The sequence below is a fragment of the Sus scrofa genome, chromosome 16 (assembly GCF_000003025.6).
Source record: "Sus scrofa isolate TJ Tabasco breed Duroc chromosome 16, Sscrofa11.1, whole genome shotgun sequence".
NCBI lineage: Eukaryota > Metazoa > Chordata > Mammalia > Artiodactyla > Suidae > Sus > Sus scrofa.
This window is the reverse complement of record NC_010458.4, coordinates 30172662-30290760: the sequence shown is the minus strand read 5'-3', so window position 1 is coordinate 30290760 and position 118099 is coordinate 30172662. Positions and strand designations below refer to the sequence as shown.

The 118099-nt window shown below is 35.8% G+C and overlaps 1 long non-coding RNA gene across 1 annotated transcript; it reads left to right on the top strand.

Annotated features, from left to right (window-relative positions):
* LOC106506480 lies at positions 2921–53461 on the top strand. Its single transcript, XR_002339502.1, has 3 exons — positions 2921–3111; positions 42830–42893; positions 45633–53461. It is a non-coding gene; the product is annotated as an uncharacterized LOC106506480 (long non-coding RNA).

The window sequence follows — 118099 nt, the reverse complement described above, 5'->3', positions numbered from 1 at the left end:
TTCAATATATATCCCAACTTTTAGTCCTTAGACCGAGGTCTTAAAGCAACGTGCAACGTGATGCTTGGCTTTGTGACTGCTTGGGGCAGGGAATTATTATCTTTTATTCTATTCAGGTATGTATTTTAAAAGAATCCTCTATTATATTTTATCTACTATTTCTGTATGTTTGGAATAGAAATGAGTTCTTCCGTGTTAGTAAAACTTCAAACATCCACTTCTCAATGTAAGTAAAAAGCTACATTATAGTAATTTTAGAAAACATTACCCAGGAAGCAAAAATGGTATATTTTCTTTTTTGCTTACTTTGTTAACATTATTACTTTTTGAGTTTATGAGAGAAAAGTCAAAAATCCAGAAGAACAAAAAAGATGAGAGCTTTGTGATTTTTTTTCCCTCTTGATCTCTATTTACCAGGAAAGGATGTATTATATATGTATACTGCAACCTTTCCTGGTAATATATTTTTTACATATTCCTGGATACACACACACACACACACACACACACACACACACACACACATATATAGTATTAGTTTGCCAGGCTTGCTAAAATAAATATCACAGACTGGGCATCTTAAACAACAGAATATATTTTCTCACCGTTCTGGAGGCTAGAGGTCTGAGATCAAGGAGTCAGCAGGATTGACTTCACTCTGAGGTCTCCCTCCTTGACTGTCAGTGGCCATCTTCTCCCTCTGTCCTCACAGGGTCTTTTCTCTGTGTGCATCCATGTCTGTGTCCAGCTTTCCTCTTCTAATAGGGACATCACTCCTATCGGTTTAGGGACCACCCATATGACCTTAATTATGCCTTTAAAGACCTTATTTCCAAATATAGTCACATTCTAAGATCCTGGGGGTAGGATTTCAACACATGAATGGGGGGAGGGGAATCCTAATCCAGCCAGTAATACAGCCTATATATATATACTATAGCATGTCCATATCATATATGTGATATACAAAAATATATATAATCCCTTGATTAACTTTCTCACTCTAATGATAATTGAAGGAAAAGCTTCAGGTGACTATCCTTTTGTATGGGTAAGAATTCTATCTTTCCTTAACACAAGAACAAAGCAGAGAGAAATCCATTTGTGGAGTGATAAAAAAAAATTCTCTAAGTCAAAACTGTGAAGTGATATTGTCATTTTTTCCAGGGGGCCAAATGTTAGAATATGTGGCATGCCATCAGGAGACAGAATTTTTCAAAGGCTTATTTCAAAGCCAAAGATACTGGTTCACCTTATACCTCCAGCAATCCTCTACCAGTCAGTTGGAAAATGAGCTAAAAATCAGGCTTTTCTATCTTAGTATAGTTGCACAAAATCTGACCTTAATCCTAAAATTCTACTCTGTAATAATTTGTTTCCAAACTCAATTTTTTGTTAGAAGGTCAATTTGGTGCTTTATAAAAAATAATAAGACAAGAGTAAAATACTGGGTAAAAATCACTGGCAAGGCAAAGCAAAACCATTCATTCATTCATTTCTTCTGTTGTTTATGAACAAACATGTTTGCTTCATTATTAATACAATCTCTTGGGGATTAAGCAGATATTCTTTTTGTAAATATCCTTCAGTCTTTCATAAGCATATATATAGTTTACCAAATAAACCATAAGTTCTCCAGGAAAAGATCTTTAATTTCCATTTCTTTGACTTCCTTATACTGATTGGTAAGCACACACAATTAGTTGATTGTTTACAACAACTATCACAGATCAACAATACTTTCAGTGAATATTTTATTTTCTAACTTCCAGGTCCTATGCTATGCTCTGGGGAATGCAGAGATTAATGCATTCCCTACCCCATAGTGGATTTCATGGAGAGTGACATGAAAAATAAGTGTAAATGCTGTAGACATTGTGATAGAAATCTCGAAAGGAAATAGTTACTCTAGAGGCAAAGTGCTAAAGCTCAGATTTGAATTCTGGTCTCACGAACTTCTTTTATGAGTTTAGGCAAACTTCCCCTAAGTTTTAAAAACCACAGTTTCCTTATTCTTAAAATAGAGATATTAAACATACTTATCTCACAGGATTATTATTAGGGTTAAAAACAATTATGCACTGATTAAATTTCCTCAGTGTCCCACATTGCCAATGTTATTCTTTGCTCAACAATCAAATGGGTAAACGGAGATTTATCTCCAAGGAAAATTTCCTGTAGGTGGTCTCCAGGAAAGTCTGGAAGATTCCAAACCTAGAAGTATTCATGGCAAAGAATAAAATTAGTTTACATAAAATATTTCAAAACTACTTCTAGGAATTCCTTGGTGGACTAGTGGTTAAGGATTCGGTATTGTCACTGCTGTGGCTCCAGTTCCATCCCTGGCCCAGGAACTTCTGTATGCCATGGGCACAGCCAAAGAGAAAAAAAGAACAAGAAAAGAGTTCCTGTTGTGGAGCAGTGGAAACAATCTAACTAGCATCCATGAGGATGCATGTTCGATTCCTTGTCTTGCTCAGTGGGTTGGGGATGGGCGTTATTGTGAGCTGTGGTGTAGGTTGCAGATGTGGCTTGGATCCAATGCTGTGGGTGTAGGCAGGCAGCTATAGCTCCAATTTGACCCCTAGCCTGAGAACTTCCATATGCTGTAGGTGTGGCCCTAAAAAACAAACAACAACAACAACCCTCCCCAAAAAAACAAAAAAAAAAAAAAAGGAAAAAAAGAAAAAAAAATTTCTAAACAGCAAGAAAATCCTTAATCATTGTTAAATGATAAACAAATTGAGAAAAAAGAAAAAAGTATTAGAATCATATGTGGCAGATAAAGAGGTCATTTTTTTTTTCTTTTTATGGCTCCACCTGTGGCATATAGAAGTTTCCAGTCCAGGGGTTGAATTAGAGCTGCAGCTGTGGTCTACACCACTGACACTGCAACACCAGATCCGGGTTACATCTGTGACCTATGCAGCAATTTGTGGCAATGACAGATCCTTAACCCACTGAGCAAGGCCAGGGATCAGGCCCACATCTACACAGAGACAACATCAGGTCCTTAACCTGCTGAGCCACAATAGGAACTTCAAGAGCTCATCTTTTAAACTTACAAATTAATAAGAAAATGGTGAAGATCCCAGTACACAGAAGATATGGGTAAGTTCACATATCCCCCACTTTTCTAAAGTTCTTTATGCCATTTTGCTCTTACAAAGGATCTATATTAGTACCTGCTTTTTCACTAATTGAAAGAAATCTAAAGAAGATTTTAACATTTATAAAAGGGGGGGCAAAAATCAGAGTCTCAGCATCAAACCACCAATTGCTTCAAACTCAGTCTGTGAGCATCCACAGTTTATCTTGATTTATTGTGTGTATCCATTAGCAAGATGTATCCTAAGATGCTTTTCTTTATGCCATATTGGCTTAGGAAAGGTTTCACAGGAGAAAGTTACTTTTGGATAGCTGATTTTCTATGTAAAACTTGTGTTACATAGAAACAACAGAGAAAGAGAAGCAAATTCCCATGAATGTGACAAAATATGCTCAACCTCAACCTTATTATGCCTGATAATTCAAGGCATTTAAATCCAAATAGCAGTGGACTGCCATTTTTCAACCAATAAACTGGCAAAACTTATACCTAATAATATCTAGGGTTGTTGACTACCTGGTGGAAAACCAGGGCTAGGATCATATACACTCTTGGAGTGTGATTAAATCTCTCTGGTGTACAATTTAGTGGCATGTACTGCTATAACTAGCAGTGTATATTCTCTTTGATAGAGCAAAGCCTAAGCTACATGTGCAATAATGTATGTGTAATGGTTGTTCAGTGCAGTATTGTTTGCAAGGGCAAACTGAGAACAGTCTAAATAACTACTGACAAGACACTGGGTAAATAAATAAATGTACATCTGAATGATGCACTATATAGTAACTAAAAGCATGGGTAGAGATACATACTGTTGTGAAAAGAGCTCTAAGACAAGTTATTAAGTGATAAAATCAAGGTTCATGAATAGATAGTATGTATACTTGTATAATACACAACCCTTTAAAAAAGGAAATGTAACATAAAAGATGACCAAGAAATGACTAATATCACAACCCTTTAAAAAATACAAAGATGACCAAGAAATGACTAATATCACAACCCTTTAAAAACGGAAATGCAACATACAAGGATGGCCAAGAAATGACCAACATCACCTACCTCTAGCAATAGTGTAGGTAGGGCAGAGGGAGACATTTAGTTTTCATTTTAACCCAATGAGTTATTTAAATCTAATGCCTTTGCACTTGTTATTTTTATGATAAATAATGAAACACAATATTTAGGTACATAAAGTGTAAGTTGAACATTAAAATAACTCTAAAAAGTTAGAAATGATTGAGTTGAGATTAGACTATAGGAAACTCATATGTCACAACTTTAAACTATATCCTCTAGCATCCCAATTCTTTTTGAGAACATTTAAAGTTGCCTCTTCTAGACTTTAAATTATTCTTTGGTATTTTATTTGGTTCTTTTCCTTTCCAAATTGCTAACTAACTCTCCTCTCTGGCAGGTTAAACTTTTTTTTCTTAAAAATTTTTTTCTTGGTGCATTTCATAGGGTTTTTGTACTGCATCTGGTTCTTCTTTGTCTGATGAGTCTTAATCCTTTTAGAAAGATTAGTCTGATAGAACTTTTCAAAATTTTTCTCAGTTCCTTGGCTTCTTGGTTTTTGGCTTATAATCAAAGATCAATTTCTGATTTGTGTTGTCCTAGAGAAGCTTAATGGAAGTTAGAGCAAGATAAATAGGATACTAATTAAAAGTATAAACCTTGTGCAACCTTAATACAGAGACTCTAACCCAAAGACACTTCCAGTGGTTGATGTGGCCATTCATTCATTAAAATCAGCTATTTTTCTTTTGAATTGCATTACCTTTAATTCTGTAAATTGAATGTTATATAGCACCAGGCAAACTGCTGTGAGTAATTATAATACTCATTGCTGAGTGATGTGACTTCTTCAAAGCTAGGCTTTTTAGGGAAATTGCATGATTAGGTCTCTAGGTGTCTTGGCTTGTTCAGAGAATTATGTTGGCCCTCCAGGGAGCTAATGCATCTTTAATTATTTACAGGTTCACTCGAGACCCTATACAAACATAAGCACATTAGCTCAGTAGCTAAATAACAGTAACATGAAACATGGTAGACACATAGGAAAGATCTAGTAGAAGTAGGCAAACCCAGCTGCTGCCACTTTTAGGTCACATCCTGTAGCTTTCTCTGTCAGTATTTGGTTGACAATTGCAGACCTTGGTGCGTGTGTGCCAGTGCATATGTTAGGCCCTTCTGAAATGTAGGGGCCTTCTTAATTGCTGTAGAGGAGACTGAAAGCAAATGACATCTACTGTATACTGGATATCTTTAGGTGAAAGGCAGATTTGTTTAAGGAAAATCATCTGCTGCTTTTAAAGTAGTGTTTAAAATTATGGGAGATCACCATGTGAAGACACAGACAAAGGGAGAAGTCTTTGTGATGATGGAGTCAGAGACTGGAATGGTGCACCTGTAAGCCAAGAAACTCAAAGGAGTGCTAGCAAACCCCAGAAGCTGGAAGATGCAAAGAAGGAGTGTCCCCTAGACCTGTCAGAGGGAGCCTGGCCCTGCCAACACCTAGATTTCAGATGCCCATCCTCTTAAACTGTGAGAAAATACATTTTTTTGTTTTAAGCCAAAATACATAAATGATAAATACAATTGGGAAAATATTTATACATCCCCGATGTAAAATATTTAGATGCACATTCTACCAATGTAAATAAAGTAGTTTTCTTTTCAACTCCTGCACCCATCTTTTTTTTTCACTCTTTAGGGAAAACAGTTGAATGTATGTCAGAGTGTGTGTATATATCCTAAATATTTATACACACAATATACATATCTTATGTATAATATACAATGCACACATGCATAAATAAACAAATAGACTATCCAAAACATAGGGGTCTGAAAATTGTTTAAAATAAGTTTGCTCTAGGACACATGGGAATGCGTAAAATTCAAAACCATCCAGTTCAAAACAACTTCATTTTGTCAGATTAACCCAGTTGGGGACTCTAGGCTCTGCTCCTCTGATTGCTGTTCTAGCAGTAACTTAATGGCAAAGTTTACTGAAATGGAAATACATGGGGTAACCTGTTGTTGGGAGCACACTTAGCAGCCTCCTAGGCATCCAGTGTTCCCCGCCCACACATATTCCCAGCCAGTGAATTTCCCGCCATGACAACCTCCGAGGGGATGACCCCTGTGCCAAGAACTCTTGGTCATGATAATTGGTGCAAGAAGGAGCATATGCTTTCAGCTAATCACATCAAAAGGGAGCACAGCTTTGTTATTCAGTGATTGAGGGGAAAATAGCCTCTTTTGATTGTGGCAGAGGAAGCACAAGGTAGTTGTCTTGTGATAACATGAAATTTCAAGCCAGAAAATAAAACAGGAGATGTAAATAAGGTAGAGAAGAGATACAGAGAGGACAAGAAACATTTATTTTGTGTCATTGCTAAACCGTGGCATTAAGCTATCTTTAAGTCTTTACTATTATCCAAATTCTCTTTATCGTACGAGCCAGTTTGGATTATGCTTTTTGTTACTTGCAATTAAAATTATTCAAATATATTAGAGCTAAAATGTTAGCTCGTAATTGATCTATGCTAGTATTTGCCAGAATGTTTAGGGAAATACTTGTTTGTTCACTCAGTAAGTAGACCATGTTCAAATACATTTACAAAATATCGAGACGAATTTTTCACACTTTCAGAGATTCATGAAGTATAGGACATTTTAAGAAGTAATAAAAATTCTAATTATGATTATACCTACAGTATTTGTATTAATTAACCAAATATTTCCTTTTTCATGTAATATCCATTGAAGACCTATTAAAAATATTCCCTAGAATTAAAAATTCAGATTATCAGTATATTTGTATATTCTACTTTTCTCACAAGATTAGAGTCAACATATTTAGCCAGATCATTTGGACCTAAGCACTCCAGAACCTAAAAAATGTTAGTTTATAATTATACATACACACACACACACAGGTGTATATACATACATGTATAATTTATGTATATTATATATATATATATCAACCTGTTTTCTATTTAGTCAAAAACCTAAGGTGTATTCAGTAACAAATTCAAGATCAGCCAGGCTTAAGATATCTTTGATCTTTACCTCAATTCAGCTTGTTGAATTTTGTTCATTTTATCTGATGTGACATAGATTATAGCTAAAATTAAAAAGATGATGTTTGCTGTGCATCTCATATTTATGTATCTTGGATTTTTTTAAATATTAGAGAAGCCTAATATGCCTGATTTTAACAGTAAATAAGTTTATCACAGAAATATTGGGGAGCTTGTGGAACTGTTGAAAAGGCTGGAAAACCAAACTAAAGTTAAGCAGCCAGGAAATGTGCCCCAAACCATGCTGCAGAACTGGTCCAGAGAGGAAACCACTGCCACCCCCTCTAAGAACTAATGCTACTCTACTCGCAGACACCCGACACCAGCAACTGTGCCTGTTGTGCAATCTGAGACTGACTGTTAAACCACCATTATCACGCCCACTGTGCACCACACAACAGACACTTTAGCAGCTGCTGTGTTGCCTCCACTGGAAAGAGAGGAAGCTTAACTGAATCTGTTGCTTTTCTATGAGTTCCGAAGTCAAAATTCAGCACAGGCAAACAGATTGGCAGAACCTAAATCATACACTGGTACCCTGGCAGCAAGGGAGGCAGAGAAAGCATGCATTTGACATTTTAGCCCTAAACCGAAAGCTAGTTTCTTGCTCCTATCAAGACGGATAGGCTAGAGAATTCCTCCATCATAGGAACAAACTTCAAATAATAATAAATACTCATGCTTTGATTTGCTCAATATTAACATAAACTTCTATTTTTTCAATTAATCACAAAGGACCCATGCTTCCTCCTAACCTCATACAATGATTTCTCCCTCAAATAAACATCTCAACAAGGGAATAATCCAAAAACCTCATCATTCACAACACCTACTTTGAGGCCAAGAATTCTGGGTGATGTCCGTTCCTCTTCTAAGCCCATCATTATACTATCTTAATATTGTGTTATGCATGGTTTCAAATTACCCCCCAATCTACCATATATAAAAAAGAGGGAAAAGTGGAAAGGAAAAATGAGGGGAAAATTCTGATGAAGATATATAAATATATATAGGACAATACAGAAAAGAAAATGTGGGTGGAAATTAAAGCCTTTGTTTCTGGGGATGGTCACCAGGTCATTACTGGCTTCTATGACCATATGCCTTCAGCTAACATCTCTGCTAGTCAGGGTTTTACCTTGTAAGGTGACTGAAACTTCATTCCTGACAGAAACGTCCTTCATAGTCTATTTGCATGAGCTTGCTGTGGTCATTTTTATTTTATTTTAAAAAATTAACAGATTTTATTTTTAGAGTGATTTACCAAAAAATTGAGTTAGAAAGTACAGAGTTCCAAGAAAGTTTAGCATCTTGTATTGGTGTGATTCTTTTGCTAAAATTGAGGTCCCAACATTGATAGATTATTAACAAAAATCTGTAGTTTACAAGAGGGTCCAGTCTTTGTGTTGAAAGATCTATGAATTTCATCAAATGTACAATATCATGTATCGACTATTACCGTGTCATTCAGAGTAGTATTGGTACCCTAAAAATACCATGCCTCATGTATTCATCTCTCTCTCCCCAACTCCTGGCAACCACTGATATTTTTACTGTTTCTATATGGTTTGTCATATAGTTGGAATACTACAGTACAAAGCCTTTTCATACTGGCCTCTGTTTCCTTCATGTGTTTTTGTGGCTTGATAGCTCATCTAAAAAAAAAAAAAAAGTCACTGAATAATATTCATTGTGTTGACTTACCACATTTATTTATCCATCCATCTACTGAAGGATATACTGGATGCTTCCAGGTTTTGACAATTAGTCTTCATTAATTTTTGGCAATTAAGAGCCAGCCAAGAAGATCCCTTAGGTCCTTTCTACTTTTCTCAGAAATTACAATGTTAATTCCTCTCTAGAGTAAAAGTTTACTATCCTAGCCAACAATGGATCCACGTCCTAATTTTTTAGAGGCATGAGGAGTCCTAAAAGGCCACATAGCAGTCTCTCATCCTCAAATTCAGTGGAATATTGCTATAGATTCTCTTGGGTCCTAATTCACCAGAACCTAGAATCTAAGAAATAGGAGACAAAAATTTGAAAAGGATCAATAGCTGTAAAGTGACATCCACAACCCAGATCAAAGGGTCTTGTATTTGCTCTATGGGAGATACCACACAAGCTCACATTTAGTTAGCAGTGCAGAACACACAACACAATCTCTAGTAACAGCCCAACCTTATGAACCATTGTTTCTCAAGTGGCACTGGAACTGAGTCTTTAACAGAATATTCACCATTCTATAATAACTGTTATTTTGAAGTGATAGGGTAAATGGTGGGACAGGAAAGTTCAATGATATTTACTCTCTTCTTATAAAACAAGTTCCTTGAATACAAGCAATGTGGACTTGAATACTGTGGCAGCATACGAGGCTGTTTCGGCTCAAATACCCATATCCTATTCCCAACTACTGATGGAAAAGACTAGTTAATTGGGTAGCATTCACTGCATGATAAGCAGTTCACATTGTCATGCTTGTTCCATTGATAGGACTTCAGTCTCTACAATGGCCTAGAATCAAATCAAGAGCTCTTTCTTCAAAGAACAAAAATGTTGTTTTGCCAAAAAAAAAAAAAAAAGATCATTTTGCTCTAAACCTGTGAACGTCTGAGGGGTAAACTAGAATGTGAGTATAAAGAACGTATTTAGGAGTCCCCATTGTGGCGCAGCAGAAACAAATCCGACCAGGAACCACGAGGTTGCAAGTTCGATCCCTGGCCTCGCTCAGGAGGTTAAGGATCTGGCGTTACTGTGAGCTGTGGTATATAGGTAGAAGACATGGCTTGGATCTGGCGTTGCTGTGGCTGTGGCGTAGGCCAGCAGCTGTATCTCTGATTAGACCCCTAGCCTGGGAACCTCCATATGGCTTGGGTGAAGCCCTAAAAAAAAGCAAAAAAAAAAAAAAAAAAAAGTAAAAAAAAGGAACATATTTATATTTCTAATAATGTATGTTTTAGTGTCATATTATGCAAGCACAGGCAACCAAAGGGTATTAAATAAATGGGAATGTCACTAGAAATGGTATTAAATTAACATAATTCAATTATGTATAATACAAGAAAAGATATGCAATTCAGTATGAGGCTAACATAACCAGAAAAAACCACTGAAAAATAAAAACGGGGAGTTCACATTGTGGCTCAGTGGGTTAAGGATAGGGCATTGCTGCAAGATATGGTATAGGTTGCAGATATGGCTCAGATCTGGTGCTGCCGTGGCTGTGGTGTAGGTCAGCAGCTGTGACTTCAATCTGGCCCCTAGCCTGGGAACTTCAATATGCCACAGGTGAGGCCATGAAAAGAAGAGAAAAAGAGAAAGACAAATCCCTTTATTATAATACATAATTAATCATGTTAGATTATCCCAGTTAGCTTCTGCTTGGCTAAAAGCAATAGGAAACCTAATTAACACAGCAACATTTGGTTTTTACTTAACAAGCAATCTTAAGGTAGTTGGTTCCAGGTTTGGTTTGGTAGTTTAGCGGTATCTTAAAAATCAAAAGAGGAGTTCCCGTTGTGGCGCAGTGGTTAACGAATCCGACTAGGAACCATGAGGTTGCGGGTTCGGTCCCTGCCCTGCTCAGTGGGTTAACGATCTGGCGTTGCCGTGAGCTGTGGTGTAGGTTGCAGACGCGGCTCGGATCCCGCGTTGCTGTGGCTCTGGCGTAGGCCGGTGGCTACAGCTCCGATTCAACCCCTAGCCTGGGAACCTCCATATGCGCGGGAGCGGCCCAAGAAATAGCAACAACAACAACAACAACAACAACAAAAATTAAAAAAAAAATCAAAAGTACTTATTTACAAAACAGAGACAAACTTATAGATTTCAAAACCAATCTTATGGTTACCATAGGTGTAACCATTGCAGAGAGGGAAGACTTGGGAGGGTGGGAATATCATATACACACTACTGTATAAAGTAGATGATTAATGAGAACCTACTGTACAGTACAGGAAAATCTACTCAATAGTTTGCAATAACCTACATGGGAAAAAAGAAAGGATATATTTATATGTATGGCTGATTCACTTTGCTATGGCTCTGAAAGTAATACAACATTTTAAGTCAACTATACTCCAATAAACTTAAATTAAAAAAAAACTAGTAAATTTCTATCCTTTAACTTTGCCTTCCTCAGGGCATTAAATGTCACCATCAGCCTCATCAACTCATAGTTGTAAATAGCTTTGTTGCTGTACCTACTTCAAAGTTTCCAAAGTAGGAATCTAGAGAAAAGGGAAAAAAAAAAAGCCTTCTCCATTTTTTAATTAGAGGTGAAATCTTTCCCAGAAGTCTTCAATATGCTTTTTCTTCTATCTCAGAGGTCAGAAATAGATCACACACCTGCCTCTAAAACAATCACAAGCCAACAGAAAATGATATTACGTGTTGACTCATACTCCTTCATGATTCATCAATTGAGACCAGGATCTTAAAAGACAATAGGGATCTGTTTTCCAGGAGAAAAGGGGAATAACTGTTATATATGCAGCAAGAGATTCTGCCTCCATTATATTTTTTTGTGGATACAGTTTTCCTTATAACTATCTGAGAGTGGAGCGGGTCAGCTTCATTTTCTAGCTCTATAACCGATTTAATGATTTTGAAGTTATAATCAGAAATAATTTCACTAGTCTCTTTTCTAAAAGTTGGACTGATTGATGAGTTCATCTTTAATATAGCCACTATGAGTTAATCTATTATTTGTCCCCAAATCTTGCAGAGATGGGCACAGGGAAAGCATGACTTGGAAAATCTAGTATATAATAAAAAGTTGAGGTCAAATACCTCCTCTAGTCTCTGGTCTTATAGCAATAATAATGCCCACAAATGAGAACACCACACATAGAGGAAATAGCACATTAAAGAACACGCTAAGAAATACATTTTCATTATGATTTTTTGGTCAAAATTCTGAAATTGTGTGAGGGAACTTATACCGGGGTTCTCCAAAGGAACAGCACTAATAGGATATTATATTATCTAATATATATAATAAGGAAATGGCTGATATGATTATGGAGGCTGGTAAGTCCCAAGATTTGCAGGGTGAATCCATAAGATGGATACCCAGGAGAGTCAACCCTGTAGTTTTAGCTCAAAGGCTGGCAGGCTCAGGCACCAGGAAGAGTTGATGTTTCAGTGCAAGTGCGAAGGCGGAAAAAAAGCTGATGGCCCAATACAAAGGCAGGAAGAATCCTCTCTTACTCAAGGGAGGGTCAGCATTTTAATTCCATTTTTAATTCCATTCAGGCCTTCAACTGGTTAGATGAGACCCACTCACATTAGGGAGGGCAATCTGCTTCACTTAGTCTATTGGTTTAAATGTCAATCCCTTCCAAAAACATTCTCACAGAAACACAGAAAGCAATGTTTGAACAAGTATTTGGGCACCCTGAGGCCCAGTCAAGTTGACACAAAATTATTCATCCCAGACCTAGTGAATCTTCAACAAATTCTTGCAAACTTTAGAATAACCAGAGAAATTACACTGAAGGCTATTGAATGTGAACACATTCCTAATTTTTTTTCTGTGTTACAGTGTCTAGTTTGTGAAAATGACAATATTAAACGCAGTTGTTTGGCAATTTTCCCATCCTCCACTCTACTTATAGGCATATGTATTATGTCTACTATAAAAGAGAAATAAGATTTAGAGGTGAAGAAGTCAAAATGGGTCAGATTAGGAAAACAATGGAGAATAGGTATTCGCTGAGCAGCATGGACCAGAAAGGTGGATGGTGTCAACCCATGATTATAGGTAAATCTGAGCACAAGGGGAAACAGCTCAAAAGCTAAGGGAAACCTTAACATTCAGAAATAGTAAGAGCATGTTCATGCAGGTGGCAGACTAAATTCTACTGGTGTGTTACTTTCTTCATATGCTATCGACAGCCCCCAAATACCTCACAAGTCCCAAGAGAGGCCACTTTCAAACTCTGAATTGTGTCATAGTGGTATTGTGTTCAGGTAACCCTGATGCACCAAGAAAAATATGCACCGTGTTCAGTAACTCTGCTTATTTATCACTGAAGTTTAACACAAAAATCATTGAAATAAAAATGCATATCGCTTAAAGTACTTAACTAGCTATTCAGGCAATTTGGGTTTCTAAATCTATCCATTCTTTTGTTATTACACACACACACACACACACACACACACACAAACACACATATTCTTTATCATTTTATTTCTAAGTAAAAGGTAAGCCCCAGAATCAGTATATATAATAGGATGTGTATGATCCTGATTTGTGCAATATTGAAACAGAGACTAGATAGAAATGTCATCTTTTTTCCATTTCATTTAATTTGGTATGGAAAAACACATGGTTTGTATCTAAATTGGCTTCAGTCACTAAGTACATTTCATCCAACAATATTTAGATATAATCTAAACCATCTTAAGTACTTTTTTGTGATGCAAGAGGATAGTAACTTCAATTTGAAAACATAAAATCTCAGGATCACAAAGTTTAAGTGTATTTCCCAGAATCTCATTTTCTAAAGTTATTAGAAAAAAAATAATGCTGATCAGAAGAAGAGAGGCTACTGCTTGACAATAAACTGGAAGTTTTTACACATTGCTGATCTGATTTTAATGAGGCAAGAAGAAAAGATTTGTAAGTAGTATTCCATAAAATGTTTAAAATGAAATTACAGTGTATCTTTTTATTTTTTAGAATTAGGAGAGTTAACTTTTTGAATGCTAACTGGCTCTGTACAATATTTTCAAGAAAGCTATATGGTGAAATGGAGTAGTTGAATGGCATGTTTTTGCTAGCTGGCTTCTAGTTCCTAGATTTCTTCAAACCTATTGTTTCCTCCTTTGTCTCAAAGAGAAGAAAGAAGAAACCTACATGGAATTGTTTAATCAGTTTCATTCAGCAAATGTAACTTCATCATAGGCATACCTTAAAAATCTTGGTCTGAGTCTCTAATATCCCTGTTATTAGTAAAGACTAATAATCATTTTGCTACTCGAAATATAGCCAGTGTTCCTTTTCATTAAGAAATGTGATCTTTGGAGTTCCCGTCGTGGCGCAGTGGTTAGCGAATCCGACTAGGAACCATGAGGTTGCAGGTTTGGTCCCTGCCCTTGCTCAGTGGGTTAATGATCTGGCATTGCCATGAGCTGCGGTGTAGGTTGCAGACGCGGCTGGGATCCCGCGTTGCTGTGGCTCTGGCTTTGGCGGGTGGTTACAGCTCCTATTCAACCCCTAGCCTGGGAACCTCCATATGCGGTGGGAGCGGCCCAAGAAATAGCAAAAAGACAAAAAAAAAAAAAAAAAAAAAAAAAAAAAGAAAAGAAATGTGATCTTTTTGCTTGATTAATTATGTCACCTGCAACTTGTGAGGCAGGTAGAAGAATCTTCCCGTCTACCAGAGCAGTGCTTTCTGGCCTGAATTACACATACGAATTACCTGGGGATCCTGATAAATTCCAGATTTTGATTCAATGGCTCTGGGAAGGCATGAAATACTACCTTCTTAACAAGCCCCCAAATGAAGCTGATTCCAGGACACCTTTGTAAGCAGAAACTGGACAAGTTTGTAGACATGGTCAAACGTAAACAAGGATCTGAGAACTGTAGAAAAACTTAATGTAAAAAAGTGATATGTTTAGCCTGTTTAGAATAAAACCTAGGAGGGTCTCACAGACTCCCAACTTTACTCCACTTATGAGAAACACGACCTTAAGTTTCTCATTTTTTCATCAGTACATCAATTTTCTTACTCTCAAACTGGTATAATAATTTTCTTCCAAGAAGCTTAGTGTAACATTATTATTTTTATTATATTATTATTAAATTTTGGCTAAATGAAAGCAAGCAAGGGCTATGGTTGCTAATCTGGAAAAATGCATTAGCGAATAAAAGGACTGAAGAACTTATACGACTTTTAAAAAAAGTAGAATTGAATAAGAATAAAGAGGATCAAATTGAAATAAAGAATGAGTCAGTAGGGTATGGGCTATTAAACCCTTGATGGGATTTTCCAGGTATTGACACACTGGTAACTTGAATAAGAAGAATAGAAGAAAAGGTCAATTTGAATCCTTAAAGTGTTATGGGAGGCTGGGAGTAAGAAAATATATTATAGTGTCTGGCAAAATTTTTATATATCTTATGAAAGAAAAAAGAAAGACCAACTGACCAGAAGCAATAGGAAATAGAAGAAAGAGGTTTATCTGCAATTATTAAAACCAGAGAAAATTCCATAAGGCTATTTAAAGATTTATGAAATTTAGATTCAAAAAATATTCTAATAAAGTATTACATATGATCAATTGTTCAAAATATATAACACTGACAAATTTCAAAGGATATAAATATAAGAGAATAATTTAATATAAAGTGTGGAATAGAGCAACTTAATTTTTCTTAGGAAACAGTTTTGGATGAAGAAAGTAGTGATTCAGGGTTTATGTTAATATAAAAAAATACAAAAATAATTTATGTTGTGTTTGAAAATAGATGATAAAGTACTGAGTAATTTAGTACTCTGGTACTCAAACAACTACAAAGGGAAATAACAAGAAGCCTTCTAAAACTTTGCTGGATTTATAGATATAAAAAGTGATGATTTGTGTTGGTAGGAGTGCATGAAGTGAGTACTTTATATGCAGTTGATCAGAGTAAAAAAACGGTACTATTACTTCTAGCATGAAAATCAGAAATACATATCTTAACCCTCAAAAATTTTCATGTACTAATTACTCCCTAGGAAATAATCATTAATACATGTATAGATTGATATTGATTGCAACATACTTAAGATAGAGTTGAGTATCACTTTCACTTCCAAGAAACGGGAGGGGGGCAGATTACTTAAATATATGATAACAAACAGATACAGAAAATGCTGTGGAGTTATTTAAAAGCACATTTTAAAAAATATAATGGTAATAAATGATTGATATGTTTTTAAAAAGCAGGAAATATTCTTCTACCAGGAATATGCTAGACTAGATTTGCCAAACCTCATCCTGCTATATACATATACACATACCAGATAAAATGTACATGTCCTTTAAAAATGCATATTGCTGGGAGTTCCTGTTGTGGCTGGGGGAAACAGACCTGACTAGTACCCACGGGGATGGGGATTTGATCCCTGGCCTCGCTCAGTGAGTTAAGGATCTGGCATTGCCATGAGCTGTGGTATAGGTCACAGACATGGCTCAGACCAGGTGTTGCTGTGGCTGTGGTGTAGGCTGGCAGCTGTAGCTCCTAGTCAGCCCCTAGCCTGGGAACGTCCATATGCTGCAGGTGCAGCCCCCAAAACAAAACAAAACAAAAATGCTATCCTTCCTTCTGAGACTGGCAAAAATAAATAAGCAAATGAAAACGTGTATTGCTGACTTGCAAAGGAATTAAGGTAAACCCAATAGGCTAAACATAAAGAGAATACAGGAATTTAAAAAGGTATGCAAGCATCACAACCAGAGATTTCCATAAGACAGTTCTGTCTCTGAAACACTGGGATTCAATTTCTATGACCATCTGGGATATGACAGACAAGGAGACAAAGCTTAGTGCCTGCTCAGTGTAGTGGTCTTATAGAGAAACCTGCTTAAAGCCAAACTCCAAAGGACTGTAATACCAGTGAAAGGGAAAATTAGGAAACACCTGCCTCTCAGAGGGTGCCAACTAGGAAATTTTTCTGCCCCAAACTTAGTGTTAGGTTGGGAAGAAAAATCTCAAGTCCATCTTCACATAAAATTGTAGTTTAAAATCTCATTATATGGAGTTCCCATTGTGGTGTAACAGGATTGGTGGTGTCTCTGGAGCCCTGGGATGCAGGTTCAATCCCTGGCCCATGATACCATGGGTTAAGGATCCAGTGTTGTTTCTGCTGTGGTGTAGGTTGCAGCTGCAATGTAGGTCACAGCTGTGGCTCAAATCTAATTCTTGCCTCAGGAACTCTGTATGCCATGCAGTGACCAAAAAAGAAAAAGAAAAAAAAATCTCACTATCTACATAATATTTAAAAATGCAAACATTTTGAAAATTTATTTTATAGTTGTCCCTCATTGGTATTATATCCAAAAACCTAGCCAAAACTAAAGCAAAGAATTTTTGGAGAAATCCATATGTATCCTGGGTCTCAAAGAATTACCACTGAAAACATTCAAATAAACATAAGATTAAAAATATGACTATTGGGAGATCCTGCTGTGGTTCAGTGGTAATGAAGATGACTAGTATCCATGAGGATGTGGGTTCAATCCCTGGCCTTGCTCTGTGGGTTAAGGATCTGGTGTTGGTGTGAAAAGACTACCACAAAACTCATGAGGAAATAGGCATCGTGAGTAGAAACATAAAATGATAAAGATTTCAGATATTATAACTATTATATAATCATAAAAACTATATTTAATAATTTTAAATAAATCAAGAAAAAAGGAAGTATGGCCAGGAATATAAATTAGAAACACACACACACACACACACATATATAATATCAAGCAGATTGGGAACTGAATTTAAGAGAACTTTTAGAAATTAAAAAAAAATCAAGAAATTAAAAACTTCATGGACAGGTTAAATACTAGATCAGATACAGCCAAAGGTACAATAAGTGAATTAGAAGTTGTATGTAAAAAAAGTTATAAAGGATAAAGCACAAGAAGAAAAGGAAAACGGGTATGTGAAATAGAGACTGAGAAATAGTGTCAATATCTAATACAATCAACAAAAGAAAAATAGAATTAGGGAAAGGTTATATTCATGGAAATAATATCTGAGGACTTTTTAAAATTAATTTATTAATTTATTTTTTTGAAATTTTTATTTTTTTACAGAATAAAATACATACATTTAAACACAATTACATTCACACAGATTATTATATCATGGATCTTAAGAAACAGATTAAGTGACTCCCTCTGGAGAAGTGGAATGGAAAATATGCTGAGACAAACAGGAAATTTATTCTATACTTTATCCCATTTTGTATGGCTTTCATCTTTACTATTTAGTATTATCTATTACATTTCAATTTTTCTTTAACAATTAGCATTATATTAAAATTGTTATATTATGCAACTAAAATTTATAAAGAAGAAAGCCTTATATACCATTAAATATTTTATATAGCATAATAAAAAGTATAATTTAACTGGTAAGGATAACAAAAATAATACACCCTCTGAAAATAAGCAAAGTAGAAAATGCATAAATTGGTTAAAAAACAGTGTAACTATATAAATATGTCCTCACAATTTGTTACATCTTATTGATTCTTCAATATAGGCATTATGCCATTCTAGGTGATGTGATAAAGAAGACATTATAGACCTTACATTGTACCATGGAGAGAAATGTTTATTAATAATACAATTGTAGAACTATATTATTTAATTGTACTGTGGCATTATTTAATTATGATTATCATAAATTCTTTGATGGAGAGGAAATCAGAATCAGATCTAAGAAGACTTCAGCATTCCAAGAATGATGTCAAATGACCCCCTTCATGGTGGATTATGCACTTATTTACTATGAGATATATTTCTTCTTCAGAGATTCCTTGTTTGTGTATCAATTGTAGATTTTTGGTTCGCAGTTATTCTGGAGTTTTGATGTAAGAGTCTATATGTATATGAGATTGTTTTAAGTTGTTGTTCTCTTAATTGCAAGTTCATCTCCAGTGTCCTGCATTTGTACCTACCTCTTCTCATGATTTCTGATTTTGGTGGTATAATTGTGTGTGGATGATTTCGTATCTTTACTGTATAAATACCTTTACGGGTGAGCCTTGTCATTTGTGGAATTTTTGTTTCCTGTTGCTGTCTTTTCTTTTCTGCCTAGAGAAGTTCCTTTAGTATTTGTTGTAAGGCTGGTTTAGTGTTGCTGAATTCTCTCAACTTTTGCTTAGAAGTTCCTTTAGTATTTGTTGTAAGGCTGGTTTAGTGTTGCTGAATTCTCTCAACTTTTGCTTAGAAGTTCCTTTAGTATTTGTTGTAAGGCTGGTTTAGTGTTGCTGAATTCTCTCAACTTTTGCTTATCTGTGAAGGTTTTGATTTCTCCTTCAAATCTGAATGAGAGCCTTGCTGGGTAAAGTAATCTTGGCTGGAGGTTTTTTCCTTTCATCACGTTAAGTATATCATGACACTCCCTTCTGGCCTGCAGAGTTTCTGCTGAAAAACCTGCCAATAACCTTATTGGGGTTCCCTTGTATGTTACTTGTTTCTTTTCCCTAGCTGCTTTCAAGATTTTCTCTTTGTCTTTAATTTTGGTTAGTTTGATTAATATGTGTCTCGGTGTATTCCTCCTTGGGTTTATTTTATATGGTACTCGTTGTGCTTCCTGGATTTGAGTGATGGTTCCTTTCCCATGCTAGGGAAGTTTTTGGCTATCTCAGGATTTTTCATGATTCAAATTTATAAATGTTCAAGATGAAATAAAACATTTGGAAATTTTCCTAACCCATTAATGATATTTAATTAGAAGTTAAAAATTCTTCACAAAAAAGAAAACCAACATGCCCAGACATTTTTACTGGTGAGTTCTGACAAATATTTTCAAGAATATTTTTTTCTTGGTCACACAAAAGGCAAAAAGTATTCCATAATGAAAAAAGAAGAAACACTTGTTAGTTCATTTAATGAGGTAACTACAATCTAGGAACTAACAGTATACAAGAAATGTACAATAAAAGAACATTATAACCAATTTCCCTCATAAACCTAAACACAAAAATTCTAAATTAGAAATTAGCAAATTAAGTTTAGCAATCTATGAAAAAAGATAACATAATATGAAAACTGGGTTTATTCTACAAATGCAAGGATTTTTAATATAAAAAAGGCTATAAAGGTAATCCATCACATTAACAAGTGGAGGAAGAAAAGCAGATCATCATTTCAGGAGATGCAGAAAGTAAATTCAATAAAATTAAATAATTAACTTAATGACTGTTTTATCAAACTAGAAATAGAAGAGCTTTTAGTGTCTACTTATAAATCAGAAAACATTCTTGGTCTTTTGAGTAAAGGCAATTGAATGCAATAACTGATTACTCAGATGAAGGAAGCCAAACCAGACATGGTGAGTTAGCTACTTAAAAGCAGGAAACCAATAATTTCCCCAGGGCTAGAAGAATAGTGGGAGGTGTGTTTTCAGAGACAGGAGGTCAGAATCTCTGACAAATCCTAGAGTTAAGATCAGCATTGTCCACAGGGAAGTAGGTGCCATCTGTCAGGAGTTGTTTCTCCAGAAAAGAGACAAGCTTTGCTAGAGATACCACAGGAGACAGATACCCTGACTTCTCCCACTGCCTCCCACTGGAAAGCCTAGTGAGAAACGGGAGCCAAAGAAGCCTGGGAATGTATTTTCCTGAAATACAGGAGAGTAGAAGGGTAGAGCAGGAAAAGAGGGACTAATTAAAGGAGGTGGGCTTCAAAGATATTTCAATTCTAGTTCTAAAACTTGGAGGTGGTGGAGTTCCCGCTATGACACAACAGATTAAGAATCAGACTGCAGTGGCTTGGGTCTCTGCAGAGGCCTGGGTTCCATCCACAGCCCAGCACAGTGGGTTCAAGGATCCAGCACTGCTGCAGATGCAGCTCAGATTCAATGCTGAGGGTGAGGCAATAAAAGCGAAACAAAACAGAACCAACAATAAAAAACCCTTGGATGTGATACATTTCTGTTTTATTATGAATGTGCATATTTTATACATATTATTTCATATGTATTCAGTATTTACTTACTTTTAAAAACAATGTACAAAATTGTATGTACAGTTTAATCTTATTGTTTTATGTACTTCTACATACAGTATTTACATAAATATGGAAATAGACATGGACTTTGAAAGAGAGAGAATGTGAATATGAGACAAAAAAGTACACCATATTACAGTTATATTACAGGAATTGAATTTGCAAAGAAAGAAGCAAATTGAGAAAGAAAATATCAATCATCCTTAGAGGCTATCCAAGAAATGCTCTGTAGTCTTTCAAAACCCAACTGCTACAAACTTAAGGAAGCATAACTGAATTGCAGTTTAACTCAGAAAGGGTATATACCTATTAACCACATTTATTCTGTTTCAGGAAATGATATCTTAACAGAATAGGGTTAATTTGCACAGATTCTGTAAAAAGGAAGCTTGAATAGAATTAAGCTATATATTTGTCCAATACTGTCTACAGGCAGAAGATAATTGGCTGACAGGAGTGAATCTTTGATTTTTTTTTCTTTTGACATAAATCAGAGAAAAAATATCGAAAGGGAGTGTGTTCAGATTTTAATAACGACCACTTCTGTCAATAATTTGTTTTATTTTTTACGTATTTTCTATATCTTTCCAATGCTTCTTAATGAGCATGCGTTATTTTAAAAATACAAAACCATCAATGATTAATGCACTAAAATGGAAATTTAAAAAAAATTGTGACCTTTGTCATTGTCTTAGTCTGCTTGGGCTCCTATAAGAAATTACCACAGACCGAGTGGTTTGTAAAGAAGAGAAATTCATTTCTCACAGTTCTGGAAGAAATCCAAGATCAAGGCACTGGTAACTTTGGTATCTGGTAAGAGTCTACTTTCTAGTTCATAGCCAGCTGTCTTTTCAGGTATCCCTACCTGGCAGAAAGGGTGAGGGAACTCCCTGGGTTCTCTTTCATAACGGCAACACCCCATTCCTAACGGCTCTGTCTTCAGGACCTAATCATCTCCCAAAGCCCCGCCTCCCTATAATATAACCTTGAGGCTTAGGATTTCAACATATAAATTTTGGAAGACATAATCAGTCAGACCATAGCAACCATGCTTATAAGCCAATAATGAAAGGGAGGGACAGAGGTAGAAAGCGAAGAAGGGTGATGGATCTCAGGAATTAGGGATTGTCTGGATATGGTAACTTTATTGCTAAAATCAAGACAGTACTGGACACAAGGAATTATTATTAGTAGTAGTATTTTGGCCATGGCTGCAGCATGCACAAGTTCCCAGGCCAGGGATCAAATGTCTTTGCTAATTAACTGAGAGCAAAGCCCTTACAGATTGTGACGCAAGAGATTCCTGGGTAGAGAAAAAAAGTAAATTGATAAAAGAAATTGATAGGAGGCCATGGAAAAAAAAATTCTAATCTCACTATTTTTCCTAGGACTGACCCTGTATTGCAGAGGGACAACATGTTTTCTAGAGCTAGTTTTCTATTAATGAAGTCTAACACAGAAACTTTCAAACCAAGTTTCAAAAAACAGAATATGTGTACAGATTGAGGTTGTACTTTATTTCCCCTTGTCTGTCATTATCTTGTAGTTAGGTGTATATTTGGGATTTCTTTGGGAAAGGCATATTACTATATTTAACAAGATTTTTTTCAAGTATCTTGGTCCTACAGAGTGGTTCTCAACCTTGGCTGCACATTAGTACCAATTGGGAGCATTTTTCTCTATGCCAATGCCCAGTCACACTTTGGACTTTGAGAGGGGGATGAGCATCATTATTTTTAAAGCTCTCAGACCTAAGAAACAGCAATCTTAAAACACCACAGTTCCTATAACAAACATAGATGCTAAGTTGATTTGTTACAACCGAGTTATCATTAGGTCAGATCAGTCTATAGGAATCAATCAGTGGTAAGGACTTGAAGTAATTTTTTTTTTCTTTTTCTTTTTAGGGCCACACTTTGCGGCATAGGGAAGTTCCATAGCTAGGGGTCGAATCTGAGCTACAGTTGCTAGCCTACACCACAGCCACAGCCACAGCCACACCAGATCTGAGCCGTATCTGTGACCTACACCGTAGCTCACCTGGCAACGCCGGATCCTTAACCCACTGAGCGAGGCCAGGGATGGAACCTGCATTCTCATGGATCCTAGTTGGGTTTGCTAATCGCTGAGCCATGAAGGGAACTCCGGACTTGAATTACATTTAAGAGAAGAAATATCATTAATGTAGAGTGGTGTTTGGTCCTGTTTGAGGCCAAGATATATGTATGGGCACGACAGAATCATGTTTAGAGCCTTTAAAAAAATGCTCTGGCCCCACTTTGTTCCAATTAAATCTAAATCTCTACCTGATTTTGTCCAGAGTATTAGTACAAAAGAAATAGTGATTCTGATGCTCAGCCAGGGTTCAGAACCAGCAGTTAAAGTAATCATTATGTGAAACGACTCTTTCAGAAGAGAAACTCTCCAGACTTAAAATTCAGAATAGATAAGGCAAAGCAATAAACAATCAAGCCAAAGTTCTCAAAAAACTGGTAGATAACAGGGTGTCAATTTCAATTAATTCAGCTATTTGGTTAAAATCAGCTGGAGTAAAATTTCACTTAAATTCCAGTTAGTCAAAGAGAATGAAAATTTGAGTGTCCTTTTATAGAAACAATACTGTGGTTTTTTGAGTGCTGGACATGTTAGGTATGAAATACGTCCATTTGTTAAATGGCAAAGGTTTTGTTTTATTTTATTTATGTAATGTGAAATGTTTGGCCACCTGGAGTAGTGCCTGAAAGTGGATGTAAAATGGAAAATGTAGTCAGTGAGACTGATTAATAACCATGGGCAGAAAAATAGGCCAAGTGGAAAAACTTATTCATGTAATTGCTTCATTTTGCTGACTGCAAAAGAATTTGTTTTGGAAGTGATTTCAGCTATTTAACTTTGTAGATTGATAGATCAGAGAAAGGTCTTTAAAAATGACATTACACAATTTTGTTCATAACGTGAAAATAGTTTGACCTAAAAGATGTATGCCACTTTTTGTACCTACCTTTGTCAGGGAAAAAATAATTACTGTACAACATAAACAGTCTTTGTGAAAGGAAATAGGAAGATAGCAGAGTACTTTCCTGAAAATCATGGATTTAAAATGATTACATTTAAAAAAGACAAGGAGTTCCCGCTGTAGCTCAGCAGATTAAGAACCTGACATAGTGTCCTTGAGGCTGTGAGTTTGATACCTGGCCTTGCTCAGTGGGTTAAAGATCCGGTGTTGTAGGTTGCAGATGCGGCTCAGATCTGGTTGTGGCATAGGCCTGAGCTGCAGCTCCAATTTGACCCCTAGTCCAATAATTTCCATATGCTGCCGGTGAGGCCATAAGAACAAAAAATAAAAAAGACAACACTTATTTTTCTTTATACACAAAAATAGATGGGAAAAAACAGAAACTAATAATTTCATTTTCCTGATAACTCATGTTGACATAAAATATAATTCATGTACCTGAGAAGAAAATCCAAGAATTAAGGTAAAAATAAAACATAAAATTCTCCTCTAGCCTTTCACAGCCAGACATCTAGAATCTTCTCTGGAGATAATGACTGTTGACAATTTGAGTAGTGTCTTTCTAAAAATGATTTTAACATATATACAAGTTATAGAAAATATAACTATCCTTTAAAATTACAAAAAAAGGATGTTCAGAACCATGGCTTTGTGCTTTTTCCTGAGCTTTACTGACATATAATTGACAATGTTATATAAATTTAAGGTCTACTGTATGATGATTTAACATACATATACACAGGAAAATAATTACCTAGGTTTTGATGTTTTTGTTGAATAATTTATCTTCGAGATATTCCTTTGACAACTGCATTGTATGAATACTTCAGTTAAACAATCTGTTATCAACAGCATTAATAACAAATCTTGGTTTATGTACTTTTGCAAGATTATTTGTGTGATTAAATTCCTGTCAGTGAAATTGCTGTAGAATATATTAATTTAACATGTTTTATTGCTGTGACAAAATAAATTCCAAAAATATATCCCCAGTTTATATTCCTACCAATGTTATATGAGGATGTCTAATACATCCTTGCTAACATTGAATATTATTGTATTTTTTAGTTTTCACTAATCTGATTGACCAACACTGAGCATCTCACTACTCCTGGCATTGGTGTTTGTTTTCTACCTGTTCATCTTGCTTGTATATTATTATTTTTTTCTCTCCAGAGACTGGCAAAGATTGAAATGACTGATTGTAGTGAAAATGATTGGAGAGAAAGAAACTCAAAGACAACTCAGTACAGTACTCTGAAAGGCAATTAGACCCAATATCTTTAAATTTAAATTGTTGTAAATTTTTGATAAAGCAAATTCTCTTTCTAGTAATTTTCCTACACAATAATACATGAGAAAAATATCTTTATAAAGATTTTTTTTTTTTTTGGCTTCACCTGCAGCATTTGAAGTTCTCAGGCCAGGGATTGAACCCTCACCATAGCAGTGACAGCAGTGACCCAATCCTCTGTAGTGACAATGCTGGATTCTCAATTGCCACACCACAATGGAACTCCCACAAAGATTATAATGGTTGTAATACATTGTTATTAGGAAAATTACAAGCAAACTAAATTCTCATCCACAGGCCTCAGAAAACATTTTCTGGCATATTACATATATTATACAATAAAATGTACCTGCTGTTTAAAAGAATGGATGTGTTTATATTGTCATGTGGAGACATTTATTTTATAGTACATACAATCAGAAAAGCATGGGCCATTCAAAATAACATGTTCAATATGTACATTTTTGTAAAAAAATAATTTTATCCATAGGGAAAATATTTGGTTATTTTATATCTAAATGTTAAGAGTGATTACTTCTGGAATATAGGACTGCTGGTAATTTTCCCCTTTTTAAAAAATACATTTTTGTACTTATTTTTTATGATAAGAACATCTTACCTTTATAACCAAAAATATCAGTGAAGTCATTTCCATTTTGAAAACTTAATTCCAGTTGGAAAATATTGTATCATTGTATTTGACATAGCAGTACTTTCTTATTCTTAGGTCTTGTGTAAGGTACTAGTAAAACTACATATTGTCAGATTTGCTTGGTTTTCTGCCATACAGTTGCAAATGAATTTAGACAGTACATACTACTAACTACTGCCCAGGTAATTGGCTTTTAATCTAAATCTTGATGCTCAAGAAGTATCAAACCAGCTTTAAAAAAAATATTCTGTTTCCTTGGATGGTATTCTCTACTTTTTATTATATTATTTATCAGCACCAGAATGTGATGACTGTTTCCCAGAGAATAAGAGAAAGATCAAGGAGAGTGAGAAATAATGAAACTAGATTCAGTTAATACTCTGGCTTGTCAGTAGCTTTCATGAAAGATTTGTTTGCTGAAGAAGTTGAACCCATTAGCTTAAAAGGGGATTAACTCTGTTAGCTCTAACAGAGCATGGACAATTAAAAGTTTATTGGAAATTAATTGAAAATAATGCAGTGTTGTGAGATGGGAGGACGATGATTTAAAGGAAGTTATACCAAGTGCTTTGAATTAGCTAAGGATAAACAAATGCAAACTACCATTTGATAAAGGTTATTATAAACTGATAAAATGATTCAAAATATAAGAATAGAAGATTGGGAAGAATGAGTGAATTTACAGAGACAAATAGCAAAGAGGTAAAAACACTAGAAAGAGGAACAGTGAGTGAGTGCATGAGTTGATGATATGGTTTCACAGGGGAAAGCCATTCATTTATGAAGAAATTTCAACCTTCAAAACACTACCATCTCACCAATAAGAATTTGATGAACTTTGCGTTTATGTGGGTTTTTTTTTTCTTCATTTTGTTTTGTTTCATTTTGAGGTTTGTTTTTTTTTTTTTTCTTTCTTCATTTTGTTTTGTTTCATTTTGATGGTTTTTTTGGCTTTTTTGCTGACGTTCTCACTTTATATTGTTTGCCTATGGAGCTTAAAGATTAAAGACAGGGTCAGTACCCAATTAAGACAGTTTGTGTTTTTTGTTTTGCCAGCAATATATTTTCAGATATATCAAATGTGAATACATTGAGATCATCAAGATGACATTATTCTACTCTTGTTCTGCATCCACATGTTTCACTCAAGATCTTAGAGAGCATATTAGACGGTGGTAAGCATCCTTGAAATACCAGCCAGTGTATGCTGTTGCTTTCTTTCTATGTGCCAGGAATTTTGTCAACCACTTTAACAGATAATACTCCTTCATATTATCACAACATTCCAAGAAGTAGGTATGATGATTTAGTCCAATTTAGATGTTACAGGAAATGAAACTTAGGAAAGTTAAGCAACTTGCCCACATTTATAAAACTAGGAGGCTGAAGAACTAGGAATTATATAGGAACTTTACAACTTCACAGCCACTGCTGTGTTCTCTTAGGAATGTTGATAATTAATTTACCAGGACTCCTGGCTTATAGACTATTGACATTTATTATAGTTTTACATATTTTCAGAATTTGAATTTTAAAGGAATAATGTTGATGTTCAATCTAATTAGTGAACAAGGAATTTCAAATTGAAGAAGAAACTATTTTTTTTAAGCCATCAGATTTCATTTTATTTTATTATTTTATTTATTTATTTTTGCTTTTTAGGGCTGTACCTGCGGCATATGGAGGTCCCAGGCTAGGGGTCAAATCAGAGCTATAGCTACTGGCCTTTGCCACAACCACAGACACTGCAACACCAGATCCGAGCTGTGTCTGCAGCCTATACCACAGCTCAGCTGGCAATGCTGGATCCTTAACCCAATGAGGGAGGCCAGGGATGGAACACATGTCTTCATGGATGCTAATTGGATTCCCTTCTGCTGTGCCACAATGGGAAGGCCTCGGATTATATTTTAAAAGTTCAGTGGGGGTGAAGAGTCTGGTATAGCAATATTATACATTGTTAGTGGAAATGTGAATTAGAAACATTTGTGAAGTAATCTGCAAAAATTTTTTTTTTTAACTTTTGACCTTGCAATTCTACTTTTGGGATTTGAGCCCATGGAAATTAGAGCACCAATGTGAAAGAATATATATTCCAGAAAAGTTAGATGTTTTTTACTGCTTTATTTGCAGTAGCAAAATATATGGGACCATGGTGAATCTCTATCAAAAGGAGAATGATTAAATAACTTGTAGAATTTAGTTATAATACATATATATATTCCCACATACATATATACATGTATACATATATTATTTATATCTACATTTAAATATTATGCAGTTGTATAAGGTAACAGTTTTAATTTCCATTTATTTACCTGGGGAAATGTTCATACCCTATGACAAGTAAGAAAACCAAGCAATTTATGTAAGTTGAAGTGGCAAAGTCAAATTATATTTATAAAATTTATCACAGGAGTTCCCATTGTGGCTCAACAGTAATGAATCTGACCAATATCCATGAGGATGGGGGTTCAATTCCTGACCTTGCACACTGGGTTAAGGATCTGGCCTTGCCATGAGCTGTGGTGTAGGCTGCAGATGTGGCTCGGATCCTGCATTGTTGTGGCTGTGGCATAGGCCAGGAGCTGCAAGTATGATTTGACCCTTAGCCTGGGAACTTCCATATGTTGCAGGTGTGAACCTAAAAAGAAAAAAAAAAATCACAGATTTTATAAAGGGTAAAAATTTAAACATAAATTCCTTCAAATTCTTTGTGAATCATTTTACATGTAGATGTGTTTTTTTGACGTGTTTGTGGGAGAAGGTGAGCTCGATGTCTTACTCCTCCACCATCTTGATCCTTCCCCCAAATTCCTTAAAATTTTTAAAACAACATAGTGAATCATTTTGTGCAAACTATTTTTTTTTTTTCCAAGCCTGTGGCATGCAGAAGTTCTGGGACAAGGGATCCAATTTGTACCACAGTAGTGACAAGAGCCACAGCAAAGACAGCCCTGGATCCTTAATTTGCCAAGCCACCAGGGAACTCAGTATGCAGCCTATTTTTGTTGGCCCTGGGGGCACCGGTTCCAATTTGCCCTCTATGGTAGCCTGAGCTGGGGCAATGAAGAACTTGATAATACATCCCTGTTTTTGTATGATTAGGAAAAAATAAATGGGAAGTGATGGATTCTTTTACTCTGGAATTCTCAACAAAATTTCAAGGAAGCAAGAATAAAATCTTTACTGTATCATTTATGCCCTCCTCAGAGAAAAGGAAAAAATTCCAAATTTTTAGAATTCTTGAATAGCAAAAACAGAAAACAAAATAAAGTACCAGTGAGACTGGCATGGTCTGAAGCTTGTGGACTGGGCTGTAGATAATCACATGTGATGTTACTTAAGTCTAAATAACCCAGCATTCTGATTTTGGGCCTCTGTGTCTTAAGACTCTTGGAACTTTGTTGTCAGACCACAGTTCTTCGATTTTGTGTTATGTCAGGGAGCATTCTCTCTTGGATGCAAGTGTTAGGGAATCTGGCAGATAGTCTTTTTATACTGCCTTGTTTTTGGTTAAGTTTTATTTATTTTTTGGTCTATTTGTATTGAATTTTTTTTGTTATTTTGTTTTGTTCTGTTTTATTTTTTGCCTTTTTCTTTTAGGAATGCACACGAGGCATATGGAAATTCCCAGGCTAGGGGTCAAGTTGATCCTGTAGCTAGGCCATAGCCACAGCAATGAAGGATCCGAGCCACATCTGCAAAGTACACTGCAGCTCATGGCAATGCTGGATCTTTAACCCACTGAGCAAAGCCAGAGATTGAATCCACATTCCCATGGATAGTAGTCAGGTTCAGGTTCGCTACCACTGAGCCACAACAGGAACATTTGTGTTGAAGATTTTGATACCTCCTAGCATCCTCTGAGGTTTTTTGTTTGTTTAATCAGCCGGGTTAATCAGCATTGCAGGGGAACTTGTGAGAAATGCAAATTCTCGGCTTTGCCTATTGAAGCACTTATTGCCAACTGAGTGCCAAGGAATCTGTTTGTTTTTGGGGTGTTTTTTTTTTTTTGGCACAAAAACATGAGTTCAAAATTGTTATGCTCACTGGAGTGAAGAGCCATACTTTGAAATGTGAGTCAGTGAATTTTCCTGTTCTGTGCTTTCTTCTGACATATGAATGAAATTGTAAAGCTTTTTGTGGGTATAAAATAAAAAGTAAGTTTTTCCCTATTCTTATTTTATGAAAACAAGTTAATTAGTCTTTAGAGTGGTCTGTTTTTAGGAGTTACTACTCTTTCATTTTTTTTTTCTTTCTCAGGAATCATTGGAAGATTTATTAGACACAAAAACTGGTCATTTTGGGGACACTGTAGGACAGTGGTTCTTAAAGTAGTCCCTGGTCCAAGGGGTTAATCAGCATTGCAGGGAACTTATGAGAAATGCAAATTCTCGGCTTTGCCTATTGAAGCACTTATTGCCAACTGAGTGCCAAGGAATCTGTATTTTAAAAAACCTTCCTTCCAGATAATTCTCCTGCACACTCAGTGCTGAAGCAATAACTAATGAAGAGAGATTCGCTTGGCTTGTAAAATGGAGAGTTCTAACATTTGAGAGGGTTTTGCTTGGTTTACCTAAACCAAGCATTTGATGAGCCTGGATATATTTTGCAGAGGGAATTGTTGCTTTGACTTATCTAGAGTTCCATCTCCTTCTGAAAATTCTAAAGCATTTCAAGTATATAGTTTTCTCCTTTCTCTTAAAAGAATACAGGAAAATCTCACAGAAATTTAAAAATGAGTCAAAGCAAGATGGGAGGACTTTTGGTATGTCAACAATGAGGTATTACCAAATCTCAACAGTTATGTTCCTCTTTTGACCCACAGTCTGACTGGATAAGGACTATAAATAAACAGTACATAAAGGTACATAGTAAAATAGGGAGAAAATCATCGCTGGCCAAGAATTTTACAGTGACCTTCTGTTGGGTGATGTAAATAACTTTTGGACAAATTCTTAGATATTTTGCTATCTCAGGAGAAATTAATAAATTAGGGAAAAAAATCTCAAATTTAATGAAGCTCCTGTTTTCATTGACTTATCTCACAGGTAACTTACCAAACTGTATGTACTTCAGAGGAAAAAGTACTTATATATTTAGTTCTGAGTTGAATTAATGGACTTCGTAGCTATGTGAGATGATAAGAAGCAAAGGAAGGCAAGTGATAAAAGGAACTGAATAATGCTAAAGACTTTGCTACTTTAAAACGAAACTGAAGTGTCTTTCTATTTAGTTAAGATAAAGTTTACTAACATTTCTAATCATGGGAAATTCTTGAATAAATGCATATGGTTTGATAGTTTGAGTGGAAATAAATTAAGTTTTCTTCCTGATTTTATTACAATGTTAGAATTAATGCTAGAATTTTTTTTATTTTATACTATACCCTAATTAATCAGAAGCCTCTAAATGCCCTTGTTGGTTTTATGGTCCAACATAAACGAATATAATAATTACTGTCTTTTAAAAAAGTTTTGTTCTTGGAACTTGAGATAGGGTTACAAATCATTATACCATTTAGGTAAAATCACACACTCCTGGAAAAAACTTTTTAAATTTCATATCCAACAAAATTTTAAAGTAATTATTGTTTCTCTGTAATGTTTCAGCTTAAATTAAATTTTAATATACTACTTAATTTAAGAACTTGTATTAATATTGCATTGAGATAATTCACAAATAATCTCTGGATACACAAGCAAAAATTTTAATATATCAGCATACCTTATTGTTATGATATAGGGTGATGTCAGATAAGAGAATGAGTAGTGTGTACAAATGTCTTTAACTCCTGTTGGTGCACATGTTAATTTTTACTACTTTAAGAAATTAAGTCAGTGTGAATATAGGCAAATGCATGCAAGATAATGTGTTTTCTTTATCAGGGCAAAAAGGAACAATTTTTTTTATAAGTAAAATTGTTATGGTTCTGCCATAATGCCAAATTAAACTTTAAAATACAAATTTGAGAATGTGTAACAATTGGAAAATATCTGAGGGAAGTAAACTTTATTTATGTTACATAATGCTTGCATATAATGAGAATAAACGTGCAAATCAATGTTTAGTATTTTTTTGACTAAGTTGCTTTAATTTTAATGAGTTTATACATAAAATGTAAAGGGCTTTCGAAGCTCTTATTTAGATGATCTAAGAAAAATAATAGTATTTGGGTTTTGTTTTTGATAGTGCGATAAGCCAATCTCTATACTAGCCTGCTCTTAGCAAGAACAGTAAAGTTATTGTCTTTCAGAGAGCAAGCTTCTTCATTTAGTTGAGACACTCAATGTTTTTGCTTTTGCTATGTATTTGAATAATTCTTTAACAAAATCTCATTTTTAATAATCATTTTGTCTTATTGCTTCTAATTATCAGTGTTTCTTACTCTTGTGCTTATTTATGCCTTTAATTATTCATTGTCTTTAGGAGCTTACAACATATATTCATATTTACATCCTCTGATATTTCTTTTCAAATTTATTATTTTTCCCCCCTAGGCTTGGAGTGTTAAAGAGTAAGCCTGAGTCAAGACAGTTGTGACTACTTATCGCACTGAAAGTCTAGTTATTTTTTCAGAAGCCTAGAGCAATTAGAGAGCTTGAGGTCACAAGTATACTTCACATTTAGCACCTCTGCTTTCTTTTTCAGTGCCTTGCTAGATTAGAAATAGCCCTTTGGACACCATTCTTTCACACTCAGGACAATACTGCCACCTGAGGAAATAGAAATTTGTAGCAACACATCTCTATAGTCTTAGAAAGTCTTTCAAGAGGTGCATAAACTAAGCACAGATGATAAATGATACAACATTTGTGGTAAAATAATCAAATTTCCATGTAAGAGTGGAGTGCAGAGTAGTGGACCAGCTTTAAATAACATGACCATTCCCCTTTGATGTCATTTTGGTTAAAAATGGAGTTGAGAAAGGCTTAATTACTTTGCCCTATTTGGAGAGAATTAAGCTGATTAATAGTATGATGCATTTAACTAGATATAGAAAATAGGAACATTTTCTGCATTTTTTATTGTACAGGTAACTACTAATGTTCAGATTGGTTTGGCATAATACAAATTATTTTCTGCCAGAAAGTAAACAATTTGTAAGTCAGAAAATTGTGTCAAATTCTGAAAGACACAAAGGATATCTTTAAGTTTACTATTTATGATTGTTGATTTGAAAATTAACTACTTAAAAACTTTGAGATTTATATACCAAGACTATGAGAATTCTGATACTTATGCAGTGTAACTTACTACATATTGAAAATTCATTCTTCATAAGGAATTGTTTTCAGAACTTCTTGTCTTCCTGTTCCCAGTAAGTAGCTTCATTTTGTGGTCACACAGAGGAACTGAGGTCTAATGTAATTCTTGTAGAATAGCGAACACACAGCTCCTATGACTAATCCCTGGGCAACAATTCTCATGTGAATAAAACAAAGGAACATTTTCTGACCTCTTCTGTTCTTTAACTTGTAAAGGTCATTGGATGCTACAGTCACAAAGCTGGGAACCCTCTGGGGACAAAGGGGAAGCTCTAGATTTCCTGGTCATTTGGGATAATTTGCTTTTCTCTTCATTTGCAGAATAACTGTCATCTGAAGACTCTTTTCTTTTTTTTTCAAAGAAGTGTCCCACCACCTGCTGCCTGTGTTCAGAGACCCACACATAAACACAGCCTAAAGTAGGGACACATTTACATGAACTTTCCCCCTCATTGATACTGGGAAAGCCCAGACCCACAGACCCTCTGGGGGAGTGTCTGGCTGCTATTGTCCAAGGTTTCTACTACCTCTGCTGGAAAATCACTGGTGGTGACACCTGGAACCAAACTTAGGGCTTTAGAAGAAGATGCATTTACTTAATTCTGCCCTTCACAGATGAACTCTCAGCTTAAGCTCCAGTACCTGATCCCTAGACAGACATTCAAGGGGAAAGTGGGCCAGGGGTAAAAGAGCCTGGGGTGGAATTGCAGGGGACTAGGTGAGACTCTTGTCCTTTTAGAAGATGTGCTTTCCCAGTGTGGATCCATCGCAGCTGGGATGCTGAACTGAGTTGGGAGCCCACATGAGATTCCTGATGTCAGGGTCCTTCACCCTGCAAACTCTATTGTCGATACTCTTTTTGAGACCACTTTTCCAAAATTTAACCCTCCAACTCAAAATGGTAAAACTATCAAGATGTCTTTTCTGCATACAATATTTTTAGGTTTCCTAGATAACCACTGGACAGCCCCAAAGCTCTGCTTTCTAGCCATATGCAAGAAGAAATAAGAAATAAAGATCATATTTTTGCATTGTCCATATTCTTAATTAGCACAATATTTTAGTGGGAGTTGTTCTGCTTTTCAAGCTCACAATATAAGAAAACCTAATTTTGAATAGTCCTAGATTACTTAACTGCAATAATTATGCATGATTTATTACGGCTATGTTGCAATAATTATGTACTTTTCAGATTGGATAAAGACATATTTATGGTCATGTGCAAAGACTGGTACAATACATATCCACCAATTAATTTTTTTTAAAATAGTCATATCAACTGGTGCCAATGATAATATATATTTTATGGGGTGAATTTAAAGGGCCTATAGATATATCAGAATTCTCCAACTGTCCTTACAATGCTTGTTCCTTTATAGTATTCGCTGATAAAAGTTTTCTTAAATGAATATGTATTACACCTCAAAAGAGAATTTCATTCTCTTCCATTGTGATATTGCTTGCTACAACACCAAATAAGCCAGGCCTTTCAGTCTGTTATCAACATCTCTTTTCTCTTTAAAACAAACCTAAAGGCCTCTAGAAGCAATATCAAAAGAACTTCAGTAAGAAATGCACCAGACACTGTAGATATTCTTGATACCACAGGAAATTGACTCATGGATGTTGCCCTCCCGAATGAGCTGACCTTCTCATAAACAATATTCTGACTATACCAAGTGAATGAGTCAGGATTTCCAAAACTTGTAATGTAGAAGCAGATGAATTCATGAAGGTAGACTGCATAGCTCAAGACAAGTAAAAGAAGTAATTGCTTGGGACTAAAGAGACTTAATAAAGCGATTTAATTGGGGTTAATTTAATTTTCTATTTTAATGAGCATGAAAGAAACCCCTTTTCTTTCTTCTGAATCTATTTCTAACCCTCGATTTAAGAGACTAAATGTGCAGAAACTAAATGGAGCATTCTGACTCTGAGTCCTCAATGTTGAGAAAAAAGTACCTTACGAAAGTTCTTCATACAGAATTGAAACTTGTAAGTTGCTAAGAAAAAAATACAAATAATGATTTTGTAAAAAATTATAATGTGCAACATTTGGCTTTGTCTATTAAAACATTCATAAATCGGTTATAATGGTTAAACCTTATACAAAATTACTTCTCCTCCCCCCAAATTACTTTTAATAAAGACCTTTATGTTTCATGATAGTGCAGTTATTTGTGTTGGTTCCATAAGAACTGGTCTTCTTTTCTACACGAATATCATTGGAAAAATCAAGTTTTTACTATTACTGTGCTACAAATTCCATTTAATTAGATGACAGATCCAATAATAAACACAAGTTCTATGTTTTGCATGCAGAAGTGATCCCTACAACATTCTTCAGGAACCTGACCTGATACTTGCTTATGAACTTGGGACTCTTAGCCCTAGAGGTCGGAAAGAATGTCACTTCTTGGCAGGGCAGAACAGTGAGAAATTTGGTTATCTTTTATAAAAAGGACACACTTAATATTACAAATATTGTAGATGAAATCAGGCGGGATGAATTGGATGGGCTAGTTTGCTCTCAACTGAGCTAATAAACATATAAAAATAAATGAAAATCATAGGGCTTTACAAACCTAATGACAGAAGTGAACTCTTGAATCATAGTATCATATTATTCAATTTAAAAAAAACAAAGAAGTAATTATCTATTGATCAATGTTTCTTGTTACATCTATGCAAATTAAATGGAGTCAAAGTAAAATATAAAATCAATAATACTGATTGAGAAAATTGTTAAGCAAATGCAGGTAGACAAATATGTCCTATAGGGGAGAAAACTTGACCACAAGGAGGACTGTAAAAGCAGAAGTGACACCTGGCACTGCCACTGTTGTAAGCACATGTATCACATCCCACCAGTGAAGAAAGAAAAAGAAAAAAACCCCCTCACACTTCACTATGATATAAATAATAAAAATAAAAGTCACTGTCTAGTTTTAGTCACTGAGTATTTCTTTAAAGTTGCTAACTTCTTGATGAAGACGACTCTATAGTTGACCTCTGCAATGCTATTGTTTAAAGAAATGTCATGAACTTTGTGAATATGGTAACCATGATAAAATTGGTTGATTTAGGGCATTCCCATTGGGGTTCAGTAGGTTATGAAGTCGACTGGAATCCACGAGGGTGTGGGTTCAATCCCTAGCCTCACTCAATGGGTTAAGGATCTGGTGTTGCCTTGAGCTGTGGTGTATGTCGCAGATGTGGCTCAGATCTGGCGTTGCTGTGGCTGTGGTATAGGCTGGCTCTGATTTAACACCTAGCCTGGGATCTTCCATATGCTGCAGATGCAGCCCTTAAAAGAAAAAAATAAAATCCTGATTTCTACCATGAATACACAAATGTGAGCTTGATAATCTTCATAATATTGTTTGTTTGCTTTAAAATACTCATTCTGTATTTTAATTTGTTGGGCTGGCTCTTCTGAAGTCTGACTTTCTCACATTTCTTTGCAAGTAAATGCCGCCTTCTATGTGTTTCCATATGCTTTTGTTTCTGAGCCTTCTTTTCATGCACCATACACACAAATCAGTAGGTGATGGAACCTGCAGCTATATTTGGGATTTTATGCTTCACTGTTCACTTTCAGAGGAAGAGAATATTTTTTTTCTAGTCTTCCTAACAAAGGACCTGAAATTCACCCAGAACCAATAAATGTCCTTTATATTTACCTTTACTTTTGGCAAGAAAGATTTAAATATTTCTAGCTCATTATTTCAGAACTCAATATTATTTCACTGCTAACCCTGATCTAATCTATGTTCTTATGTTGTCTTATGCCCCTATAATTGATTCAGTGACTCAGCAAGAGGCTTAATTTCTTAACAACTTGGGCCATGTGTTAGTTTTGTTATATCTCAGCCATTTTTCCCAGTAGTTTTGTACCACACCTCTGCCTGTCCACCTTCTATTTACTAACACAATTTCTAACACAATTCAAGTCAGTTTTACTCTTTGAAATACCTAATTTTAGGCCCTGCACAGATAGTTTGCCTGGGTTTGCACTGGTTTTTGGTTGTTAACATCCTTGGATTCTGAAAACATCATCTAAACTCTCCATCACCTCCAGCCAGGCCTATTCTCCCTGAGTCTGCTTTATAAGTACAGATTTCATTTCAAGTTCCAACTTCTTCACATCTAGTCCATTTCATGACAGTTAGAGAAGGTGTGCACTAATGTATGACAAATGGTAATTTAGGAGAGAAAACTGTTAATTCAGGGGGAGTTCAGGGAAAGCATTTTGAAGCAGAGTCAAGTAAGATCAGTTCTGATGATAGATAATTTATAGAGCATGTGGATGATGGAATGATGAAGTGGAAAATAAAGTAGCTATATACGACATTCCAAGTAGAAACAGTGTATGCAAGAACACAAAGGCAAGGAATGAGAGGGCCTTGACAAAGACAGAGAAATAATTCAGATTGTTTGGATCATCAGTGGGGCGGGTGGTGCTGGGCTATGGAAATAGTGGTTAATGTAGCAGAGCATAAGCACTGTTGGGAAACGTGACACAAACTGGGTGACTCATGCACAAGGTGACCATTCAACAAGGGGTGTGGCTTCTCACTTATAAACAGGGCTGAATGTCACTGAATGTTAAGGTCATCCTTCAGTTAAAATCTTACTGAAATTATATTGACCTCTGATGACCTTCAGAGAGCACCAGCCAGATGGATTGATGGTAAGAGAAATCTGAAAGGGCAACAGAGCAAATCTGTGCATGAATCCCTACCATGTCATTTATCTATGGCTTCAGCTCCATCCAGTGATTTGTTTGTTCTCACTATGGTCAAAACCCTAGGTACAACCCTATTGGAACTATAAATCCAGTCATAATAAATGACAAAGGGCATTCAAGCAGAAGCAAGAAGCAAAATATTTTACAAGTGTAAAGATCAACGGCATTAGCCCTTGCCCTTCCAACAAGCTTCCCCAATATTTTCATGACGCAGCCCTGCCTGCCTTCCCTCTAGTTGAGTAGGCTTCTACTATTTGCTAGTTTCCCTAATGGTGATTACTTGAGTCTCTGGTCCCCAAACTGATTCATCCTGTTCATTGAGAGCTGTCATTTTTAGACTACTACTAATACATATAAAAGAAGCTGAGTTTTTATCAGGTAATAATAAATAATTGAGAAATTGTCTTAGGCAGAGTTTCCTTACCTGGGGATTAGTTAAGTACAATATGAGAAAGGCCCAAAGAAATAACAACTATATTACAAAGAATATAAAAATACTTGGAGCCCGGAAATCATAAGTTTACCAACTAATTCGGTGACTTGGCTGCTTTTTCTCACCTGAATGGTAATGGTCTTCTTTAAAAAAAGCTTTTAATTTACATCACAAGGGGAAAGAGCTGAGTACACATTAGAGAAAGCTGATAGCAATCATCTCAAGTTTCAGTTTCTATTTTCTGTAAATTAACTGTCGTTTTTGTAAACAACCTTTTAATGTCTTCATAAAAGTGTTTCTAATCCTACTGGTTTAGCTACTGTATCAAATAAATAGCCAATTCCATTGGGGAAGGATTAAAGCTCATAAGTGAGAATCAATATTTCATTTGGATAATGGCTACAAAAATCCCAACTGTCAAAATAAAAGCGAGATTAAAGCCATGATAATAACTCAGAAGACAGAGTGAGGCAGAAGTGTGAACTAAGGGAAATGACTCAACACATTCAGGAACATAAAACTGTGGCCTCAATTCCTTCTGACAGCTGTTGTGCTATCTGCCCGCTACCCACGTAAAGTGTATAAACAAAGCACATGAAGGGGACCAGGATGACGTGTGGTCAAATGCTTTCTGGGCAATGGATCTGTCTCAGTATTATCTTATTAGTCAGACTGCACTATGGGAATTTTTATTATTCCTGTAAAGCAGTGTGGTCTAAATGAATGGAGCACTGAACTCTCAGCCAGAGACTTGAGTTCTGTCTAGTTCAGGATATGTCACCAACTTGTTATGTGATTTTCAACAAATGGCTTCATTTCTCTCAACCACTTTTTTGGTAAAAATCCCCTGCTTTCCTTCAGGGGGCTGTGAGATGCTTGGTGAGATGGAGGCAACATGGTCTAAATGATACATGTGTCTAAAAGCAGCTGCTAAATTACTTAAACTGGGTAGAACAACACATTCTAGAGGAAGGTGGGCTGCATGAGAACATGTGGAAAGTGGGTACGCCATGGAAATTCCACATGGCCTATCAATTCTTCATTGATCCACACACCCTGAGCACCTGCATGTGGCAGGAACAATGCAAGATGCTAAGAATATCTAGGTGAAAAACGTCATTTCTGCTCCTATTGATTCTGCAGGCTTAAGGAACAGAACTGGTTTTATTTTCCTCCAGTCCCTTTGACATAGGCGAACTGAGACAAAAAAAAAAAAAAAAAAAAAAAAAAAAAAAAAAAAAAAGAAAGAAAGAAAAGAAAAAAGTCTGCATGTTTGGAAGAAAAGGACCTAACTAATTTCTAGAAAAAAAGAATTATGTTTAGAGTAGGATGGGGTACCCCAGAGAAGGAACAGAGAGACAGTGTGTGAAAAAGTTTAGAAAACGATGAGGTGTAACAGAAAGTACTGTGAGGTTATATGTAGGAGTTTCTGGGCTACTATGCTTCTGTTGTGAAGAGGACTTCCTTCATCCAGACTGTGTCATAGTTCTTTGCAAGAGGTTTTTGGTTGGTTTGTTGGGGGGAAGTATCCCCTTCCTTTACTCATCCACCTCCCTCCACCCCGAGTGATGTTTATTAAGATAATATTTTAAAAGGATATATATTCTGCACATCTCTCCTAGAGGATGAGAAAGCATTAAAGAAAAAACAATGCAAGATTTGGTGCTGTTACCTGAGGGCCTAGAGCAAGGAGGTGCAGTCACAAGGCAAAAATATCCCAAGGTAGTGGCTGATATGATTAGATGTAGTGGCTTTTAACTATATGCAAATGAGAAGATAGCTGTGAACGCCTACAGCAAAGGCAATAGTATTATGCAAATATAAACCTGGACTATAAAAATGTATGATGAATTGAGGTGTTATGAAGGGATTCTAGTATTAGACCTAGTATTAGACCAGAAACCAAGAAACATGAGCTTCTGATTTCTCATTAGAATGAAGGAGTTGCATTTACAATCCCCCGGGGTCCCTTTTAGGCTCTGTAGGTTCTGAGTAACTAGTCATAAAAAAGTAAGAGGGACACAAACAGTCCAGTTTCAAACCAAAAAATAAAATGGGAAATTAAATAAATTACTTCTGCCCTAACGATTGTTATTTTTTTTAAAGCCACATGATACTGTGTTGTACAATGAGTAGAGGCTCCAGAAATGAGACCAAAAACAAAGAAAATAGATTTCTGTTGATAGAGGTAGTGTGAAAACAGACAGACAACATGGCTGCAAATGAAACAAGATTCATAAAGAAAAAAGGGCCGATACCATGGCTTTTGTTTAGGAAAGAGGTTTTATCTACATCCAGCAGTAGAAAGGTAGAAATAGGAAGATAATATAGGGATAAATCAAAACGGAAAAGGCTCAAAGAAATGAGGTTAACAGGCCCAATGCAATGGACCCTAAGGCCTGGAAGAACAGTGGCAGGGAAATAATGATAGGACTTGAGACCAGCAGAAGCAGCAGAAAGCAAGAAATTGAAGGCAGTGGAAGGGAAAGAAAATTACTATTATTATCATTATTCAGTATTTTCCATGCAACCAAGATATTTTACATTCACCTCTTGAGAATGTGGTGTTTTCTTTTGAGAGGAGGCAATGAGATTTTCTAATGGCATATTCTTAAGGTAAATATGAAGTGTTATTTGAAGATAATTTCCCTTGCATCTAGAAGTTATTCAAAGGAGATTTTAGTTGCATCTCAGGGAAAAGAGAATAGAGTAGAATTAAGTAAAACAACTTCTGAAGCCAAATAATAGCAAAATACAAGCAATACAACAGGACATAAGATAAAAGTCCATGGATTGTATATATGCACTAACAGATTGGATTGCTACAAGAAAAGAGAGAAAACCAAAAAGAAAAGCAAGTAGCAAGTCAATAACAAATACCAATACATCTGGATAAAACTGTGATGGCTACACTGTATTTTCAGAAATGTTATCTCAATTGAACTTTAAAACTGCCTTGTGATGGAAGATGGCACCTTTCCTGATAATGTCAAAATTCATTTCTCAAAACTTGAAAAACTGGCAGTAGCACATTAAAGATGAACAAATTCCAACAGAAATAGGAATACACTTAAAGTAGAGGACATACCTTTAAAACATCTAAAAATTTTTGTTGGACAGATAGTACTTATTCATTATAGTAAAAAAAAAAAATTAGAAAATACTGAAAAGGAGAGATCACCTCTAAACTCACCACCCTTACTATGGGAATTTTCAAAAATTTATAAGACGGTGAATATAATGAATCCCCTTGTAGGACCACGCATGTTTAACAATTATCAACATTCTGACAATCTTGTTATCTATTGCCTCACTCTGTCCCAACACATACAGTGTGACAAGTGGTACTGAAATATTTTAAATCAAATTTCACCTATCAGAAAGTTCCCGTTGTGGCTCAGCCGGTTATGAACCCGACACAGTGTCTTTGAGGATGTAGGTTTGATTCCTGGCCTCGTTCAGTGGATTAAGGACCCGCATTGCTGCAGATCCAATGTTGCTATGGCTATGGTGTAGACTGGCAGCTGAAGCTTGGATTTGACCCCTAGTCCAGGAACTTCCATGTGCCGCAGGTGTGGCCTTAAAAAAAAAAATTGCCTATTATAAACTTCACCAGAAAATATTTCACTGTGCCTCTCGAACAGACAGGTTTAAAAATATATATATTGTCACAGCGCCATTGTCATACACAGCAAAATTAATTATTACTTAATATAATTTCTCTGATTTTCTCAAAAATGTATTTTAACAGTTGGGTTTTGTTTGTTTGGAATGAGGATACGAATACGGATTTTGTGACAAGTCAAATTTTTAGGTCTATCATTGCTTCTCCTTCTACTTAGTTTTATGACTTTTATTGTTGAAGAAATTAGGTCTATTATTCTGAAGAATTTCCCATGTTTTGGATTTGGTTGATTGCATCCTTTGTGGTATCATTTGACTTTATGCTCTTGTTCTTTCCTTTAAATTGTTTTGCAACTTGGTAGTTACATCTAGTCTTGGTGTATAAATTTATTATATACACTTTATTTCTATAAAAATAAGATGTACTCCCTTTAGTTTCTGTAACTTGCTTTTATACTTCATATATCATATATATAAAAGAAAGCACTGGGGAGAAAACCATTGAGCCTTTTTGACTTTTAAAAATTTGGAGAATAATAAAATAATTTAAAAATATAATAAAGGTTTTAGGAGAAAAATTAAACAAAAGATAATAAAATAATTCTCAAAATTATAGAATTCAATGCAATGCTCTAGGAAACAGAAAACAAAAGGCAGGGAGAGTGAAAATCAGGGTAAGGGAGTTTAGTTGGCAAAAGAGGGAATATAAAGGAGAAAAGAAGCACTACACTGAAACTAGAAAATGTTACAGCTTTGAGGGTCCTGGATAGGATGTGTTGTTCTGGCTACCAAACATTCACTGTTGATTGTTCTAAAGCCTTGTCACATCCATTTCTCACATAGGGAGATCACAAAACACCCTGCTTGGTGAATGAAGTTCAATTCCTAGAAGAACCACAGAAGGAAGGTACGTGAACTGCTGCCTCTCAGTTTCTCTGTCATCCTGGCTTCAGACATTCTGCAGGTTAGGGATCTCAACTTTCCTTTAGATTCTCAGCGAAGCCTGAGTAACTTTTCAAAAAATTCTTATAGTCTCCCTTCAGGGTAAATGGAAGTTGTATATGCATTGATGTCTGGGCACTGAAATTTTTCTCTTAACAGATTAATTCCAGCAAAAAGGATGGGGCAACTTATAAATGTTCACTCTGGTGTGGGGGAATCAAGATAGTGGGTCCTCTAATTGTTTAGAGAGAGGTTTTCTGTCCAAAAGAACAGATTCACTATTAAATCTTATTTCATAATGTCTATCACTTAGCACGACCAATGCCAATATGTCATTCGGGCTCCCCCCCCCCCCCCCGCCCCTTCCCAAGAACTCAGCACCACTCGTTTACTTGCTGTTGGATGTCTTTGCCCTGGTTTGCCATGTAAGCCATTAGGCCACATTACATAGAAGTCTTCCTCATTTATATGTCACCATTGAGCACTCAAGGGCTGGAGTGAGTTGACATAGACACATGGCTGCTAGAACCTTTCACTCGATTTGAGAGTTACATAGGGTTAACTTGGGAAATAAGTTTGCTGACATCCCCACTACAAAATAGGAAGCAAAATGTATACCACCTCATCAATCTCACTCCAACTGCCAAGGTGCATCCTTACTATGGAGAAAACTTAAGTTAACTGGAAGAAACATTTTGTAACAATGGAGTCACTGGAGAGATCCCTCCAGAGTGTGTTCTTATTCTTATTTTTCATACTTATTTCACATATTTTCTTTCTCCTTATTATCTCCAGTCTTACAGTAGAACTAAAAGATTCTTAACTAAGATAGCATATAAACACTTTTGCACTGGAGTTCCTGCTGTGGCGCAGCAGAAATGAATCCAAGTACTATCCATGAGGATGCAGGTTTGATCCCTGGCCTCGCTCAGTGGGTCTGGGATCTGGCGTTGCCGTGAGCTGTGGTGCAGGCTGACAGCTATAGCTCCTATTTGATTCCTAGCCTGGGAACTTTTTTATGCCTCAGGTGCAGCCTAAAAGGCAAAAATAAAAAAATAAATAAATAAAAATAAAAGCTTACCCCCCCCCACTTTTGCACTAATACACAAAAATAGGTGAGGATATTATATATTATCTTGATCGCAATCTTCTGTGGATCACTCTGAGGCTGATTAGAAACTAGATCTGGTTAAATTAAGTAAACGAATGCATTTAAAAGGACGATGTTGCATAGCTCACACAGTAGAAGGGACAACAGAATAACCAAGACTTGAAAAAAAATAGAATTATGACAGCTTTCAGCATTTCAGTCGGAAATCCAGAGACAGTTCCGTTTGAGTGCCACAACACAACACCACCATAGCATTCTATGCAAAGTTCAGATTCCCAGGAGAGAAAAAAAAATCTTGGTTTATTTACTACCTTTTAGGTAGGAGGGAGTGGTACACTGTGATTTATAGTCTAAAAGCACTGTATTACAGAAAGAAGGAAAAAGGGCTGCTAGGAAGATGACTGATATTCACACTACCCACAACTACTGGATCTGTAGAGAGAGACTGAGAGTGAGGCAATGTCATTAGCTGTACCTACTGCTTATTAAGTCTATCTTTATAAATGGACCTTAAATCTGAGAAAAGTCAAATGATGAAAGTAAGAATATGTGCATAAGACCTGAGTATTGTCATAGCAAGTATAAGGAGACATGATGGCAAAATTACCAGATGGAGCCAATATTTTTTTTTCTTTTTAGGGCCACACCTGCAGCATGTGGAAGTTCCCAGGCTAGGGTTCAAATTGGAGCTGCAGCTGTTGGCTGCCACGAGTTGCCAGCCTATGCCACAGCTAGAGCAACATTGGATCTGAGTCATATCTGCGACCTACATCACAGCTTCTGAACTCTGAGAAGGGGCCAGTATTTTAAAAGAATTATATATTTCAAATAAGAACCCAAAGGAGAAGATGTCACCTCAAAGTTCCTTAAAAAATGGCTGGAGATAAATCTTGTACAGTCCTTTGAAAATGGTATGTCAAGAAACTAACAAATAAAAATAAATGAAGAAAACCAGTAAAATGAAATATGAGGCATTAAAATGTATCATTAGAAACCAGATCAATAAATTAGATTAGAAATTTAATTAAATTTAATGAAGTGGAGAATTCTTATATCATTTGTTGTTGATGGAGGGCAGCCTCATTTGTTTTTTCGACCTAAATGTCTCTTTATCCACCCCAAATTTGACATTATTACTTAATACTGTTAGAGCAATGGAAAGTCATGTGTTTAGATTTGATTGTTGCTATAACAAATTGTCACAAACTTAGTGGCACAAAACCCAGCAATTTATTATGTTGTAGTTCTGTAGATCGGAAGTCTGACAAGGATCCCACTGGGAAAAAAAATCAAGGTGTTGGCAACGCTGTATTCCTTTCTGTAGGCTCTGTGTGTGAAGCCTCTCCCAGCTTTTAGAAGCCACTTGTATTCCTTGGATTAAAGCCAGCAGTGGCTAGGCCTTCTAATGTCTCATTTCTCTGACCTTCTTCTGTCATCATATCCTTCTCAGACTGAAGCTGAGAAAGATTCTCTGCTCTTATAGACTCATGTGATTAGATTAGGGCCATCAAGACAATTTTCCTATTTTTAAGGCCAGCTGATTAGCAACCTTAATTCCATTTGCAACCTTAATTTTCTTTTGCATATTCACAGGTTCCAGGAGACGCAGACATGGACATCTTTGGAGGCCATTATTCTGCCAACCACAACATGGAAAGAGTAGAAGGTAGAACCTTTTTAAGAAGCTGGGATATAATTGTTACTATTTTTCTATAAGAAGACGATACTATGGCCTATCAGGAGTATGGTGATATATACATTTTTTGCTCTTTCTAAATTTTTCTGTCATCAGTATTATCTTTAAGAAAAATAATGGGTCAGAAAATTGGATTGATATGATGATCATCTGTGAGGTACTACAGTTAATAGTATGTTAGAGTTCTAGTGGCAGTTTCTGTTAATGAACATTTTTTTAAAAGAAAGAAAAATAATAAATCTTGGATTTAAAACAGTAACAATATTAAGTATGTGTATATAAATAAGAAACTTCACTGAGAAAAATAATATTTGAAAAAGATAGGCATACTAAGTCTTGAAATTCAGTTGTTTCAGAATTCATTTAGAAGTTAATGTTATTTTTTATAAAGTTACAATGGGAAGCATTTTTATTTTCATTTGGAATTTAACCACATTTTAACAAAACGCATTTGGTAAACAATCTAAACAACTTAAGACTATTTTGAAAAAAGATGAGATGGTGGGAAAGGATTTTTCCCATCGGCTATAAACGACATGCTTTGAAACTGCAACTCATAAAACTGAAGTAGATATATCAGAAATAGGTCATACCTAGAGCACTATTCTGAGTCAAATACTACCGGTATATGTAAAACATGGTACCTGTTTGCAGAAGGAAGGCAAATAAATGTTTGTATTGGGTATTTGCCAAGGAGATCCAAGGTTTGATAGGGAAGAGAAACCTCAGAGTTCATTGAACTTGTTAAAAATTAAACACGATGGAAATTTACTCCTTCTTAGCCAAACTGTTATGCCTTTTAGAAAAGTTAATTTCTCATCATTGAAAGACATTTTTATTATTGAAAGTTGTCAGCTTTAGAAGTCGTGAAACTTCACTCAGATACTTATCTCACTATGTCTCAAAGGATTTTGATTTTTTTAAAGATGTTTTTTCTAGTGTTCCCACTGTGGCACAACAGGATCAGCAGCATCTTGGGACCACTGGGACACAGGTTCGATCCCCAGCCTGGCACAGTGGGTTGCAGATCTGGAGTTGTCACAGCTGTGCCTTAGGTCACAACTGTGGTTCAGATCTGATCCTTGGCCTAAGAACTCCATATGCCAGGGGGCGGACAAAAAAGAAAAAAATAAAAGATATATTTTTTTTCTGAAATTTTTTATACCGCCAAAACTACATCTAGCATTTGGGAAATCTTATTTTAAAACTCCGTATATCCAAGAAACTCATTCAAACTCTCCAACTTTTATTTAACATCTATTAAATCTCAACCAGCCAGTCTACCACAGTCAAATAGGTGATTTGACAAAATCACATTTACTGACTTGCAAGCTTGGGTGCACTCTCCAGAAGAACCTCGGATAGCATTTTACATAGGGCAGAAGGGTGCCATCTTTTTAAGATTTAGGTTCCTACTGAAGGATTCTGAGGAAGCTTGCAAGAAAGGAAGACCAGTTCTGGGTTGGATGCTTTTTCTGCAGCAGGATTAGGAGAAGCAGGGATTACCTAGGGACTGGGTGCTATCATGAGGTAAGAATGGTACAGTAATTGAGTATCCCAGTTAATAGATGGGTGAGGATAGTAAGGCAGGTCTGGAAGCATTATTAGTAACAAAGCAGTGGTCATATAAAGAGGGGTCATGATGGCATTCTATAGCTATTTGACATTGGAGAATTAATATTTTCCTTCAACTTTTCAGTTGGCTTTATCTGTGTCTGTTTCCCAACCAAATTGAAGGCAGGGCTACTTTTTTCTTTTTCAGCCCAAGCTGATTTTCAGTCCTTCTTCAGTTACATATTTTACTCTTTCACAACTACAGAAGCAACCCCAGTTTAATTCTGTTAACAGCTTCTGAAAATAACTAATCTGTGATAACCAATTTTATTTTAACAATTCAACACAAAAACAGTGTGGATTTATGTGGTTGTTATTCAAAATTACGCTATGAAGACATGAATTCATGACTAGGAAAATTCAGTGTCAGTCTGTTTTAGAGTTTGGTGTCGAGCTTCAGCATAAAGGAGAGAGAAAATAAAACCACTGGAGACAAATTCTAACAGTAGATCAGATATGGAACCAGGCCATGGGTGGGTGAGGGAGAGGAGAAATCCTCTAAAAGTGTGAACAACTGAGCACATAGTACCATATTCTTCTTTCATTATCTTCTTTACATAGCTCTTTGCAGCCCAACACTGATATTCCAGTCACCATTTTCCAAATGCTTCCCCTCATGTCTTTCCTTCTTTTAGTCTTGAGGACCTTTGGAAAGGAGTCCTCCTAGTAAGTAGAAGACTCAGAGAAAGCAATGAATTCACCAGCTATGTTCTGTGCTCCTCTCTTCCATCCTTCCTTACCAACTTCCCCTTCCCAACCCTCTATCCCTCCCTCTTCTTTGCTCCAAGATACATTCCCACTTACTCCCCTCCCATGGGGAGAGATCAGTTGGAAATGAATACAGGCAAAGAAATATCAAGGGTATTCTACTACATAAGAAAGAAAGGGTTAGATTTGTGGATGAATATCTTTGAGGGGCTGCTGAAATTGGAACCAGGGCAATGCAGAATTGGCCTGTAAAAGTGTTTACATAACTACTAGATAAAGTCAACATAAAACTCCTAGGTAAGGAAAAAAAACATTAGCCCCAAGAGAAGGGTACAGAGAATAAGAATCTCTATATGTGCACAAACTGAAATTAAGCAGCAGAAAATTGGGATGGGCAAGAGAGGACTCATCATATTGACAAAGAATCTTATGAAATGTAAAGGGAAATTACAGAATTGTTCTCAGAAACATGAGCTCTTTGGAATTTCAGCATTTTGAAAGCATAGTTTTGTACAAGGTTTGGTAGACAAATGATCCTGAAATGTGAACTACATCCTAAAAAATGGAACAGAAAAAGCAGTGACAATTTGAGTCTACAGGAGTTATAATGTTGTGCTATTTAATATTTGTGGGGCCCTGTTGGTGTGGTGGTAAGAAGAAAGTCATGAAAGTTGAATTAAATCAGTGGTAAAAGATGTGCACCTTAACTATTTTTTGTTAGACATTATTAACATCTGTGATTTCTAGTAGTACTTAAAGGGAAATTCATATTTCATATTGTGAAATAAGTTCTAAACACTTTTTCTATTGAGGGAAGGGCAGAAAACAAGTAGGATTGATTGACATATTAAAAATGAACTCGTTTAAATACCTGGTGCAGTGGAAATTTAGGGATTTGTCTTTTTGAGTTTGGATAAACACAATTTGAAAATGGTATTAAGGAAATAAGAATGCTATCTAATTTGTGGCATATTTGTATCTAGATAATATATTGAGCCCCTAACTGCAAAAGTTGAAACATTCTGGTTCAAAATATCTAACTACAAGATATTTTTCTTTAACATCCAAGAAATGTAATTAAAATCAATGACATATAGAAGAGTGTTAAGACATAAAAGAAAAAATATTTTTAGAGACTTGAAATGGTCATAGCATGAAGAAATACTATTTAATTGCCATAAAATGCAAATGTTTACATTAAGTAGAAAAAAAACCTTAGGTAACTTTTCTGACATAGATACCCATACCCTTTTCTATGGGTATTTACAAATGAAATACAAATAACCTGATATTTGACAAAGTGCTTGATAAGAGTCTATATGAGAGTAGGCATATGAGACTGTGACTCACTTGACTCAGGAAAACGGTAATATCATGTGATTCAAATTAGTATGTAATTTATAGTATTTACCCAGTGTTAACTGCAAACTGAATAATGTGTGATTTTCCTTTGAGGAGGAAACATTTTCATTAATGTTTATAATCACTCTTCCAAAGTTAATCATAAAGTAAAATAATATAGCATTGACTAATTTCATAAAGGTTGAGCGAAAAGAGAACAGAGGAGTAACTGTAGCAGGAATAAAATACAACACAGTTCTTCCTGATGGCTTTGCAACACATTATCCCTTGTGTATTACCATTTTCTTGTTTGTGACAGAAGCCTTAGGTATTCATGAAACATTTTACAACCACCCAAGTTGGTTGTGAGGTTAACCTCTTCATTAGCAAGTAATTTCTGATATGGAATTTTGATATTAATGATCTCTTTGGAAAACATGTCTCTGAAAAATTTTGAGAATGAAAACATCCTGCATAGAAATATCTGAAATGAGCAGCTATAGTGGCATCTCGGGAAGTTTGAAATCTTTTTGTCTAGAGTAGCCGAACAGCCTTTCAGCAGCATGTCCCAGGGGCTGTACTGAGGAGCTGAAACTTCCCTGGAGAATGTAATAAGGATAGATTGAATTTTTATTTTGGCTTAGGAAGCAACAAATGTTCCTTCTGGAGTTTCAAGAATTCAACTTAAAAACTCAGCCATTTCTGGAGAATAAGTACACTTTGGCAGGAGGTATACCTTGTAAATAAAGCAAAAATTTAAAAAACCCACTTTACCCTCCCTCCGCGCATATATTCACTGTCATCACAAATACCTAGGATATCTTTCTTTTCTTCTTTTTAAAAAATTCTTTTGTTTATTTTCATTGTGTTCATATCATTAAATGTACCACAGTGAGACTGTTTTCTCCCTGGTTTGTAATTCCCAAACTCCATTCTGCCACAAAATTTGGCCGAAAAATAGAATCCAGGGAGTTTTCTTGTGGCTCAGAGTGTTAAGGGTCCAGCATTGTGACTGTTGTGGCTCTAGTTGCTGCTGTGGCTCCGGTTACAATCCCGGCCCAGAAACATCTGTGTCATGGCTAAAATGATAAAAAATAAAAACATAGACATCCGGAGTTCCCGTCGTGGCGCAGTGGTTAACGAATCCGACTAGGAACCATGAGGTTGCGGGTTTGGTCCCTGCCCTTGCTCAGTGGGTTAACGATCCGGCGTTGCCCTGAGCTGTGGTGTAGGTTGCAGACGCGGCTCGGATCCCGCTTGCTGTGGCTCTGGCGTAGGCCGGTGGCTACAGCTCCGATTCAACCCCTAGCCTGGGAACCTCCATATGCCAGGAGCGGCCCAAGAAATAGCAACAATAACAACAACAACAACAACAAAAAGACAAAAGACATAAAAAATTATAAAACAAACAAACAAACAAACATAGACATCCTGTTTAAAAGAAAAAAATAAAAGAAATTGGACCAAACGCATCATTCATAAATAATCACAGTGCTAAAAATCCTTTTACGTTTGAACTGTACATTATAGTTTTTCAAGCACTTAGCTGTAAAACTATCTCTTTTTACAAAATCCTTGGAAGTGTATGTGGCACTTTATCTTACACCCCTTTGACGGTGAGGAAACTGAGGCCCAGATTGGTTAGTGATGTGTTCAAAATTAAGAGCAATATTGTGATAAGTCAGTCAGTCACCTGGTACCTAGTCTCAAGTTCAGAACAACAGGCTATCCCACTATGCTCCTTCTGTGCCTAGGGCCTCTATGGCAGGGGTTTGGCTAGAAATTCTGGGCCCTTTACTAATGAATTTGAAAAGAACATGTTTACTCTGAAAAATTTAGGGGTCATCTGGGTGACAGAGTGAGAAGACAATTAAGGTATGCCTGACTCTGCCCGTCTCCCCATAGCCTTCTGTGCAGATCAGAGAAACACAGTCATTGATCTTCAACCATCTAAAACATTGATTTTGAGCAAGAGGTACTTCCTACAGGCATAGGAGATTTAGCTGAAACAAGGACTATAAATACGTATCTAGTAGCTGAGGAAAGAGCCTTGGTTAAATTATGTCTTTCAATTCTGTGATTTCTAAATTTGTCTCTTGGGAGCCCTCCAGGTTCTAGGGCACCTCTGGCTAAACCTATGCTCTAGGGTCCCTCTGGCTAAACTTATGCTCTAGGGTTGTTTTTGCTGTTGCTGTCATTTTCAAGGAAAAGAGAGGGACATTTTCGCAGCAATGCATGACCCAAAATAGCAATTCTCAATTCTGACATTTAAAACATGAACTCACACCTTGATCTCACTCCAAAGGTTCTGGTTTAATTGGGCCCAAGCAACAATATTTTTTATAGCCCTTGAGAGATTCTATTAAGACCGTGGGGCTTGAGAATCATTGTTCCCAGAAAATCGTAACAGACATATTTTAGAGGAGCTCCAGGGAAAAGAACAGAGGGCAATACAATACTACAGGCATTTAAAACTTTAAAAGAACACAGATTAAGAAAGCATACATACTGAGGAGATGTCAATTTTGAAAAGGGATTCAGAATTGTGATACATACAGGTTTTTAATTGGGTTGACTTGATTCTTCTATTCTTGGAAGCTAACACTTTACAAATTGTGCTGTGATAAAAGGGAGCTTTGACCACAGGTAAGAGGCATAAGAGAACCTTCAAAAAGGCAGAAGTGGGAGAGAAAGATCTGTAAGAAAGGGTGATGTTAGATTTTTACAATCTGAGTTGGGCCAAAAATAGGAGGTCAGGATTTGGAGATGTGTGATGAAAACGAGACCTGTGGTGAGAGCCTCCTAGCTCAAGATCAAGATATTGCTATGACTACTGCAACATATATCTTAATATTTCAGGTATATTTCTGAGTAGGTGAAATAATGACATTTCTTTTTTGTCTTAGAAAAGAAGGAGCAAAAGTCACTATTAATTTAACTGCTTTTTTCCTAGACAGCTTGCAGTGCTTGGCAGCAAGGCATAGTACAGCAATAGACCTGGAATCATACCCTGACTCAGACCATTTGTTGTAGTGAAGAAGAATTGTGCAGAATTGAACTGTGTGCAGCTCTTTCCTGTCTGCACCTCCTGGGTATTCCCTCTGTAAACAGAGGTGCCTACATGGCCTTGGAGGAATTCAGTAGAGCAGAGATGAGAAGAGAAAAAAGGTAATTTTAAATATGTTTTGATTTAAATCTAGACTTTTGAGAATACAACAGAAGGCTGTCACAGGAGCTGGGTACAGATGTCTGCTATAACCACTTATCTCTTCCCTGGGGTTTGTTATATGAAGGTGGCCAGGCTGGAGGAGGAGAAGTGGGGAAGAGAAGGAGTGGAGGCCTCCCTGTAGGAATTCTGGGGAGAAAGTCTCCTGGGTAAATAGTGATACACTTGCCATAACAGAGGAGGAGGCTCTGAAAAGCTTTTATTTCTTTTTTAATTTTTGTTTGTTTGTTTGTTTGGCCATGACACGCAGCAGTTTGATGTGAGTTCTGAATTCTCAGATCAGAAACTGAACCCTGGCTGCAGCAGCGAAAGCAATGAGTCCTAGCCACTAGACCACCAGGGAACTCCCTGAAGAGATTTTAAAGAGATTTACTTGGACCTTCCCACAGAGAATCTGGGGGGCTCTGGGAGTGACACCTAGATGTGTGCATGCATTTAAATGTCTCCCAGATGGTTTTGACATGCAACCAGTGTAATGGAAAGCATGTTGCCTGGCTGAGAGTAGGCACTCCATAAATGTTGGTCTTTCTTTCTACCCCCTCATTACTTTCATCATTACCCATGTGCCCTCATCGAGTCAAATCTATACTTGACTTGCAAAATGTCCACACTGGTTTCCAAAACTTTAATTTTACCAGATGAAAGTACTGCTTTTACTTTGTTATCACTATGACTGAAAGTGTTTACTATGACTGATGAGTTTACTCCCACTTTGAAAGTCAAGTCCTACATCTCTAGAATTTACTGTTTTCAACAAACTGATGTCAATATGCCTGTGCTACCATGACAAGCCCTTCAAGCTCTCTGTCTTAGGTGAATAAAGCTACATGAATCTAAGTATAATAGACACTGTCTCTTGTTTATTCAATTAATAGTTTCTATTATTTTTGAACTATCTTGTGTCAGCTGCTTGACATATGTAATCTCACCAATCCTCAAAGCACCCACAGAGAGTAGGATAGTGATGTTACTTTATCAAATCACGTTTTGTACATTTTTAAGAGAAGTGACTGTGCCTTGGGCCTTTTGGAGCCTTGTTCTTCAAAGTGTGGCCTGGGCCATCAACCTCAGGTATCACCCCTAGAATCTCAGAATTTCAGGCTCCACCCTATACCTCCTAGACCTGAAAGTTAGAAAGGGTGGTTTAACATTATCTTTGACTGGTTCACTAACACATTACAGTTTAGGAAGTACTGCAAGTGTAAGTGCTAAGGTAGTTTAGCAAACACTGTACACTCAGCTGTCTGTTGATTGAAGACAAATAATAGTCATGCTGGAAGGAAGACGAGGTGGCATCACTGTGGTGTATAAATGAAAAATATTCATTAGGTATATTTACTTTCCTATGAAGAAAAGCCATTGTGTTTTCTGTTTATCGTACCATCCCATTAAACACCCCACGAAGAATAAAACCACTAGCTTAATTCATTGACCCGTGATCTGTACAAACAACTTAAAGATCCATTAGATGAAGTCTGAGAAATTTCCAGATGAAGGATCACTACACTTGATTGGTTTCACAAATACTGTATTAAGGAAAGTCGTTGAAAACTAACATTATAACCTTTTAAAGAAAACCCCAGGGGAAAGCTTCATAGCAACCAAGCCTCGTTCTTATTTGGAGACTGTACTGAGACACAAACTTCATCAGGGAATTTTGCTCTTTCATTCACCTCATCAAACAGTAATATCAATCTCACAACAAAAATGCTCAACACAGCTTTTTACTCTGACCTTGGGAGACACTTTTTTGATAATAGTAAAGGTTATTTCTGTACTTATAGATGTCTATAGCATTAAATATATACATAGGGAGACAGGGAACCAAAAGCCTTGGGTCTAAAAATTAACTACATCAGAGTTCCCACTGTGGCACAGTAGGTTAAGAATCTGACTGCAGCAACTTGAGTCTCTGCAGAGGCATGAGTTCAATTCTGGGCCAGTGCAGCGAGTTAAAATGATCCAGCATTGCCATAGTTGTGGCATTAGGTCACAGCTGTGGCTCAGCTTCAATCTCTGGCCTGGGAACTTTCATGTGCCACAAGTGTGGTCATAAAAAATAAAAATTAAAATTAAAAAAATAAAAATTCACTACAGGTCATAGTACCTTGATAATTTCTTTTGAGATATTTGAAGGATAGATGCTATTTCTGAGTTTGACTAAAAATTACATTAAAATGGATATTTCAGAAGAATTTCTATTCATGTCATTATAGAATATCAGTAATATAACTAATTAAAATCATAATTAATAAAATCAATTACATAGAAATAAAAATGATATGACAAATATAAATATGATTATTTAATTTACCTGCTGTGGGCTGAATATTTGTGTCCTACCTTCATTATACAATAGGGTTAGTGCCCTTATAAGAAGAGACACTAGAGGGCTTGTTCTTTCTTTCTGCCATGTGAGGACACAGCTAGAAGGTGACCATCTGCAAGTCAGGAAAAAAGGTATCACCAGAAATTAAACCTGCTGGACCTTTATCTGGGGATTTCAGCTTCCAAAATGGTGAGAAATAACATTTCTGTTGTTTAAGCCACCCAATCTATGGTATTTTGTTATGGCAGTCAAAGCAGCCCAGTTACCAATTTTCCCTTCTGTTAATCTCACAAAGAGAAAAAGTTAGCTCTTGGTAATGTGATTTATGGGGATCAAATATATGAACCCAAAGTTCTCTTAGAATCACCATAGTTTCCCAGAGTCCCTGTAAGTAGCCAGGTTCTTTACAGGGACATATTTCAGAGTCTCACTTATTGAATATACAATTTTTCTCAAGTTTACTTCTCTTGTTTCACCTCTCATGGAAGACTGAAAACTGTAAGAATAAAAAATATTAGAAGTTTGGTAACACTTCTAACAACATCCAGTGCTCTAGATATTGAGGGTCTTCTGTTTAGAAGGAAGAGACACAAAGTTAAAAATACAGCCCTAGTGCTTTATTTCAATATTAGATGTCCATCAAAAGTCATTAAGACCATATGAATGTGGGAGTTTCCATTGTAGCTTGGCAGAAACAAACCCAACTAGTATCCATGAGGATGTGGGTTCAATCGCTGGCCTTGCTCGGGGACACTCAGCAAGAGTGGCCTTGCTCAGGGATTCTCAGTGTGTTACAGATCTAGTGTTGCCATGAGCTGTGGTGTAGGTTGCAGATGTGGCTTGGATTAGGCACTGCTGTGGCTGTGGTGTAAGCCTGCAGCTGGGCTCCAATTCGACCCCTTGCCTGGGAATTTCCATATGCCACAGATGCAGCCATAAAAAAAGAAAAGAAAAAGACTATGAATGTGCAGAGATTACCCTTCGTTTGAAGAGGCAAAGATGAGATGTCTTTAGTAATGATTCCTTCTAACACTATAAAAACTCCATAAGGGACTATGTTCTCTGTACCACAGAGTTAGTCTAATGCCTGGCAAACACCATTGTTTTATATAGAATTTATACTTAGAGAAGGAATAGTGAAATAAACACAGTGATGAATCTAAGAGCTGAAAGATTTAGTTATCAGGAAAAATTACGTATACTTAGTGCAAATCTCAGTTCCTGTCTAATTGCATTTCTAAAGGAAATAGTTCATTGTTAGAATGTCAATACTGAAGAACTGTTGTACAAGATTTATATGCTATTATTTTTTTAAAAAAATTGAATGCGCATGGTACAAATGCGTACAGTATAAAATTCTAAAGTGTTCCTTCCGTAAAGTTCTCTAACCATCCAGTGGTTTCCCTAGCAGCAAATATAATTCTTTCTTTTTCATCATTTCTTAACTACTATTAAATGCGAGCATAATTTAATTTATTCAATTCAATATTGTTTAGGGGATGTTGCCCTGAAAACGCAGGTGTTCTTTTTTATAAGGTAAAGTTGTAATTAGAATAATTTGCATCCCACAGATGAAATGCTATCCAAAATTCAATGATCCAGAAGTGTTCTTTGAACATTAAAGCAAAAATTTGTATTGTTGTTTTTTATTACTCCCTGATGAAATTGGACTTGGCAGGAGTAGAGTCTGGAATAATGCCAAGTTTATTTCCAGAGTTTGCAATCAGATAGCAGACTATACCAGAGACCATGGAAACAGCATCGTGAATGATTACTGGGTCAGTGTTGGATATTTAACAGGGATTGTAGGCATAAAAGGAAACTAACACTTATTAACCAGTAATAACCAATATAATGTGGTAAAAGGATTCCTGAACCCCGGCTCAAGACACCTGAGACTGTTCCCTTCTTTTCTTTTTTTTTAAAAGAGTTGCTTTACCTTGGAAAATTGCCTTAGCTTCTCTGGGAAGTGTACCCTTACTTATAAAAATAAAATTTCAGGATTTCTTACAGAACCAATAATTGATAATTCTCAAAAGACTGGCCATAAGTTGTCTTAACCATTACCATATCTCTTTACTGACTACAAAGTGTCATGGAACCTAAAGTATTATTATAGTGGTTAAACAAAGAATTAATGAGGTTTTAAACTGATGTTGAACATGAGGACAGCCCTAAGTGGAAGATGTGTCAGAACCCCTTACTTCCAGGTAAACTCAAAAAATTTAGGATTTCTTGATTTAGGAGTTTAGGATTTCTGGATCTAGGTTTTCAGCAGAGCAGGCTGATTTTGATGTGTACATACTACTTTTCTGGCCTTTGTATGACTCTGTATCTGCATGTGTAGACTTTTTGGCCACAATCAACGGCAATAGAATCTTCTTGATATTATGCTCTAATATTGGGAAGTGAAGATTCAAAACAATTATATTAGATATATCTGGGATTTGAGCTCTGGAAACTCTCTGTTACTTTCTACTAAATATAGGGTTTCTCATCTAAATCTGTAGCAAATAGTAGTAACTTTAGAGTTAAGATTAAATGAGTGAATTCATTTTAAATGTTTAGCTCAGCACCTGGCATCAAACAAAAATTTAGTACATTCTTGTTATAGTTATTATGATAATGTTCTGATAGAAGACATTATTTTCTTTCTTTTATAAATGTGCTTGGAAGTTGCCCCACAAAATTGATTTTGGTTTTCAGCTGGGTGAGAATTCAATTATTGGAGACATGATGCAGAAGCTTTATATTCACATTCATATTTCCTTACCTTATTTAATTTTTTAGATAATGGCTTTACTGTGACAAAATTCATATACCATATAATTCACCTGTTTGAAATGTACAATTCAATGACTCATTATATTCAGAGTTGTGCAACCATTACTACAATCAATTTTAGAAAATGTTAATTACTCTAAGTCCCATACTCATTAGCAGTTACTCTCATTTATTTAATTTTGCTTGTAAAATTAGGGGAATGGTCATAAGATTGCTCTTGGAATAAATGAATGTTGAATAAACAGAGAAGTAGATGAGGGGAGAGTATATTATGCAAATAAGTTTGATAATATACAAATATTTTAGTAAAATGAATGCAATAAAATTCAATGAATCCTGTTTTAAATCTGTGGAGAAATACTCTCTGTGGAAAAGGGAACATAGAATTTCTTTTGACAAATGATGCCTTCATCACATTATCATTCTTTTTGGCAATTGTTATAAAAATATTTACTATTCTTGACCTAATAATGTTCTTCTGGGAATACATCCTTAGGAAATGATTCAAATTAGCAAAAAAAAAAAAAAAAAAAGGGAGTTCCCGTCCTGGCTCAGTGGTTAACAAATCCAACTAGGAACCAAGAGGTTGCGGGTTCGATCCCTGGCCTCGCTCAGTGGGTTAAGGATCCGGCATTGCCATGAGCTGTGGTATAGGTCACAGATGTGGCTTGGATCTGGTATTGCTGTGGCTCTGGCACAGGCCTGAGGCTATAGCTCTGATTAGACCCCTAGCCTGGAAACCTCCATGTGCTGTGGGTGCAGCCCTAAAAAAGACAATAAATAAATAAATAAATAAATAAAAAATTTTTTTTGATCTCAGAAATCCTGTGGTCTCCAAGACAACTTCATGTGTGGTCTCATAGTCCTATGGTTCTACAATAACTAGAAAAACTGATGTGTTGGCAAGAATGTGGAGCAACTGGAATGCTCATACAATGCTGGTTGACATGTAAAATGGTACAATTACTTTGGGAAATGCTTGAGTAGTTTCTTGTAAAATTAAACCCATACTTAACTTATGACCCAGAAACTCCAGAGTAAGTATTTATCCTAGAGAAATAAAAATATATGTCCACAAAAAATCTTGTACAAGATGTTGATAGCAGTTTTATTTATAATCTCTTCAAGCTGGAAACAACCGAAATATCTCTCAACACATAAATAAATGAACAAATCCATACAACAGAATACTACCTCGCAATATGGAGGAACAAGCTACTGATACCGATGACAACATGGATAAATCTCAGAAAATAGTATACTGAACCAAAAAAGCCAGCCACAAGCATAAATACTATATAATTAATTTATATCTCATTCTAGGACAGGCCAAACTAATATACGGCAATAGAAAGTTGGTAAGTAGGCTTGAGTTGGGGATTTGAACGAAGGATGGAGTTGATTGCAAAGTAGTTAAAGGAAAGTCTCTTAGGTGATGAAAATTTTCTATATTTGTATTGGTGGTTATATAAAAGCATACATTTGTCAAAACTCATTGGTCTTTATAATTAAAGCAAGCATTTTATTACATACAAATTTTATGTCAATAAAGTTGATTTTTTTAAAAAGCGTCCTTCAAATTCAAATAAATCTTCTAAACAGTTATTTGCAAATTTTCTAAATGGTTATTTGCTGGAAAATATTCATTTCAGTGTTCCCTAATACAGAAAAAGAAACATTAAGAAGTTGAAACAAGCTATGTAGCTAGCAGTGGAGTTATGGCAGAGTCAAATTTAGGTAACTTAGTGCTGAATAACACTATTCAGAGCAATTAACTTCTGATTTTATTAGAATATTTATTGGTATTTTATTAGAATATTTAATAATATTTATAATACTATTATTCAGACTACCATTATTCAGGGCAGTTAAAATTTTAATTATTAGGACCACATAGCAGCATAGCAAATGTTTGGGATATATAAATAAACATTTAACTAGAAAATTTAGACTAAAAAATGCTGATGTTGAGATTAATGGGAGTCATAAATCTAAGATCTACATTCTTGAAAAAAATCATACTTAACATTTTTAGCTGATTCTACACTTTACTGGTAATGTGCAAACAAAATAACCATAACAATAAAAAATAATATTGTCAGCTTAGGTAAAAGAATAGATGAAACATGTCTAGTTTAACTGATTATATTAAGTGATTACATTTCTGAAAGTTATTAGGTAAACTTAGGTAAAAGAATAGATGAAACATGTCTAGTTTAACTGATTATATTAAGTGATTACATTTCTGAAAGTTATTATCACTCTCTCTCAATAAGAATTCATAAAAGCCTTTGTGGAAATTTAGCATGCAAAAATCTTTCATTACTAGCATTACTATTAATATTATAAATACTATATTTGTTAAATAATTTCCTAGTCCATTATATTACTAAGTAAAACAAGCAGCATAAAGTATGGATCACTGTGCATTGTTCTTTACATAAATAATATTTTGTTAAAGTTTGGCAAACTCTTCAGATCATGCATTTTATTAATATATTAGTTTATTTTCAAGTTTAGCACCAGCCAAAAGTTGTAAAGAAATTCTTAATATATTACTATTCCTCAAGTTTTATAAATACATACTATAATAATGAAACTTTAGTAAAAATAAGCCAGCATCCCACAACAATGATCTATATTTTTCAAGCCTATTTGGTAAGGAGTAAAACAAAGGAAAGACAACAAGGATTTTTGCATACATTTTAGCACCGAAAAATACAGCAGCAATTCACCTGTTCAGTGTTCTTGGCATCCACAGAAAAATAATTGATACTGATTTCAGTTGCAATTGTACCTGTAATCTGTACTGTGTAAGCAATCCATGCTGTGCTTGCAAAGCAGCCATAGGTGAGACAGATAATATACACGATTTACATTTTGAAATTCAAGGGCAAGGATAAAGAATAACTGGGATTTGAGCTATTGAGGGTTGTCTCCAGAGTAGGCAGCAACGAAATAAGGTGAGGCTTAAGGCTGTTCTTTTACACTTGGTGAAGAGGGCAGCTTGATCGTGTCATTGCAGCAGCATTTAATCGTAAAAGTAGTCATTCAATAGACAGTGTCTAATATGGCAAGTCCCAGGATGAAAGAGAGAGAGAGAGATAGTATCTCTTCCCACAAACTAGAGTTTTCTTATGTTGTTTTATAAATGTAGCTACTGGTGTTTTTAGAATGGTTTATAGTTTAAAAAAACAGATGGCAGCAAGTTCTATTTGTTCTAATAAGTTGTCCGTAGAACTCAGGCACACTCGAAGTCCATACAATGTCTCATGTAATTAATTGCTTCACAACTGTAGAGTCACTATTGTCTGAATTAAACATCTATCCATAGTTACAAATTTCCCAGACAAAATCTTATACTTTGCTTTGATAAAACAGAGGAGAAAGAGAGTACTAGCCTTGAAGTATTTCATTTGTGGGTAAAGGAGAAAAATCTTGACAACGAAATGAAATAGTTGGAGCCAGAATGTGAGGGGACGATAGCAATGAATAGTAACAATGAAGCCAAGGAAGGAGTGGTCAACAGGTACAAAAGGTACAAGAAGTTTAAATAAAATGAGGTTAATAAAAATCTGTTGGGTTAATCATGGGGAATGAGGAGTGAAGGGGTGGGGAAGGAAAAGAAGGCGAATTTGGACAACTTAGAGTTTGGCTGTGAAAGGGTAGATGGAGAGAGATTTAAGGTCAGATTTTCAGTTGTGTGTGTGTGTGTGCACACGTGTGTTGACTGGTCTTAAATATGGAAAAGACATGAAGATATTTAAAAGCTGATGTGGTTGAGGCAAGGAAGAAGGATAATTGGTAGTGTCAATTTCCTAAGAAGGCAAAAGGTGAGATAATTCAGAGCATCAGTGAAAGGACTGGTCTTCAATAGGAAAAGTCAGTTCCTCCATTCTACTTTGAAGGAGGAGAAGATGAATGGAGAAGGAGATAAGATTTTTTGGATTTATTTTGGGGAAACAGAGGTAGGTCCAATTCAATAGCTACTTTTTTTGGAGCTGGGAGATATCATACTTAGATGTTTAGTATTAGACTTAATTTCCTACTTTTAAAATGGAATAGTTTGAGGATTAGCTGAAACAATGCATATGAGAGCACTACAGCATTAAGGGTTGCTTACAGTCTTTTTTTTTTTTTCCATTATAGCTCTATCCCTATAAATTTGGATACTATCACATTCTTTTGAAGAATTAGAAAAACTTTTTTTCCCTAAATTTTATGGTATTGCTTCCAAATCCTTTATCAGATAAATGACAATATTTATTATTGAGAGATATTGTGAGAGTAATAAATGTGTATAAAATATTTTCTTTTATTGAAAATTACAAAATAAATTCAACGGTTTATTTTACTATATGGGATGTAAGTGTGATATTCCTTATCACCGCATTCTCTTTCAGTGGTTTATTTTTAGGGTGGAAAGCTAATGATATCATGTGGAATGGCTAGGAGTAACTCCAATACACTAATCCCAAAGTCTATCAGATTTATGTGAAAATATCACAAGATAACCAATATCTTTATTTTGATGTTCTTCCATTTCAGCCCTCTCTTTTTTAATCTCCTTAGGACCCATATGCTTATTTGTTTTGCTGTGCTTGCTTCCACTTAGCAAATTTGGTCAATTCCAACATATGTGGTAAAAAAAAAATGATCTACTTCTTGCCAAATTATTTTTCAAGTTGTATTCACGTATGTCTGGAAGTTTTCTATAACCATGTTTTAGATTAAGCCTTCAAATACTGTGCTAATTCCCATCCCAAAGTCTTTTAAGGGCTACTTGCTTCTGTATAGGTTTAGCAATGCCACCCATTGCTATAATCTGTAGTTGTCCATTCCTGTTATCATTATATTTAAAAACAGACCACCCACAATTTTAACACTTCATTCAGGAATACGATTAAAACTAGATTAGAGACCCCCCCCCCAAGTCTTTGGAATCATCAAATACAGTGTTTACTGTACTGAGAACTATTTGTGAAGCTTACTAGAAGCAAACTTTATGCCCTGCCATGTCCCATAGGTTCTTAAGATTGCAGTGCCTGTCAGCAGGCTTCCAGGAGCAGCATGTACCCTTCTTTGTGGGTTTTCTCTGGCAGATAGAGGCTGCTATGCTGGGGCAAGGTAGCTGCTGGCTGGAAGTCCTAGGAAATTTCCATCCCTTAGGAACATCTTTCAGTCACAACTGATAGGAGTTTGTATTTAAATACCCCAGCTCTCTTGCTCCTCCCTTGGGATAAGGCTGAGGTCATGCTCTACTTTGGGTCCCCAAACCTAAAGTAGTAACTTGCTTCATAACACCCTTGCCACTACGTTGTTATTACCTTACTGTCCTATTAGAGTTGTCTCCATTCCCTGTTTCATTTTCTCACTCGGCTACCAGTGTTTCCTGAGGTCATCTCCTATCTAAACTATTTACACTTGAATTCCTTTTTCAGGGGTTACTTATGAGGGGGACTCAGACCAAGATACTATCGCATGTTCTCACATATATTTTCCAATATAACAAACTTTCTAAATATGGTGGAGAGAACAGAACATAGAAAAGGAACATGTTGCCACTATTTTCAGAAAAATTAAACTTATGTCCAGTGTGAACATGATAGGACTCTTGAAAATATCTGAATTCACCTACATACATTACAAAACGACGGTTCTTCTATTTATTGGTGATTAGAATATATTTATTTTTCACCCATATATATTTAAAAAGTTACAACTATCATGCCAGGTATTCATTCATTCAATCAGAAATAGTTCTTGGACACCTACTCCTTCCTAAGTACAGTGCTAGTTTGTGAGGATAATATGGTGAGTAAAATCGATAAGGTCTATTTGTACTCATGTACTTCAGAGTGTAATGTATAACAGAGGTTATTAATTTTATCTTCACTCATTATTAAACTGTGACAAGTGGTACAAAAGAAAATATTGGGCCCTAGATGAGCATGTCACAGAGGGACTTGATCTAATCTGGGAGTCCAGGGAGTCAATTTTGAGTTCATACATAAAGCAAGATTTATGCAATGGAATGGATGGAAGGATGGATGGGCCCATTTCACATTTCAGCACAAAGCAGGCAACACAAAGGTGTCGACGACCTGTGGACTATGGAACTTTGGAAGATCTAGAACATGATCATTGCAGTTGGCACGAAGGGAGCATGGAGAACCATGAGCCTGGACCTTTCTTTCAGGCACCATTAGTGTTTTGTTAAGGAGTTTGGCCTTGGGTAACTGTTAGAGGATTTAAGCTGGGAAGTGAAATAAGATTTATATTTTTGTACAGTTGCTCCAGACAGTGTATTGGGAGACAAGCATAGATCACCTCAATGTCCAAGTAATTTGTGTTAAAGCCTAGAGCTCAAGTCCAAATCGTTAGAAATGTCAAACTATTTTAAAATACGTTGCATCAACCTGACTATTTAATAATACGTTGAGATTGCAAAGTGTTTCAAATGCTTACTTGAGGGTAGTTATAAAAGCATAAAATGAGTAGTCTGTCACAATGTCAGCACTATTCTTTATTTCAAATTCAAAGGCATCCTAATTTGCATTCAAGGTGTACACACACACACACACACACATTTAGAGCCAGTAGGTTCTCTATTAACAAAAAATAAAGCAAAGTAAAAGCTCAATGGCAAAGCCTATTGATGCACAATGGCTTCCATACTTGCCACAGTTTCTATGCTGCCTGTTCTTCATGCCAAGAACAATTCTGAGTAGGTGAAGTACGATGTCTTTCCCCTTACTTGTGAATTACAAAGCTATCCTTTTGTCCAAATTAAGATTGCATTCATTATAAGACAAATCCTGAACAACTGAAAGAAATTCTGTAATACAATTCAAGAATTTACATGAAATCATCAATTACTTCTCTATTTTCCCCTTCTTCCTCTTCTCCTTTTTGTTCTCCTCCCCCTCTTGCTTCATTCCCTGGGGACTTTCCTAGTGTCATTTTTCCACTGAGCCCCAAACTGTGGATCTAGCGAGGCTTTCAGAACTATTCTGAGGAGCTCTTTGCTTAACAAAATTGATGTGCTCATTTTCTCCTCTTAATCTTTGACCCACTCTCTCACTTTTATTCCTCTTGCCCAGAACAATTATGTCCTCTTAAGGTGGGAGCTTCATGAGTCATTCCTCTCATAGATGTCAAAGAAAAACCATTTGGAAATTGGGAAATCCAATAAAGAAAATAACACAATCATAGTTACAAGCAATTATAAATACATTGTTACAAAGAAAAATGATTATTGATTAAAAACAAACAATGCTTTCAGAAATTTTACTCTTCTGGGAGGAAATCCACACTTTTTATGAATCAAAAGTGAAACTTCTTTATTACCAAATCTTTCCATCTGAAGCTCTTCAAACATTCAATAAGAAAGTAGTCTCAATAATCACATTTATAATTTAAAAAATGGTGGAAACTTAAAATTTTAAGATCAGAGGGTCAGTGATACAATTGGAAGAGACTAATATGTTCTAATATATGACCAAAGCAATTATTTTTATTGCACATTGCAAATGAAGTTAGGAATTTTTGCTAAAAATGAAAATAGAGACATAAACTAAAGCTATATTAAAGATTATAAGAGAACATGGAGTTCCCGTTGTGGCGCAGTGGTTAGTGACTCCGACTAGGAACCATGAGGTTGGAACCATGAGGTTGCAGGTTCGATCCCCGCACTTTCTCAGGGCTAAGAATCCAGGATTGCCATGAGCTGTGGTGTAGGTCGCAGACACGGCTCAGATCCACGTTGCTGTGGCTCTGGCGTAGGCTGGTGGCTACAGCTCCAGTTAGACCCCTAGCCTGGGAACCTCCATATGCCGCTGGAGCGGCCCTAGAAAAGGCAAAAAGACAACAACAAAAAGATTATAAGAGAACATAATAAAACACAAGTCAGAAATTTGAAAGCATACATGAAGAAACAGTTTTCTCAAGAGGCTAAGATAATCAAACCAAGGCAAAGATTAAAACAAAAAAGAAAACAAGCAAAACATCAGAAAACCTAATAGACTACTAGCACTTTAGCAGGTAATTTCATGGTAATGCCAACTAATAACTTTGTTCTGCTTAAGAAAAGATTAGATAGACTTCAAGGTCAAATGTTAGAAGAGACACATGCTTAAGGAAAGATTCTTCTGACCTATATTTTTTCTTTTTGCTCTTTTTTTTTTTAGGATTACACTACCTGCAGCATATGGAAGTTCCCAGAGCTGCAGCTGCCAGCCTACACCACAGCCACAGCAATGTGGGATCCCAGCTGTATCTGTGACCTATACCATGGTAAAGCCGGATCCTTAACCCACTGAGCAAGGCCAGGGATCGAACTCACCATCCTCATGGATACTGGTAGGGTTTGTTACCACTGAGCCATGATGGGAACTCCCAGATTTTTCTGACTTATAATATAAATTATTTAGTACACTGAAGCTCAAAACTCCCTTTTAAATGTATGTAAATCTGATTTCAAACACAATAAAAATAAGCTATGCCATTAGACTAACTCTATAAATAATATTAAGTAAATTATTTCATTTTACTTTTTTAAGAATCTTAAACTTCAGTCATATTGGGGATAAGAATTTTAATATTGATGATAAAATGAATCATATATTTTTAAATTAGTGGTTGTTGGCAATCCATTAATAGAATACAGCTTTTTTGGCTTACATGTGAAAGATATACCTTAATTCATGTTATATAATGTATAATGCTGGAAATTGTTATGTAAAAAAATGTATTTGAACAATATTTGCTTTAATAGGCTTTGTTTAAGTTGCATGGTCACAATGGTTTTGAAAATGTGCCATATTTAATTACTTTTGTTTTATTTAGTTATCTCAATTTTTCTAAGCTACACAGATACAAGTCTTGGCAATACACAGTATACAGACATGGGAGTGTTTTATGAGAAATGCAGTTGAATAGATTACTAAAATTTCGTAAATGTCTCATCTATGTCAATATAAAGGCAGCTAGATTATGGTAACTTTTTTCTTTTCCTGAAAACGACTATAATATTTAACTAATATAAAATAAAACCATAAATTATAATCTAGACAGTAAAGAAAGGAAGAAAATCTGTCAAAACACGTTCAAAATTGTTACAGACATAAGTGGATATGTCTGGCTTAACAAGACTTAGAACTTCTTAAGCCTTTTTTACTTTTAGAAAGGAAAAAGATCTGGAATTTTTAAGTTTGAAAAGAACGATTAAAAAAAATTAGCATTAATTTAGCTAATCTCTTTGCCATGAGTTAGTCTGATTATCCATCTACATTCTTTATCCAATCAAACTGTATAAAATTTTAATAGGGAAAAAGAAATTTTACTGAGAGAGGAAAATAAATTTCACTAATTGAGGAAACTAAATTGAAGGGACTTAATAAATAAATGCTTTATTGGGTACTGTAATTAGCAATGATAACAGCAATACATAAAGCAAATTATAAGAGTAAAGTGATTTTTCTTCCTGCTAGGCTATAAAAGACGTTTTTCAAAGGGCACATTAATACCATTCCCTCCTTAATGTAAGCTTGGGCATGAGCCCAGGTACCATTTCTAGCATTTAACAAGGCGTTTATAGAAATACATCAGTAGTATTGCTCAAGGGGAGCTTTGCATTTCTAGTGAAAGGACTGAGTAGTCATTTACAACTTTTATTGAAATATTTTGGGCAACTTAGGAGAGCAATGAGGATATTCACTTAATTGCTCAGGAAAATTAATTCCAAATGAAAGAAAAACATTTGCAATTCAAGAAGTTGAATAGAAATGCCAATTAATCACATTTTCTATTTAAGAAAAGATTAGATAGACTTTACTGTCAAGATGGTAAAAGGAATCCTGGTTAATATGCCTCTTCGTGTATACATTCTCTTTCTCCTTCTGTATACATTGTACATATATATATATATACATATCTTCCTGCTGTGTATACATATATGTTATTATGTGTGTGTATATATGTGTATATATATAAACACAAAACTGAAAGATTGATAGATATATAGATAATGGTACAAATGTATAATTTTTAATATTATAACAAGAAAGTAGGAGTTCCCGTCGTGGCGCAGTGGTTAACGAATCCGACTAGGAACCATGAGGTCGCGGGTTCGGTCCCTGCCCTTGCTCAGTGGGTTAATGATCCGGCGTTGCCGTGAGCTGTGGTGTAGGTTGCAGACGCGGCTCGGATCCCGCGTTGCTGTGGCTCTGGCGTAGGCCGGTGGCTACAGCTCCGATTGGACCCCTAGCCTGGGAACCTCCATATGCCGCGGGAGTGGCCCAAGAAACAGCAACAACAACAAAAGACAAAAAGACAAAAAAAAAAAAAAAAAAAAAAAGAAAAAAGAAAGTAAAGTGTTTAGATGTCTACCTGTCAGAAACCAAAAAGGGACATATAGCAATAAGCCAGATTAGAAATTATTAGGCCCAAGCAGTGGCTGTCACGTAGAAAATCCACAGTGGCCAAAGCCTTAGCACCTGCAGAGAGAGGAGCCAAGTTGGAATTATCTCTGAAGACAGAAGTTGGAATGCATTCAAAATGACAAAGGGAACTATTTCACAATGATAATAATCAACAATCAACCAAAATTTGACAACTGAAACTTGTGTGCACTGAACCAGAATTCTGCAATATATAAAGCAAGTCTGATATAATTACAGAGGTAAAAAAAAATCTCAAATTTACAATTGTGGTAGGATATTTTAACTAATTAAGAAATTGATAGATTAAGCAGAAAAAGTAGGTCTTGACCTGCCCGAACCTGGTATTTTTTTAGTAAATAGATATATTCACAGATATATATGGTGAATATATCTACTCCCAGTAGAGGGATAAAGAGAATATATATATACACATATATACATACACACACACACACATATATATATATGCTGTGACTGTGGCATGTGGAAGTTCCCAGGCCAGGGATCAAACCTATGTCACAGCAGCAACCCCAGCCACTGCAGTGACAATGCTGGATCCTTAACCCACTGCACTATAAGGGTACTCCCAATAATGTACATTTTTAAGCACATATTTTGAACCTTTATAAAAATGAGTCATTAATTTGGACAAAGGTTTTAAGAGATTCAAAAGAATAACATTAAATAGTCTACAACTCTCTAGTCAAAATAAATTAAAAGATATCTATTATAACACAAAATTTTGGAAATAAAATAATACACTGCTAAATAAATAACAATGGTTATTTAAAAATATTTAAAATTAATAAATAGAAAAGACAATTTATGTTCCAACTGGGGGTCCTAAATTAATATTTGGATATAAATGTATAATTTTATATTCACTAATTAAAATATAAGACAAATTGAGATTAAATTTAGCAATTGTCTCAGTTTGAAATGTCGTAAACCAAGGGAACATAAAGAAATACCAAAAGTTAAAGTAGACGCTAATAAAACAGAAGATGACAAGACACAGAAGCAATAACAATCAAAAATAAGAAACGATGATCAACAAAACTAAGAGATAATACACTGAAAAGAAAATAAACATTCTTATAATCATGGTAAAGAAAGCTAGAGAAAATAATACATAAATATCAAAAGTGAAAGCATAAATGAAATTACAATTTTCTCAAACGATTAAATTATATGTGACAAAATAAGGCAAAAGAAAAAGGATTTTAAAAAACCCCAAACATGTAGAAAAACCTCTTCATTTCTCTCAGAAGCAAATCCTCAAGACAAGTATTTGAGTGCAAGCAATTTATATAGAACTTGACCTTCCAAAGGATTAGCTGGGAAGTGGAGAAGCAAGACTGGGAAGAAAGTTCTTATGTAGGTTACCTCTGGGGGCAAATGGGGCTCAATCTCCCTGAAGACGGTGGAATGCTGTGTGGAATACGCTTCAGACTTATTCTGTTTGAGGCGCAAAGAAACTAGGCTATTTATCCACACACTCTCATCTTTCACTTGTTGAGGGTTTCTCCGGGGGGCATTAGTTCCCTGGAACTGGTGGCCTGCTTTGCATGGAGCCGGAAAGTCCTCAGTCAGAGAATTTCAGGTGCTCCTAGTAAGAGCATGCACAGTGCAGATGAATTAAGGCAGGGCACCAACAGCTTGTGCAGAAGTGTCTACTCTTGTTATTTAAAGAATAAAAAAAAAAAAAAAAACTTCAGCAGATGGCTAGGGGATAAGAGGGATGTGGTTCCCTCACCACAAGGCACCCAACTTGGGAACCCTCTCCATTGCTAAGGGCCAGAGAGTCTCCTCTCCCATTCCACCTATTAACAATCAAAAGTTTTTTGTTTTTTTTTTTAATTTTTTTTTATTTGATGTGAGAATCAGTTCCAAGACAACTCATTTGATTTGGGGTAACCAGAACAGACTTTTTACAGGATGTGGAATACGAGCAGGGCAAGAGTTCAGTGGGTAGTAAGAAATGAAGAGGATATTCCAGGTAGAGAAGACTTGTATACAGAAAGTGAGCAGAAGGGCAGAGATGAGAAAGCTCAGTTCATGTTTTCATATAATGAGAGATCCAGGCTAAGTGGAGTAGAAAGGTTGATCCTGTGAGGGTTTTGTATGATACATTTCAGTGGCAGATTTAGCGAGATCTGGAATTTGATTTTAATGAACATTGTTAGCCACTTTAGTTAAGGAATTAACAAAGAGAACAGTCTTTTAGAAAGTTAAATCCATCAGGGAGGTCAGAGATCAGTGTGAGGACGCAGAGCTTCAGTGATTTTTGAAGTAATGTTAAATCTATAAACAGGAGTTCCCGTTGTGGCTCAGTGGTTAATGAATCTGACTAGGAACCATGAGGTTTTGGGTTCGATCCCTGGCCTCCATCAGTGGGTTAAGGATCCAGCGTTGCCATGAACTGTGGTGTTGGTTGCAGGCAAGGCTTGGATCCCGAGCTGCAGTGGCTGTAGTGTAGGCCTGTGGCATAGGCCAGCCGCTACAGCTCCGACTGGACCCCTTGTCTGGGAACATCCATATGCCGTGGGTGTGGCCATAGAAAAGACCAAAAAAAAAAAAAAATCAATAAACAAAGTGATAAGTGCCTATATTGAACTGGCTACAGTGCGGATGGATGGAAAAAAGAAAGGGGACAAATATGACTAGACAGAGGATCACACAGAATTTTAGAATCTATTTTAGAACACCACCCACTTCCCCACCATTTTGAAGATCAGGTAACTGAAAAAGAGAGGGGAAGTGTCTTATCTGATGTCACAAGGCTAGTTAGTAGCTAAGACAAAAATAGATTTTGATCACTGGACTCTAGGCAAAGGCTATTTTTAGATTCAGAGGCTCCTTCCAACTATAGGCAAATGACTGAACTATGCTTGTTACATTTAGAATTTCCTGCATCCTTTCGGGTTTGAGGCTTAAGAAAGGAAATAAGAAATAACCAACAATCTTTTTTCTTATCTCACTAGAAAAAAAATTTCAAGCTTGGTAACTAGTTAAACATGAGGTTCAAAATCAAAGACTGAAAGACAAATGTATACTCTGAAGCCTTCATGACTGAGAAAATAAGATGGATTTTAACTGAGAAAGTGAAACTATTTTTGTAGAGATAAAGACATTTCCTCTGGGCTTGCTAAACTGAAGGTGACAACAGGATATACAAGTGCTTTTGATGAGCATCAAGATGGATAATACGATCAGGAGGATTTGAGACTCATCTGTATACAGGTGCTAACTTTATTTACATATTGACTGATTTCAGATGCGATTTTCGAAGTTATTTTATTTAGTCTAATTTCTCTTTTCTCTATCCTGAAAGACCTAGGATTGAATAGGAACTTCTTGTATAACTTTGCACAGTTTGATTAACATCTGATTTCCAGCTGCTACATACTAATACCTGCATCACATTTATAAATCTAAAGTCAAAGTTATTTTTATTTATTTTTACTTATTTATTTTTATTTAATTATAGTTGATTTACAATGTTGTATTAGTTTCAGGTATACAACTTCAGATTATTGTCAACTGTAGGTTATTATAAGATATTGACTATCATTCCTTGTGCTATACAAGAAGGCCTTGTTGTTTATCTATTTTATATGTAGCAGTATGTATCTGTAAATCTCATACTCCTGATTTTTCCCTCCCTCTTGCCTTTACCCTTTGGTAACCGTAAGTTTATTTTCTATGTCTGTGAGTCTGTTTCTGCTTTGGAAATACATTGAATTGTACTATTTTTTTTAGATTCCACATATAAGTCATATCATGTAATATTTAAACAAAGTTATTTTTAAAGGAAATTTCACAGAGTAAGACTTCACGGTGGAACATATAAGCAGAATATAATATCTGATTGCCTAATAATATCAAATAAATTCACTACCTTTTTTTAATGTCAAGCACAAATTATATTTCTTATTCTTTAGAGAATGTTTAGTAAGAATATCTTGGGAACTCCCATTGTGGCTCAGTGGTAACGAACCCAACTAATATCCATGAGGTCATGGGTTTGATTCCTGATCTCGCTCAGTGGGTTAATGATCCTGTGTTGTGGCTGTGGCATAGGTCTCAGATGCTGCTCAGATCTGGCATTGATGTGGCTGTGGCTTAGGCCAGCAGCTGCAGCTCTGATTCAACCCCTAGCCTGGGAACTTGCATATGCTGCAAGTGTGGCCCTAAAAAGCCAAAAAAAAAAAAAAAAAAAAAAAAAAACAAAAAAAACAGTATCTTGAAAAACTATTTTTAAGTTTATCTAAATCTCTGCTCTATTAAACTGATTATGAATAGTATTTTTTGAATTGTTTTCTCTCTTTTGATGATTTTTTTTTAGAACAGTTTTTGGTTTAGAAAAAAATTTAGAGTGAGGTTCAGAGGTTTCCCATATACCTCTCATCCCCCCACAAATGGATAACCCCTCTCACTGTCAACATCACTCACCAAAATGGTACTTTTTTTTTTTAACCAAGAATGAACCCATATTGACACACCATAATCACCCCAAACTTAAAGTTCCCATGATGGCTCAGCAAGTTAAGAAGCCAACATAGTGTCCGTGAGGATGCGGGTTCAATCCCAGTCTGGCTCAGTGGGTTAAGGATGATCTGGCATTGCCACAAGCTTCAGCATAGGTCACAGATACGGCTTGGATTCTGTGTTGCTGTGGCTGTGGCCTAGGCCTGCAGGTGCAGCTCCAATTCAACCCCCAGCCTGGAAACTTCCATATGCCTCAGATATAGCCCTGAAAAGAAAAAAAAAAATCACTCCAAACCCCGTAGTTTATTCTAGGGTTCACTCTTGGTATTATACATTCCATGGGTTTGGACAAATGTATAATGACATATACACTGTATCCATCATTGTGATATCATAGAATATTTTTTACTGCTCTAAAAATCCCCCAGGCTCTGCCTGTTCATCTCTCCCCTCCTCATTCCACATTTGGCAACCAATGATCTTTTTATTTCCTCCATGGTTTTATTTTTTTTCTAGAATGTCATAATAGAGTTGGAATCATACAGTATGTTGCCTTTTCAGACTGACTTCTTTCACTTAATAATATGAATTTAAGGTCTTTCTTTTTTTGAATACTTAGACCTTTATTTCATTTCCTGCTGCAGTCTCTAGGTTATATAATTGCTACCTATTTGTTCCAAGGCACATTAAGTTTTTATTGCTATTAGTGAAAGTTATTAGGCAGTAATTTGAATAGAGACCTAAACACAGTATGTGTTTGGAAAATGTTTGCTTTCTAATATATGTTAGCTTGAGTGATTTAAATTGGGAAACAAATAAACAAAAAACAAAATAATACGTCTACTATATGCCAGGCACTCTACTAGCATTGCACTTAATCTGAAAACAGCTTACAAACTAGGTATTATTAGTCCCACTCTAAAGATAAAAAAGCTAGAGTAACTTGCCAATGTTAATATAATTACCAAGAGACAGAGCCTACAAATGAACCTAAGTCCTCATTCACATAATCATTCACAAGTTAGGAGACTAGGAAAAGTTGATCCTATATTTTAGCACAACACTTGGTGCTCACGCAGCTACCCACCACTCCCTATTATCTTCCACTGGGCTTACCTTACTCACTGTGTGATTTGCCTAGTTTCTCAGCCAGCCCAGAAATAGCCCGATAGGCTTTGGATAATCCTGTTTATTTTGAGAATGTTATTCCAAAAAGTTTCAACATTGATATGCAGTCTCAGAAAGCCAAGAACTATACTGTGGCTCCTTGGAATCGCTATAGTTACACATCTAGGAAAGCTCATGAAGCCTCTTTATCTCCTAATAAATAGCTGAGTTGGAAAGGAGTCTAAGGATATCCCTAAATGTGAGTTACTGAGAGTTGCCTAAAGCTTCAACAGTAACTTTAGGGAATGATTTCTGTAAATGTATATTAATTCTCATTAATGATCCTCCAAATAATGACTCATGGAGAACTGAGGTATTAATTCATTCAGCGGCAAATATTTATTCCACTCCCTATGTGGCCTTTGCACTGTGTAATGTTCCAGAGGTTCCCTGGAAAACAGGTGGACATGGTGTCTGCTGTCATGAAGAAAACAATACACAACTAAGTAAATAAATAAAATATAACTGCAGCTTATGAGAAGTGGTAGAATAGGATGCTGTGATAAGAAGTGATATAAAAGGCTTTATTTTAGATTAGATGGTTAGGGAAGGTATCTCTGAGGATATGCCTTTTCAGCTGAGACCTGAAAGATGAGAAGGGTCCAATCTCACAAGTGGATAAGGAAGCAGAATTTCAAGCAGAGCTAATTGCAAGAGCAATGGGAGGTGGAGATTAAAACTGGCCTGTTCTAAGAACAGAGAGAAGGTGAGAGAAGCTGGAGCTTCCTGAGGAAGGATGATAAAAGTAAAAAGTGAAATAATTAATAGTTCTTATATCATGAATATAATTAAAATATTCTGGCATATTTGCAAACCACAAGACCCCTCTGTCTTCTAAACACCTCTCATTGTTTAAAAGTAAGAAGACAAATATCAATAAAAATGAACAAAATATGTGAACAGACTCTTTCCAAAAAGATAGAACATGGTTAACAAGCACATGAAACATCATTGCTCAGCAGAGGAACACAATTTAAAATTACAAGGAGATAACACTCCACACCAAAATGGCCCCAACCATAGAGATTAATGATGTCAAGTGTTGGGAAAGATATGGGACAACTGGAACTCTTGCACATTGCTTGTGGGTCCAACTACTTTAAAAAATAATAGGTAGTTTCTTATAAAGTTAAACATATGCTTACCTTGTGACACAGTAGACACAGTAATTCCACTGCTAGATTTTTACCCCAAATAAATGAAATAATATATATCTATAGAAAAGCTTGCATACATATGCTCATAGCTGCTCCATTGGTAGTAGGCAAAATTTAGAAACCATGAAAAGGTCCATTAACATGCAGTGTATCAAGAAGTTCCTGTTGTAGCTCAGCAGAAATGAACCCAACTATTATCCATGAGGATGTAGGTTTCATCCCTGGCCTCGCTCAGCAGGTTAAGGATCCTGCGCTGCCCAGAGCTGTGGTGTAGGTCACAGACACAGCTCATATCCCATGTTGCTGTGGCTGTGGGGCTGGGGCTGTGGCATAGGCCAACAGCTACAGCTCTGATTCAACCCCTAGCCTAGGAACTTCCCTAAAAAGAAAAGAAGAAAAAACATGCAGTGTATCAATACAATGGCATATTCCTCTACAAGTAAAAGAAACAAACTACAAAAAGACACAACTACATGGATGAGACTCAAGAACATTATGCTGAGAGAAATAAGCTAGACGTACTATACACAAATGTGTGTTGTGTGTGTGTATGATGATTCTATTTATAAGAAATTCTAGAATGTACAAAATTATTCTGTGATGACAGAAAGTGAAAACTAATGAGACCCATGGTTGCCAGGACCTAAAAGTGGGGAAGTGTTGCCCAAAAGGGTCATGAGGGAACTATTTGGGGTGATGCAAATATCCTGAGTCTTGACTATGATGATGGTAATACGGGTAGAGATGATGGTAATATGGTTACGGTTTTTCAGAACTCATTGAACTGTACACTTTAAATAGGTACGTTTTATTTTATATAAACTATATCTCAAAGTTCACAAGAAAGAAGAAAACAGTGAATCAATTTGTTTTTGTTAACATTCATCATTATTATTTCTAAGATCTATTTTTCATGGTAAAGTAAACTAATCATATGTTTCCTGTATTTCTTTAAAAATACTCCTTTTTCATCATTTTATTATCCTCTACCAGTCTTAAGTTTAAAAATGATTAGTATTTTATATTACATGGTATAGAGCTATGAGAAAAATAGAATCTTCTGGACTAGATTAATTTCCTGGCACTAAGAACTTTGCATTTTTTTTTTAATTTGGGGTATTATTGTTAAAGAGTGGTGACTATGGATATTCAAGCAGAATTTTACAGGAAGATTTTAATTATCCTCATTGTATTTTTGTTTCTGCCCCTTTTGCTGAACTTCAATCTGCTCATTATTTTTTCTTATAGTTGATTTACAATGTTCTTTCAATTTCTGTTGTACAGCAAAGTGACCCAGTCGTTTTTTTCCATACTATCTTCCATCATGTTCTAAGCCAAGAGATTGGATATACGTCCCTGTACTGTACAGTAGAACCCCATAGCTTATCCATTCCAAATGTAACAGTTTGCATCTACCAACCCCAAACTCCTTATCCAGCCTACTCCCTCCCCTCTCCCTCTTGGCAACCAAGAGTCTGCTCTTCATGTCCGTGATCTGTTTCTGTTTTATAGTTAGGATCACTTGTGCCATATTTTAGATTCTACATATAAGTGACATCATACGGTATTTGATTTTCACTTACTATGAGAACCTCTAGTTGCATCCATGTTGCTGCAATGGCATTATTTTGTTCTTTTTATGGCTGAGTAGTATTCCATTGTATATATGCACCACATCTTTTTTAATCATACATTTTTCATCATAATATTTTAGATTTTATCATAGTATTTTAGATTTCTCACAGGTTTAAGATTAGATACGCCCCAAAGTTTGAAGTCTTAAAGCTTTCTGAAAAACAGAGCCTGAGTTATCAGTTACATCTTAAAACTTTCTGCAGAGGGTTAATGCCAGGGCAAGAAGAGTGAGGGAAAAGATGAGACAAGGAAGGACAGTGGTCCACTCCCAGCAGACACAGAAGGAAGCACAATATATTTCTCACAAGCAGTAAAGCAGTCTTTGAGGAAGGTCTTCAGGAACCCTTGCCTCTCAGAACAGTCTGAAAGAGCAGGAAAGGAGAGGAAATTATCTGCTGGCTTTTCCCATTTTCCTGACTCTAATTTGTCTAAGTTTGTCAGTAGGGTGTACACCCCCCCACTTCTGAGTTGTGCTATTAGGTCCTGGTAGAGCCCTGTCTCAGATCCCAGGGCACAAAACTTTTATATGAATCTGGGCACAAGGGGAAGAACCAGAGCTACTGTGAGTCCTATCAAGTTGGGCCCTAGTGCATGGGCTGCTGCATGAAGACTGTGCTAGACCAGCTGGCACCTGGGAGGGCTGAAACACCACAGTGCTGGCAGATGAAACATCAAGGTGACAATGGGGCATTCCAATGAGCAACCTGTCGAAGCCTAGAGGGGCAGATGTGAATGTGGGAATCTGGGAAGACACATAAAGTGGGTTCTATACTCTGGATTAGAAGACTCTAGAAGCCAATTGAGCATTTGTAACTGTAGAAAAACTTGTCCTTTAAGTTTGAGGGAAATTTGGTAGTGGTGGTAAGGAAAGAAAGGAAATTTTTCCCTCTGGACTTTTTTTGGCAAGGGAGTTTACTACTTCAAGCTAATAATATTTGGCAACTAATTGTACTTTTATCCTAAAAAAAAATCAATATTTCTTATGAAGATACAGATTAAATTTCTTTTGATGGCATTACTATATTTTATTTCAACCATGAGCCCATCTGCACTATTTTATTAAATACAGTCAGACATTTCACACCATTCATCTACAAGGATCAATACTAAGGTTCTGGTTTGGTCACATCTGCAACTCAACCCTTAATTAAAAATGAAACAAAACAAAATAAAAAGAATCACTATAACATCATTTTTATATATACAAGACATCAATTGATATAAATTTTAAGTCAAATAAAGCTGAACACCATCTACTGCAATGAATGTTCACCTTGGAGTTCCCTTCATGATGCAGCAGAAAAGAATCCAACTAGGAACCATGAGGTTGCAGGTATGATACATAGCCTTGCTCAGTGGGTTAAGGATCTGGTGTTGCCCTGAGCCTTTGTGTAGGTCGCAGACGTGGCTCAGATCTGGCATTGCTGTGGCTGTGGCATAGGCTGGCAGCTGTAGCTCCGATTGGACCCCTAGCCTGGGAACCTCCATATGCCACAGGTGTGGCCCTAAAGATAAAGGACAAAAAAAAGTTCATCCTAAAGTTTAAATTAAGATTTAATTTTTATACATTAAAGATTTTAAATGTTAGGCTAAATCCATTTGAAAGTAAACAAATCCCACTTAATTTATAATTTTTGGAATATACATTTTACCATATAGAGTCATAAATATTTTTTTTAAAATATAGCTGTGTTAGAATTTGAGATAGCCAATTTAGTTATACAAGAAAAATTACATGGCCCTTGCTAAGAAGAAAAGTTCAGGCATTAGTAAAACCTGAATGGTGCTTCTTCATCCTATTTCACCTCATTTAGGGAAAGTACATTTGCATGTACTATCTCTGTTCTTTTACTTGTTTTTTTTTTCCCCTTCACCAAGAATGAACCAGAGAAAAATCTTGTTTCATTTTTTGTAATGCCAGAAAACTTTTTTTTTTTATCTCAAGGGGAAATTCTGGGGCACACATTAGTCATGGGTTGCCTTGGGAAAACATTCTACTAAATATTTTACAACAAATAATTATGATCAGTATGGATTATGTATTGTACACAGAATACTAGATAATTTACACAGGTGAGAAAAAAACCCACGGAAAATTGTATCAGAGAATTAAGGTCACAAAACCAGTCAGTGACCAAAGGAGGTCTAGAATTTTGAGAGCACGGAATCCTAACCACTAGACTACCAGGGACAGAATTTTGAAAATCTGTGACTAACTACACTTTTGTTTTCCCCAAATCCCTTCTTATTACAAGGGAATTTGGCCTGGATCTGATCTTAAAATTCAGTTGAAGAAGAAATATTCTCCCTAGCTTCATTCAGAATTATCCAACATATAATTTCAATTCTGAGGTTGGCAAATCAGGGTTTTCTAGGTCAGAGAATCAATCTCTTTGAGTCTCTTTAATCAATACTTTGGATAGTTTCAGAGAAACCAAATATTCTTGTTTGATTATAATTTGCGTTCTGCACCTTGGATCAATTTCTATAATTAAAAATTCTATCACAGACACTTTTCACTGGATACACATACACATTCACACATATTTGTGTGAACATGTGCACCAGCATATATGTCCACATGACATCACAAAGCTTGATAATGAAAAATCTGGTAGCTCTTCCTGAAATGAAATGTGGACGATGAATAATAGATTGAACTTGTATCATTATACTTACTCTAAATGAAATGACAGAGGTCTTTGGTTCCTAATTACTAATTCTAATTTTTTGTTCATGTATTACTCTGCAAGTTATAGTTTGAGATTGTGTAGAAAAATCCTTAATAATGTTAGCAGCATATTGTTAATCAAATATTGAGGAAAGTAATTTCCAGACTTTGAAGTAGAAAGACTAATGAGGGTTTTATGCACAAGATAGTAATAATCTGCAGACTAATGCTTAAATCACACAAATATATGTGACGCTACAAATATTTAGTCAATGGGTTTTTAACTTTTAATTATTAAAATGTATTATGGAATATATTATACATTCCAAAAAACAAAAAGTTAACAAAAATCGGAGTTCCCGTCGTGGCGCAGTGGTTAACGATCTGACTAGGAACCATGAGGTTGCGGGTTCGATCCCTACCCTTGCTCAGTGGGCTAATGATCCCGCGTTGCCGTGAGCTGTGGTGTAGGTTGCAGAGGTGGCTCGGATCCTGCATTGCTGTGGCTCTGGTGTAGGCTGGCAGCTACAGCTCCGATTAGACCCCTAGCCTAGGAACCTCCATATGCCGCGGGAGCGGCCCAAGAAATGGCAAAAAGACAAAAAAAAAAAAAAAAAAAAATCTATATGCTTAGAAATAAAACGTTTGGATATAGTTAAAGCTGATTACAAATCTCTTTTTAATAGTATCACATTCCTTCAGCTTCTGAGGCTACTACTTTCATGAAATTGCTATTTATTACTACCAGGTATGGCATATTTTATATATATTATATTATATTATATTATATTATATTATATTATATATATGCATGTATATGTACACATATAAAAGTTTTAAACTTATTTAAAAAGCATCATATATATTTTGAGAAATTTTTCAACATTAAATTTGTAAGATTCATCCATATGGATTTGCATAGCTTGGGTTTATGCCTTCTTTTTGCTATGTAAATTTCCTTTTATGGATCTATCAAAATTCATTTATGTATTTTACAATTAATGGACATTTCATATTTTTTCTATTACAAAAAGTAATGCAATTAGTTATTTTAATTAATAGCATAGGTGAATATTGATCTTGTGATTTGCCAAAATTCAGATGGCTTGTTTAAAGAAAAATTTCTACTTGCAGGTGTTTTACCATGATTTGTCATATTTTTAAAGTTTTGTTTTCATTTTTTCTTTATACAGCCATACCTGCGGCATACGGAAATTCCGGGGCTGGGGGTGGGACTGGAGCTTCAGCTGCTGGCCTACACCACAGCCACAGCAACATGGTATCCAAGCCACATCTCCAACCTATCCTGCAGCTTGTGGCAACACCAGATCCTTCACCCACTGAGCAAGGCCAGGGATCGAACCCGCATCCTCACGGATACTATGGCAAGTTGTTAACCCACTGAGCCACAATGAGAACTCTGCTATTTTTAAAATTTTAGCAGATTTATTTCCTTCTAGCACTTATACCTTCAAAATATGATTATTGTGTATAGATATTGCCTTGTATTCAATTTACATAAAGGAAAGAAATGGAATACTTAAAAACCAAATTAGGGAACAATTTTCTGGGAGCAAGGGAGAAGGAATTGTTTGTTTGGCTCGTTTAAAACAAACTGTGCCTAGAAAGTGCATAATGCATTTTGCTGAATAAATGAATAATGAATTTAGGAATATTATTAATCTTTTATAGCTTGAGAGTCCAATTTAAAATAGCCTCTGGTTTATTGTTTCCCAATTTCCTATTAAAATATGTATAAAGACAAAGCCCACATTACTATCAAATAGTGACGGTAACCCTACTTCTAGAATTTGAGAATACTTAATATGCATAAGTTGATACAACCGGTTAGAAAAATACAATGGCTGACCCTGTGCATCTACGATGGTACAACACTGCCTTCTGAAGGCAGCCTGAGAGCAGTGTGCTGGAGCCAGTTCATGGTGGTTTGAGATAATCAAGTGCTAAATTATTACAAATTCTGCAAACTGTTTGTTACAGGTAAAGCTTGAAACCAGCCACAGTGGGAGTATTTACATAATAGAAATCATCAAAGGCTGCAGATCAGCTCTATCTCCCCAGCTGGCTATGAAACATTTATCAACTCATCACTCCTCCTATCTATGCTCCCTTCCCCATCATTACTCTAGTCAGAATCCTAAATGGCTCTTGTTTTTTATCCAACTGGATACTGTAAATTTCAGAAAACAAAATGGGGAGAAGGAAAGCAAGGGAGCAGAATTTACAGAGGTACAGGGCGCCAATGGGACAGGAGCAGGTTAAATCCCTACAGTTAAAAGTACTGCACTGCAGGTCTGACATGGTTTGGGGAGGGGCATAATGGACAAATCAAATCAATCCAAAAACTGAGTTTCATTCACAAATCATACAGCTGCTTCTCAGGGAAGTGATAGGGTGGACGTTGGAAACCAACCACACTGTTTACTCCAGCTTGGCTTATCCTACTGAAATGGACTCATTCTATCTGGTCAATCTTATTCCTCATAATTCTGTCACGTGCACCAAAATTAGGTTATTTTTTACTAAATTCTTATCCTTCAAACTGTTTTCCTTAAATGGATTCCCCTTCCCCCTGTTTAGACTATCTGATCTCTCCCTCTCATAGAACTTTAGACTCAGGATCCATGCATTTCTTGTGTTACCTGACAGTACAGCCTTGTTTATAACTCTGTGTATTTTTAAAAAAGTTTTTTACACTGATATGTATTATTTTTATATCCCCACCCCCCTTTTTCTTTTTATGGCCACAGCTGCAGCATATGGAAATTCCTGTGTTGAACTGGAGCTGCAGCTGTTGGCCTATACCACAGCCACTGCAATGCCAGATCTGAGCCACATCTGCAGCCTACACGGCAGCTTGCTCCAACTCAGGATCCTTAACCTGCTGAGAGAGGTCAAGGATTGAACCTGCATCCTCCTGAATACTAGTCAGATACTTAACCTGCTGAACGACAATGGAAACTTCAATGCCCCCTTTTAGTTTATCTTTCTCTAGCTCAGTTTCTTGAGTCTCTCTAATCTTCCTATTGTGTCTGCTCAGTCTCTTTCATGGCAATTTGTTTCTGTGATTTCCATATGTGACAGTTTTTAGTTGTTAGTTTATTCTAGTGGGGCTTTTGTCCCCCCTTTCTTGTGAGAGTATACATGTGGCTCAGTTTTAAGGAACAGCTTTGCATTAGCTTTGCCAGGTGGCCTACTGCTAATCACTGTCTCAGGAACAATATGATGTATTAACAATATATGTTAATTTTACCCTCAAGTCCACCAATAGCCATAGGACTAGAATTTCACCTTATTTGGGGGTGTATTTTTCCCCCACAGAGCAGAGGCAGAGATAGATAAGGTTTCTTACTATCTCCCTGTGACATTGGGCAATTACAAAATTAAATCATCCACCAAATATGTAGACGTTTGAGGGTCTCAGCTCTGTCAGATCTGTCAGTTCCAAATTTTCTGTCATGCATAGACTCAAGGACACGTCCCTTGTCCCCAGTCTCACATGGGATGTAGAGCTTGAATTTTCTACTATAAAGTTCGCGGAGGAAAAGCATGTCACAGGACAGTTTCAGGTTCTACTCACATGCTTACTGTTTGTTTTTCAGTTTCCATTTTATTTCTCTGGTACCTACTAGTTTGCCTTTTTGTTAAAAACTTAGTTGTGCATTTAAAATAAATTTTATTTCAAAAATTGCACCTCACAAAATCAAATACCTCGGAATACACCTGACCAAGGAGGTAAAGGACCTATATGCCGAGAACTATAAAACTTTAATCAAAGAAATCAAAGAAGATGTAAAGAAATGGAAAGATACTCCATGTTCCTGGATTGGGAAAATCAATATTGTAAAAATGGCCATATTACCCAAAGCAATCTACAGATTCAATGCAATCCCTATCAAATTACCCATGACATTGTTCACAGAACTAGAACAAACAATCCAAACATTTATATGGAACCACAAAAGACCCAGAATCGCCAAAGCAATCCTGAGAAACAAAAACCAAGCAGGAGGCATAACTCTCCCAGACTTCAAGAAATACTACAAAGCCACAGTCATCAAAATAGTGTGGTACTGGTACCAAAACAGACAGACAGACCAATGGAACAGAATAGAGAATCCGGAAATAAACCCTGACACCTATGGTCAATTAATCTTTGACAAGGGAGGCAAGAACATAAAATGGGAAAAAGAAAGTCTATTCAGCAAGCATTGCTGGGAAACCTGGACAGCTGCATGCAAAGCAATGAAACTAGAACACACCCTCACACCATGCACAAAAATAAACTCCAAATGGCTGAAAGACTTAAATAGACGACAGGACACCATCAAACTCCTAGAAGAAAACATAGGCAAAACACTCTCTGACATCAACATCATGAATATTTTCTCAGGCCAGTCTCCCAAAGCAATAGAAATTAGAGCAAAAATAAACCCATGGGACCTCATCAAACTGAAAAGCTTTTGCACAGCAAAGGAAACCAAAAAGAAAACAAAAAGACAACTCACAGAATGGGAGAAAATAGTTTCAAATGATGCAACTGACAAGGGCTTAATCTCTAGAATATATAAACAACTTATACAACCCAACAGCAAAAAAGCCAATCAATCAATGGAAAAATGGGCAAAAGACCTGAATAGATATTTCTCCAAAGAAGATATACAGATGGCCAACAAACACATGAAAAAATGCTCAACATCGCTGATTATAAGAGAAATGCAAATCAAAACTACCATGAGATACCACCTCACACCTGTCAGAATGGCCATCATTAATAAGTCCACAAGTAACAAGTGCTGGAGGGGCTGTGGAGAAAAGGGAACCCTCCTGCACTGTTGGTGGGAATGTAAACTGGTACAGCCACTATGGAGAACAGTCTGGAGATACCTTAGAAATCTATACATAGAACTTCCATATGACCCCGCAATCCCACTCTTGGGCATCTATCCAGACAAAACTCTACTTAAAAGAGACACGTGCACCCGCATGTTCATTGCAGCACTATTCACAATAGCCAGGACATGGAAACAGCCCAAATGTCCATCGACAGATGATTGGATTCGGAAGAAGTGGTATATATACACAATGGAATACTACTCAGCCATAAAAAAGAATGACATAATGCCATTTGCAGCAACATGGATGGAACTAGAGAGAATCTCATACTGAGTGAAATGAGCCAGAAAGACAAATACCATATGATATCACTTATAACTGGAATCTAATATCCAGCACAAATGAACATCTCCTCAGAAAAGAAAATCATGGACTTGGAGAAGAGACTTGTGGCTGCCTGATGGGAGGGGGAGGGATGGGGAGCTTGGGGTTATCAGACACAACTTAGAATAGATTTACAAGGAGATCCTGCTGAATAGCATTGAGAACTTTGTCTAGATACTCATGTTGCAACAGAAGAAAGGGTGGGGGAAAAAATGCAATTGTAATGTATACATGTAAGGATAACCTGACCCCCTTGCTGTACAGTGGGAAAATAAAAAAAAATATATTAAAAAAATTAAAAAAAATAAAGTAGTAAAAGCAAATTTAGATCTTTGAAAAAAAATAAAATAAATTTTATTTCAGATGATGTATCTAGGCAGTTATAGTGGTGGTAGGGGTTTCTAGTTATCTTAATCAGCTTTCCCACTAGAAATAGGAGGTGCATTTTACAGACCTTCATACTCAGAAAAAATTATTTGAGAAGTGAATTTATCCTTTAGCGAGAATAACAATTGCTAGTAAGCTCATTTTGGTAGAATTAGATATTGTTTTCTATGTTGACTACATACAACTTTTTTTTTTTAAAAAGGCACTACATAAAATTTTCCACTACAGATACATTCAGGGGCTTTTTTCCCCCACAGAGCAGAGGCAGAGATAGATAATTTAGAATTCTTCCTAAATTTAATAAATAAATAAATTAATTAATTAAAAACTTCCTCCAAATGTAAAATATTACTAAGAATATCAGTAAAAGAGGGAAAATAAGACACATTGGAAGAATATGGCATTGTGGAATATGTGGGGAAGATATAAAAGAAATTTTTCTCAGCAAATGGGAGTTAATTCATACTCTGGCTAAAAACTGAGCTGTAAAGGTAGTTGTATAAATTGGACTGCAACAATTCTGATGTAATAGTCATATTTCAATTTATTTCACAAGCATTTGTGATGCATCTAGGATATGCTGTGGTGAGACCTGGGCAACCCAAACATAATTATTCTCAAGTATCTGACTATCTAGTGTGAGAACAGCACATATTAAAAAGAAATTAAAACCCAGAATAATGGTACGGTAATAACAGCATGTATGAGGGACAGAAGAAGTACAAGGAAGGAAGACTTCACTGAGGAGATGGCACAGTGGTAGGAACTTGAAAGACAAATAAGATTTGACATGCAAACTACCAAGGGAAGGACAATTTCAGACACAGAGAAAACACCTCACATGTTGATGTGCAGTGAATGGAAATGATGCTTAGGTGGGATCATCTATATTGAATAAGCATATATTAATATTGATTCACAGATTTAGAGGCAGAATCCCCAGTCATTAGTTGGAATATCTGAGTCCCTTACACGTTAGTTTGGTTCAGTTATTTATCAAGAAGAAACACATTTGAGAATGAAGCAGATATTTCATGTATAAGAAGAGCATCCCCTTAGGAAGTAGAATAAAATCCTAGAACTGGCTAGAGTATTCCACAGTCAAATGGGAAATGTGAGTTAACTTGGATGGAAGCCCGTTTGGGACCAGTACATATGCATGCCACATGTCAAGAGGGTTGATATGATCAGTACACAATCACAGGCTCCTTTTTTCTCTAGACCTTTTGTATGTTTTGTAGTGTTTTGAGCAGAAGAAAGAGCCATGTTGAGCCGCATTACCTAGGTTCAAATCCAAGCTTCCCGGTTTGCCAGTTCCATGACTTTGGAGAAATTACTTAACCTCTGTGTGCCTTAATTTACTCATCTGCACAACAGGAATAATCTAGTAACTACTCTGGGTTCTTGTAAGGATTAAGTGCATTATTGTGCACACAAATATTTAAAAAAGTAACTGGAATTTGGTAGATATTAGCTATTTCTATTATTGCTGTGTAGATAGTCTGTTGATTTTGTCCCTCATTTTGTTACAAGACATCTGTTCAGGAGTTCCCAGGGTGGCTCAGTGGGTTAAGAACCTGACTAGCATCCATGAGGATTCAGGTTCGATTCCTGGCCTTGCTCAATGGGTTAAGGATCCTGCACTGCCACAAGCTGCAGTGTAGGTCACAGATGCAGCTTGGATGTGGCATTGCTGTAGCTATGATTTAGGCCGGTAGCTGCAGCTCTGATTACACCCCTAGCCTGGGAACTTCCGTATGCCACAGGTGCGGTCTTTAAAAGAAAAAACAAAAAACCAAAAAACCCGGCATCTGTTGAGAGTTCAATTGGGGGAAAAGAAAAAAAAACCTACATATCCGCAAATCAATATTATATGTATTATCTATGGGGTTTGGTCCAAAAGGACCTTAATCTTATCTACAATATTTTAAAATTTTTACACAGAGAATGAATGTATGTATTACTCTCTTGTGATACAAATTTACAATCATTACTACTCTCTATTTGTAGTTTTAGTTTAAAGCTAACTGTGATACAAGTTTTATCTTACCAAGGATATTTGTTTTATCTTTTGAGTTTTGTTCAGATCAATTATAGATATAATCCGTATTTTCCTTCTCCCATCTCAATTACATTTCCTATTCATTCGTCATTCATTCATTCACTCATTTCTTTAGCCTTCAGTCACTGAGTTCTATGTACAGACATTGCTTCTAATTATTTAAGATATGACTTATAGTTTGATGATCATAATTAGCAGATGGGCAAAAGAAAACAGAAATATAGTGTATACACACTTGAAGAATCTCAGCAGGAAATCAGTATTTCAGGAAAAATTATAAGGCTTGCAAGAAACACAAAATGATGATTATCACATGTGCATTCAGAATAGGTAAAATGCTGATGAAAGCACCACCCGGGCAATTTTAAATTTAGCTTGTAATGGAGGAGGGGATGTTTTTCAAATTTCAATATGTGATTTTTTTTTAAATAAAAATAAACTTAAATATAGCCAATCAAATATAAATCCTGAGTAGGATGTTATTTCTGTAATATATTGGAAAAAGATAAAAAAATTTTCTGTAACTCTAGGTAGAAGAAATGATCCATAGGTGACTAAATACAAAGCAATGAGGAAGAAAATAAAATTTATATTAAGGTTTTTTTGTGGTTGCTTTGTTTATTTTTTTGCCAATAAGAAACAAAAAAGATACTCTGAGGCTGAACTACATTAAAAACTTTTTTTAGTTGAAGCAACATTTCCTGATAACATCATATAAGTTTCATGTGTACAACGTTATATTCAGACTTCTGTGTACACTGCAAAATACTTGCCAGCAAAAGTCTACTTTCCATCCTTCAGCATACAGTTGACCCCTTTAACCATTTCGCCCTCCCCCGGCCCCCTTCCCCTCAATAGCCACTAATCTTGAACTTAATTTTTGTAAAAAAAATACTTGACTTAACCTGACAAAATGTTCTTTCCTTTTTTCTTTCTTTCCTGGCTTGCTTTCTCTTTTTAAAAATCGAAAAACACTTTTAGAAAGAATCTCCATTTCTCTATTCTGGCGGAAAATATGTAAGTTTTGGCATTTTGGCCAGTTTCATTTTGAAGTATCTTGATTTTACAAAAGTCTCATGATTTATTTCCATGCTGCTTTAAAGAAAATTTTCCCCTTCACTGAGTGTGAGAAAATTTATCAATATGCAAAGCCCCTGACCCCACACTTCCCAATATTCTAGTTGTTTCTCACACTCAACTAGCTTGTTTGTCCTTCCCCATCGTCATTTCGGATGTGCTCCCTCCTAGAAGATAGCTCTATATTAAGTTTACCAGCGCAGTTATTAGGCAACTCACGTAATAGCCGTCATGACTCCTTAAGTCACTCCAGCTCTTGTACCATTAATTTAAATGAACTGTTCATTTGTACTTGTTGCTCATAGACAGTGTCTTGGCTGAAGTAACAATAGCTAAATTCTTCTTACAGTAACTTTGTAAGTCTCTTTTTGAAACAATGCCATGTTTCTTTTGTGTTTTCTTTTCCATTCCCTGAATCTTTATGTCAGATAAAGAACAAGTATTTTATTTCTTCCCTAAATCTAATAGAGTCCCAAACCAAACAAAACAGAGATTTGGTCAGAATAAACTCCACCTGTAAAGGCCAATTTTTATTTGATTCTTACTCTAAAGATACTGACAAGCTCTTTGAAATGACTAGATTTGCTCTGAGGCTATAAGAACTATGTTTATTTTATTTGCTCAGGCAATTTCTTATCCTAAGAAAACATGCACTTGTTGTGTATCAAACCAGAAAGGAAATGGAGGAGGTCAAATGAGTTAAGGTCAAAGTTTGTTTTAAATGTGTACCTTAAAAATAGGCAGAAGTTTAATGATTTATTTTGTTTTGATTTTTAAATTCTCAGAATAGCCTTCTCTCTCAATCCTTTCTAGCTAAGGGCCTATTTTCCAATTTTCTGTGCATTCAGTAAAAGAAAAAAAAAAACCCACTATATATATACATATATATGTATACGTATATTTGTGTGTGTGTGTATATATATGTGTGTATATATATATGCACATTGTCCAAAGGTATTTGTGAGATATATTTAGCAGTTTTATAGGGAAGGTTATTATCATGACAAAAGAGAGACCTGAAAAAAGAAGTACGTTTAATATTGTAGAAGTACTTTTGGCAATTTCCTTTTTTTCAAGTTATTTGAATCTGTTGAGTGTGGAATGAGATGATTATAAAGCTATGAAAACAAATTTCTTGTGAGAATTTTTCCCTTGAAATGTGGGGGATACCACAAGATGATGTAAGACAAAAATGAAATTGAACATTTGGATATCCTGAAAATTAAGCTGAATTTAAGAACAGAAAGCATTTTAGAAAGATAAAATACATCTTTCTAAATTTTTAAAGTGGGGATCTACCTTCTCTTATCTCTATGCCTTTACTATGTATCTTACTACACATATTTTAATAGATCACAAATAGAAGAGTGTATCATTTCTTCTTTTAAAAATGACTTACCCACGTCAATTTTCCTCTATTCCTTTATTCTGTGATAACACTTAATGCCTGGAGAAGCACAAAGCATTATTGCTGCCTTCTGACTCCTTAGGTTTCACTCTTCAGTGCATCTAATAAACCAAGTTTGAACCTTCCAAAACACTATTTTTACAATAACACCCTTTGCTCAAGCATCATAAATGGTCCTCTACTGCTGCTTCAATGGGAAGAGAGCACTGATACAGGAATTTGATGTTGTTTAAAGTGGTTTTGTTTAAAAGATCAAAAAAGATAAATATCTCAAAGCAGTTTTACAATTGTGAAACACTGAACAAATAGAGTAGTATCCTATGTAAGTTTCAAATTTTCTCATAAATGGACTACTGCATATCTGTCTACCCTTATTTCCCATCACTGCATACTCTGCTCTAAGTAAACGGAACTCTCTGTCCCAACATGTCATATATATATCCCTATCTTTATTCCTGCTTGTTCATTCTCTTTGCTCACTTTCCCCCCTTTAATTCTATCTAACTGCCCAGGAAAACTCTTGATCTCATCCTGACCTCCTGTTTCATGTATCTTCGAGTCTCTACTGCATGGATTAGGTTTACAGCCAGATTATCAGACCCTGGAAGGCAGTTTGTGAACACACAGTAAGTATGCAATAAATAGCTCTCAGTGGGTTGGATTTGTGTCAATTCTTTCTCTTTCCTCTGAATGCTATGGCATTATTTGTTACTTTGAGAAGACAAAGGAACCTAATTAATGTCACTTGTGATGGTTAATTTTATGTGTCAAGCTGATTGGGCCACAGGGTGCCCAGGTATTTGGGGAAGCATTTTTTTGGTTTTTTTTTGGTTATTCTTGTGAAGGTGTTTGAATGAGATTAATATTTGGATCAGTAGACTGAGTAAAGCAGATTGCCCTTCTTAAAGTGGATAGGGCTCACCCAATCAGTTGAAGGTCGAAATAGAACAAAAAGGCTGAGTAAGAGGAAATCCTTCTCCTTGACTGCCTTTGAGTTGACATATCAGTTTTTCCTGCCTTCAGATTCAAACTAAAATACTGACTCTTCCTACTGCCTTAAGCAGTGGAACTAGGCTATCAGCTCTCCTGGGTCTCTAACTTGCTTACTCACCCTGCAGATCTTGGTTTCAGTCTCCATGATTGCATGAACAAATTCCTTATGATAATAAATTTGTATATGTACATATATATTTTGATTACTACAGTCACACTTGCTATAGCATGGCCCCTTTGGATGTTTCTTGTCAATGTGTTTTTCAAATACAGACTATTTACTCTTAAATCTCCATGCAAGCAAAACAAAACAAAACCAACCAACCAACCAAACAACAATACACCCAAACCAACCAAACAAAAAAGAATGAAAGAAAAATCAAAGGGCTAAAAGCACTACCATTAAGCTATACTCTAAGGAGAGAATATACAAGAACTTAAAAAAAATTACCATAAAACTAGCCATAAGCATGGATAACAATATTCTATCTAATTTAAATTCAAAAGAAAGAAATGCCTTAGGACACTCATTCACAAAGTCCAAGGAATAAATATTGAGTTTCAGTGAACATTTTAAGATATGAGCAGGTGGAGTTCCCACTGTGGCTCAGTGGAAATGAACCTGACCAGTATCCATGAGGACACAGGTTTGATCCTTGGCCTCGCTCAGTGGGTTAAGGATCTGGCCTTGCTGTGAGCTACGGTGTAGGTCACTGATATGGCTCAGATCCCACGTTGCTGTGACTGTGGTGTAGGCCAGCGGCTATAGCTCTGATTCGACCCCTAGCTTGGGAACCTCCATATACTATGGGTGTGGCCCTAAACAGACAAAAAACAAAAAAAGATATGTGTGGGTACTGAATATCAGTCTACTCTCTCTGAAGATACTTTGGGAGTATGTGCATAAAGTATACATTTAAACTTTTTAAAAAATGAAATACCACTCACTAGAAATCTTAAAATATGATCATTTCCATCCCACTAACTTGAATAGTTTAATATACATTCCCATCTTGATCTCAAGTGTTGTCCTTTTAGTGGCATTTTTGTACATGGACTGTAATAAAAATTGAAGCAGAGGCTCACTTTCTGAGGGGAACAATAGATTACAGATGTTAGTATTATTATTTTACTTTATCTCTATGGCACTGAGCCCTTGATTTATGTAGCTTCTCATGACCTTTGCACTGTATTTTGCAGTTTTGCCTTAGGTCATTGCACTGAACACAGGCTCCATAAAGTCAGTGCACTTTTTAGTTTAGCTCGCCTCATATTTTCAGCACTTAAAACTGTGGCCAGCCCATTGTAAAAGAGCAAAACATTTTATGGGTGAATAAGTGGCAAAATAGTGTGCAAAAAGAATTCAGCAGAGTTTGTTCAGGCAGATCTCCATTAAAAGATAGGATATGAGTAAAATCTTCATTTGTAAAATTTTGCTACCCTACCTAAACATTACAGGTGATATTAAGAATAAGAGTTCCTAAATATAGTTAAAGCTCTCTCTCTCTACACACACACACACAGAGATATGTATATCTGTATATATATATATATATATATATATATATATATCAGAAGCAAATTAATGGAATAAGTTACTGAAACTATTTTTTTTTTTTTTGGTAATATAGAATCTCCTTAAGAACAGAACAACTCCTGTCACATGAGTGGACACCTAACTGCCTTCCCCTAACGACGTCCCTTTTCAGCAGGAAGCAGTCAGAGTGGTCATCGCCCCTTTTCCCCCCTGCAGTTAGAATCTCCAACTCTAGAGTGGGGGATTGAGGCAGAACAATAACTCAGGTAGTCAGTCTTGGAGGATGGGCTTTGATGCATTCTTTGATATGGCTATTGATTAATATTTGTGGCTTAAGGGCTCCAGGGAGTAACATGCCTTATTTACTATAGGGACTATACCTATGCCCAGATGGACATTAATCTCTAACCCCCTGTGACTCAGTCTACGGGAAGAGAAGGGCAAAGAAACCATGAGACTTACGGGATATTTCCACCCCACGATCCCTATTGGACAAATCTGATATAGGTAACTGGGTAAGGCCATTGGGACAAAACCACATCTTTCTGGACACCACATTGGTAATCCCCATCTTTAAGGGATAACAACCTCTATAGGACAATAGAGAGGGGGACTCTTTTTCTCCCTCCCAGTTGTCCTGGGACCTACTTGCTTTCCTGTAATAAAGACTTTGCTTGCTTGTTTAAAAAACAAAAAACAAACAAAAAACAGAACAACTCCTGTTAATTGTCAAATATAAAACATGTCATACTTGGCACCAGTAATTTAAGAGAATTCCCAACAATTCCAATGCCAATATTTTTTTAAAAGAACTTATACTCTTTTGTGGTAGAAACAAACAAAAGTTTCTGAAATTGTGTGGTTCCAGAGCAGAGAGGAAGAAAGCAACAAACTTTTAAAGTTCCTCATTGCCTATCTTTGGTATAAATTTGCAGGTTGCATAGCATGCATTTGTTAGCTGGATGGAAAAAAGTAAAGATTTTTCCTATTTCATAACTGTCAAACAAGTAAAATATGTAAAAATGTAAATGACTCAAAAATTCAATTAAAGTATAGAGAAGTATAGTAATTATAAAAAAATTAAAGTAAAACTGCATGAGGACATCTGGTGGTTAAATTTTTGAGGTATGGTATTTCCTTTTTTTTTGTTAAGCCACTGAGGTTGGAGGCTTTTGTTTTGTTTTGTTTTGTTTTGTAGGGCCACACTTGCAGCATATGGAGGTTCCCAGGCTAGGGGTCAAATTGGAGCTACAGCTGCTGGCCTACACCACAGCCACAGCAACACCGGATCTGAGCCATGTCTATGACCTACACCACAGCTCATGGCAATGCCAGATCCATAACCCACTGAGTGAGGCCAGGGATTGAACCTGCGTCCTCATGGATACCAGTCAGATTCGTTTCTGCTGAGCCATGATGGGAACTCTGAGGTATGGTATTTCTTAATGGTTGTCTTTGCTAAATTTTTTTAAACATAACTCCTGAAGAATAATGGAAAAATTCCAATTTTGCACTTCTTACCTATTCACATATTTTAACTTCTTGATTATCCAACTTCTTGGATGTCTTTATATGCTTTCTTATTTCATAGAGTGCAATTCTCTTGTCTTTGTTGTTTGCTTTTACTCCTCTTTTCTAGAGTTCCTCCCTCCCTTTCATTGTGTGTGTCTTGTACAGAAGAGATGTAGTTGTAACAGTTTTATTTTTGATTTATACACTACCTTCTATCATCTGGTACCTTCACTGATAAAGCGTTGAATGTACTAAGGTCTTAGTGGGGTGGGTTCTTATTCAATTAAAATAAAGATCTGTTTCCTCACTTAAGTTAAGGTGGAGGGGATCTTTAATCACAAACTATAACTGCCCATTCCTTCAAAAAAACAGCTTTCCTTATTTAAGAAGCATGGAAGCACCATCACTGAACTGCCCAGATCCCAAATGGGAATTTCAACTTTGGCTTCTTCCCTTTATTTCCTGTACTGTAGAGCCAAGTAATCCCCAAACCCCGTATATTATTTCCTAAATGACTCTTGAATATATCCATTTCTCTCCGTTTCCTGTCTTGTTTATTCCAATCCATTTTTCACCAAAAAAAGCCATGTTAGCTATTACTTAAAATCCCTGCATATTGCCCCTCCCTGTGTGATAAGGTATAAACTCTAACATATCCTAGAGGACCTTTTAGACTCCGGCTCCAGCCTTCTTCCTTCACCTTGGATTTCCTTATCACTTTCTTCCCTGCCCCCACAGCTCTACTCTCCAGCTATATTAAATTTCTTTTAGCTCCTTGAACCTATTCATTCATTTGTGCTGATGGATTCTTTTTCTTACTTCCTGGCATTTGCTCTTCTCTCTGTCTGGAGCACTCTTTTCTCTTCCTAACTCCTGCTTATCCTTCAGAATTCACCGTAGATGTTATTTCCATTGTCAAATCTTAACTGACTTTCCAACACAAGTTCTCTGAAGAACTCTGTTCTTGATTCCTTCACTGTGTTTATTCATTATTTTAAAGTGGGTGGTCCATCATACTACTATTTTTTTTAACAAGGAGGAATTTTTGTCCACTATTTCATCTCCAATACCTAGCATAGTACCCTGCTATGATACGCACTAATAAAACATGTTTGAATTGGTGAGTTCAGATATTTCCCTTTGGTTTATTATTTTGACTAGTTTGGGGACTTGCTTTTTGGAGAAGGGGCACTTCCTGTTCTTTTCTGTTTCTTCCAAGCTCTTATCAAAGATAAACTGATTTGTAATATACTCTTACTGATTTGTAATATACTATTGCATAGAGAAGAGAGTCTGGTGTAAACTGTGCTCAACTACAATTTGTAGAGAAGTGACTGGGCAGTTTAAAAGGAGAAGGAGTGAATTGGGGGGAGGAGTGAATGAGGGCTCAGGAGACTCAGGGAATTGAAAAGTCACAGAAAGCAGGTAGAAGGGTTGGTCCATGCCAAAGCCACCTGAGTTTGCTAATTGCCATTTATCCTCTATTGAAGTTAAGTTCTTATCCTCCATCAATGCTGGGAGACAGGGGCTCCCTCTTCAGGTCTTGGCTGGAACACACAGTAAATTTTGGGGACAGCTGCTAGTTTCTCTGGTTTTAAACTGTTAGAAACTATGTTTCTGTTTGTTTAAGTCATTAAAGGCCAAGGCTGAGGTCTACTCTAGAGGAGGACTTGGAGAAGGCTGGCTAGGGTTTGGTTGAGGAGACAACCTTTGTCTCTTTGAATACTTCTAAAAATCTCCTCTTTTTTTTTTATTTTGCCTTTGCTAACTCTTCCACTCAATGGAATTAAAGTAAATTAAATTTATTAAATCTTAATATATAAACTTAATATGTATACTTAATCTTAATATATAAATTTAACACTGCTTCTTAGCTTACACTGATTATGTGTAGAATTTGGAAATTGGGAGGAAGTTGAACTGGTACCAAAAACTGATTCCTAATACTGGTTCTGCTGCCCAATAAAAGTTGCTCATGCATCTGGTTTATGCCTATTTCTGAAAAGTCCTTGTTAGTCATTCCTAGAGTGATTCTCATATCTCTTTTCTAAAGTGAGTAATCTGGCTTTCCATTTTTTCCTGCTCTGATCTTTCTTACTCTATGATAATGATTACAATCTCACATCTTACATTTCTGACAGTAGAAGGACATGTCTTTGTTATTTCACTAACTCAGAAAGGGCTGGTAATAAAACTTTCTTTATAGTAAGCATTTTTCTGCTCCAAGCTCAAAGAAGGAAGTTTTAGGGAGCATGAAATAAATGTTATCAGTCAAACTGAACAGTCTTGTTAAGCCAGAGGTTCTTTCTTTCTCTTATATTTATGGTCCCATCCTGATCAAGGACAAAATAATGCATGGCTAAATTAAGTAGCTTGAGATCATTTTTGAATATTTGATTCACTCATTAAATCATGTAGTTTACTACTAGTATAGTTCTTCTTCAATTCTCCTTTCTAACTCCATTTTCTGGTTTATAAATAAAAACACAAGGTCTTTCAAATAACTCAATTAATTTCTTACAGTTTAATACAGCCCTCTTTATGATACGTCTATTTGCTAAAATTGTATGGCCCAGGATGATATTTTAAAGCTCTATATAAGGAGCTGTGTTGTAATAGCACCTAAGATCTGTTCTTAAGTATGTTGGTTATGGGGGAGGTTATACCCATGAGGGGCATATGGGAAATGTCTGTAACGTTCTCTCAATCTTGTGGTTAATCTAAAAGTGTCCTAAAAATTTAAGTCTATAAAAAAGAAAAAGAAGAATGCTAGTTAGGTCTCGGTTATTATTTATACTCTGATAATGAGGAAAAGGGAAGTGAGGAAGGGACTGAGTAGTTGTTGTTTACACCAATTGACAGTAATCTCCTTCACCATAAAACAGTTAAGAACAATCTATTTTAAAGAGTAGAAGAGTGGTTGCCAGGAATTTTAAAGAATAGAAGAGTGGTTGCCGGGACTGGGGGATGGGGGAAGTGGAAAGATGTTGGTCAAAGGGTACAAACTTGTAGTTAGACGATAAATTCTAGGGATTTAATGTACACAGCATGGTGACTATAGTCAACAGTATTTTATTATATACTTAAATGTTTAAGAGAAGTAGATCTTAAATGTTCTAACCACACAAACACAAATGGTAATTATGTGAGATGATGGAGATTTTAATTAACCCTATTACGGCAATCATTTTATCATCTCAGTATGTTATGTATCAAATCACCACACATGTACTTCAAACTTACATGAAGCTATATTTCAATTATATTACAATAAAACCAGGAAAAAAATAACTTTTTATCTCTAAGTTCAGAGTGAGTGTAAGTTTTAATAAGGGAAGGAAGGTAAAGGAAAGAAGTTGACAGATTTTTCAAAGTAATCAGTATTTTCAAGTAAGTATTCCTATCATTATTTGATTATGCTTTCAATAGTTTACGGATGCTACCATTTTATCTTTGGAACATTTTTATCTTTGTAGATAAATGCTTACTTTTCAGGAAGCAGGGAAGTAATACTTTTAATGTAAAAATGCTTTGTTACTCTTAACAGGGCTTAAAATGGGGTGATAGCTCCTAGGTAATGTCAGAAAAAGGATGAGTTCTTGTTTCTAGAGAAAGGGATTACTTTGGGAGAAAGCTTTCTTAGAAAAATGAATTCAAAAAAGCATTCGAGAGAATATTTCTTTTGCAAAACAATTCCCAAACTCTTCCTTACCAAATCCATAAAATATGATTATAAATTGCATACAATTATACACATATAAGATTGTACTTAATATGATTCAAGTTAAATAAGATTGGGGAAACAACATAGATTTATATTCAAGAAAATGAATTTCATATAAAATCGAATTAAGAAGTCATATTAAAAACTACCAGTAGAGGGCAGAGAACAGGGGGAAAAGGATAAATGACAGGCTTCTAGAAACAAAATTTTTAAGTTCCTAGAACCTCTAAAAATGATTATAATAATAACAATAGTTCACATTTATGATGTGTTTACTGTGTGCTAGGCCAAATTAAATCTCATTTAATTTTACAACAATCCTACAAGGTGGGTACTTATCAATATCTAGTAGTCGGGAGAAACTGAGGTTAAATGATTAGTACAAGGTCATGTAGTAACTAAAATTTATCACTGGATTCAAATCCAGGCAATTTTCCTTCCGAGTCAGTACACATAATCACTACCTCTCCTCACAGATGACAATCTCTTTTTCTTGTGTGTACTTTATTACAAAGAAAAGTATATACAATTATCCTCCAAACTGTGAGAGAGAGAGAGCAAGAAGTTTCTTCCAGTATGATATATTTCCTAACTTGCTTCTACTTCATTATCTGGAGAGCTAGAAGTTTTTTGGCTGGTCTCATATGTACACCTTTGGAAATAAAAGTCTATAAAACGTGTTTTATTAATGCTGCAAACTGCCAGCACTATTAAGTTTTCTAGATAATGTGAAGTAATCAGCAGGACCTGTGTTGGTAACATCAGCAGTGTCAGGTGGGAGGTTAACCCCAGAGTGGAAGAGTAGCTGCATTAACCAAACACAGAAGAGTGATAGAGGACAGTGCTGGCGCTCTCCTGGTGGACCCCGAGTGACACCAGGTATAGGAAGATCAGTGATCCCAGCTTGTCCTTCAGCCATATTGGTACCAGGAGGAGGGTGCAAATTAAAGTAAAATGGTTGAGCCTTGACTGTTAAACCTCAGGCTCCCTGCACCACATCCCATTTCTAAACTGACTAGTTGATCCCCAGTTAGGGCCTGAGTTTCAAACCTGCCCTGGCACATATGAATTGTCAAGGTTAGCTGATTCTCCAATACAAATGCACAGGAGAAAAAGTAGGAAACTCTTAAGTCAGTGCTATAAAATAAAGGAAAAAACTGAGACCCAAAGTCAGCAGGATTAATGGACTGGATAGAATAAGGGTCTAAAATATGCATGGTCAGTATTTTCAAGGAGATGCCATCCTACTTTCAATCAAAATTCAGTCAGACATTTTTGGAGGAATTTAGCAATTGTATTAAAAAATATACATGGAAGAATAAAGGTCCATGACTAATTTATTCATTTTTGTCTAAGGTAAAGCAAAGAATGAGAACACATCCTGATAGATGTGAGACATAATATATGAGTTCCCATTGTGGCGGAGCAGGTTAAGAACCCGACATAGTGTCCATAAGAATATGATTCAATCCCTGGCCTCACTCAGTGGGTTAAGGATCTGGTATTGCCACAAGCTGTGGCATAGGTCACAAATGTGGCTCAGATCTAGCATTGCTGTGGCTGTGGTGTAGGCCTGCAGCTGCAGCTCTGATTTGGCCTGAGAACTTGCATATGCTGCAGGTGTGGCCATAAAAATTTAAAAAAAGACATAGTATAAAGTCATGATAATGATACGATAATAATGAAACCAGTGTGGAATTAATCACAGATAGAAAGAGCAAAGAACATAATGGTGAGCTCAGAAATACACATACACACAGAGAAGCACATATATGAATTTTCTATATAACATTGAACTACAAATGAGTGCAAAAGTGATAGATTATTTGGTAGATGGCATTAGGAAACTAATATAATTCAAGAAAGTTAAGTTGGAACCATACTTCATATTATAGATAAGTAACCCCAGATGTATTAAACATCATAATGAAAAGTAAAATTACAAAAAAAATAAAGAAAAATTCCAGAGAATATATATGTTGCCTTGGGTTAGTGGAAAATCATATTGATTAAAATTCTAGGATGAAAAACCAGAAAGAAAAGGAGATTGAGAGAGAGAATTTAACGTAATCAAATTAAAAAGCTATTTTAATGAGGAAGAAACAAAGTTAATAAATAACTAAGAAACTACAAGATATTTGCAATGTGTGAAATAATCTAGGGATTGGCAACTAGAAAATGCAAGAAATTCTTGAAAAGCAACATGAAAAAGACAGGAAATCCAGTTAAAAAGTGGACAAAGGAGAATCATAAACAACTTCCATCCAGAGAAAACTACACAGCTAAAAATTCTGTAGAGAGTTGCTTACCTTTCCCTGTCAACAAAGATGGGCAATTTAAATCAACGAGATACGATTAGTTTGGCAAAATGTTGATAGCTGGATATCACCAAGTATCAGTAAAGCAGTGGGAAAGGAAGTGTAAACTTGTGTAGCCATTGTGGAGACCAAAGGGACCAGACAGAGTAGAACTAAAACTGTGTACTACTTATACTACTTACTTAGTCATTCTACTCCTGGGAGTTTCCCAGAGAACCTTCTACACAGATCTATAAGCAGACATGTATGAAGTTGTGTTCATTACAACATTGTTTTGAAAGCAAGAAATATGTTACAACTTTGCTGTTCTTATAAGGATAATAAAATTTAAAAAGATGATCAAAGCATACCAGGAATAACAGTGTGGTAGAAAGAAGCACTCAGATGTATTTGAAGAGCAGGGATAGATTTTTAAAATAATTTTAAATGAAAAAAGTAAAAAACCAGCCAAACCAACAGAATACAATCATTTAGTTACAGTCAGAACACCTATTTTCCCTCTACCCATCTTAGGTTCCTTGGCTGGGCCCTATAAATTAGACTAACAAAATATAGATTAACAAGAGAAAAACAAACTGAAGTTTATTAATGAGTGCCTCGTGCATACATATGGGAGCACCCAGTGATGAGTAACTTGGAGGAAGTGGTTAGAACTTGGGTTTATATAGCATCTTAACAAAAGAACAATACATTTTTAGAGACATGACAAGAAAAAACGAAAAGGACTTTGAGCTTCTAGGGGCACAAATTGTGGGAAGGCACATACATGGGGAAAATAATGGTAGATTAGGCCTGTTATAGCCAAGCCTGCTAAATAGATTCCTCTAGTGCTGTCTTCAGGCTAATTGTCTCCTGTGAGTAACTTCTTTTCTTCCTGGTCCAGAGGGCAGAGGACACCTTTATAAATGTATGCTCTGCTTTAAGGCAAATAGAGGGAAAGCAGAGAGATTTTCTTGTATTTGTTTCTTCTCAGTTATCTTCGGCTCAAAATAATCCTTATGCAAAGTGGCATATTTTGGAGTAGCATATTCTGCTACCCTTCAAAAGTACTTAAGACCATATGTCCACCAAAATGCCTGGGTGGTAAGTTGGGAAAGGTGATGGAGGCAGGACTCAAGAGCTAAAAGGAAAAAGTAAATACAAACCAAGAGAAAGTCTTTACATCCTGAGAATATTTTTCAGACTAAGATTAACTCAATTTTCTGCAACTGAGTTTTTATAAAGTAAGAAAAATACAGCACTTTGCACAAGGAAAATGGAAAACACTTGAAGGAGAATTTGATTTTTATATGTAACTAAATTCATGTTGCTATGTTTATAAATTATAGAATATTATCAATATATTTTGAAAAACTATTACTGTTGAGAAACTACTTTGAATAGTAAATTTTCTCTTGTAATTTAATAAAAAATTTTAAATTTGAGGTACTGGGCAGAAGGAGCCTTAGATTACGAGCCACGAGCAAGATGGTTTGTATGACTGTGGGAAGCCAGGGAACAAAGAAAATACTGTGAAGATGTTCTTTTCTACAGTGCAAATTTCTAGGTCGATATTCAACATCTAATTTATAAAAATTAACAAGAGGAAGTCAAGGGTAGAAAAAAAAGGGATGGAAAAATTCATTAAAAAAAGGAAAACATTTCAAAATCCTTGAGTTTTAAAATAATCAACTGGTATTCTCACTGTCTCCATAGTTCACTGTGATGCAAACACTGGCATATACATGTATATTATAATTTTATATATATTTCTAAATAGGTGGCTATACACACACACACACACAGAAGTTATATATAGGTACCTATATGGAAATGCATAAACATTGCTAACTGAATGTTTAAAACTACTAAAACAGTAATTTTGTATCCTCAGTGGTTTTTTTGTTTGTTTGTTTCTGTGAAGTAGAATCAGTCACATTCAAATGAATTGTGATTTCTAAGCCACTGAAAGTAAATGAAAACTGAAATCATGTTTTGGTCAATTTCTCATGGGAAACTAGTAGACATTGTCACCAGGGAAAATGAAACGTTTACTTCCCCTCCACCTAGTTTTATAATGCAATAGACACATTCAAGCTGCCCAAGAAAGTATAAAACATTTTTAGTCATTGTGCTATTTGTACGATTTTATTAAACTGTAATTTGTCTAAGATTGGATATTTTTATGAGTCTTTTATGGAGGTTGCTTATGTTTTTAAAGTTTCCCGTTAAATGATTTTTACAACCTTATAAGAACATATGCTTATGAAGAGATGGTATGCTTAACTCTACTGTGAAATAATGGAATTATAGAATACGTTCATAGTCCATTTCACAGTTAGTTAGTTCAAATTTAATTCTGCAATAATTCATACATACACAGGTAGATCCCATGTATGAAGAAAACATTAAGGCTCCATCTGATGCTGATGCCCTTTTACTCCCACCACTACTATACTTACATTGTACCACGTGCCTCCTCTCTCTTAGTAACCACTGATCTGAATTTCACACTTACCATTCCTTTGCTTTTCTTAAAGTTTTATTGTAAGTATTATTTAATTTTGCGTATTTTTTGACTTTAAATAAGTGGCATAATTTTAGGTAGCCCTATGACAGTGATGACTCATAAACATTTACTTAAATCTGTACATCTTTTGCTAAAAAAAAATTTTCTATATAGGCGTCTTCCACCCTATACTATATATTTCCCTTATTAAATGTGATTACATTGATTTTTGGATCCTCAACCTAGACTATTGACATTAATTAGCTTGGGTCTTGGTTCAACTTTCTAGCATATTAGATTTCCCACCTGAAGCTTTGCTTTCCCTCAAGTCTTGCTAAGAATATTTTCTCTGTTTTCATTCAAATGATAAAAATATTAAGAGGAGAGTTTCAAGGACATTGTAGAGACATATGCTACTATGAGCTTCACCTTAGTATGGCCTTCTGGTTCAGTTTATATGTTGCTTTGCTGTGTTACCAAAGTGTTCTCAGAAACATCCTTATCACACATTGCTGTAATTGTTTATTTACTTATCACTCTCAACAGCCAGACAGTAATATCCTTGGTGAAGGGACAAAGCCTAATTCAATTTTGTATTTTCTGTGCAATCACAATTCCTGGCACGAAATAGGCACTTGATAATTATTTACTGAATGTACAAGCTTAATTTAGAAGGATAAATAGGAATTCAAGAGATGAATAAGGTAGGAAAGCGTGTTTTAGGCAGTGGAAGCAATGAAGGACAGGGCAAATGGAGCAAAAACGGGAACTAGCTCAGTACTATTAAATTTCCTTTAAGGAATTCATGTAAAACCACTGAACGACAAATAAGCCAACCATCAGATTGGGCCACAACTGAAGCATCGCCAGAAGTCTCAATAAAATACTACAGGAAAATGACAATAGGGACACTGACTCTTGAAAGAAATGTTCATATTTTAAAAGGCATTAAGGGGGGGTGTCTTTTCTAGTCTTACATATGTTTTTAAGCAGTTTGGTGTGACTTTTAAATGAGCTGGATAAACCATCATATTTTTCTCTTAAAAAAGAAATTCAGAGCTAAGATATTTGAATATTTGCTTTTGTTCTCTTAAGTGAAGATTTTTTGACACTTTGACTTCTACATTATTTCTTTGTTTCTCTCTTCCATCTTCCATCAATGATTTTTGTCCTTGTAATATGGTTGAAGGGAAAGAGGGAGGGGATGAAGAAGAAAGATGGAGGGAGGAAGGAAGAGAAGGAGGGTGGGAAAAGTCTTATAGATTTTCTTCCCAAAGATTCTGATTCAGTAGATCTGAATTGGACAGTATTGTGAAAGTATATTTTTAGATATTTCCAGAACTGATGATGATATGCAACTCGAGTTGGGAACCATCATCAAAGAGGTAAGGGATAATGAATTGATAGATAAAGGAGCACAACCACAAACATCATCTATAACACGAGTCTAGTGTAAGTTACTGATCCGCCATTAGAATATCAATGACACCTTCAGTCAGGATTGCATCAATAAATACCTGTCTGGGTTTTAGATCACATTCTACTGCTCTCTTCCTGGATCACCTGTAAATCAAACACCAGGAAATTTTCTGACTTAATACATGTGCAACAGACTGGCTGTTTCCTCAAAAAAAAAAAAAATGTTGATATCTTATTTTTAGAATTTCTCAATATTTTATCTGCAATTAGAAAAATTTTATGGCAGCCAGAGTTTTTCAACAATATTTCTATTGACTTATTTCTCTCTGTACTAATTAGAGTATAGGCTTATAAATTCCATAATATAAATGAGAGAAATATAGCAACAAAGATTACCTATTAAGAAAATGCAAATTGCAGAGACTGGGTGGGTATAGAGTGCTTATAGCAGGAAGGATCTGTTCAAAGGAAAAAAGATGACTTATAATTGGAAGCTCAATTCTCACCTTAAGAATCACCTGGAATAGTATTCCAAAGTATTTCATAACAAAATACTGAAAATAGGAAAACCTAAGCAAAACAACTGCACAGCATCAGAAGCTGTAATAAATTTCGAAGTCAGTGCTGTCATGAATATAATATAGAAGTATTAAAGGAGAGCATTATCTGTTTAGAGTCTAGATTTTTACACCAAATTAATTACAACTGATTACAAGGTTAAAATTGGACTTTGCTGCAATGGTTTATTTTGAGACACCTTTCTTTTCAGAGGTTTAAAATTATTTTCTAGTAAAATATCTTTAAAAATCAATCAGCATTGGAGGTTCACTGATGTGTAGTTTTCAAACTACAGTACATTTCTTTTTTCTCTTTTTTTACTATATAGTTTGCTTTGAGAAAAATAGGGATTGAAATAAGTTTAGGTTTGATCCTAGACTGAGAAAGTTGGAGTCTAGATGGAATAGCTACTGGTATTTGTCAGGATTATGTTGTTATTTCAGTACCACTAATTAGTTCATATACAGAAAAGTTCTGATTATTTATAAGTTTTATACACATTTTCTTTCTTTCTTTTTTTTGATTGTGCTTGTGGCATACAGAAATTCCCAGTCCAGGGATAGAACATGTGCCTCAGCAACAATGCAAGCCACAGTAGTGACAATGCCAGATCTTTAACCTGCTGAGCCACCAGGGAATTCCAACATTGTTTCATATTTTGAAGGGTATAAACATTGAATTTGCTTTTTCATGGGGAATTTGACTTTAGTCAAATATTCTGATTTCCTTAATAACACAATTTGGGGATATAAATTTATTAAATGGAAAATTTTGTCATATATATGAATTTGAAATACATGAATATATACAAACCTATATAGATTTTGTGTGTGTGATCTGAACCGAAGTTATGTATGTAAGACCATCTCGTTTGCTTCCATTCCCTGAGGGCACTACTTTTTTTCCCCCCATTTTTTAAAGTTTTATTGCAGTATAGTTGATTTACAATGCTATGATAATTTCTGCTGTACAAACAACAAAGTGATTCAGTTATACATGTACACACATCCATTCTATTTCAGATTATCTTCCCCCATAGATTATCACACAATATTGGGTAGAGTTCCCTGTGCTCTACAGCAGGTCCCTGTTGGCCAGTCATTCCAGGCACCATTTTTGTATTTGAGATTTTCTGAATATCCTTTACTACAGACAAAATAGAATTAAAGAAAATACTCTAGACAAAATATTTAAGTGTTTTAGATGATTAATTATAATTTGGGCAATAAAGGATATTAAATAGATAACTAGAAATAATACTTAAAGTCTAATGGTATGTAGTTATTATATGTACAATATTAATGAAATTCCTCATTAGATGAGAATATACAGAAAAATACCATGTTATAGATCATTCTACATATGTAGTACAGAATGCAGCAGTAGAGCTATCAATGGATATATGAAATAGTGAAAGTTAAATATAATTTTCATAAAATGGTTTTTGCATTTACTCTCCTTGAAATTGGTAGTAGATAGATAAGGTATAGATTCTACCTAATAGAGAATAATCAGTACCTCTCTCCATGTATTACATATGTGCATGCATGCGTGTGTGCGCGCGCGCGTACACACACACACACACACACACTCAAGTTAACTATGGATATTTAGGACCAGACTCTATTTGGAAGATTTGGGAAATTCAAATTTTAGAGAAAAATTTGGCTACTGCTGTCAAATAATAACTCCAGGAGTTCCCATCATGGCGCAGTGGAAATGAATCCGACTAGGAACCATGAGGTTTCAGGCTTGATCCCTGGCCTTGCTCAGTGGGTTAAGGATCCAGCGTGGCCGTGAGCTGTGGTGTAAGTTGCAGACGTGGCGAGGATCTGACATAGTGTATGTAAGCCGGCAGCAGCTCCTATTAGACCCCTAGCCTGGGAACCTCTATATGCTGCGAGTGCGGCCCTTAAAAAGCAAAACAAAACAAAAAACCCAAAACAATAACTGTATGCAGAGAATGCTAACTCAGTCATCAAATACTAACTCTAGGTAATGTATATAAATAAAGTTGGTGGAATGGCTGAATTGTGGAAGAAAGTTAATTCACCCAAGGAATTTCTTTAGTAACGACAGATTGGCAAAGAGTCCATCTTCTCTTTTACTTTTCTCTTAAAGTTACCTGTCTCCCCATTGATAAATTTGAATTGATTAGAAAAGTGAAATTGGAAGGCAGATGTCTAGAATTTCAGTTCCTTGAGGAGAAATGCTACCTGATCGCAAACTATTTCACTTGAGTGATAAATACCTTGGTTGAAATAGGAAACATAGGTAGTGTAAGGACATTGGTAGGTACAATCATTTGTTTGAAAATACTCCAGAAATTGCAAAATACTGTAACTTTTATGATGAAATGAGAGGTAATTAAAAACAAAACTTTGCTATGTATTTATAGCTATTTCTGATAATATTTTAAAGTGAAAATGATTACTTAACTTTAAATATAAAACATTTTCTTTATGGTTTTAAAAGCTTTATTATATTAAATAATCTTTTAAAATTTGAGGTATAGTTGATATACAACAGACTCATCTATTCAGGAAAATAATTAATGAAATATAAGGTACATTTATTTTATACATTATTTTATACATTTATTTTATACATTATAATCTTTTAAAGACTAATCTACAAAGTAACCTTCACTAATAAATGCTGATGTGTGAAAGAATGCATCGCCTTTGAAATCAGTACATGTAAACTATGAGTTCTCATCTATCACTTACGCTGAGAATGACCTAGAAGCAAAGATAGAGCAATGCTTAGTTCCTTTGCATGTCAGTCTTTCCTTAACTTATCAGTAAGCTGAAGGTAGAGAGAAGGTAGAATGTGCATGTGTTAAAGGCAAAATAAAAAGAGCTGAATTTTTGTGCAGCATTTTCATCTACTTAGTAAGAACCAAATATATATTTATATATAAGCTAGGAAATGTGAATCATATAATTTCAGTGATTCTGCATATGAGTTAAACCTCATGTATTTGCATCTAATCTGGTATTGCACAATATAAAGATGAATGGGGGCATTTCCTGTTGGCCTAGTGGTTAAGGATCCAGCATTGCCACTGCTGTGGCATAAGTTCTATCCCTGGCCTGGGAATGTCTACATGTCATGGGGACAGCCAAAAAAAAAAAAAAAAAAAAAAGAATGGTAAAATTGTTTTTAATAATTAAAAACAAATTTTTCTTTACTTAGGACAACATTACATAGAAAATAAAAAAAGACATGATAAGTCAAGGAAGAGACTGCAGAAGAAGGTAAAAGCTTTACAGTTCAGTACTGAAAATGGAACTTCTTCCTGTTTTTTGAAAAAGGGCCCCACATGTGCATTTTGCATTGTGTTCTGCAAATTATGGCGCTCTCTCTGCCAGATCACTGAGGCCCTGGAGAGGATACTGCAACGGCAGGCGGTCAGAGATTCCGTCTTCCAGCTGCTGCAGCAGACACTCTGACCATCCTTCCTGGCTCCACCGTTGTGACGAGCCTCTACACAAAGATTCTCTTTGCCAGCTTGCTGGAGCCAACTCACTTGGACTCACACCACTGCCCCGGTCTACCCTGTTTACTTGCTACGCCAACCATGGGGCCAGCACTTCTCAAAAGTTTTATTCACAGCATTGCCAAGACAATAGAACTCTTTCCCTTGCCTAAGGATCCTGGGCTGAGCCACAAACAGACAGAGAATGTAATTCATCCCCTCAAAGGTCTGAAATATACTGAGAACCCACAGTACTAGCTCTACACCTGGCTTCTCCACAGACCCCATGATCTCATTGAACTTGCTGGCTACTTTTCAGGCTGTCACTTTGCCAGTGACTTTGCTGATGACTCTACCTGTCCTTTTTATTTCTGATCCATGCGGAAGCTCATTATAGAAGCCATGAACTGAGATCTCTGGTGTTTGGAACCTGGCAAAAAAGGTTGAGAAACTGCAATAGACTCTACTCTCTTACGCAGACTTTAAAACTAAGTCTAATCCATCTGTATGTTGTCTCAAATGCATACCATCCCACTTTTTTTTTTTTTTTTTTTTTTTAGTGGAGTCTTTATTTTTTGTACTGATTTGTTGGTACTCTTTTACTGTTAAGGATATTAATCCATTGTAGATGACAGACTGTACATATTTTCTCCTTATATCTGTTTCATTTTTATTTTGTGGAATTTTTCATCATGTATATATTACCTATTAAAAGCTATATTGTTAAAAGTTTTATTTTGCTCTTATTTTAATTGGAATTCCTACAGTATTCAGCAGTTAAATATATATTTTTGTTGTTGACAGAAACCCATAATTATACAAAGAAAGTTTCTTCCTAACTTACTGAAAGTTTTTGGGTTATTACTGTTTTATTAGAAAAATGGATGCTGAATTTTTATCAAATACCTTTTGAGCACATATAGAGATAATTATATATTTTCTGTTAATATAAAACAGTAAATTAGATGAGTAGGTTTCCTAATGTTGAATTATTCTTGTATTTGAAAATATCCCCCATTTGAACTTGTAGTGTTACTGCTAAATTGCTATTGTGGTATATTGGTGGTACTGCTAGATATACAATGTTTACATTATTAGGCCTATATAAGTATATTTAACAGCTGATCATTTTAGCATATTATTTTTATTTTCCCTCCTTTTTTTTTGGTTGCACCCACAGCATGTGGAAGTTCCCTGGAGAGGGATCAAACCTGAGCCATAGCAGTGACCTAAGCCACAGCAGTGACAAAGTGACAATGCTGGATCCTTAACCACTAGGCAACCAGGGAACTCTTTTTCTGTTTTTTTTTCTTGTGTGTGTTTGTATGTGTGTGTGTGTATGTGTGTGTATATCTATTGCTGTTGTCAGCAGTTGCCTCTAAGTACAATTTTCAACAAGATCAATCACATCAGGTAAACTTAGACATTTCAGTTATTTTCCTGAAGACAATCCTCCTGGAGACTGTCTTTTTCCTGTTGAGCTGGTTGTACTCTGGGCTTAAAGCACAAAGTTCATTCTAGAGGCCCATTTTCCTTCTTACCAATTTTTCACCTTTTTTTTCTGGCTTGGGTGGATCTATTGTTGATGGCTCCCATCTTCCTCTTACTTGACTGACCGCAGAGGTAGGGGGAGGAGAACCCTCAACACGTGACTCTCCTCCAGTCTCAGTGGATTGTACTCTGTACCAGTGCCCATTTGTCATGCTAGGATCTCCCTTCAAGGTTGTCCTGATGATTTCTATGTCTGTACTTCCTCCTTTAATTTGATTTATTCTCTTGATTTTGAGGAGGACTTTCTTCAATAGCTTGCTAAGAAAAAAGTGTGCACAGGAGATAGAATTTTTTGAAACAGTTCATACCTCAACATGTTTTTATTTCATTTTCTATTTAATTGACATTTCAACAGGGCTTATAATTCTAGGTTGGAAATATTTTCTTTCAGAATTTTGGGGGTGTTTCTCTTTTGTTAAGAACATCAAAATCATTCTATTTTCTGACCATTTCCATATCCCTTCCCTTTCTATGGAACCTATAGCATTTTCTCTTTGTTCATTGTGTTCTGAAATTTCACAGTGATGTGTATTGGTGTGGGTCTGTTTTCATTCATTTGAATAGGAACATGGTAGAACCCTTCAGCCTGCATTTCTTTCCGTTTTAATTTTTAAATTATTTAATTTTTTATTTTTTCTTCTGTTTTATTTTTCTGATATTTGGATGTTGGGCTCTTGCACTAATCATTTAATATTATCTTTTTTTTTCTCTTCTTACAGCTATCTTTGTCTTTCTGCTCCACTTTCTGTGAGATTTTTCTTAATTTTATTTTCCAAAACTTCTTTCACTTATTCTATTATGTTTTAAAATCTGATCTTTTTCTTCCTAAATGTTCCTTTATATAATAACTTGTTCTTTTTTTTTTTACAGTGTAATATCATCTTTTAATATGAGGGGTTTTATAATTTTCTATTGAAATTTTTTCTCTCTGTATATTTTTTACTTATAAATCATGTTTCTTCTGTTTTGTTTTCTCTTTCCATATTAAATATTTTCCTTGGGTGTTTGGTAATCTTTAGGTGTTCATTCTTATTTGAAATTGTGGGGACCAGAAATTTATTTAATCCCTCTGAGCACATGTTTGGGACTTTTTAGACTTTAAACTTTACTTGGAAGATTATCTTAAATAATATGTTTTTGGGGGGATCTTTGGGCTGGTCAAATACACTTGAAAATATTCTTTCAATCTTCTATCTGGAGAGCAAAGGTAATGGTCCATTAGTAAAGGGTTGTAAGCATTCAGCATTCAGTATATGTCTGGACACTGACCCTCCTGTTTTCAGCAAAGTACTATGTGGCCAAATTTCTGGGGGCAAAATCAACTAGTAGAGTTACAGTGAGCCCTGAGAAGTGTCCCACAGTTGATTTAATTGTCTACTATGGTCACCTTTGAATAAGGTGACTACAAATAAGTAATTTTGAATAATGGGCCCAACAAATTATGCATCCAGTCTTGAGTATCCACACCCTCAAGTCTGCAGATCTGAGGCCAAAGACCCTCGTTTTTATCCTCGCCAGTTGTCTCTGAGGATGGAAGATGGGCATTTGCTGAGGGATTTACAGTCCAAGTGGGGATCTAAGGATCTGACTGTTTCTAAACTGGACTTCACAGAATTCTCTGGTACTGCCTTTCAACTTCCTTCTCTCTCCCTCCAAAGGTATCTGTGCCTAAATCTAGCTTTCCGTGAGCACCAAGATCAGAGCCTGTTGGCAGCTGACTTTTCTCTGATACTCCTCTATGGGGCTAGCCACCCAAATCCAGATCACTTGTTGGCAAGCGATCTTTTATTCATCCACCAAAAAAGTTGCTCTTTATCAACAGTTGAGCACCCCTGGCCTTAGAATATCTCTGTGATAAGGGAGGTACTGGAAGACCTGCACTTTTCTTTCTGCTGATCATACACTTTACACTTCACCAGTAAAACTGTTCCTTAACCCATTAGAGTGACTTGGTAGCAGCTTCAACAAAGCACAGCTCCAAATGCATTCATTCAGCACTGTGGGGGTGAAAAATTTGCCACCCCAAAAGTGTCTCTTTGGAATGAGGATGAATTGAAGCTGGTTACTTAAAAAAAGAAGAAGAAGAAGAAGAAGACTCACAAGTCTTCCTTTTTACTTCCCCCTTAACTGCCTAACAGAATTTATATAAAGGGCCTGTTCCCAAAATAGAGCTATTGCTAGAGATATCTGCGAAGAATATGGGCTAGGTGTGCTGGACAGAGTCAGCATGGCCTAGAGAGCAGAGTCCTTCTGTTTCCCATTGTATCTGTTTGACCCAGCAAACTTATCTACCAAACATTTGCTTTTCCAACTTTATATCAATTGTCTTCTTCCTCTTTGAAGTCCCAAACTACTATTCCCAACATTCCTCTTTTGTCTTTATGTACTAAAAGTGAAGGTTTTAGCCATTCTGGGCTAGTTACTTAGTTTTTCTGGGTCTCTCTTGTATATATGTGGAGAGAGGTATTAAAATTTTATTTCAGTTTCTCCTGTTAATCTAGTGCCAATTTAATTCTTAAACCAGCCAGAAAAACCTAGGAGGGTAGAGAAAATTTTTTTTCCCTTCGTGACAACACAGACTAGAAAAAAAAAAAAGTTGTGAAATATGTAATAATAATAGCAACAACAACAAACATTCACATATTTTGTTTTATCATTAGCAATACTGTCAAGACTTTAATCTCACCTTTATAACATTGGCAGATAGGTATTGTTTCCCTATTTTACAGGAAAAGAGACTGAATCTTGGTGGTGTTAAATGATATTCTCAAATTTACAAAGGGATTAAGTGGTAGTGCTCAGTCTTAGAATCAGTGCTTCCAAATATCTTCTTAACCTGTGTGAACATGCAAGGCTACCTCTTCCACAGGCTGAGTTTCCTGTTTTTTTATATGGCATCCCCATTTTTGCTAATTTTTGTCACCGAGGAAAGCTAATCCTCCTACCTTTCCTTCTTGGTCAAGAGTTCCTTAACAAGTAATACTAAATTTATTAACTAAACACTTTCCTTAGCAACCATTAATCTGCCAGAATGACTACAAAGCTGCTTTGTAGCAGAACACAAATCAGGGTTATGATTTATTTATTTATTATGCCACATCTTCAAAAATATTTATAGAGTACCTAACAGGTTGTAAAAAGTGAGATAAAGTATGTTTTCTCTGCAGCAGTTTAATGAAAGAGAAATGAGGATGTACAAATAGCTACATATCCAGTTGTTGAGATAAACTAGTTTTATTTAGCTTGTCAATCTTATTTCTCAAAATTTTTAACAACACAGTTAAAAAAATGTCATGGGAGATGATATATTGGCTCTACTTCAAGATAAAACTCTCTGCATGAAGTCAAATAGTTGGATAAAAATTGAGACTTTTAAATCATTTATAGTGGAAAATGTCCTGCACCATCCCCCCTCCTTTACCTCTCATTCCCACTGTAAGGTTGAAATCAAATTTTATAGATCAGGCTCTGACATTTTTATCTCTAAAATGTAACATGAACTGGATCTCTTGAGAATCAGACAGGTATGAAATCTTTACTTCCATTTGGCTAAATAATCAGATTATTGGGCATATTCAGATGATTTAGTTTTCTTTTCTCATTCATGTGTTTGGTAATCTCTGTTCCCCATAGTTTTAATTAGACATTGTCAATCCTTTAGCTAGCTTGAAACATGAGAAACAGTCAGGAATATTAAATAAATTAGAAAAGAATAAAGAATAAATTGAATATTAAATAAATAACAAATGAATAATCCATTTAAATGAATGGATACTTTACTGCTGCAGAAGCAGACACAAAATGAAATTCTAAAATTAAAGATGATTGGATATGACAGGAAGATGAGTCATAATTACTATTTATAAATACATCAAAAATTCAAACAAAAAGAGAAAGCAAAACATAGTAGAAGAAATCATAGATATTTTTATATTGTTTTTAAAACATTGAAGGATTTTCTAGGTATGACAAAGGTAGAAGCCATTTTTTTTTTTTTTTTAGAAAGACTGGTTAATCTGACTACATAATACATAGTTTTTGGTGATAATGTCACAAGGCAAAAGGCATACTGGGAAAAGTTTTCACTGAAAATGATACCGACAGTGAGAAGTTACCCAGGTAGGTTTGGTTTATCCTGACGCCTCTTTTCCTGATCTGTAGGCAGATGCCTTCTCTCTGTGTCCCCAACAGGGCCTTTTCTCTGTGCGCACATCCTTGGTATCTATTTCTCTTCTCATAAAAATGTCACAATGGATTATGTCTAAGATTAATCATAGTGGATTCTGAGTCCACCCATAAGATCCCATTTAACCTTCATTACCCATTTAAAGGCCATACTGGGGGCTTAGAACTTCAACATTTGAATTCAGTCCACAATACTATGTTCTGGCAAAGGCATCCTCTTCCTCCTTATCAACTAATCCCCAGTACCAAGTGATAACAGGGTATCAGGGCTTGGTCTTTGACTCTTCATCTTTACGTTGGGATGTCCAAAGTCACCTCAGTCACAGTGCTGAGTGAGTCCCATGGCAGATGGTCTGTATACCTTTAAGCCATTTCTAAACTAGGAGGCTAGCAATAACTTAGCAAAGGAACTGTAAGATGCAAAACTGTATTACAACAAATCTCTAATAAATGTATCCTTAACTCAACTTCCTCTTAGCAGGTTCCCCAGTCAGCCCACCATCTGACACATGGGAAAGTGTGATGCAAGAGAAGTTGCAGTAGAAATAAATGGTCATACTAAGTAGTCTCAGTTAAAATAGCTCACTTTAGCAAACTTTACAAATTAAAAAAACATGGAAAATGAACATATTACTAGCTTTGTCCCAGGCAAGACTTGCCTCTTCTGGGGTTGGATGGGGTGTCTGCATCTGATATGAGTATAAGGTATATTAAGTTGAAGGAGTATTGGCTTTTGTTTCAAAGAATAAGTATGAAGAAAGATTGCCTGTCATTAGTGGATAGGACTGGGGTGGAATATTGACATATTCAGGACTTATCATATTTTGAAAACCCTTCTATATTTGGGGAAATGTTCACATTATGAATCCTCCCTCCCAAGCATTGAGGCCAAAACTCAAATACTAGCTCTTTTGCAGCTAGCATTCAGGCATGTGCCCTAGCCTTTGACACAGCCAGGAGAGTGAGGCTGACTGAGAGATGAGCAGGACAGCGCTCCCATTTGGCTGGTGTAGGCAGCAGCAGGAATTGCAAGAACAAGTTTCTGATGCCCAGACAGCACCAGTGATGGAGCAGAAGTGGATGTGGGGCACTAAGTCTCTGGCATTTCATGTCTGATGGGAGAGGCACCAGTGGTATCTATATCAGACCAGTATACTGCATGGTTTTTGGTGTTCCCAGAAGTTTATCCTTGAGTCCGTTTCTTCAACAATCCCAAGCAGTTCCTAATAAACTTTAAGAGATTATTCTTTCCAGTTAAACCAGTCAGACTAGATTTTGTTGTTTGCAATATCTGTACATCACATTTTAACATATAAAAAACACGCATCTGGACTTATAAAAAAAGAAGTACAAATTAATTAAATTGTAAATGTATGTAGTTTTTCAACTGTTAGATTGGCAAAGATCAAAGATCTGATTTGCTGGCCTTAATATAGGGAAACAGGCCTTTTCTTTGTTGGCAAGAATGTAAACTAACATAATTTTGAAGGAAAAGAATGGTACAATATCTATCAAAGTTTAAAACACAAATACCTTTTAATAAAAAATATTATTTCCATGATTGTATTCTACATATATACCCTTGTATGAACCACTAAAAATATACAATGATATTAATTTTTTAGCTGCTTGTAAACTGAGGTATTAAAAACAATACAAATGTAGTCAAGTGAGACTTGGTAAATATATGATTGAACATGCATGGAACAGAATAATATCAAGCTGCTTAAAGGAGAAAGCTCTATAAGGAGAAATAGATATATTGCTTAGGTGGAAAAGCAATATTTGGGACAGTGGGCACAGAATGCCACCATCTATGCGAAAAGGCCTAAGCACACAGAAACATTCTGCATAGATTTAGAATATCCCTTGAGAATGTGGCACAGATAACTATCATTTCAGGGGGGAATCTGGGTGAGGGACATGACAAGAGATGGTTACTTTTCAGAAAATACCCGTTGATTCTGAGGTTTTTTTACGGCAAAACTATTCCAAACATTAAAAAATAAAATACAAGAAAATTAATCAGATAAAGTTAGCAAGGCACATAAAATAGCTTCATGGGAAGTCTAAGTATTTCAGTATAGGTATAGTTTGGGTGGGGGAGATGTTGAAAGATAAGTTAAAGAGTTATTTAAGGCCCTTAGATATGGATAGTAACCTGACAGAAAAGGTAAGTAATTAAAGATAGGAGATGGAAGTAGAATCCTGTTTGGAGACAGAATGAGAGTTCCAAGCACAGTGCAAGGCTTCTAATTTAAACCTACGAAGTCCTGGAACAGATAGGAATGCATTCAGCTGTTATGAATCCCAAATCAAAATAACAGTGCTGTAACCAACAGTTATTTGATACAGGTCTGGAGGGGGGCATCTCAGGGCTGGTGCAGTAGCTCAGAGATGTCACCAAGGACCCAGTTTCTTTTTTCTTTCTTCTTTGCCATTCTTGGAAAAGTTGGCTAGTCATCACATCATTGCAAAGTTGCCACCACTGATGCTGGCATTACGGTTCTATTCAAGGGGGGTAAAGGTATGGGGCAAAAAGCCTTCTCCATTTAAGGCTTTCTCTTTTTGATGAGGGAAGCTATTCACAGCAGATGTGCTTTTGGATTTAATTAGCTAAGATCCCTTTAGACACAATATTATTAAGGGGAATGAGATTTTACTCATTGTTTTGGACCAATTATGATTTATCTCCTGGGGTGTAGTAGAGAACTTCTATCCCTGAGATCAAAGAATCTCCACATACTGCTTAAATAATTTAGCAATTTGTGTGTGTGTGTGTATACATACATGTACATATATACACACACGTTTGTGTTATATATATATATATATACATTGTATATATATCTGCATGTCTATATGTGTAATGCACATATGTAAATATACATACATACTAATGCATATATATATATTTATTTTTTCCCTCCAGAGGAGAGCAAATGACTGTTAGACAGTCATAGTCCCAACTTAGAAATGATATAAACCTCTGAGTAGCTTTGGAACTTTTTCATCTATCCTTCTTAATATTCAGAGATAACTAGAGTGGTTTTCTTTCCTTCCACATCCACTCCTGAACTTTTTAAAGCATAGATTCATTTTTTCTTACAATGTAACTAGAATCATATCTGATGGGCTGCCTTGTATTAGTTTATTACCATCAACTTAGTGACTTAACCCAAATTTATGATTTCACAATTTCCATAGGTCAGAAGAGACAGGCACAGTTAACTGTATCCTCTGTTCAGGGTCTCACCTAGCTGAAGTGCTGACTAGGCTATGATCTCATCTGAGGCTTGGGACTTCTTCCAAGCTCACTGGTTGTTGGGAGAATTCAATTCCTTGGGGTTGCAGGACAGAGATGCTCAGCTCCTGGAGGATGCTGCTCCTCTGCCTCATGAGGAATGTCTCCCTCCAGCCTGCTAACACAGAGTCTTATCAAATGTAACCTAATCAATATAGTGAGCACCATCATATTCACAAACCTGCCCACATCCCAGGGTCACCTCGTGTGACCAAGAGTCAAGAATCTTGGGGGTCACTACAGAATTTTGCCTATCATACCTCATGACTTGCAATTGTACATGAGTTATGAGACTTATCTTCTACTAATTGGCAGTAGCAAATATCCACCTTTATTTTTAGTACTTTACATTTTACTATCTGATATAATATTTTTCTCCAGTAAAATTTCTTAAATATTATTTTCAATAACAGGAACCCACTCACATTCCCACTCTCATTTTCACACTTTTCACTCAACCTTGGCTTAAGGAAAAACATATTTTTTTCTGGTATTATTTTACTATATTAAAAGGGAAAACAGAGTTTTAGGGAAAACAGAAAAAATGTTTTTCCTATAGTGAGCCTTCAATAAGAAAAAAACAGAGCACACTAAAATAACTATTTTTTTAAAGACACTGAAGGAAATACAAAGACCTGTAGAACTATTTCCAGGTATTGAAAAGAGTTGTAACATAGTTGGGAAAGAAGGTATAATCACGTAACAAGTTGAATATCAATATAATTTTTAAATGGAGATTGAAATCAACAATGAAGATCAAATCACAAGGCTGTAAATTATTGTCAAATTAATCCTACAGACAGTATGAGTCCAGAAGAGAATGTTTGGATAATTTATTGGGGTGATACAAGCTACCCTTAACTTTGGTGGCTTAAAACAATAGTGTTCTTATACTTCACAATTGTGTGGGCCAGGAGTTCAGGTAGGGCTTGGCTGGGCAATTTTTCTGCTTCAAGCAGCATCATGTGTTACTCAGCTAGACTTGTCTGAGGCTCCAAGAAGGGTCTCTCACAAAATCAAGCACCCTAGTACCTTTTGACCCCTCTTTCTACATGGCATCTCATCCTTTCAGACCCGCTATATAGTTTGGGCTTCTCACAGCATGGTGATCTCAAGGTAGTCATACTTCTTTCCTGGCAACTGTCTTGTAAGAACAAGGAGGAAGGAAGTGGATACTGTTGTGGTCTGGATCCGGAAACTCACACAGTGTTACTTCAGCAATATTCAAAATGTCAACAAGAGTCACAGAGACCACCCTGCTCAAGGGGAGGAAAAAAAGGACCCTCTTTCTTCCTCAACACACCTCATAATAAGGACAGTGTCAAAGCAGATATGGCCAAATTTAATCCACCATGGAGGGAAAGTCTGAGCTGGACCAGAAAGATCAGAAAAAGCTGTACATGGAAAGTAGCATATAAACTGGTTTTAAAGGATATGGACTATTTGAAAAAATGGGGGAGTTCCCATTATGGCTCAGTAGAAATGAATCTGGTATCCATGAGGACGAAGTTTCGATCCCTGGTCTCGCTCAGTGGGTTAAGATCTGGTGTGGCC